This window comes from Physella acuta, unplaced genomic scaffold, assembly GCF_028476545.2.
Source record: "Physella acuta isolate Inbredline_101_S28 unplaced genomic scaffold, ASM2847654v3 ptg001338l, whole genome shotgun sequence".
Taxonomy (NCBI): domain Eukaryota; kingdom Metazoa; phylum Mollusca; class Gastropoda; family Physidae; genus Physella; species Physella acuta.
Window position 1 is genome coordinate 5,261 of NW_026732853.1, and position 144,179 is coordinate 149,439.

The window sequence follows — 144,179 nt, forward strand, 5'->3', positions numbered from 1 at the left end:
GCAGTTATAAAAGTCATACATCAGTCATACAGCAGTCATACAGCAGCCATACAACACAGCAGTCATACAAAAATTATACAGTCGTCATACTTAAGTTATAGTCATACAGCAGTCATATAGCAACCATACAGCAGATTTACAGTAGTTATACATCAGTCATACGCAATAATACAGCAGTCATACATCAGTAATGCATCAGTCATGCATCAGTCATACATGTTTTACAAATCATACACGAGTCTTACACCAGTCACACAACAGTCATACAACAATTATACAGCAGTCACATAGCAACCATAAAGCAGATTTACAGTAGTTATACATCAGTCATACGCAGTCACACAGCAGTCATACATCAGTCATGCATTAGTCATGCATCAGTCGTACATGTTATACAAATCAAACACAAGTCTTACACCAGTCCAGTGTTTCTTCCAGACTTTTTTCTCCGGGGGGGGGGGGGGGGGGGCGGTAGTCTTTATATATATATAAAGTATATATTTTCTATTTAAATTTCAGTTTGTTCGGGGACGGGCGGTAGACTTTTTTCGAGGAGATGCCTGGAAGAAACTCTGCACTAGTCATGCCGCAGTCAAACAAACCTAGCTTACTGCAGTCAGCAGTCAAATGACAGTCAACTGGCAGTCAAATGTCAGTCAACTGGCAGTCAAATGACAGTCAACTGGCAGTCAAATGACAGTCAACTGGCAGTCAAATGACATTCAACTGGCAGTCAAATGACAGTCAACTGGCTCTCTTTAAAACACAGAACAACAAAGTATCGGATTTGCAGGAAAGGTGAGTATCCTCTTTGTAGTGCTGTCTCCTCCATATAGGAACCTCCCCTCCCTATATAGTAAAGTCCATCCCTAAAGAGAAACGTCCCCTCCCTATAGAGTAGCGTCCCCTCAATAAAGAGTAACTTCCCTTCCATATAGAGTTGCGTCCCCTCCCTATAGAGTAGCGTCCCCTTTCTAAAGAGTAACTTCCCCTCCCTATAGTGTAGCGTCCCCTCAATAAAGAGTAACTTCCCCTCCCTATAGAGTAGCGTCCCCTCAATAAAGAGTAACTTCCCTTCCATATAGAGTTGCGTCCCCTCCCTATAGAGTAGCGTCCCCTTTCTAAAGAGTAACTTCCCCTCCCTATAGTGTAGCGTCCCCTCAATAAAGAGTAACTTCCCCTCCCTATAGAGTAGCGTCCCCTCAATAAAGAGTAACTTCCCCTCCCTATAGAGTAGCGTCCCCTCAATAAAGAGTAACTTCCCTTCCATATAGAGTTGCGTCCCCTCCCTATAGAGTAGCGTCCCCTCCCTATAGAGTAGCGTCCCCTCAATAAAGAGTAACTTCCCCTCAATAAATAGTAACTACCCCTCCCTATAGAGTAGCGTCCCCTCAATAAAGAGTAACTTCCCCTCCCTATAGAGTAGCGTCCCCTCAATAAAGAGTAACTTCCCCTCCCTATAGAGTAGCGTCCCCTCAATAAAGAGTAACTTCCCCTCCCTATAGAGTAGCGTCCCCTCAATAAAGAGTAACTTCCCCTCCTAACCCTAGAGGTCAGCCAATCAAGTAACGATCGACGTCAGTCAACGAGGGTGAGGGAGGGGTGAGGGAGGGGGTAAGGGAGGGGTGAGAGAGGGGGTGAGGGAGGGGTGAGGGAGGGGGTAAGGGAGGGGTGAGGGAGGGGGTGAGGGAGGGGGTGAGGGAGGGGGTGAGGGAGGGGTGAGGGAGGGGTGAGGGAGGGGTGAGGGAGGGGTGAGGGAGGGGTGAGGAAGGGGGTAAGGGAGGGGGTGAGGGAGGGGTGAGGGAGGGGTGAGGGAGGGGTGAGGGAGGGGTGAGGGAGGGGTGAGGGAGGGGTGAGGGAGGGGTGAGGGAGGGGTGAGGGAGGGGGTGAGGGAGGGGTGAGGGAGGGGTGAGGGAGGGGGTGAGGGAGGGGTGAGGGAGGGGGTGAGGGAGGGGGTGAGGGAGGGGTGAGGGAGGGGGTGAGGGAGGGGTGAGGGAGGGGTGAGGGAGGGGTGAGGGAGGGGGTGAGGGAGGGGTGAGGGAGGGGTGAGGGAGGGGGTGAGGGAGGGGTGAGGGAGGGGTGAGGGAGGGGGTGAGGGAGGGGTGAGGGAGGGGTGAGGGAGGGGTGAGGGAGGGGTGAGGGAGGGGTGAGGGAGGGGGTGATGACACTTGTTTCTGATCTGGCTCATTAGTGTTGATAAAATCAAAGATAAAACAGTTATGTGATGACATGTAAAATTAAAACAGTAATGTGATGACATATAAGATTAAAATAGTAATTAGATGACATAATATCATTGCATTGTAACTCAGCTAAGCGACCGTGAATAACACAGTGTAGCAGTGTGGTGGAGAGATAGCCATCTCGTGTCTGTAGCAGTGTGGTGGAGAGGTAGCACTCTCTTGTCTGTAGCAGTGTGGTAGAGAGGTAGCACTCTCGTATGTGTAGCAGTGTGGTAGAGAGGTAGCACTCTCTTGTCTCTAGCAGTGTGGTAGAGAGGTAGCACTCTCGTATGTGTAGCAGTGTGGTAGAGAGGTAGCACTCTCTTGTCTCTAGCAGTGTGGTGGAGAGGTAGCACTCTCTTGTCTCTAGCAGTGTGGTAGAGAGGTAGCACTCGTATGTGTAGCAGTGTGGTAGAGAGGTAGCACTCTCTTGCCTGTAGCAGTGTGGTAGAGAGGTAGCACTCTCTTGTCTCTAGCAGTGTGGTAGAGAGGTAGCACTCGTATGTGTAGCAGTGTGGTAGAGAGGTAGCACTCTCTTGTCTCTAGCAGTGTGGTAGAGAGGTAGCACTCTCTTGCCTGTAGCACTGCAAATAAAACATGAGCAGCCGGGCAGCCCAATGCTGTATCTGGCATTGTGGTCAGTTATATATGACCTATATCCGTTTATAATTAAAGGGGAGGGAGGGGGAAAAGGAAGGGAGAGGGAAGAAAAAGTGTGCTATTTAACCGGAGAGCATAGCAAAATAAAATAAAAATGCTCAAAACCATTTATCAACACACTCTATCAACACATTATATTAACCCTCCCCTCTTAAAATCGACTTCTCTAGTCAACGCCCGTTTTTTTTTAAAGGACGTCCCTGACATGTGACTTCTTACATAAATCATGTAATGTAATATCCATGTAAGGCTGTAAGACAAACACGGCCCTACTACTGGCAGTATGTCCGATGTGCTGTGTCATATCAGTGGCACAACTTTCATTCACTGCCTCGAGATAGCGGGCTCATTCAACACAATACAATGGGCTTCATTTCATTCATGAACTGATGACACGGCGAGCATGTCACGTGACGCTGTGACGTCATGAAATCACTCGGTGTATGGAGAAAAAAAAATCCCAGCTCTGCAAATTTTTATAAGCTCTGGTGTCGTAGATATACAGTCACAATTTGGTGTCAGGCGTGAGACTAATCTCTTCTAATCTTTTTAGTCCAAGCTATCGATTTTTTGATTGGCTTGCTTGATCAGAGGTGTTTTCTAAAGCGGTTGTTTGGTCTAAGTTGACGTCACACACTAAAGTGGTAGGGGAGGGGGTGTTAGGGGAGGGAGGGGGGGGGGGGAGGGTGAGTGACAATTAGCCAGAGGGGAGTGGGGGACCTTAGAAACGTGATGTCGTATTTATTATAAATAAAAAAAATTTAAGAAAAAAAAATGATGATGTAAAACTATTAGTTTTTCGAGAGAATAAGGTTTAATTAATGGGTATATGAAATTCTGTTGAGGAGAGGGGGGGGGGGGGGGGGGGTTGTAGCTCAATAAAGACGAAAATATGATCACATCAATAATTATAAATATGTGTGGTTTTTACGTATGGATGGTATCGTCTGTAGGATTAGCCTGTCCACTCAGCACTGATGGGTGCTTAACTCACGTTAGGGAAAGTAGTGGCGTCTGGGCATAGTGCTGACTTTCGTATACCTTTGTCAAGACAGATGAACTCTACTTCATCTGCCATATGGATCGACAGGTCCGAGAAGGCAACTTTTTGCTTTTTACATGGATTCTATTGGGCTCGAGGAAGATGAAGGTCAAGAACGTCCTGGAGGAGATACTTGAGAGAGATGTGCTGGAGCCACGTGACCAGGTGAAGACTTTAAAGACCAGCCAATGGAGACCACCGGAAGTGTATCGTCCTGGCAATGTTCCCGCCCTGTGGAACATTAAGAAAACAAAAGGCTATGGGTGAAGATTATTTAATGAATATAAAAACATAACATAATATAGATTTTTAATTTTGATTTTTATTTTAAACATTAAACCCAATAGCTGTACAGATTCTTCTATGATAACCCAATATCCTCCAGATTTAGTAATACATGATACACCTGCATACATGTAAAACCATCTTATAGTATTAATTTCGCCACCCTCACCCCCACTAGTCTACGCCAATGTAGAGCAGCCATTACAAATAAGCCAGGTAGATTCAGCAGACGACATGGAGCACATTGTTTGAGTTGGCACCGGAGTAGGTCAGATGTAGGTCTGGTAGCTAGTTGACATGTAGGTCTGTACAAGATCTGTATGTGAACTCCCACACAACTGAACCTCTACATGTCAGCATAGCAAGTGATATAATATTTGGTGTGTAGGTTTATATGTCAACATATCTGGTGTATAGGTCCATATGTCAACATATCTGGTGTGTAGGTTTATATGTTAACATATCTGGTGTATAGGTCCATATGTCAACATATCTGGTGTATAGGTCCATATGTCACCATATCTGGTGTATAGGTCCATATGTCAACATATCTGGTGTGTAGGTCCATATGTCAACATATCTGGTGTATAGGTCCATATGTCACCATATCTGGTGTATAGGTCCATATGTCACCATACCTGGTGTATAGATCCATATGTCAACATATCTGGTGTATAGGTCCTCATGTCAACATATCTGGTATATAGGTCCATATGTCAACATATCTGGTGTATAGGTCCATATGTCAACATATCTGGTGTATAGGTCCATATGTCAACATATCTGGTGTGTAGGTTTATATGTTAACATATCTGGTGCATAGGTCCATATGTCAACATATCTGGTGTATAGGTCCATATGTCACCATATCTGGTGTATAGGTCCATATGTCAACATATCTGGTGTGTAGGTCCATATGTCAACATATCTGGTATATAGGTCCATATGTCACCATATCTGGTGTATAGGTCCATATGTCACCATACCTGGTGTATAGGTCCATATGTCAACATATCTGGTGTATAGGTCCTCATGTCAACATATCTGGTGTATAGGTCCATATGTCAACATATCTGGTGTGTAGGTTTATATGTCAACATATCTGGTGTATAGGTCCATATGTCAACATATCTGGTGTATAGGTCCATATGTCAACATATTTGGTGTATAGGTCCATATGTCAACATATTTGGTGTATAGGTCCATATGTCAACATATCTGGTGTATAGGTCCATATGTCAACATATCTGGTGTATAGGTCCATATGTCAACATATTTGGTGTATAGGTCCATATGTCAACATATCTGGTGTATAGGTCCATATGTCAACATATCTGGTGTATAGGTTTATATGTCCACATATGTGGTGTATGGATCCTCATGTCAACATATGTGCTGTATAGGTCCATATGTCAACATATCTGGTGTGTGGGTTCTTATGTCAACATATCTGGTGTATAGGTCCTCATGTCAACATATCTGGTGTGTGGGTTCTTATGTCAACAAATCTGGTGTATAGGTCCATATATCAGGACATCTGGTCTGTAGGTCCATATGTCAGCACACCTAGTGTTTAGGTCCAAAATACCATATCTATTTATAGTAATGTATAATGATAGGTTATAGTAGAGCTTACAGAAGAGAAAACACACAATGCGCTTTTTCTCTAGTGGTTTAGGGCTAGGCGAATGTATAAACAAAAAGGGTGATGTTATGGCAAAAATGGTAAAACTACATGTATACAACACACGATTCTTAATCTTCGTTTTGATAACTTATCATAATTATATTTTTAGGCAAAATTAACACTAGCCAAATAAGCACTATCGTATATATTTCAGTATTTACATGAAAGTTTTTTCTCTCATTATTTTATAATTATAACAAAACTACTTTAGGAAATTTAAAAAAAATATATACTAAGGTAAATAACTCACTATAACTCAACAGAAAAATAAACAAAAATACAATTTTCGAGTTGCTTCCCTTACATTTCATGTCTTTTGTAGTTTGATTATTTAATGTAAGGGAAATAATCACGAAATTTACAACTTGAGTAATAGTTACACGAGTAGCGTACCTTTTAACATTGTTGAAACTAATTTTCAGAGCGAAGGTATACATCATGGATTTAAATGATTTACGGCACTATTATAATTTAAATACATGAAATAATAGGTTTGTTTTAATTATAATTAGTTTTTTTAACGTCCGTATGTCTGTGTGTGTGTATGTGTGTGTGTGTTTGTGTGTGTCTGTAAACACGATAACTTGAGTACCGTTAAAGCTAGGTTAATGAAATTTCATATAAAAGTATTATATAAAAATCGTAGATCAGTATCAACTTTAGAGCGATTTCCGATAACCGGAAGTGGTACTTTTTCTACTTTGAATTTTTCAAAAGCCTATAACTTGAGTACTATTTCAGATAGAAAAAGATCTAATTCTCTACTATGTACCAAATTTTGAGTAATTTCTGTAGACCGGAAGTAGTAATTTTCGATTTCTCAAAAAACTAATGTAAATTTATAAAGTACTAATAATATTGCGCACTATTATGCACATTTAATTTGGCGTTCACTTGTTGTGTAATTCTTTTTTCTAAGAGATTTTATTCTATTTTAAAAAGTTTAAGTATTTAAAATGGATTAAAAATCATGTCTGTATCCCGAGTTGCCATCCCCTGTTGTTTTATATAAGAATATTCGAGAAGGTTTAGGGGAGATCACTCCCGGTTTATTCATTTAGTAATTTAAAAAAAGAATGCTTTTAATTAAATTTATTTATTTGTATAATTATAACGCCAATATGATATGCTTTAGTGCGTGTTTAAAAAGATAGTAACATTGTTGCTAAGTTTTCATGTGATATTTTTTAAAGATGAGTGACAATCTGACATCAGCTTACATTACAGTATACCACATCAGCTTACATTACAGTGTACCACATCAGCTTACATTACAGTGTACCACATCAGCTTACATTACAGTATACCACATCAGCTTACATTACAGTGTACCACATCAGCTTAGTGTACCACATCAGCTTACATTACAGTATACCACATCAGCTTACATTACAGTGTACCTCATCAGCATACATTACAGTGTACAATATCAGCTTACATAACAGTGTACCACATCAGCTTACATTACAGTGTACCACATCAGCTTACATTACAGTGTACCACATCAGCTTACATTACAGTGTACCACATTACATTACAGTGTACCACATCAGCTTACATTACAGTGTACCACATTACATTACAGTGTACCACATCAGCATACATTACAGTGTACCACATTACATTACAGTGTACCACATCAGCATACATTACAGTGTACCACATCAGCTTACATTACAACACAGCACCAACAACTCTATGTTAACTTTACACAAGAACTCTGACACTAAAGGCTTAATCCTTACGCTACATGGGAGATAACTCCACCAAACCCTTTCAACACCTGTGAAACAAATTCTTGTGTTGAAGTGTGTCCAGATATTCTACCAGCTCAGATACCGTGTCAGAGTTCTGCCATTCATTCCATTTCTGAGTTGTTAGGATCAGGTGGCCGGGAGTTACACCGTGACGACACACAACACACCAAGAGCTGAACATTGATTAGAGCTGAGACGTCCATTCATCGAACTGTGTGTAGGATATGAATGGTATCTTTGTTGTGTACAAGTTTAGTGTATAGTCTCTTGGTTGTGGGAGGTGGGGTTGTTACTCCAAAATAAAACTTGACTGAAATATTATTTTAAAGACTAGTCGTATTGAGGTGGGATACATTCACTTGCAACTCCCTCATACTATACAGCTAGCGTCTCTCTCTCTTTCTACCCACGCTAGCCTCTCTCACTCTACCCACGCTAGCCTCTCTCACTGTACCCACGCTAGCCTCTCTCACTCTACCCAAGCTAGCCTCTCTCACTCTACCCACGCTAGCCTCTCTCACTCTACCCACGCTAGCCTCTCTCTTTCCACCCCTCTCTTATTTTCTCATTTTAGTGTCTCTCTCACTCACATTAGCGTTTAAAACTCTACCCTTATTAGTCACCCCACCCCGTCACCCCCCTCCCACTCCTTGCTCTTCACCTCCCCCACCCTACCAAGCTTACCTCTGAACCACCCCACACCTTGATCGACCCCCCCATCCGTTGCATCGCTACATCATGTTATGTGGTAGCACTACCTGTTTTTATTGAACCCAACCAGTTCGACTATTTGACACATCAGAGATCAATGACATGACACGTCAGAGATCAATGACATGACACGTCAGAGATCAATGACATGACATGTCAGAGATCAATGACATGACACGTCAGAGATCAATGACATGACATGACTTTGCTTTACATGTACATGAACTGCTTTCCTTAAGATATTTTGAACAATGCGAGTGTACACCCACTGTACAATTGTATTGTACACTTATATTACACAATTGAAGTTTACGTGTACAGTATATGATTATAACGAACAGAGCATACAGTTGTTACACCGTCGCGCCATGTCAGGTGAGCCACAGGTCTACGACGAACAGGTAAACATGACTAACAGGTAAAATAGAGCCCCAAGTATTTGTCCTATGCCACGTTTGTACCACAGGCAAAGTTGGAACAACACACGGTATGCTAGCAAAGTTCCATAACCGCCTTGAAGTCTCGTACACTTGTAAACAGAGGCGTTAGAGGCGGGTGTCCTGTTTATGTAGGTGATTATGACTTTGATCTGTGAAGTAATGTAGCATGTTGTGGTTTGTGACGACACTTATGTGAAGTGTGACGGAATATTTGTAGAGGTGTGACGTAATTTTTGTTTATTCTGATACGTAAGATAAATGAATTGTGTGCCGTCAAATGTTTCATATGTGACGTTAGACATATGACGTGCAAATGTTTATGTTTGACGTTGGATATATGACGTGCACGCTGAATTGACGTCAGAACATGCGACATAACAACAGGTGAGTCAGCTCAAACATTCATGGCTGTATGTTGTTTAGCTGTAGCTAGCATTTATGGCTGTACGCTGTTTAGCTGTAGCTAGCATTTATGGCTGTACGCTGTTCAGCTGTAGCTAGTATTTATGGCTGTATGCTGTTTAGCTGTTTTTAATGCCATGACTGTATGCTGTTCAGCTGCAGCTAGCATTTATGGCTGTATTCTGTTTAGCTGTAGCTAGCTTTTATGGCTGTAAACATTAATTAAGCTTACGAAATCAGTTAATGAAAACCCAGGCTGTACACACAGCAATTGAAGTCCAGAAAGTTTAGGCTCAAGCCCCACGGAGTTATTTATTACTGGTGACACAGTGAGCTTTTCGTGGTTAACATTTTCTTTTGCTATCTATCCATGCATCTGAATTATGACAGATGCTTAATTAGGAGTTAATTAGACACGATATTTAGTCTCCAGTGTATATTCCGTTGATCGTTTCCACGTCCTTTCTTGTTGCTGATAGTGAAGAGACTGGTCATATTGCTGACCAGTTATGATGTTAATTGCTATCTTAAACATCAGCAAGGCCTGGCTCCATTCAACCTCCCACCCAAGGTCCAACCGTCCAATCGTCAATCAGATTATGGAGCTATTTATTATTAAAGACGTTTATACTTGAAGATATTCTCAGTATGGCAGTCGCATTAGAAGTTTCGATGTATAATGTTAGCTTATACCTGACATTGTGATGTACAGTGTTAGCTATAATAATACTTGACATTTCGATGTATAATGTATAGTGGTAGTTTATACTTGACGTGATATTTAGTGTTAACTTATACTTGATATTTTAATGTATAAAGTCAAAAGTCTTCATTCAGACCTGATGATCCATATAGTATAAGGTGTCGTGATATATATTGGCATTATATAATTAAGTTATATGGGGCAGAGGTGTTAAAAATATCACATTCTGTGTTATGCTGTATGGGCACCGTTCGTAGTAATCCAATCAGACAGCAGAGTATCGAAATGAATTACCATAACGTTTGGGTCCCTAGCTGTTGCCCAGCCAGCCTACCCTTTGATCCGCCACTGGATCCTACACGTTTAGGCATCTCCCCGTCAGATGTAACACTGAGCAGTATACAATTCCCACCATCAAACGTGACGTCACAGATGGGCTGTCTGTCTCGACAACTGTGTTGTATTGGTGTAGTGATATAGCAAGTATTTAATTTTATTGGTGAGGTGATACAGCAAATATTTTAAATTGGTATAGTGATATAGCAAGTATTTTAAATTAAAGTGCGAAGTTACTTAAAGCCCCATTGAATAGCGTGCTTTGACCCAGTCATAATTGACTTAAGATCTCACATAAACAGCCACACCCGGCCCCTCCCTCTTCCGAGAGTTCCACCATTGAAGAAATATTTTGAAGCTAAATGGTTCACGTGTTGACTATCGCGTTTATTAACTAGTTCTCAGCGAAGCGTATCGTTACCATTGGACTGAGGCGTATCTTTTGTAGTGGTACTTTTTCAAGCACCCACGTGGAGCTTTATTATGTGAATATTTGCTGAAACACACAAAATAGGGACGAGTTTTTGTGTGTGGACCTGTGCAGTGAGGGGGGGGGGGGGAGAACAACTGCGAGTTGATAAACAACTGGTTTAAAAGATAGTATACCTAAGTATATTGAACGATATAGCGACAATGTATTTGTTTACTATTTGCACATTATTTAAACATTATACAAGGGAAAAAATGAACTTAAAACGCATTTGAAACGATGTGAAAAAAAGTCAATTTTTTTTTTACCTCAGTAGCTGACATTTTTGTGTGTCAACGAAGCCACAAGACGCCTGTGTAGAACAGTCTCTCCTAAAATTTTACATTCATTTTTGTTTTTATATTCGTTTTAAAACAATGAACATTTTTTAAAATTGGAAAAAACTTGTGAGGAATTTACTGTGTTTAACTGTGTTTGTAATGTCTTTGTTTTACTGTTTCGTTAATCCCCTTATTTAAACCTGTCGTTAATCCCTCTGTTTTAATGTGTCACTTTTCTCGTGTCGTTAATCTCTTTGTTTAACCATTTCGTTAATCCTTTTGTTTAACTGTGTCGTTAACCCCTTTATTTAACCTAGTCGTTAATCCATTTGTTTCGATGTGTCATTTTTCTCGTGTCGTTAATCCCTTTGTTTAACTGTGTCGTTAATCCCTTTGTTTTAATGTGTCACTTTTCTCGTGTCGTTAATCTCTTTTTTAAATTTTTTTACTTTTCTCGTGTCGTTAATCTCTTTATTTAACCGTGTCGTTAATCCCTTTGTTTTAATGTGTCACTTATTTCGTGTCGCTAATCCCTTTGTTAAACTGTGTCGTTAATCCCTTAGTTAAACTGTTTCGTTAATCCCTTTGTTTAACTTTGTTTAGCTGCAGACAAACGGTGGTGCTGGCTTTGGTGGTGGTGGTGTGTGTGGTCATCGTGTTGTCCTACCTGTCCGTCAGAGACCGGCCAGTCCTCGCACAACACGACATATCCAGTATATTTATCAGGTAGGTGGGTGGAGGGGCACGACATATCCAGTATATTTATCAGGTAGGTGGGTGGGGGGCGGGGGCGGGGCACGACATATCCAGTATATTTATCAGGTAGGTGGGTGGAGGGGCACGACATATCCAGTATATTTATCAGGTAGGTGGGTGGGGGGCACGACATATCCAGTATATTTATCAGGTAGGTGGGTGGAGGGGCACGACATATCCAGTATATTTATCAGGTAGGTGGGTGGGGGGCGGGGGCGGGGCACGACATATCCAGTATATTTATCAGGTAGGTGGGTGGAGGGGCACGACATATCCAGTATATTTATCAGGTAGGTGGGTGGGGGGCACGACATATCCAGTATATTTATCAGGTAGGTGGGTGGGGGGCACGACATATCCAGTATATTTATCAGGTAGGTGGGTGGGGGGGGGGCGGGGCACGACATATCCAGTATATTTATCAGGTAGGCGGGTGGAGGGGGCGGGGCACGACATATCCAGTATATTTATCAGGTAGGTGGGTGGAGGGGCACGACATATCCAGTATATTTATCAGGTAGGTGGGTGGAGGGGCACGATATATCCAGTATATTTATCAGGTAGGTGGGTGGGGGGGGGGCACGACATCTCCAGTATATTTATCAGGTAGGTGGGTGGAGGGGGCGGGGCACGACATATCCAGTATATTTATCAGGTAGGTAGGTGGAGGGGGCGGGGCACGACATATCCAGTATATTTATCAGGTAGGTAGGTGGAGGGGGGGGGGGGGCACGACATATCCAGTATATTTATCAGGTAGGTGGAGGGGGCGGGGCACGACATATCCAGTATATTTATCAGGTAGGTAGGTGGAGGGGGCGGGGCACGACATATCCAGTATATTTATCAGGTAGGTAGGTGGAGGGGGCGGGGCACGACATATCCAGTATATTTATCAGGTAGGTAGGTGGAGGGGGCGGGGCACGACATATCCAGTATATTTATCAGGTAGGTAGGTGGAGGGGGCGGGGCACGACATATCCAGTATATTTATCAGGTAGGTAGGTGGAGGGGGCGGGGCACGACATATCCAGTATATTTATCAGGTAGGTAGGTGGAGGGGGCGGGGCACGACATATCCAGTATATTTATCAGGTAGGTAGGTGGAGGGGGCGGGGCACGACATATCCAGTATATTTATCAGGTAGGTGGGTGGAGGGGGCGGGGCACGACATATCCAGTATATTTATCAGGTAGGTAGGTGGAGGGGGCAGGGCACGACATATCCAGTATATTTATCAGGTAGGTAGGTGGAGGGGGCGGGGCACGACATATCCAGTATATTTATCAGGTAGGTAGGTGGAGGGGGCGGGGCACGACATATCCAGTATATTTATCAGGTAGGTAGGTGGAGGGGGCGGGGCACGACATATCCAGTATATTTATCAGGTAGGTAGGTGGAGGGGGCGGGGCACGACATATCCAGTATATTTATCAGGTAGGTAGGTGGAGGGGGCGGGGCACGACATATCCAGTATATTTATCAGGTAGGTGGGTGGAGGGGGCGGGGCATGGCGCTGGTACCCTGGGGCATGAGGGTAAGGTTTCAAATTGTGTAACATATTGTTTTACATCTGCCTCGAGCGTCATGGTTTGTCGGCAACTTTTGTCAGTGACAGTGGTAATTCATGTTATGGGATGGTCTCATACATGACAGAAAGGGATACTGTTGCCACTTGTGAATTTTGTGACAACTAGAACTCGTCATTTTTAGATCAACTTTGTGTTTAAATCTAATGATGGGAACGATATACCATGGGACAAAAGAGTTTAAGTGAAATAGATGAAACCACATTTCAAGTAATTTTAGCTGTAGCCATAACATTTGAACCATACGCAACAAAAACAAATGGTTAAAAATAGAAACTAAAAAACAAGATTAAGAGAGCGATCTACGAGTTTAAAGAAACAAACCTTACATTTAAGTTTAAGTTGAACACTTCGAGCACTTCTTATTTTTAAAAATGTAAATAAGAAAATATTTTCTTTTGTAAATTGGATTCTTTTAGAAATTGACTACCGTTGTTATTGAATAAAAGAAAGTTTCATGAAAATAATATTTTTGTGAAACTAATCTGGCCGCAGTGTTTACATTTCTGACCAGCTAGCTGTACGATAGGCGAGGCGAGTTGGTCAGTGGGGAGTGCGGGATCGAATCCTGTCTGGCCGTAGACTGCTCTGTCTTTTCTGTGGCTATATAACGTACCTGTGTACTTTGGCATTGAAAATATAACGATATTTACATTGCTATTTCATTAACAATACCTACTTCCCACCCCCTTCATGTTTAGCCTATATTATGTAATCTAGAGGGGCCACTTCGTACATCGTATATATATGTCACTTCAGTTCTATTAATAGTCTATAGTTAAGTTTCATAGGTCAGTGTGTGTCCCTCGGGGTCAGAGGTCACGCATGCACACGCCTTCGTGTAGCAGCGATAAAAAAAGTGGTGGGTGAGAAACACGCCATTTTTGTAAAACTTAAGTCTAGTGCCAGTGTTTACACTTCGGCCTTTCGTTTCTACGACTTTAACACGTACCTCTGTCAACCTTTGGCATTGAGAATAATACTTGATGTTTACATGGCTATATGAACTCATTAAGTAAAATGGGTGTTAGGTTTAATATTTTGTGACTGACAGTCTTGAGGTGCTATTGGCATTAAACTGCAGGAGTAATGTGTAGTAGTCAGTGTTTCTTCCAGACTTTTTTCTCCGGGTGGGGGGGGGGGGCACTTGATATTTTATATTTTCGGGGGGGGGGGGGGCGGTCTACATTTTCCGGAGTGGCGGACACTAGTAAAAGTATATGTTTACTATATAAATTCAATCTCATTCGGGGGGGGGGGGGGGGCGGTAGACTTTCCCTCCGAAGAGATGCCAGGAAGAAACTCTGGTAGAAGTATTAAGCAATGGGCGCTTTATTTTACAACACTCAGCTTAGTGGTGTCCGATATTATTTTTAACGGTGTCATTTTTAAAAAAGGGTTTTTTGGGGGATTCATATTAACTTAAGAAAAAATAAATGGATCAAGGTTTGAGTGTGATAAATGTCGAGATTCCGGACTGTATGCGCGCCACAAAAATTTAATTTAACTTGACTACAACATCTCGTCAAATAGTCACATTCATCTAATAGTGAATGATTGAATGAAAACTACGACCAGACTCGCGGGTGGCAAGTCAAATCACCTTTCTAGTACTCTCTGCTCGAGTTTCGGTTCTAGTGAAGACGTCAGTTTAGGCAGGGAAAAAATTTGAGAAGGTTGAAGTAGAGTTCCTGGAGACTCGTGAATCAATGGGCTGACGTCATTGAGTGAGGCTGGGACTAGAGTACACTGGTGACGTCACACAACTACAAACTAAATTAGTGTCGTCAGAAATTCAGTTAACGTCAAACTAGACCTGATTCCGAGAATTCGGATTTAGATTTTTGTTGTTCCAACGAGCCTCACACGAATGTGTTCCGGCGAGACTCACATTAATTTGTTCCGGCGAGCCTGACCCGAGACCCGAGTGAAAACGACAGCTGACACGGAAATTTCCGGCTAGTTTTGATAAGAATCAAACATGAATAAAATCAATCCACTGAATCCAGGTCACGGGGACGGAGTGGTCTAGTTCGAATCCGGGCTCGTCAGTAGATCATCCCTTAGAAACAAGTGAACTCTACTTCACTTGCCCTATATACCGTCAGGTTTGAAAAGGGAACCTTACTTTATCCAGGTCTAAGAAGAAACGTAAAAATGTATCAGGTCTAGCTTTTAAAAATATTTTTGACTTTTATTTTGTAAGTCTCAACGGTTGACATTGTCTTGTACTTACCTATGGTTGACCTGATTAAAGCTATCCACCGATTGGTTGATATGACAGGAACATAAAAGAATATTCTTGTATTCATGTTGCTAAGTTATGGTGTGTTTTGTTTGTTACCGTGTCTTTAACCAACATGCTAGCACGTGCTTACTCAGTATTTTTTACAAACTTTGGTGGTCAGTATTTCTTACAAACTTTGGTGGTCAGTATTTCTTACAAACTTTGGTGGTCAGTATTTCCAAACTTTGGTGGTCAGTATTTCCAAACTTTGGTGGTCAGTATTTCCAAACTTTGGTGGTCAGTATTTCTTACAAACTTTGGTGGTCAGTATTTCTTACAAACTTTGGTGGTCAGTATTTCTTACAAACTTTGGTGGTCAGTATTTCCAAACTTTGGTGGTCAGTATTTCTTATAAACTTTGGTGGTCAGTATTTCTTACAAACTTTGGTGGTCAGTATTTCTTACAATTTTTGGTGGTCAGTATTTCCAAACTTTGGTGGTCAGTATTTCCAAACTTTGGTGGTCAGTATTTCCAAACTTTGTTGGTCAGTATTTCTTACAAACTTTGGTGGTCAGTATTTCTTACAAACTTTGGTGGTCAGTATTTCTTACAAACTTTGGTGGTCAGTGTTTCTTACAAACTTTTGGTGGTCAGTATTTCCAAACTTTGGTGGTCAGTATTTCTTACAAACTTTGGTGGTCAGTATTTCTTACAAACTTTGGTGGTCAGTATTTCTTACAAACTTTGGTGGTCAGTATTTCTTACAAACTTTGGTGGTCAGTATTTCCTTCAAACTTAGGTGGTCAGTATTTCTTACAAACTTTGGTGGTCAGTATTTCTTATAAACTTTGGTGGTCAGTATTTCTTACAAACTTTGGTGGTCAGTATTTCTTACAATTTTTGGTGGTCAGTATTTCTTACAATTTTTGGTGGTCAGTATTTCCAAACTTTGGTGGTCAGTATTTCCAAACTTTGGTGGTCAGTATTTCCAAACTTTGTTGGTCAGTATTTCTTACAAACTTTGGTGGTCAGTATTTCTTACAATTTTTGGTGGTCAGTATTTCCAAACTTAGGTGGTCAGTATTTCCAAACTTTGGTGGTCAGTATTTCCAAACTTTGTTGGTCAGTATTTCTTACAAACTTTGGTGGTCAGTATTTCTTACAAACTTTGGTGGTCAGTATTTCTTACAAACTTTGGTGGTCAGTGTTTCTTACAAACTTTTGGTGGTCAGTATTTCCAAACTTTGGTGGTCAGTATTTCTTACAAACTTTGGTGGTCAGTATTTCTTACAAACTTTGGTGGTCAGTATTTCTTACAAACTTTGGTGGTCAGTATTTCTTACAAACTTTGGTGGTCAGTATTTCCTTCAAACTTAGGTGGTCAGTATTTCTTACAAACTTTGGTGGTCAGTATTTCTTATAAACTTTGGTGGTCAGTATTTCTTACAAACTTTGGTGGTCAGTATTTCTTACAATTTTTGGTGGTCAGTATTTCCAAACTTTGGTGGTCAGTATTTCCAAACTTTGGTGCTCAGTATTTCTTACAAACTTTGGTGGTCAGTATTTCTTACAAACTTTGGTGGTCAGTATTTCTTACAAACTTTGGTGGTCAGTATTTCTTACAATTTTTGGTGGTCAGTATTTCCAAACTTTGGTGGTCAGTATTTCCAAACTTTGGTGGTCAGTATTTCTTACAAACTTTGGTGGTCAGTATTTCCAAACTTTGGTGGTCAGTATTTCTTACAAACTTTGGTGGTCAGTATTTCCAAACTTTGGTGGTCAGTATTTCCAAACTTTGGTGGTCAGTATTTCTTACAAACTTTGGTGGTCAGTATTTCTTACAAACTTTGGTGGTCAGTATTTCAGATCAGAGGCCACGTGATGTAGAGGCAAGGCGTCAACGAGACTACGCCCACGCGATGGCAGAAGACACCCGACTAGATCATGACTCCGCCCACCAGCCAACTGATGCCACACAGCCAGAACAAGACTCCGCCCACCAACCTGACACACGTCACTCAACACAAGAACACACCCCAAGAACCGAAACCAGCACCAATAAGATCAATCTGTCCGTGTCAACGACCTTGACCTCAGGATCAACGACCTTGACATCAGTAGCTACGACCTTCACCTCAGTTGCTTCTACATCCAGCCAAAACCAGAGCTCCACCCCTCCCAATTCCCCGCCCCCACCGGGCAAGAAATACCTGATCTACCTGTGCGACAAGAGTGAGTACTGCTACGGTCTCGGTGACCGCCAGCGGGGGGTGGTGGGGGTGTACGCTCTGGCAGAAGTCACCAACAGACAGTTCGGCATCAGTATGACGTCACCATGGCCGTTTCAGGATTTTTATGAGCCAAACGAAGTTGGTTGGCTCATTCCAGAGGAGGAGCTGAGAAACAAATCAACTACAACAATCAGAGTAAGCTACCCTTTGTTTCTATATTTATACCCATCAAAATAAAGTGCCCTTCACTCTTTGACCGCCTGAGTAATGTAACCTTTGTTTATTTAAATTTAGCAATGACAGTAGAGTACCCGTAGTGTAGGTCGGGTACCATCGGTCATTACACCAACCCCTAGTCTAGACCAGGTACCATCGGTCATTACACCAACCCCTAGTCTAGACCAGGTACCATCGGTCATTACACCAACCCCTAGTCTAGATCAGGTAACATCTGTCATTAGACCAACCCCCAGTCTAGACCAGGTACCATCGGTCATTAGACCAACCCCTAGTCTAGATCAGGTAACATCTGTCATTAGACCAACCCCCAGTCTAGACCAGGTACCATCGGTCATTAGACCAACCCCTAGTCTAGACCAGGTACCATCGGTCATTACACCAACCCCCAGTCTAGACCAGGTACCAACTGTCATTAGACCAATCCCCAGTCTAGACCAGGTACCAACTGTCATTAGACCAACCCCTAGTCTAGACCAGGTACCAACCAACGATACCACGTCTGTCCACAGTATACTAGATCAACCCCAAGCTTCGACCTACCAACCATTCAACCAACCCCCAAACTCGAACAATCTGACTAACCCCAAGCTTCGACCTACCAACCATTCAACCAACCCCCAAACTCGAACAATCTGACCAACCCCAAGCTTCGACCTACCAACCATTCAACCAACCCCCAAACTCGAACAATCTGACCAACCCCTAGCTTTGACCAACCAACGATTAGACCAACCAACCAACCCCACCCATCTCGCCCCAGTACTTCCAGAGCTCCACCAACCAACCATTAGGCCAACCTCTAAACCAACCATTAGGCCAACCTCTAAACCAACCATTAAACCAACCATTAACCAACCCCCCCCCCCACCCCAGTACTTCCAGAGCTCGGCCACTGAGCTGAAGGAGATCAACTTTAACGCCGTCTACCCCCAGGATGTCGTCTACATCAAGACCAACCACGAGCTATGGCGCCAGCTCAAGCTCAACCCCTACTACAAGCACCGCCTCCCGGGCTGGCTCAGCAGTAGGCGGTGCCACATCTTCTCTAAGGCGTGGCTTAAACTCACACAACCAACCCACGAGCTGCGTGCTAAATTAAACGAACTGCTGATCAATATATCCCAATCGATGATCGATGACCCTTTATTGAGTGGGAACAAATCCTGTGTGAACTGCAGTAATACAGACACCAAACCAGCGACAAACGGACCGCAGTTAAAGCTAGCCCCGTCTCTACGGCCTGGGATATCCAAGGATGGTATTGGTCAACTTAAGGGTTATGGTGTGGCCGACTTGAACTTGGTGTGTGCCCATATACGGATCGGTCACAGCTCGACCTTGCCTTTTGAAAAGGAGAGAAGGAACAGCCTCAACTCAGTCCAGGCGGTCTGGAACTTTCTCAGACCGTACCTGGAGTCTGGGCATCACGTGTACCTGGCTACTGACAGCGACGAGGTAGGTTGATTTGATATTTAGGATTAATTAAAGATATTTAGGATTTAACTCATCATCTTCAGCCGTTCGTGCACAAGACACATGGGGCAGACTAGGAAGAGTCCTCGACTTATAAAGGGATAGTTTGGTAAGCCAACCAGCCGCCTTTACTTTCCCTAACGTCAGTTAGGTACCCATCAGAGTTGGGTGGACTTAGGGAAGCTCTACAGACTTAAAAACGGATTCGAACTCGACTTTCGGGTTATCAGTCTAGCTCTCTACCTCTAGGTTATGCCGTCCAATAGGATTGAATTAGCAGGGTCAAATTAAAAGATGGTAAAAATTCGTTTGATGATCACTACAAGTCACTCTTCTGATAATTTTCCTCTACTCATCTCCTCAATAGCTTAAAAAACTTTTCTCTCTAAAACTGGTTTTCAATAACTTTCCAATTTTCACCCTAAAAACTGTAAAATTCAGCTTTTGAATTTTCGAAATGTAAACATCAATATTTGACTTTTTTGAACCCTAAAACCTCATCCAACTTTTCAACTTGTAGTGGTTGGATTATTTTCATCTTACAAAAGTCAAACACCGGTAATTGAAAAATTAAAAATTTTAATGAGAGAAATTTTTCACATTGGCAGGTACGGAAAGAGGCCAAAACTATGTTCGGGTCAAGGCTGCACAACCTGGACGCACCGTTGGTGCACATTGCACACGTGGTTCAAGGTCAGGACGAGAGGGAGGGGCTCAAGACGGCCCTGGTGGAGCAGCTGCTGTTGATGACGTCATGCAAGGTCCTGCTGGTCAGCAAAAGTGGATTCAGCATGTCAGCAGCTTATGTCAGGATGGCCCTGATTGGCTGGAGCAATAATTATATGTTTAAAGATGGCGGCGTGCATGAGTGGGGCCTGTGGTAGATAGAGGGTAAAGGTTCTTGTCATTTAGATGTCATGTTGGTATGTTGTCATTTAGATGTCATGGCTGCATTTTTGTCTATTAAATGACATGGCTGTATTTTTGTCATTTAGATGTCATGTTTGTATGTTGTCATTTAGATGTCATGTTTGTATGTTTGTCATTTAGATGTCATGGCTGCATTTTTTTTGTCTATTAAATGTCATGGCTGTATTTTTGTCATTTAGATGTCACGGATTTATTTTTTGTCATTTGTATTTCATGGTTTTATTTGTGTACATTTAGATGTCATATATGTATTATTATGATCTAAATGTAGAAGCATTTCTTGTCAATCAGATGTCATGGCGGCATTTGTCATTTAAATGTCATGACTGTATTTTTATTGTATTTATGTCATGGCTTTATTTTGTCATTTAGATGTTAGATGTCATTTCTGTATTATTATGGTTTAGATCTCATGGCCGTATTTCTTGATATTTAGATGCTGTGGTCTTTTCTTATATTAAGCTGTGATATGGCGGTGTAAAAAAAATGTGATTTTAAAATATTCCTTCGTGACCATATGGCTGTTCAGATAGCCTATACTAACCTTTGCTGCTATGTTAGCGCTGTAGGGCCGCTTGATTTAGGACTCGCTATGGGACATATAAACGACCCTTTAAGTCCCGGACTGGTAGTTAGGTCAAGTTGATCTGTTTCGTTGAACTCAGTATCTGAGTGATTTTATGCTCAGCACTAAGCTTGGTTGTCTTAACTTTCATCGACTAGGGCTAGGTACCCATTAGAGCTGAGTGAACTCATCTTTAATCTTCGTCCTGCCTTTAATCATGATGACATTATTCTTGAATCTAGTCCTTATAGAAAGACCCTAACCCTAACTCCAACCCTAACTCTAACCACAACCCTAACCCTAACCCTAACTCCAACCCTAACCCTAACCTAAACTCCAACCCTAACTCTAACCACAACTCTAACCATAACTCTTATCACAGCCCTGACCCTAGCTTGACTGAAGCACTAACGAGAGCCTATTACCCTAACCATAAATAAATAAACAGTAAGAAAATTTCCGACTTTAGTGCGAAAACCGATACATATTCAACGATCCTCCTGAAACCAAGTTACCATGGAAACACCCAACGAAACCAAGTTACCATGGAAACAGCCAACTAAACCAAGTTACCATGCAAAAACCCAACGAAACTCAGTTACCATGGAAACACCCAACTAAACCAAGTTACCATGGAAACACACAACAAAACCAAGTTACCATGGAAACACCCAACGAAACCAAGTAACCATGGAAACACCCAACAAAACCAAGTTACCATGGAAACACACAACAAAACCAAGTTACCATGGAAACACACAACAAAACCAAGGTACCATGGAAACACCCAACGAAACCAAGTTACCATGGAAACACCAAACTTAGACTCCTGTCCCACTCAGACGTTCCACATTAGCACTGCGCACTCAGTGCATCGGTGCACCTAGGAATGCACCTGTTGATCAAACGAGCCTACCTGTACAGCGTGCAGGATACACCTGGTTGTCTATCCTGGATTAGATAACACATAAATTCGACTCGGATTTTCAGCTAATAATTAATAAATTTATTTCAGTCTTCTTCATAAAAATAACGTTCAACATTGGAGGTACATAAATCACAAACTTACAAACAAAAATTTTCTTCTTAAGGCGGGTTGCTATCTTATGCTAGGTGTCGTGTGAATTCAAGAATGATAGGGAATGAATGATGTAATGTCACTTTAGTACTTGGTTTATGAGTGAGGTATTGTCACTTTAGTGGTGGGTTTATAAATGATATATTATAATCTGGATGGTAGGTATATGAATGATATATTATCAACTGAATGATAGCTTTATGAATGACATTATATCATCTGGATGGTAGGTTTATGAACGATATATTATCATCTGGATGGTAGGTTTATAAATGATATATTATCAACTGAATGATAGGTTTATGAATGATATATTATCATCTGGAAGGTAGGATTATGAATGATATTTTATCACATAAATTATGGCTAATGTACGGTAAATTGTCACTTTTATGAAAGGTCACAAATAAATATATTTTCAGTAAAATAATGGATTAATTATGAATTAAATGATATATATGATAGATTTATCTATGATGTATTAATGGCTCAATGATGGTTTATGTATTTTTACCTAAATTATTGGGCTGTATGTGATGTATTTTCTCCTAAATGACGAGTTATGTATTGAAAAGGACGTGAGTTAAAACATGTCTATACCATGTATCAACATACCCTGGACTATAAGACAGTGATTTATCAACTTAAAAGATAGTATATCAACAAACACGAAACTGTACTGTATCAACATACACGAAATTTTATAGACTATGATTTATCAACATACAAAATACAGGACCAACACACAATAAACTACATGATTTATCAACATATACAAAACTATATGGTGTATATTCATATACATGGTATGCGATAATGTATCAGCATACACAAAACTTAAATGGATCTGAAAAATTAGCAAAAATAAAAAACAAATACCCATTTCTCTATTCCCAACATTTATGCGGCTCATCGTAACAAATAAAATTTGTGTATCACAACAGTCCCTAAACAGATGAATGCAATGTTTACATAAAAACACGCCATAACAGCCATTTTACATTGAAACCACCATCAATACCAAGCCTAATCCATATGACTGAAATTTTCTATGCAACATAATTCTTCCAATTTATAGCCTTAAGAAAAAGTAAACTAAAATATAATACAATATCAGTGCTGTCAAAACAAAAAATAGCAGTTTAAAAAAATTCTGTAATTTCTTTCAAACAGGTCTTTTCACATAAACTAAAGCACACACAACAAACACGCACGTACACGAGAATACACACACGCGCGCGGGAACACACACACAATATATATATATATATATATATATATATATATATATATATATATATATATATATATATATATCTTTATATATATATGTATTTATATATTTATGTATAAAATAAACTTATACTTTTCGGTAAAATGAAAACATCAACAGCAAGTCTGAACACATAATGTCAGTAAAATAAAAATATTGAAATATACTTCAATAAAGTAACTTTATACATAGAAATGTTGAGATATACATTCACAAGGGAAAACCTTCATTTCTAGTGTCCAGTTTATCACAAAAATAAATATTCTAGGGTCAAGTCTATTTACATCAAATTTACACTCTCAGTTTATATATGAAGTCACAGCCAGATTGTTTTATATGTTGGGATTTTGTGTATATCATGGGTGGTGTCGAGGTGTGTGGTGTCGAGGTGTGGTGTCGAGGTGTGTGGTGTCGAGGTGTGTGGTGTCGGAGTGTGTGGTGTCGAGGTGTGGTGGCATGGTGTGTGGTGTCATGATGTGTGGTGTCGAGGTGTGTGGTGTCGAGGTGTGTGGTGTAGGGGTGTGTGGTGTAGGGGTGTGGTGGCATTGTGTGTGGTGTCGTGATGTGTGCTGTAGGGTTGTGTGGTGTCGGGGTGTGGTGGCATTATGTGTGGTGTCGGGGTGTGTGTTGTGTGTTTAGTGGTGTCAGGGTGTGTGGTGGCTTGATGTATGGTGTCGAGGTGTGTGCTGTTGGGGTGTGTGGTGTAGGGATATGTGGTGTCGGGGTATGTGTGAGCATGTGGCATAATCCACTGAGGCTGGTAGCATAATCCACTGAGATTGTGGCATAATCCACTGAGATTGTGGCATAATCCACTGCAACCTGTGACATCATCTAGTGAAGATTGTTTTAATCGATGTTAAAGGCAAAAATGTTCTACAACCTCTAGCAGCATACATGCTGTATTTGTTAAAGCTAGTAGCATAAATGCTGTCTTAGTTAAAGCTATGAGCATAAATGCTGTCTTAGCTAAAGATATTAGCATATAGGCCCTCACAGCTGGCATTATTCGAGCTGTCTTAGTTAAGCGAGCAGGATATTAATGACTGTCTTACAGCTAATAGCATACGAGCTGTGTTAGTTAAAGCTAACAGCATACTGCATGTATGAGTTAATACCTGCAGCAAAAAAGTTTTTTCAACTAAAGCTAGAAAGTGAGAAAGTCTTGGGCACGTGCAGACTTTATGCTGCCGATAAAAAAATCCAGGCCCAAGCATATTAAAATCATCGTCTGGAACGAATAAATCCCCATCTGATAGCTATAAATAGCTACTTCCGGTTAATGTCTAGACAAGTTAATTCCACTTAAATGAATTTTTACCGTATATCTTCCAATAAATGTTGTTATTGTAGAATTAATCACATTTTAAAAATGTCCTACCAGCATCGCATGCGTCTTATTTAAAATTAATGAATCATAATTCTAGTTAGCTTCTAGACGTATCAGATTCTAAACTCAATAAACAGAACGGCTTAAAATATTCATAAATAATTCAAACTATCAAATCAACTTTCGCGCATTTACAGAGATATATACATCTTGGAAAAACATGCATCATCCATTAAACTCGAAACATTAAGAAAAAAAAACATCGACTAAGTGGGTTTAAATTTTTAGACAAAAATGTACAGATCATGTTGAAAATCATAAAAAATCCTAGAAATCTGAATTTTGTTCTGCGATGTTCAACAAAGGAACACACATAGAACGTAGCAAGATAACAAGGACAAAATAAATCTAACACACATTCCGCTACAAACTGCCGCACATGAACACACTTCATACCAAGCCAGCAAGAAACGAATGTAAGACACGGTTCCCATGGTTTCCACTTCCGGCGTCTAGAACCAACACATCCGTACCCGTGGAGGTCAAAGGTTAAACTCATCACGTGACTCTATCTTGTTATTGTTATAGTCAAATATATTCTAATTAAAGCCGAATATGAGGCGAAATTCACGTGTGAATTATCATTAACTGGGTGAGTAATGTACAGCTGGTTAATTAAAAATAAATACAGGTATTTAGGGATTTTTAAAACAAATCAACAATGATTGATAGAATGTTGACTTGACCACTCCTTGACTTGACCGCTTTATGACTTGACCACTCTATAATATATGCCAATGAATGCGAGGAAGGTTCATTAAACGACTAAGTGTAGAATAACCAAGGGAACAGATAGAATAACCAGGTAGTTGACTTGAATGATCAAACAATTGACTTGAATGATCAAATAATTGACTTGAATGATCAAATAATTGACCTGAATGATCAAATAATTGACTTGAATGATCAAATAATTGACTTGAATGATCAAATAATTGACTTGAATGATCAAATAATTAACTTGAATGATCAAATAATTAACTTGAATGATCAAATAATTGACTTGAATGAATAAACCTGAGGGGTTGATAACTGGGTAAGTCTGCAGCCGTCTGCACACAATTTAAAATTTCTGCACAAGAATGCACACATCTTCACACATCTGTAAAAGTCTGTAATAGTCTGCACAAGATTGTACACGTCTGCACATGTCTGCACAACTCTGCACATGCCTGCACACGTTACACAACTACAGCGGTGGTGGGTCACGTGAACAGACGATGGACCAGCAGGATGACGAAAACGAAAGTAGAGTTGGATATGGCCAGCCGGACAGTGAGGACAGCCTTGGATTCCTGCAGGCTCGAGACGGACCCAGCTGAAAACATCAACATAAGTAGCTTAGGACGTTCATTCACTGCACCCCCCCCCACCCAGCTGAAAACATGAACATAAGTAACTTAGGACGTTCATTCACTCCCCCCCCCAGCTGAAAACATGAACATAAGTAATTAAGGACATTCATTTATTCCCCCCCCCCCACCCAGCTGAAAACATGAACATAAGTAATTTAGGACATTCATTCACTGCACCCCCCCCGCCCAGATGGAAACATGAACATAAGTAATTTAGGACATTCATTCACTGCACCCCCCCCCCCCCCCCCCCCGCCCAGATGGAAACATGAACATAAGTAATTTAGGACATTCATTCACTGCACCCCCCCCCCCACCCAGCTGAAAACATGAACATAAGTAACTTAGGACGTTCATTCACTCCCCCCCCCAGCTGAAAACATGAACATAAGTAATTTAGGACATTCATTTATTCCCCCCCCCCCCCCCACCTAGCTGAAAACATGAACATAAGTAATTTAGGACATTCATTCACTGCACCCCCCCCCCCCGCCCAGATGGAAACATGAACATAAGTAATTTAGGACATTCATTCACTGCACCCCCCCCACCCAGCTGAAAACATGAACATAAGTAACTTAGGACATTCATTCACTGCACCCCCCCCCCGCCCAGATGGAAACATGAACATAAGTAATTTAGGACATTCATTCACTGCACCCCCCCCCCCCCCACCCAGCTGAAAACATGAACATAAGTAACTTAGGACATTCATTCACTGCACCCCCCCGCCCAGATGGAAACATGAACATAAGTAATTTAGGACATTCATTCACTGCACCCCCCCCCCGCCCAGATGGAAACATGAACATAAGTAACTTAGGACATTCATTCACTGCACCCCCCCCCCGCCCAGATGGAAACATGAACATAAGTAACTTAGGACATTCATTCACTGCACCCCACACCCAGCTGAAAACATGAACATAAGTAGCTTAGGACGTACATTCACTGCACCCCCCCCCCCCCCCAACTGAAAGATGAAGTTAATTAAGGACGCTCATTCACTACCCCCCCCACCCAGCTGGAAGATGAACACAATTAACTAAGAACTTTTATTCACCCCTCCCCCCCCCCCACTACTTTCCCATCTGGTTTAAGTGTGTTGCAATTAATGTAATGCTACTAAGGGCTGTAACTCACCTCGCTTGACGTTATTTGAGCCCGAAACTTCTGAAACAGAACAGAAACATTGAGCAACCTTTATAGAGGTTAGTAGGTGCTATATTGTATCATATAGCCTCATATCTATTTAGAATACATTAAATTATATATATATATATATATATATATATATATATATATATATATATATATAATTATATATAATTAAATATATAAATGTATATATATATATAAATGTATATATATATATATATATATATATACATTTATATATATAATTATATATAATTATATATATATAATTTAATGTATTCTAAATAGATATGAGGCTATATGATAAAATATAGCACCTACTAATATATATATATATATATATATATATATATATATATATATATATATATATATATATATATATATATATATATATATATATATATATATATATATATATATATATATATATATATATATATGTAACGAGACTATTTGCCTGTAGTGCCAAATGTTAACGAGTTCTGCTCGACAACGCCAAATGTTACCGAGTCTAACCACTCATTCTACACAACATCGACCACAGTATAAATACTCGAAGATGCAGGTTCGCTATTGATCCTTTTATTACATGAATCAAAGAAATGCTTCACAATAATATAATGAATCAAAAGGAATGCTTCACAATAATAGTCTGAATCAACTGACCCCCAACAGTCCTCACTAGTCTTCACATAACTGAATGCACATGTCTATCGTCCTTCTTAACACAATACGGCTAACCCGTTCAATAACCAACTTGATACTGCCACACTGACTGACTGATCGAGAGAGAGAGAGAGAGAGCGAGCTCAGCCGTCGCCTTCCTATATATCCCCTTCGTATTCGTAATCGTATTCGGTTCTATCATAATCGTAATCGTAATCGATTCTAATCGTTGCATCAGAATGTTAATTACGCCGCTTCTGTCGTACAGTCCGATTTAATAAGCCATCTGCATCCTGTCACATCAAAGTTGACAGACCGTATTGCGTTCTTATCGTATCGCTTCCCAAGATACTACGCCTTGGCTTTCTGATCGTTATCAGCCAACACCTGCGTTATTGCATCAGTCGTGTCAAAGTTGACAGCGCTGTACTGCGTTCTTATGTCTCTGGTAACTTCCCCTAGTTACATCCACCCCTGCCTTTTTTTGTGTGTTATCAACCACAAACAACGCTTGGCAGGTGCAGTCCTTCAAAGTCAATCGCACCACCGTAAAAAAATTTATTGTTCCACTCACTGTCAATGTCGTCACATTCGTATAAGATTGACCGTTATCCCTATTTCACATATCAAATGTGTCTACATCATCTTCCTCAGACACAAAACAGTTCTAGAATTCACATCCACCTTTTTTCGTTTGGTGCCTTCACCAGTTCACTTGTATGACTTTTTGAACAGTCTGTTCTCATACCAGCGCGACCATGAAAGAATTGATGGTTGCTGACAAAAAAATTCGTATTCTTTCTGTTTCTCAAACTTCTCCGCGGACCACTTATCTGATGGTCTACTGTCTCTCTGCTTCTGGGAGGAACGGGATCCTCTTCGTTGCCGTTATCCTCCACTTGTGTATCGCTGTTGTTCTGTTGATGGTGACATGGTTCAGGGATGGGTATGTGAATTTCCGTTATAGTTTCCGGTTCCCTAATTGTCTTGGGTTTCCTTGTGTGTAACTGCTCTTCTTGACTATGACAATATTTCTTTAATTGAGCAATATTCGCCCACCGATCCGGTTTGGTGTGATCGATGGGTCTTATCTTAAAGGGGCCACCTGCTACTTTAGGCATCTCCACGACTTGCCATATCTCCTGTCCCCAGAGGTCGTGGATTTTGTTTCTGCCTAACGGGTGGCTACGCAGTAATACCCTGTCGTTCAGTTTGAGTGGCGGGTCCTTTGTCTGTACCGGCGGTTCCCTTCGCCGTGCTTCATGTTCTAGTCTTTCCTGTACTACCCTGTACATTTCTCTAATTCGTCTCATATGTTCATTCACATATTCCAGTGCAGTGTATGAGCCAGTCATACTCTCCTTTTTTCCTAGGAACAAGTCAAGAGGGAGTCGAGCCTCCCGTCCGAACAGCAACATGTGTGGCGAAAAGCCGGTTGTGGCATGGGGGGTGCAGTTGTATAGATATACCAACTCTGGGAGAAAATCAGGCCAACGTTTTTTCTGTTCAGGTTCTAGGGTACGCAGCAAATCATGCATGCTGCGTTTGAACCGCTCGCACTGTCCGTTTCCTTTCGGATTAAATGTGGTTGTTCTAGATTTGTTGATCCCGTAGTGGCTGCACAGTTGGTTAATTACTTCTGACTCAAAGGCCCTTCCTTGGTCAGAGTGTAATTGTCTTGGTATGCCATATTTGATGAACCAATGTTCTATTAAGACCTTTGCCACTGTTTTGGCAGTCTGATCTCGTGTGGGCACCGCCACAGTCCATTTGGTGAATACATCAGTCACTACCAACACATGTTCCGTCCCATCCGATGATTGCTCCAACGACGTAAAGTCCATAGCCACAATCTCTAGTGGTTTTGTCGCTAGTAGGTGTCCTGATGGCTGTCTCATTTTGACAACTGGCATTTTCGCATGCTGACACCTCACACAAGCCTCACAATGGCGTTTGACCTCCATTTCCATATTGGGCCAGTAACACCTCCGTCGTAATATTTTGTGCGTCCTGTCCTGACCTTGGTGTCCTGCCCTGTCATGTGCCAACCTTAGCACTTCTTCTCGTAATTGTCCAGGCACCACCACCTGGTGTATTGTCCCATCAATTTGGTCATGAATTCTCCGCATGAGAACACCATCCTTTTTACTGAGACGGTCCCACTGACTCAGTATTTTCTTTGTTTCTCGACCAAATTGTTCTCTTTCCCTTCTTCCTGGGAATTTTTGTTCCTGGACGTGTTTCAACAGCGGCTGTAAGCCACTATCCGTTCTCTGGGCATCTCTTATCTCTTTATTATTAAGGCAATTAAAATCACTAATGTCCATATGTCCGGGCTCTGTGGATATGTGCTCCACCCCGGTCTGTCCGTTTTGCATCACTTGCACCCCGTGAGGGATATCTGTTGACGCTCTGACCCCACAAATTCCTGTCAGCGTTTCTTCCTCATCGCCCGGTCTCTCGTACGGATTCCTTGATAAAGCGTCCGCATTGCCATTGGACCGCCCAGGGCGATATTTTATCTCCAGGTCAAAGAGTGCCAATTCTGCTGCCCATCGCTGTTCGATGGATCCCAACTTTGCTGTCTTTAGGTGACTCAAGGGGTTATTGTCAGTGTATACCACACATTTAGCACCTAATAGATAGTCCCTCAATTTTTCAGTCACAGCCCATTTTAATGTCAAAAGTTCTAGTTTCATGGCGCTGTAATTTGTCATGTTCTTCTCTGATTCCTTCAGAGCTCGACTGGCATACGCAATAACCCTGAAACCTTGCTTTTGTTGTTGTGATAGCACAGCTCCCAGACCTTTAGAGCTGGCGTCAATTTCTAACCGAAATGGTTTGTCAAAGTCCGCGTATCCTAATATCGGCGTCTCTGTCAAAGCCTTTTCAAGAGCTTAAACGAGTTCAGGCATTCATCAGTCCATAATTCACCTATCAGTTGTGTTTTGCCTTTCTTTTTCTCCTTACTGTGTTTCTTTGTCATTTTGTTTACCAAGTCATGCAACGGTGCGGCAATTTTTGCAAAACCAGGTACAAATTTTCTATAATAGGAAGCAAAGCCCAAGAATGATCTGACCTCTACCGTGGTTGTTGGCTGTTTCCATTCTTTAACAGCTGCAATTTTATCTGGGTCAGTGGCGATGCCATCCGACGAAATCACATAACCCAAAAAATGTACCGATTTCAGACCGAAGCCGCATTTGTCTGGGTTCAGCTTTACTCCTATCTCCCTAAGACGGAGAAACACTTGTTCTAATCTTTTTAGATGGTCCTCCCAAGTTTTTGAGTAAACTAGTATATCATCCAAGTACACCAACATTATTTGAAATAGAAAGTCACTCATAGCACTCTGCATTACTCGCTGGAATGTAGCAGGCGCATTAGTTAGACCAAACGGCATACGGGTCCACTCGTACAGTCCCAGTGGAGAAATAAATGCAGTCTTATGTTGATCGTTGGGGTGCATGGCCACTTGGTGGTAGCCGCTAGCCAAATCTAAGGTAGAAAAAAATCTTGCTCCCCCCAACGCATCAAGACATTCATCAATACGAGGCAATGGGAATGCATCCCTTCTTGTGATATTGTTCAATTTCCGGTAATCACAACACAGTCTTATCTCCCCTGACTTCTTTTTTACCACTACTATCGGTGCCGCATACGGGCTCGTGCTGGTTGTAATAATTCCCTTTTTTAGTAGATCGTTCAGGTGTGCTTTCACCGCCGAGTAGTGACTTGGTGGTAATCTTCGATAAGGTTGCGCCACAGGCCTGTCCTGTAGTAAGGGTATCTGGTGTTTTATTACTTCCGTGTAACCCAAATCACCCTCGTACGAGGCAAATATATCCCTGTACTTATTCAGCAATTCATTTAGTTTTGGGTCCTCAGTTTCCGGGAATGTATATGATCGGCCATCCTCTTTCTTCACCTCGGCCGTCACATTGACCGACCTAATTGTTACTTCATTACTGCTGGTATTGCTCAGTTCGATGCACTGTGCCGACCTTAGTACCTCGACGTTCTGTGGTACTCCTACCAGAGTATTAGGCGGTATAAAAATTTCCTCATCCAAAACATTTGCCACTAATCCTTGAACTAGTCCATTTTCCGCTGATGTGTATGTCCGCAGTAACACGACGCCTGCCCTCAGTGCGGCGCCACATGGTTCTATCATCACATCACCATTCACGCTTCTATCACCAATTTGTAATGTGATTGCCTTGACCGTGTTTGCCGGGACTGATATCCTTCCTCTGGTCTTGGCAAACCTGGCCAACTTGGATCCCCGACCTGGTGTGGTCGATCCGACAATATTTGTAAGAAATTCTGGCAACTGGCCAAGAATATTCATGCCCAACAGGCAAGGTATATTTGACACATTTGTCTCTAGGTTGTGTTTCGTAACGAACACCCCAACCTGCTTCAACCTATGTCCCGCCACCACGACATCCGCCAGAAAATAACCACAGTATGGAATGGTTAGTCCATTAGCTGCCGTCAGGCGCATGCATGTGTCAGACCTCAACCTATGGTCTTTTCCTTTCATCCATTTGGTGTAAAAATTTTCCGTAATTGTCGTCACCTGGGAGCCTGTATCCACAATTGCCTTCACCGCGATGTCCCCAATCGTAATCACCATTTCGGGACAGACTCCCATCATTTTGTTTCTTGGGCCATAACCTCGCCCCTCTGTAGCCTGGCCCTGCCTTACAGAGGACGACCGTTTCCCTGACAGTACCGTGCCATATGTCCGGGTTGTGAACAGGACAAGCAAATTGGTCGACCGTCAACCGTCCACCGGAGCGATGGACCGGCGGGTCGCGGCCGTCCAACCTGTCTCTGTTTTGTCCCGTTCTTTTCCTGATTCTCAGCTGTTGACCTGCTTTCTAACCTCTCCAATCGTTGGTCAACCTTATCCAGGTGGGCCAACAGTTGAGCCATCATGGTTTCCACCGTGCCGGTCCCTGTGGGTGGGGATTGTTTATGTTCCGGCACAGAGACTTTGTCCACCGAACAGTTCGATTGGTCCTCATCCTCGGACCTGCGGATCGCTGAGTTCCTGACCTGAAGGAAGGTCAACTGCGGGTCTTTGTGGACCTCCTCTTTCAACTCTCTCCTTAAGATCGGGGTTGCTAGCCCCTCGATGAAATGGTCCCTCAGTAGGCGTACATCAATGTCAGGTGTTTTGCCCTTTACCGAATCAAAGGCCCTGTTCATTCGGTGTGAATACTCCATCACACTCTCCGCCATTCTCTGCTTTAAGCCTACGAACCCCGATAGCAGTTGCGATCCCGACCGTCTCTCCCCAAAGGTCTCCATAATTAGATCCAGCACCTTATCTGGATCTGATTGGATGGTTTTATCGTGGCATTTGACCTCTGCCCTAACCGTCTCTCCTATACTGCCCATCAGCAGTCTTAATCTTTCCTCTGGTGACATGTGTCTCGAGGCCCAGGCCGCTTTGACCTCTTCACTGAACCTGTTGGTTAAAGCTGGATCACCGTCCCCGTAAAATTTGTTAATGTGGGACTCTCTGGGCAGGACCACAATATGGGTCTGCTTCTCGTCCAGAGTAGACATTTTATTCCTTGAGTAAAAAAAAAGAGTTCTTTCTTACCGTGTGTGTATGAAAAATTTTCCTCGTTCCTCAATTTTCACTGTTCCTGAATGTCCGAATTCACACACACACGAAACACAGTTATGAACAAGGTTGACTATGGGTGCCTCAAGCGGCAAGTCTCGTTGAATTCATCCTGTCCGCAGCGCCAAATGTAACGAGACTATTTGCCTGTAGTGCCAAATGTTAACGAGTTCTGCTCGACAACGCCAAATGTTACCGAGTCTAACCACTCATTCTACACAACATCGACCACAGTATAAATACTCGAAGATGCAGGTTCGCTATTGATCCTTTTATTACATGAATCAAAGAAATGCTTCACAATAATATAATGAATCAAAAGGAATGCTTCACAATAATAGTCTGAATCAACTGACCCCCAACAGTCCTCACTAGTCTTCAAATAACTGAATGCACATGTCTATCGTCCTTCTTAACACAATACGGCTAACCCGTTCAATAACCAACTTGATACTGCCACACTGACTGACTGATCGAGAGAGAGAGAGAGAGCGAGCTCAGCCGTCGCCTTCCTATATATCCCCTTCGTATTCGTAATCGTATTCGGTTCTATCATAATCGTAATCGTAATCGATTCTAATCGTTGCATCAGAATGTTAATTACGCCGCTTCTGTCGTACAGTCCGATTTAATAAGCCATCTGCATCCTGTCACATCAAAGTTGACAGACCGTATTGCGTTCTTATCGTATCGCTTCCCAAGATACTACGCCTTGGCTTTCTGATCGTTATCAGCCAACACCTGCGTTATTGCATCAGTCGTGTCAAAGTTGACAGCGCTGTACTGCGTTCTTATGTCTCTGGTAACTTCCCCTAGTTACATATACATATATACATATGTATATATATATATATATACATATACACAGTGCTTTCGACACCAGATTTTGCTTGACCTTCGTGTTTACGTGTTGAAAGTCTCAAGTTAATAAAATAAAGTAAAAACAAATTAATGTCTTATTAATTAACAATTTAATAGACTAATCTTGGCTAGCTTCATCAAAAACTTGATTCTGTTCAATCCCATTACAGAACATGCGTGTAATGGTTACATCATGATGTCTTGATGTACATGATGTACGTGAGGCGTGTAATCAGACGTGTACTCAACTTTCAACGTTTTAAATTTACCGTTTGCTTGACTGGCCACGTGCACGTCTCCCCCCCCCCCCCCCCCTTCGTTCAAATTCAGTACTCACGCTGAACTTTAAAGTCGTTTGCAGGTAAATTATGTTTTTTTTTTCTTTTTTTTTCAATTTGATTGCATTTTTTTTTTCTATATAAGTCACATCTACATGTGTTAGATTCAGCCGGATGCTGGAAGACAAATACTGGTAGATCAGGTAGACATGTAACGTTACGTCCCTCAAGTTATTGACGAGACCAAGATGTTTTCTACATCCCCGCCCCACCCACCTAGTAGGGGAGTCATAGACTTGACGACATGCATGACGATGAGAAGGGCTTCTTATTCAGGTTCACAATAATCGTCGTTGTCTACAGGATTTATTTCATGTGCTGTTTCGAGATTCGAACACAAGCCGATGTAGCTGATGGTTGATATGTTGGTCACGTGATGTGAGGTGCTAGCCTCAAACTGTAACATGAACCAAATCAGCCAGGGGTCAAAGTTCGGTTGGGAGAGGGCAGGGCGATATTGAGAGCGTAGAGCTCAGACAACACAGGCGAACTGTTCATTCACGTGGTCAGTATACGCGGACATTTGTAAACCCAGGCTAGCAACCACAGATCCAAAGAGTTTATATTTGATTTTATGGTCAATATTGTATGGTCTACATACCTTTCTCATAGGTCAACAATTGTGTGGTCAACATACCTCTCTTGTAGGTCAACAAATGTATGGTCAACATATCTCTTCATAGGTCAACAATTGTATGGTCAATATACCTCTCTCATAGATCAACAATTGTATTGACAACATATCTCTCTCATAGGTCAACAATTGTATGGTCAACATACCCCTTTCATACGTCAACAATTGTGTGGTCAACATACCTCTCTTGTAGGTCAACAAATTTATTGTCAACATACCTCTTTCATAGGTCAACAATTGTGTGGTCAACATACCTCGCTCAAAGGTCAACAACTTCATTACCTGTTGATACATGGACGTGCGCTGACGTCATGAGCAACTCGTCTGCTGACCTACATATGTAGAGTCCAGAGTCGTCTGCTCTGGCCCGTTCTATTCTCAGCTGACTGGCGAACTGTTCCCTGAAAGTAAAGTAGGTCAAATGTTCCCTGAGAGCAAAGTAGGGGAAATGTTCGCTGAAAGTAAAGTATGTCAAATGTTCCCTAAGAGAATAATAGGTGATTTGTTCCCTGAAAGTAAAGTAGGTTAAGTGGTCCCTGAAAGTAAAATATGTCAAATATTCCCTAAGAGAAAAGTAGGTTAAATGTTCCCTGACAGAAATGTAGATGAAAAGTAAAATGGGTCAAATGTGCTCTGAACGTAAAGTAGGTGAAATTAAGATATTCTAGGGAAATATAATGGGTAATTAATGAAATGTTCCCTGAGAAAATTGTCTTCTTGGGAAAACATATAAAACAGCAATTGTTTTTGTGCAATAAAATATGTAAACGGAAGTCCCTCTGGAATAGAATAAGTAGAAGGATTAAAACTTAAACACGTCTGTGTGAGTTGAGTCTGTCTAGCACAACTTCAACACGTCAGTGTGAGTTGAGTCTGTCTAACACAACTTTAAATACGTCTGTGTGAGTTGAGTCTGTCTAGCACAACTTTAAATACGTCTGTGTGAGTTGAGTCTGTCTAGCACAACTTAAATACGTCTGTGTGAGTTGAGTCTGTCTAGCACAACTTAAATACGTCTGTGTGAGTTGAGTCTGTCTAGCACAACTTAAATACGTCTGTGTGAGTTGAGTCTGTCTAGCACAACTTAAATACGTCTGTGTGAGTTGAGTCTGTCTAGCACAACTTAAATACGTCTGTGTGAGTTGAGTCTGTCTAGCACAACTTGACCACGTCTGTGTGAGTTGAGTCTGTCTAGCACAACTTGACCACGTCTGTGTGAGTTGAGTCTGTCTAGCACAACTTAAATACGTCTGTGTGAGTTGAGTCTGTCTAGCACAACTTAAATACGTCTGTGTGAGTTGAGTCTGTCTAGCACAACTTCAACACGTCTGTGTGAGTTGAGTCTGTTTAACACAACTTGAATTCTTGGATCTGTTTTAAGACTTGGGTCACGGCGACACTGGAATAATTCATGTAAGATAATCCTTTAAGTAGATTATCGTAGTCTACACCCGCTGAAAGCCCGTTTCTGGATCATACTGATCTCATTGCACAGGTTGTCGGCGTCATATTGTAGTTGGTGGGTGGCGTGGTGAGGGTTTGTGTGACCGGGTGGGGGTGGGGCCGGGGTGTGTCTGTGTGGGGCCGGGTTGTGTCTGTGTGGGGCCGGTGTGTGTCTGTGTGGGGCCGGGATGTGTCTGTGTGGGGCCGGTGTGTGTCTGTGTGGGACCGGGATGTGTCTGTGTGGGGCCGGGGTGTGTCTGTGTGGGGCCGGGATGTGTCTGTGTGGGGCCGGAATGTGTCTGTGTGGGGCCGGGGTGTGTCTGTGTGGGGCCGGGTTGTGTCTGTGTGGGGCCGGTGTGTGTCTGTGTGGGGCCGGGATGTGTCTGTGTGGGGCCGGTGTGTGTCTGTGTGGGACCGGGATGTGTCTGTGTGGGGCCGGGGTGTGTCTGTGTGGGGCCGGGATGTGTCTGTGTGGGGCCGGGATGTGTCTGTGTGGGGCCGGGATGTGTCTGTGTGGGGCCGGGGTGTGTCTGTGTGGGGCCGGGCTGTGTCTGTGTGGGGCCGGGATGTGTCTGTGTGGGGCCGGGATGTGTCTGTGTGGGGCCGGGATGTGTCTGTGTGGGGCCGGGATGTGTCTGTGTGGGGCCGGGTTGTGTCTGTGTGGGGCCGGGTTGTGTCTGTGTTTGGATGGGGGTCTTTAGTGATAGAGTGAGAGTGGTTGGAAAAGGGTTCTCCAGAGAAAAATGGGTTGTTTGAGGGTTGTGAGGTTGGCGAGGGCGTCAGCATGGTGTGCAGGGGTGTGGGGTCAGGACTGTGAATTTGTGTGAGGGTTGTGAGGTTGGCGAGGGGGGCAGCATTGTGTGCAGGGGTGTGGGGTCTGGACTGTGAATTTGTGTCTATTTTTAGCTTGTGCTGCGAGATCTCTACAAAACACCGACAGCACTCGCAGCATGCTTGTGTTCAATATCGGCGTCAACATCTAAATATCCCCCCCCCCACCAATAAAGTGCTTATTCTACAAATTCCGATTGGTAAGATGTAGTCGTATGACGTAACAATATACTTTCTCCGAAAACTGTGCATCGTAAAAAAAAATAAAATAAAAATCTACAATTTTAAAATTCTCAAGGTATTTTGTTCAAAGTTGTTAGCTGACCTATGCCTGGGGTTAAAGGTCGTGAGGGAGATCCTCTCCCCGTCGTCCTCGACCTCCTGCATGTCCTTGAACCAGACGAGGCTCCGCCCAGGGCTGGCGGCGGTGCTGGCGTTACAGAAGAGGTTGATGTCCTGGCCGTGGCTCACAAACTGGGTGCCGCTGATCAGGATGTCTGTGGGGGACAGATGACATGTGACATCACATGGTTTACATGGACAAATGACATGTCAACACGGAAAAATAACATGTGACATCTGACATCAGAATGTTGACATGGACAAATGACATGTGACATCAGGTGGTTTACATGGACAAGTAGCATGTGACATGTGACATCAGAATGTTGACATGGATAAATTATATGTCAAGACGGACAAATGACATGTGACATGAGAAGGTTGACATGGACAAGTAACATGTCAACACGGACAAATGACATGTGACATAATTTATACAAAGGAAAATGTAATGTGATATCAGGATGCATAAAAAGGACTATGACATGTGACATCAGAATATTTACGTGGACAAATGCCATGTGACATTAGGATGTATACAAGACAGATGGCATGTGACATCCGGGTGTAGAAAGGACAAATGATATGTGACATCAGAATCTTGACACGGACAAATGGCATGTGACATGCGACATCAGAAGGTTTACATGGGCAAGTAACATTTCAACACGGACAAATGACATGTGACATCAGAATGTTTACGTGGACAAATGACATGTCAACACGGATGTGACATCCGGGTGTAGAAAGGACAAATGGCATGTGACATCAGAATCTTGATACGGACAAATGACATGTGACATTCGACATCAGAAGGTTTACATGGACAAGTAACATTTCAACACGGACAAATGACATGTGACATCAGAATGTTTACGAGGACAAATGACATGTCAACACGGATAAATAAAATAGGGCATAAAGATGTATTTATCGAAACATGACATCTGTGTCATCATGATTTTTATATGGATACATAACATATAACATCACTGAGTGACATCAACATGTTTACAGGGATATATAACATACGACATCCGAATGTCCACATGGACAATGAGGTATGACATTGGGGTGTCTATAGGGATGATAACTCGTGACATCAAGATGTCACAATGACGATTATTTTTATTTGAGTAAACTCAGTCAACATTAGCCCATATGAATGATTTATGTGACTCCCAGCCGCCCCAACCAATGTTATCACGTGTAATCGTCACGATGCAACAAATCTCGTTTATACAGGAGTAATCGCGTTCAACTTTATAAAACATTCATAAATGTCACTTCATAGTACAACTCCATCATTAGCATGATGTCATTAATGCCATATGCCAAGTTAAATATGTCATTTACGGCGGGTACGTATCAACATATCTGATACACTTTATTATGGCATCATGTACCATTCTAAATATAGAAGAAACCAGTGCATATCTTATACTTTATACGAAAAAGCCACACAAATGGGATCTGCTTTGAAAGGGGGTACCAGCTTAGTAAAAATGTTTCAAAAAAGTAAAGTTCCATTTTCGAACCTGATAGCCCATGGGGGAAGTATAGCAGAATTCAACGGTTACATATTGTAAATTATTTAACTCGCTAATATTTAAAGTGACCAAAATCCCGTAAACCAAATCTATATATATAATTCTCTTCTTGGAGACAATAGAAAACACCAAGCTGTAAGCGCGCTCCCTACCACCCCCACCCCTACATGGTCTGGTGAGCTGTGGTTCACGCTAGATATTTACAATCGTAGAGCCGGGTTTAGTGACGGCTATTAGGGGCAGATAATTTAGTTAACGATTTTAAACTTAGGGGAGGTAACTAAGAGGAGTATACTTTCACGGTGGGGGGGGGGGGGAAAGGTAGGGGTTGGGGAAAGGAGGGAGGGTATTGTCCTTAACGAGCAACTTATAGTGTTTTAAAGCAAATATTTTCAGTGGCAGCGTTAGTACTGTCGAATTCACAAATTATGAATTACTGAAAAGAAGAAAATAAAACAACTAAATAGCGGCGTATGATACGCCGCGGGTCGGCTCGTCCTTATATAATCCTAATCCTAAATCTAAATAAAAGTGCACCTATGTCTGTAGCATGGGGAAGGGGTGGGGAGTGTAGCCACATCCTCCCAAAGCTGATAAAAATGGTGTAAAATATCGACCGTATCTAAAGTTTACATTTATTTAAACTTAGATCAGCGCGCGCAGGTGGAGGCTGGATCATGTGACTTCACGTGTCTCCGCCCCTGTATGCCGCACACAATGACGTATCCTAAATTGATCTGGCCAGTCCAGATTAGGATCAATGCACGTGCTTGTGAGTAGCTTGTTGAAACATGTCTTGTGTCACGTGACTAACGGTCCCACAATCCACTTGAAATGACACGCCCATTGAGTAAAGTGCACTTCCCGTGTAATGGACCCGTCCAGCTTAATGATGCGTGGGTCAGTCTAATTGTTCGCTTTATACGCCGCCGTCAATTCGTCTAATTCAGTGTTTTGTGGTTTGTATTGTAGAGAGAAGAGTAGTTTGTCTTGGCCCTACATTAAATCCCCGCTCACTTTCTTTTTTTACTTCACTTGACTTAATACTCCGCGCTCGCAACCCCTCCCCCACGCCCCATCCCACGTCTACTGCCCTTTTCACGCATCTTTTCTCCCCAATCAGTTTATCCCACCCACACCCACAACACACACATTCACACAAACACAGCTCAAATCCATCAGCTCTTGACCAACTCTCCCCCCCCCCATGTACTTTACCCCCCCCCCCCCATATCACGACAGATTCTTCCAGCAACCACTCAAGCGTAACGAACCAAACAACTGACCTGGATTGCGCTTCACCGTCCCGCTGTTTTCTGCAACAGAGAAACAACAAATGAACCGTGACGATCTATCAAGCTTTACACCACTTATGTTAATCATCTTAAATCTAATCGGGGATTAACAGGAGGTAATAATCCAGCTTAGTCTACTTAACGCCAGCTTAAATAAACACGCATAAAGTAAACAACTATATAGTACACGATTATATATGCACTATTAAAGCCACAAATTCCACACATTATTCTCACTTAACTTCCGTGTATCTTAAGCCAGCGCCATCTTCAAATTTGAACATTTTTAGAATGTATCTCTATACTGATCTCTAGTCGAACGTCGGATTCCCGTTGTTTTACAGCCGCTACAACATCTCCAATCCGTCGTTCATCGGCTTTAGAAGCTCTCAGCGGTGCAAAAATTAAGTTTTATTGCGGTTTAAATTAAGAAAAAATGTCCGGGTATTTTTTTACCCTTCTCACCGTATGCCTACAATGTCTAGCAAGAATATCTAAAAAAAAATGCTTTCTAGTAAAACATTTATTTCTATCACATTTTTTAAAACAACAAAAATGAAAACGAACGGTTTTTTGGCATTCGTTTTAATTTTTCAACGAACGTAAGAAATGTGTTATCAGCGATGTGTAATTCTGTTAACAAGTTTTGTCGCTGTTTAAAAAAAATGAATCTGATTTTCTTTACTCTGTGTGGCCTTTGCCATACTGATCTAACAGGATGATATATGTAATCATGTTTGGATTAGTCCCAGCTGTTTGTAGTTGTTTCTTGAAGTGGCTAGGTCTTTAGATGTTGACATCATTGACGGGTAAGGGGGGTGGGGGGTCATAGATATTGGTATTGTTGAAGGGGGGGGGGGGGGTGTGAGGGGTTATGACATAAGAGTTAATATATTTTGAGGAATGCCTTTGAACTCGACTTGTCAACATAGCCCAAGGAACTCATGAGAGTATAATCTTCATGAAGGTGAAGGTTGGAGTGATTTGAGTCGTTGTTATAAAATATTTTGTGTTAGACCTGATCAAGAGTTGAGAGATGCGGTAATGTCTACAGCACACAGTTCTAGTTAAAGTAATTATCTCACCTGTCAAGGTAATTCATCTGACAAGTCAGGTAATTGTCATTTCAAGTTGACTCATTGTCAGGTAGAATCACCTGTCACTGTCAGATAGACTCACCTGTCACTGTCTACTAGACTCACCTGTGACTGTCAGGTTAACCACCTGACGTAATTTCTTCCTGTTGACAGTGAACTGACACTCATACTCCCCGCTGTCGTCAGGTGTGACGTCACTAATGAGCAGGTCCCAGTTCTCCCCATACTCCTCGTGGTCCACCCGTATCCTCGGGTCGTCCACCCAGGTCTTGCTGGCGATGGTCAGGGGGTTTTTGTCCGTCGTTTTTCTCCAGCTCACCTGTATGGTGACACACCAGGTGGTGAGACATTAGGTGGTGACACACCAGGTGGTGACACACCAGGTGGTGACACACCAGGTGGTGAGACATTAGGTGGTGACACACCAGGTGGTGAGACATTAGGTGGTGACACACCAGGTGGTGGACATTATGTGGTGACACACCAGGTGGTGAGACATTAGGTGGTGACACACCAGGTGGTGGACATTAGTGGTGAAACACCAGGTGGTGAGACATTAGGTGGTGACACGCCAGGTGGTGAGACATTAGGTGGTGACACAACAGGTGGTAAGACATTAGGTGGTGACACACCAGGTGGTGGACATTAGTGGTGAAACACCAGGTGGTGAGACATTAGGTGGTGGCATACCAGGTGGTGAGACATTAGGTGGTGGCATACCAGGTGGTGAGACATTAGGGGCCAAAAAAAATTGGTAAAGATCCTTTGTCAAGGAAGCATAAGCAGTCGGAATGTTATGGGCCTAACTTGGAAGAATCGACCAAAACTGAGTACGTTAGAGGGTTGTGGCTTTGTCACTAAGCCCCATAAGAAGTACAGAAAAACGATGAAGATAATGATGACGATGATGGTGAACGCAAGTATTGCTGGGATTGATGCTTCTCCAGAACTAACGGTACTTTAAGATCACATAGTAGAATTAGTGATGCGTGATAATGATTTCATCAATATGTGTGGATGTATGGGGATGATAAGCTTTAGGTTAGTCCTGGGTTGTTGACGGGCTCGAGATTTCATTTTGTCCAAGACATGATGTCGACATTGTTTTATTTTGAAAAATAAATTAAAACTAATTAAAATATCTAGTCGTAACACAAGACTTTCTGAATGCGTGGGTAGTCGTCACATTGGTGGCAGGTGGCATCAAAGATGTAATTTTGATGGAATCTTATCTAAACCCCGCCCTTATAAAAACGAGTAAGTTGGTTTAGGTTTGGTGTAAAGATTCAGAGTGGGTTAATTGTACCGTGGGCTAACCCCAGTTGGTTCTAGAGCTTGACCAACCCCCACTTCTCCCCCCCCCCCCCCCCGGGTCAGAATCCCGTGGGTGCCAACACTTTCTGACCTATCTGCGAGTGTCCCGCGCTTTGTCTAGTTAGTTGGTATAATGGCAATGTTTTTTCTATGCACGGTTCTGTTCCAGTGTATCTTTCATGTATTTCTGTCCCTCCCTCCCTAGAAAAAAAATGTCTGAAATAAAACCTATCCTCTATGTATTTAGCGTGACGTAGTCAACGTGTCACACACCCTACTTGTATGACGTGTCGTAGGTGATACACACTAGTTCACAACACGTTCACACGACTGTGTGTATTCAATGATGACGTGAGTTTGGGTGAATACTATGACGTCAAACTAAACGTAAACATGGGCAACGTAAAAACACAACTTTGTATTCCCTCGTGACGTCACGGGATCTACACTACGACGACTTCGAAAAGATGGATTGGATACAATTGAATATCCAGCGGCACTGACGGATGGACTGGCACTGGTTGTTGATAAACCACGTGACGAGGTAACCACACCTCGGATGTCAATCCCGTGACCCGGGCAGGGTAAGTGAACCATGACTATACCAGTTGGAGAAAACATTACACCACTTTTGGTTGTTTGTTCAGCAACATTCTAGATCATTCCAGATGTTTGACTTTGAGACCAGGGACTCGGCTCCTGGTACCGAGATATCAACTGATGATAAGGAGAGATAGCTTAAGTAAATAACGCGAGTTCGAAGCATTCAGTTCTAAGACTTGAAGAGAGAGTATAGGCGCAGGGGGAGATAATTAAACAAAAACTAAAAGGTGATGACGTGGTAGAAAATAGAGGCAAGTACACATCTCAGGTAAGGGGAAGAAACTTTAAAAAAATGTTGCAATGTGATACTATAAGTAGTACAAATTTTACTTACGATTCTCTCCCCTAGATGTTTGATGGAGCAGAGTAGTCTCGCTTGCTCCCCCCTCTTATACGTGTAGGCCGTCTGAACGGGCCGGAACTCCGGTTCTTGTACGCGTATGGCGGGAGTGGTGAGACAAACTAGAGAGATGATTGGTTAAAAACATGGATTAGATAAATGGTGAGACAAACTAGAGAGATGATTGGTTAAAAACATGGATTAGATAAATGGTGAGATAAACTAGAGAGATGATTGGTTAAAAACATGGATTAGATAAATTGTGAGACAAACTAGAGATATGATTGGATAAAAACGGATTAGATAAATGGTGAGACAAACTAGAGAGATGATTGGTTAAAAACATGGATTAGATAAATTGTGAGACAAACTAGAGAGATGATTGGTTAAAAACATGGATTAGATAAATGGTGAGACAAACTAGAGAGATGATTGGTTAAAAACATGGATTTAATTAATAGTGAGACAAACAATAGAAGAAATCATTTGTTCAAAACATGGATCAAATAAATAGTGAAACAACTTAGAGAAGATAAGATTGGTAAAAAACTTGGATTATAAAAATTGTAAAACAAACTAAAGAAGAAAAGACTGATTGAAACATGAGTTAAAGAAATTGTAAAACTAATTAAAGAAAAAAAATGATTCATTCAAACTTCGGTTAATATAGACATAAATCCACCTGACGACATAATCGGTTCCTATTTAACCAGAGGTCAAAGACGAGTCAATAATGGACATCACATAATGGACATTTTATAATGGACATTACATAATGGACATTTTATAATGGACATTACATAATGGACATTGAGAACCCGCGGTGTAGTTTGTTTAGAGGCTGAGAGTCCACGGTGTAGTTTATTTAGAAGCTGAGTTCTGCCCAATCGTTTGTTTGATTCTCTTCGGTAACAATCATGACACCATAACAAAATCAGCATGACCGATCTTACTGGGTTGAATGATTTTGGGAAATTTTGATAAAGTCTAAATGTTTTAGTAGATATAGTAATACATTTCTTTCAAAAGGGAGACTTTTTCGTTGTGGAAAATATGATGTCTTCTGCAATAGAAATTATTTTGTCTAAAGATGAAACACAAGTAACCGGAAGTCGTGTATAAAAACGAATGCAACAAACGTAAAAAATTGAATGATATTTTTATCATAGAAAAAATCCCATCATTAAAATCAAATGGTTGTCGTATGGAGCTAAAGCGGCAAGGGTTGTTAACTTGTGGGTTGTCGTATGGTTGCTCTAAGCTTTGGTGGAGTTTTAAGCAAGTTTTTTTTTTGTTTAATACAGAGGCAAGGTGAAGTACAATGAGCAGGTTGTTTTAAATACAGGATTTAGTATGTAGGTCAAGGACGCTAACTTCGTTACACATATCACGGGTTTGGTAAAGTAGGCCAATGACGCTAACCCAGGCGGATTAAACCCAACTTTGTGATAGTAGAGCACTAACCGGGTAGGGTTAAACACACGTTTGAGTAAATAGGTCAAGCACGCTCACGGCTTTGTATTAAACCCAACTTTGACAGAGTAGGTCAGTGACGTCTAGTGCGTTGACTGACAGGCGTTCTCCGCGGGGAGTTGATGAATGAGCTGATGGAGACGAAGTGCCGGAACACTACTTGATAATGTCGATTTAAAGATGAACAAGGGCAGAGAACCCTGCATTAACCTTTCCCAACGCAGCGCAGAGTTGTCGCTGCCTGATCTGTTGAGAGATACCCGGAAGGATATCATTACAAGCAAATCTGTCAGGAAGTCTGATATAGAATCGAAATGTCAGAGCAGACATTTTTTTTTCAACATTTGTCTCACTCTAGTGCACTGACTGGGGGGGGGGGAGTTTGACTGATAGGCGGGGTCGTATCCACATGTGGGTTTAGTGAGAGGAAGGGTCATATCCACATGTGGGTTTACGGAGAGGAAGGGTCATATCCACATGTGGATTTACGGAGAGGAAGGGTCATATCCACATGTGGATTTATTGAGAGGAAGGGTCATATCCACATGTGGGTTTACTGAGGGGGGTCATATCCACATGTGGGTTTACTGAGGGGGGGTCATATCCACATGTGGGTTCACTGAGAGGGTCATATCCACATGTGGATTTACGGAGAGGAAGGGTCATATCCACATGTGGATTTACGGAGAGGAAGGGTCATATCCACATGTGGGTTTACTGAGGGGAAGGGTAATATCCAGGTGTAGCTAGGTGATGTCAGGTGATGTCACCGTACATAAATTTGTAACGTAAATCAATTGTGTTGTGAGTGGGACCACAGCTTACATTTAACATAAGCAAATAGGTTACATAATGAAACCATACATCATCTATTAGCAAACGTAAGACTCATATGACATACACCTCCCATCTTATAAATATGGACGTTCAAGTGTATCTTGTAAAGAATAACGTACACATGTGTCTTATAAAGATGGACGCACACCTCCCGTCCTATAAAGATAGACGTTCATATGTAACTTGTAAACAACGTACACATGTGTCTTATAAAGTCGGACGTACACCTGACACCTTGTAAGACTAGCCGTACACAGGATGCCATCAAACAAGATTAGCTCGACGAGTCTAATTACATCAGGGAAATAAAAACCAGAAAAATCTGGTTGATTTATAACCCCAGCGGGCATTAAAACCTACTTCAGCCACTCAAACTAATTAATAACAAACACAGTTCGTGCTGTAAAAAAATTAAATTCGATATGGGAGATAAGATTTGTTTGGGTCGAGATGACCTAAACACGCCCGCCAAAATGTATCGTCTGCATTGAACTGATTATAAATGAACCGTTACTCCTTTCCTTAAAAAATCGTGGAGGTCATAAATATAAAATCGTTCGTGTAAGAAATGGAAAAAAAATTGATACAAGAATTTCAAATTTTAAATTGAAAGCAGAGTGCGGATTTGGGTAATTGGGATTTTAACCTTTTACTTTCGTTGGATAAATCCATGATATTATAGCCTTCATATATATATATATATATATATATATATATATATATATATATATATATATATATATATATATATATATATATATATATATATATATATATATATATATATATATATATATATATATATATATATATATATATATATATATAAAACTTACAACATTATTCCTTTATAGAAGATTGGCTGTTTGCCACGAAAAGATGAAACGGGTTACGTCCCTTGAAATATTTGTTTTCTTAGATCCGTAAGATTTCATCCGCACTGCCGCGAACAACTCTATAACTAATAAGGCTAATTAGTTTTAACTGATAACCTGATTGTCACTAATGACCGGCATACCACGAGATGAAAGGAGAAACACCTATTGCTTTCATGTGTAACACGGGAATCACGTGGATAGCGGAGTAGGGGGGCGGTATTTCTTGGGAAGAAAATTGTGAAAGAACACCTAAAGTGTAGATCAGTGTGGGTTATCAATAGTGTCATCGTGGTGTGTTGTATGTCAGAGTGTATTATGGTGGTGTGTTGTGGGACAGTGTGTGTCATTGTGGTGTGCTGTTGCTCTTTGCTTTAGTGTGGTGTGTTGTGGGTTAGTGTGGTGTATAGTGAGATGGAGTCTACCAGTGTGAACAACGAAGTGATACTCAAACCGGAAGTGTATTCTAAACGTGAGTAGCCTACAACCAAATGTCATTACAAGATGTGGTTCGTCCGAAGGTAATTTTACGCTTGATTTATTTCATCATTACATTAGGATGAAGACTTTGTCTCGCTTTGTGAAATAGAAAATTCGTAATACGTTAGTTGTGGAGCTTTAGGATGGTTTTAAAATGGTGGCGACCTTATTAGCTACATCTAGAATTTATATCTATAGTTACTGGTATTTATCCGTGGCAAAAACACTAGCTAAATAGTTGTAAATTACTCACTTCGTGAAATACATGAGACAGGCAGTCAGCCTTTTATACTAACTTAACCTAGACAGCCGTTTGCTGCAAATAATAAAGGCTGCTTAGGTCATGCTTACCTAGTAACAATACCTTAACTCAACTACTAACCCAGTTAAGTAAACAAAACGTTAACTCAATTACTAATCCCGTTAACTAAACAACACCTTATCTCAATTACTAACCTAGTTAACTAAACAATACCCTAACTCAACTACTAATCCAGTTAAACAAACAATACCAACTCAATTACTAACCCAGTTAACTAAACAATACCAACTCAATTAACGACGAGATAATCAGAATCTGATCTGTTATTTTAGAGCGCGTAAACCAGTGACGTACACAGCAGGGGGGTGACTTTATTAACACCATAAGACGTCGAGTAACCTTAATGTATAAATTTTTATGCCGGTAGATTTCAATCGACGAGGTCAAAAAAAAATTGAACTTACATTTTTTAATGCACCGGGTATAAAAAGAGAAAGCAACGAATTAATTTTTCCCCCAACTTGCCGCCAAATGGTATGTACATTACTTGATTCAGTTTCCAGGTGTAGAAAAATAAATCGTTTGTGTTCATTTAAAACTGCAAGACGACGCTAAGGAATTTCATAACTTAAGAAACATATAAAAATAAATTTTCAAAAAACGTTGTATACGGTAAACCATATAAACCTTCTGTCAGTAAACTGACATGTCAATATACTGACATGTCAGTACACTGACTCCACGTGTTTATTAGTTGTGAATATCAGTCTGCCATATTGTGAACGGTGGAAGGGGAGGTGGGCTTATGAGGTTTAGGGTTCAAATCCAGATTAGAGCACATATTTGTTGACCATGGCGTAATCTCTGACATTACTCTAGGGATGCTAAAGTCAACTCTACTTCATCTGCTCTTAAATAGGACATGAAATATATAGATCGACTCTACTGCACCTGAAAAATACGGTTATATTGGACGCTGTTTTCTGTGTTGAACGGGAATCAGATTTTTCATAATTCTTGATCCATCATCTTCAGATTTCTAAGGGGGTTTTACCATCAGTCCCTTGAGTTAGGATTAAGTTTAGGATCAGGCTAATGTTTAACCGTATGATTAATATAATTTTTTTGTTTTGTAGCGTTAATGGTATGGATAAGGTTTATGATTAACCGTATGATTAAAGTAATGTAATTATTGGTTTGTAGCCATAATGGTATAGGGGTAGTGACAGGAACGGTTTTGCTATTCTATGATTTATGGGGCAATGCTCACAGTGTTTCTTCTAGACTTTTTTCTCCGGGGGAAGGGGGGGGGCACTAGAAATTTTCGGGGGGGGGGCGGACATTGTTAAAAGTATTGTCTCCCCCCGAAGAGATGCATTGAAGAAACTCTGAATGCTCAGGTTTATAGTTATGTTAGAAGTATCTTTACTTAAAGTTCTTGAATATGTGACAATTAAATTATGTGGGCGTTAGTGAGAGACAAGTTTTTAAATTATTTAAATATGGACGTACAGATAATAACAAAAATCCCTTTCGTAATATTCAGCTCGGGTAAAAAAAAATTAGAAAAAAAATTATATTGACAACAGGAATGATGTAAAATTTCTATTAATATTTTTACAGATATTTTATTTAGCTCAAGCCCAAAATATACGATGTATTGTTTTTGTTGTGTGGGATGAATCTGTTACAAGACGGGTCTTATCTTAAATATTAAATCTAATTCCTCTTTCCTTCCGTCTACATTAACAAAAAACCATCTCATTTCCTTACAAGTGTGGTTTAAAGCAAGTGACCATTTGGAATTATTCTCAGGCGATATTCATTCCCTTCATCAAACATTTACAACTGCAGATTCGGAAATTCCCAGTAGGATGCTCCGCTCATTCCAAGAATCGGCGCGCAGCTAAGAAGATTTTTTTTTAACCTCCAATCCTAGCTTTACATTATGGAGAATTTATTTTTTTAAAGATACAGCCTAAAAATAAATATTGTGTCAGATTTTTGGAAAATAATTCATAAGGTTAAAATATTTAGGTGAGTGAAATGTGTATAAAAAGTTAAGTTGTAAACACGCCTACCCTCCGGCTAAGGTATTAATTACAGGTCTATTGATGGGATATGGGGGAACAAAAACACCGACATATTTGAATGACGTCATGTGTCTATGGTCTTGATATATGTCTTTAACTTTAGTACAAAAAGGTCATGACGTATCAATACGTGTCTATAGACTGTGTACACTGTGTCCATAGGTAGTGGTAGTTAGGATGGGTTAGGCCCCCCCCCCCAACCTATGGAACCCCAACATTTCTTTCTCACGTTAAGTTTTAGCTTTGTAATCGGTGAGTTCGAGTCACATTTGACGCTTATCATTTCAAAATTTTGGTTGCACACAAGTTGTTGTACACACAGATATATAGGCGGGGAATCTTTCCTACCCTAACGGACAAGTCCACAAAGGCCATACGAGCCAGAAATAAACTGTGATTGCCGCGGTCCTACAGGTCACAGAGCATAAAAAAACTTCCTGCCGGACATACAATAGATCTGAACTGGCCGATACACGTGCTTTTGTCAAGGTGAAGGCCTCTTCTGTCTCACAATGTCCACGTCATCAATCACGTGCCCACACCCTACACTGCGCATGCTCAGCACCAGTGGCATAAATTCAGCAAAGGGGACAGCACTCTTTAGTTCTCCAGCAATTAAGCGTGGGTGTCATAGAATTTCTTCCCACTTATATTAGGAGGGTGTGTGTGTGTGGGGTGGGGGGGGGGGGGGGAGATACGGAATGAATGGCGGCTGTAGCAATGTTGTAGGACGCGGGTGTAATCTAACGTGACCTAATCTTTAAACTCCCACCCTGTCCCGCTGAGGCAATCATCAAATTATCCTTGTAAAGATACGCCATCATTATATCAAATGGAATCGATCGGTGGATTATCGGATGGAAATATAGAAACGGTGCAACAATTTCTACATCATCACAATGTGTAAAGCAAGTATCTGATGTAATAGTGTAAAAATTTCAACATCATCACATTGGTTATGTAAAAATAACAGCCCGTTGTATTAATCGGAATGTCGATGCAAGCCAATCAGATAAAATGGAACATAAAGCTAGAACATTATCAGGTAGATGGATCACAAAGCTAAAACAATACTTGGCCGAGATTCAACTACATTCTTCTGGTATTTTGCGTGCTATGCCTAACTCATAACTAGCGGCTAACAAATTGCACAATAATTGTAAAACAACACTTATAAAATTAAATGGTTTTGTGCTATTGGATTCCACGTTTAAATTTCAAATGCAACCAATTTAAGAAATAAAATGCCTCAATTAATATAAGATCTTGAATGTAGCTTTAAAACTAGCAGTGCCATTATAGGAGATGTTTTTTAAAAATAATGACCACGGCCCACTTCTAGCTAGGATAATGACCACGGCCCACTTCTAGCTAGGATAATGACCACGGCCTACTTCTAGCTAGGATAATGACCACAACCTACGACACAATTTTAGCTGGGATAACGATCCGCGTCCCACATCTAACTAGGATAATGACCCGCACCGCCATGTTTGATGTCATTACTCCCTGATGGCCTCTTAATTTGACCTGTTCTAAACCTGTATGACTATGGCCTCTTGACCTGTCTAAACCTGTATAACAATGGCCTCTTGACCTGGCCTTATACTGTTGGTTTAAAGCTTGATATTTGATGTTGATGAGTGAAGACAGCCCGAATGTCTGTCGGTCTGAAATGATAAGACAAAACTCCCCAGATCTAACGAGGATGTTAATTTTATGACTAGACTCTCATTCACACTTTCGTACAACTATTTCTACATCACACATTGACAACTGCAAATTCGGAAATTCCCTGTGGGTTGCTCCGTTCATTCAAAAAATCACCAAATTCTCACTCGGTCTAATAATATCACATCATCGGATTTTTCCTTTTATACTGAAGTCTAAACATTTTACGTCCTCGAATTCTCCCTTAAATTCTAACCATTTTTCCTCCTCCGAAATCTTCCTCTTACAGAAATAAAACGACATTGTTTCAACTGAAGATCTAGCTTGAAAACTGAACCCACACATTTTCCCTACAGATATTTACATGATTGAACAATAAAATGTGTAGAACAAAGAACATTTAAAATGCACAGCAAAAATATTGTTAATTAAAATGTCGAGTAAAAAAATAATTCGAATTTTTAATATTCCGCTAGGGAATCTTTAAAAAACTATCTCATCAATCTTTCAATTAAAGAAACGGCTCAAGGTTTTTGTTAACATTATTTTCCAGAATTGTGATCTGTCAACAAAAGTATATGGGATCTCATTGAGGGTGTGGGAGGGGATAAATGTTAGGTCTGCTGATGTGGAATGGAAAGAATGGAGGAGCTTAGTGTTGTGAATGAGAGGAATTAATTCTTTGAAATATGCTCAACGAAATAAATAATCGCAATCTCGCATGCATAATTTGAATCAATCTTTGATAATAATCACTCAAATTTAATCCTTGCCACTCTTGTATAATCTTAATCACTCCTATATAGTCTCAATCATTCATATATTCTTCTATTCTTGCGTGTAAGGGCCAACAATGTATATGAGAACCAACAATGTGTATGAAGGGCCGACAAGGTGTAAGAAAACCTCTCATATTAACTCGTCCCCAAACTGTGATGAACCAAGAATTCGGATTTTCAGATCAACATTCGCAGACAGGATACGATATGCCAGCAACTGCCGACTGGATGCAATACATCGGCAACTGCCGACTGGATGCAATACATCGGCAACTGCCGACTGGATGCAATACATCGGCAACTGCCGACTGGATGCAATACATCGGCAACTGCCGACTGGATGCAATACATCGGCAAATGCCGACTGGATGCAATACATCGGCAACATCCACATCTCATACTTTACATTATATTCACACCAGTAATTTAGCAACACTTCTTGTTACATTTCATGTCTAGTTCACATTTCTGTACCAGAATTCTGTTGTTGAGTTTCTAATACTGTCGAAGATTTACCATGTTGCCACTGTAGAGACCATCAAAATACCTCGTCTATTTACAACTACCATAGCTTGGCTTGGGTGGTCCTAATGATGCGATTGTAAAATCGTGTTCCTCTGATTTGATTCCCCAACCCCAGCAGATTATGTGTTTGGTGTTTCCAGACTACATGTCCCCCATCCCCCCAGCTTGTCTGTCTCATCCATCATCTCCACCCACCCGTCCCGTCTCCCAAGCCTCATCTACTTCATTATCTGTCTCGTCGTCTGCCTTGTCATCTGCCAGGTTATTTAACCCAGGCCTCGTCTGATTTTTTTTACTTAACCATTATGTCTTACGTATCCCACCCCCAACTCTCTTCATAATGTTGCTCCCAAATCTTACAATGTACTCAATTGTTGCGATACTAATGTAGCTATACATATCTTTAAGGTAGTAATACATTTTTAAAGAAGCTTATATATCTATACATCTGATTAAGATACTATATATATATATATATATATATATATATATATATATATATATATATATATATATATATATAGCCTTTCTGCCCTTTCACTCATCTGAAGTGTGATATACATTGGGCCACTTATCGTGGTTCTCTTCCATGTAAAGTGTGCATGTATGTGCTTGATTAGGGGTGGTCCAACTAGTTCCATTTGTTATAGAGATATCTACTATCTTGTGCTACTATCATATAGCCTGACATAGGGACTGTATGTTGTTGATGCGATGTTTGATTTAAGGACTCGCTGACTGCTGTGGCATAATAATGTCAATTTCAATGCCGTTGCAAAACAAATCTTAAACTGGCTGGAAGGTAAGTTTTGGTTTTTGACAAAAGGTGTTTTTAAAAAAAATGGTTTGAATTTATTTTTTTAAGCAGAAAGGTAAATTGTTGATTTTTTTCTATTGCTTTATGCTGGATCTTTAAGTTTTGTTTAGAGTTGAGAAATAGCGTTTGTTTTCTTACGTTTGTCACAGATTGCGGGAGATTTGTGTAGTTATTGTCTCCCCTGTCTGAGCTTATCGTGTGGGCAGGGAGGTAACTGCTCAAAAATCGTTTTTAAAATACGCCGTTACGCCTGACAGCAAAAGTACAGTTGAAAGCATGACAGTATACGCTATCTACTTGAGCTGCTTCCAAAAAGTGTGATTTATACCTGTTCACATTTTCAAAACACATTTTAGGCGTTAGCTTGTCATTGTCAAGGTCGCCGAGTCCACATAGCAGACGTGGTTTCTAAACCATCCCGGCATGCCCTGCGTCAACTTTTTTCTAAACCATCCCGGCATGCCTTGCGTCAACTTGCAGTGGAAGTGGCAACGTTTGCTTGCGTGGTTAGTACCGTCAGCTGATAGTAGCAGTGAACCCTGTATCGTCTGCTAGTGGTACATAGTGTAGCAGTACTATCTCGTCTGCTGATAGTAGCAGTAAACCCTGTATCGTCTGCTTGTGGTACTTGGTGGTAGCAGTAAAACTTTATCTCGTCTGCTGATAGTAGAGACACTATGCTAATAGCATGCTGTAATTAATTATGCCAAGTATTAAAATAAAGTTTTTCAACATTTTCCTAAGGTATCAAACACATAAAACATTGCTGTGTGTCAGTCACTATCGATGCATAACGACATTCACAATAGCTAGGGCCAAGTTTCATTCTAGGACTGATAATATCGCAGTTTAACGAAAAGTTAAGCTAAAATAAGCCGCCGTATACACAGTTCTCCACACTTTATTTTACTTGTTTTTTATAGGTTTGATAAAACCACCCATTTTTACGAGAGAAAAAAATCAACACCAACATAATAAAGTTAGAACGACGTAAATAAACAATTATTTGTTAACTTTATGAAGCCAATGATCCGTCAAGTCTGGCCGCACTCCGAAAATACCAGCAGACGATTCACATTCTGCATCTTGCCAGTGCAGTTCTGGTGCAGTATCCCAGTTGACTTTATTTCTAGAAAGCAGCCTGCTGATTTCTTTGCCAGAAGACAAAAGACAAAAACATTAAACTGTAAATAGGAGACGGTATCTAAAAAAAACTCAGTTGTTTTTCCTTCAAAATAAAGTAATTTTATCTGCAGAATTTCTGATTCTTTCGGTCATTATTCTTTTCTTTACACAGCACATATACGCTACAAAAACAGACGATCTGTTTATAATCTACGCCAAAAACTAAGGAGATTCGCCGTCTGCGCTTTATTCTTTTGTAATTCCCGATAATCTTTGTAGCCGAGAGTGGCAGTCAAAAAGCGGAAGTCGGGATATTTTCGTACGCCAATCACAATGCGACAAAAAAAAAATGGCGTTATTTCAATTCCCGAATCTGAGATAACTGGGCCATAAAGACGCAATGATATTTCGATAGAATTGGGAGTTTCGTGTACTATGCTTGCTCGTAAAGATAACCGTTATGACTCGCTGGGTCGGTCTAGGCTGTAGTACATGTTTGTAAGGGAAGCTCTTCTATTAAAGTACACGTTTCAATTTGGTCTACGAATTACGACATTGAACTTTTGAAAAATTCTCAGTCTAAAAATTTGCGAGTTTGAAAATTATTTTCTATTAAAGAGTATCGCAGAGATAAGACTCTCAAACCTCGTGAAAACCCCATAAATATAAATGGGATCTTCAGAAACGAACCTAAGAAACCATATGTGTATTTATATGTATGTTTATAGATATGCTTATGTCTATGTGGAGAAGATTAGCTCGATACATTTGTTTAAAACAGAACTGGTGATGGCGAGTAAAAAACAATTTAGACCGCTTGGTAAATAAAAAAAAATTAAAAACATATTTTAACACCAGCACCAACACAACATCAGTATTTCACATAGAGATTTCTTTTTTTACATTGCCAAAATGTAAATGTTGGCTACAGGTGGTTTAAAATTCACTGAAACTTTTAAGAAAGTGAGATTTTTTTTTTACCGTAAGTAAAATGAATTAGCCTAGTAAGTTAAATAAATCAATGAGCGGTTGTTCGTGAATTGGAGATGAGAAGTTGTGACATTTGGAACATGGTAGTGGAGATGCATGGCCAATAGATTCATGGCCAATTAATTCATGACCAATAAATTCATAGGTTGAATAGGTTCATGGCCAATAGATTCCTAGCCAGTAGATTCCTGGCCAATGGATTAGATGTTTGTTTTGTGCCTGAGGCGGTATGCACTTAAAACCCTATGAAATGTAAACACTGAGCCGTCTAACTTTATTGAAGCCAAACACGTATCAATAATAAATCTATTGAAAAGATCATCAGCAATCAACAGGAGAATTAAAACTTGACTCGGGCAGAAGTGATCGTTGTTTAAAGCAAGTCTACAAAGTAGAGACTAAGTGAGGCTGAGAATTGGATTTAGCTGAGTCTAGAACATCATACTCGTGCGTCTGAGATTTGACTTCTGCTTCATCTTCCCACGTAAATCTTCCCACCATCCACATCCCATCCCTACCCCACCGTCCCACCCCTATCCCCTAAAGCCCACCCTACACCATAATCTCCCAGAAAACCCACAAACGATTTATTTTCCTACTAAATCACACTTAAATCACGCCAACTGCCTCAGAGAAACGTGATCTAATTGGTGTGATTTATAAATCCGGCTAATCAATATTTTCCCCCCACGTCATCTTTGAAGTGTTTGTGTATACATCTTTCTGCGTGTAATGGGATATTTCCAGCTCAGAAAACCAACAGTAGTGTTGATTTAGTCTCATGTATCGCTGATTTGACTTATTATCTCCCTTATACATCGTAGGAAGAGTACAGCAAGTGCTATCCAGGTCCTCATTAGACCAGTTTTTTTTTAGATCAATGCCAAGTCTGTCAATAAACGGCCATCTTGGTCAACAGATTATTAGCGAAAAAAATCTGGTCACGTACGTTTCTTATTTTTTTTTTTGCCAGATAGGATCGATTTTTTTTCTAACAAATTATGTGATTATGTTACTCGCAACAGAATATTTGCGGCCGATTTGCGTGGGCGAACAAGGGACTACTGGAGTGGTTTGACGACTGCTAGAGGTGATATGTTATTTGTGTTGCTGTCTGTTACTAGAGAACTGAAGACTACTGGAGTGGTTTGACGACTGCTAGAGGTGCTATGTTATTTGTGTTGCTGTCTGTTACTAGAGAACTGAAGACTACTGGAGTGGTTTGACGACTGCTAGAGGTGCTATGTTATTTGTGTTGCTGTCTGTTACTAGAGAACTGAAGACTGGAGTGGTTTGACGACTGCTAGAGGTGATATGTTATTTGTGTGGCTGTCTGTTACTAGAGAACTGAAGACTGGAGTGGTTTGACGACTGCTAGAGGTGATATGTTATTTGTGTGGCTGTCTGTTACTAGAGAACTGAAGACATGTGTGGACTACTGGAGTGGTTTGACGACTGCTAGAGGTGATATGTTATTTGTGTTGCTGTCTGTTACTAGAGAACTGAAGACATGTGTGGACTACTGGAGTGGTTTGACGACTGCTAGAGGTGATATGTTATTTGTGTTGCTGTCTGTTACTAGAGAACTGAAGACATGTGTGGACTACTGGAGTGGTTTGACGACGGCTAGAGGTGATATGTTATTTGTGTTGCCGTCCGTTACTAGAGAACTGAAGACTACTGGAGTGGTTTGACGACGGCTAGAATGTATCAAAGGTCTACTTGAAACCTCAGGTCCAATATTATTTTGTGTAGCTCTGTTACTGGGGGACTGAAGACATTTCATGACTACTGGGGTGTATCAAAGGTCTATCTGAAACCTCACCTACAATGTTATTTGTGTTGGTGGTGCTACTGTGGAGGGGAGCTGAGGACATCTGCTGTAGACTACTGAAATAGCATTATAATTGTACACTGTGATGTAAATAATTCAGTTACAAGTTTGCTGTAATGCTATTGTTATAAACTTTTATTTAGTTCGCAAACTATCTGTCCTTCAGTCTGTCCTTCTGTCTGTCTATCTCTGTCGCAAATCTTGTAACTAAGTTTCGACCCATTTCGAATAAAGTAAAACATTTCCTGATACATTCGTCAGGAATTGACATTGCAAAAGTATCTAATTGATAATTTAATTAGCTATTACATCTGTCATTACAGTTACATTTAAAGATGACTTAAGTTTAAAAAAGGGAGATAACAAGATCGAGAAGTAGCAATAGTATGATCAAGGGGTGGCAACTCTTGTGAACTATTGACCTGCTTGAGAGTCTACGACAGACTTTAAGAAGGGGCGTTAACTGTCTTTAGATATTGCAAGTTCATGATCGAGTTTTAAAGCAAATATCTTTAGTCGTATTTAATGTCGACATAATTAAAACGAACGGAATGCAAATAAATACATTAATTAAATAGTGTTTTAAAATAAATTATTTTAGTTATTGAGAATACTAATTGCTAAGGGCTAGAAAATAAAACAAAAATTAAAAATGCCTTTATAATAATACGCTTTTAAATGCTATTATAATATAAAAATATCTTACACATTTTAGTTACTAATGTGTTAACAAAAGCAACTTTGTTTAATTTTTGTTATTTTTATTTTTCTAATAAAAATTTCCTTTTTAAAAAAAATTGAGATTATTGTTGAACTGCCAGTTTGATTGAAGTATCGTTTTGTCGAAATCAATACTATCAAAATATCATTTCTTCCATTGTCCAAATTGAATGACAGCAATAAATTTTTATTTCACTAGATGTGAAACCGATTGTAACTCCCCCACCCCACCCCACCTCCTAAGGCTCCTGTCAACATAGAAGATAAGGCATCTCGTCCTCTGGTTTCATGCCACCAACATTTGTTTTCAGTTTCCTGGGTAACAAGAATTTGTTAACAGCCCATTCGGCCTACATATCATCATTGGATTATACAGAGATATTATACTTAATTATGTCAATTGTAAGACATTATCACACGTGCTAATGATAATAGAAGAAGAGCATTCATTGTTTATATGTTGAAATAAAACCTGAACGGGAGGTGAATGTTAGGTCGTTCAGCGTGATAGCAAGAAATAAAGCTCATGTTACCTCACCAAATCATAATGTTCAAGTGTTTAGATTAGAAAACATTCAACTGTAAAATATATCTTATGCTTATCATTCCACTTTATTACAAAGCAGGCTATACACAAAGAAATTGCAGAACAGAAATAACTAGCCAGCCGCTTTGAGTTTAAGTCATACGCAATGATTCATTCATTCTTACAATATAAGATTTTCATGCTTATATTCCTCCTTTGCGGTTCATGCATTTAAATGGTAACAGCTTCTTTATTACAAGCTACTTAGGCACAATCTTATTAAAGACAATTCATTAATATCCAACGTACACGTACACACATGAGAATTCTAGCAGATATCTGGTCAAATGTGTGCCACATAACACGAAAGTAACCAGTCTGTCGAGTGTCTCTCGTCATTTAGTAGTAGAGAAGGTAACCGAAAAGCTGACCACACACAATCTACACGTGCGGAAGTACTAGAAAGCCCTTTATTACACTTCTTTGTTATTTGAAATTAAAATAAACCGGTAGTGATCTCCCCTAAACTTTCTCGAATATTCTTATATAAAACAACAGGGGATGGTAACTGGGGATATAGTTATGATTTTTAATCCATTTTAAATACTTAAACTTTTAAAAATAGAATAGAATCTCATAAAAAAAAACATTGCGCACCAAGCAAACGCCGAATAAAAACGCGTATAATAGTGCGCAATATTATTAGTACTTTAAAAATTTACATTAGTTTTTTGAGAAATCGGAAGTAGCGTAAATTACTACTTCCAGTCAACGGAAATTACTCAAAATTTAACAGAAGGTAGAGAATTAGATCTTTTACTTACATGTGAAATTTCATTTATCTATCTGAAATAGTACTCAAGTTATAGGCTTTTGAAAAGAAAAATTCAAAGTAGGAAAAGTACCACTTCCGGTTATCGGAAATCGCTCAAAAGTTGATACGGATCTACGATTTTGATAAAATACTTATATATGAAATTTCATCAACCTAGCTGTAACGGTACTCAAGTTATCGTGTTTACACACGGACAGACACACAGACACACACACACACAGACATACGGACAAGATTGCAAAATTATGTTTTTCCGTATCAGTGAGGTGTAAAACGTCGAGATTTGTAAAAATCTCGATTTTTTTTTTTGCACGATTACAATACTTTCTCTATACTACGTATATACGAGAAAGTAAAAAAGACATTACTGTTAGTTAGGAAGCAATGATTTTAATTTCGTTTTGAAACTTTTAAACACTGCCGTGAAGGTATCTACATTGTTTGTAAAAGGCAAACTGGGGACCTTTGAAACTCGGGGGCCCCGGGCTGTTGCCCTGCCAGCCCCATTTAATCGACCACCACCCCTATCTTTTGCCCCTTCCCCAAACAACTGTAGTAGTGCTGACTTGCCATATTTGTAACCTATCTGCACGTTCTGTTATCTCTCACAGCCTTAACCCGCATTCGTCCCAGCTTTGTTTATCACAATAATTAGACTAATTAGATCACGCCTAATTAGAGATGAGACGATCTTATAACCCGGTACCCCGATGTGTTCCCAGACTGAAGACTTGTTTACCCAGACCAACTCAATGAAGGGCCGATTCCACTGAGCTTAGCGCGAGGGATGAAGCGTGGATTCAGACACTCCGAGAGCCGAGCCACAAATCTCGCACAAGCTGAGGAGAGTAAACGTTGTTTGTAGACAGGCGTTACACTGAGTCCAGGATTTGATGTGGATTTGGCCAATCAGAAGAAAATTGTTCTGGCATTGTTCAAACACCCCACGTCGGCTACTGGTGTAAGACGTACTGTAAAAATTTAGAAACCAGACTAAGCTGGTGAAAAATCAACACAAATGTGCTGAGAATTCAACTCAGAATAAGTTATTATATACAGATAAAATATAATTTAAAATGTTAATTCCTTGTTAATTAAGACTCTGAAGTTAAAAAAAAAAAGTTTAGCAATAACGTATTTTGTCTTCCTGTTATTTGGGATAATTTTAATTAGGATAACTCTAGTTTTAGCTGTGTGGGCTAGACGCAAAAAATAAAAACATAAAAAAATATATAAACAAAAAAACAAACGTTAGATGTTACGTCAATTGCTATGTCTGTATAGGTTATTTCCCTTGCAATGATTTCCCTGAAGCCCTAAATGAAATTCTTGCACCAGTTAATAGCTAATAGATTTTCCGTTAGGTCAATAGAGCTACCTGCCACGCTTTGATCAGTCGCCTGTGTAGCGTCTAATGCACTACCCACAAGTCCTTGCGCCGCTGGAGGTGGGATGTGGGTGGGTGCGGGGGGGGGGGATGCTGAATAAATACGCGGCTAAAAGCATCAATTACACTGCCAGCCAGTGCCAAGTTACGCAACCAATCACAGCATCTGACAGCAGAGGGCAGGCACTTGCTGATTCCTTCTGCACCGGTTTGTCGATTCATTTCCGGTACACTTTTCTAAATTTAGCTTTCCTAGACGATGGTATTGTTAATTACATTTTTTTTTTAAAATCATGTTATCTGGAAATGTGAGAACTTCTCTTTGCTTTTTGCAAAAATTAGAGTTGTTGTTCCTGATTTCTTTCAAAAAATCAGAGTTGTTGTTCCTTATTTCTTGAAAATAATAAAGTTGCTGTTCATAATTTCTAGAAAGTTAAGAGAGTTGTTGTTCCTGATTTCTTTCAAATAAAAGAGTTATTGTTCCTGATTTCTTGCTAATATATAAGAAAGTTGTTTATGATTTCTTGCAAGTTAAGAGAGTTGTTGTTCCTGAATTCTTGCAAATAAAAGAGTTGTTGTTCCTGATTTCTTGCAAATAAGAAAGATGTTGTTCGTGATTCTTGCAAGTTAAGAGAGTTGTTGTTCCTGATTTCTTGCAGAAATTGGCGTTGTTGTTCATTACGTGTGATAAGACTAATTGGAGACAACACATAAAACAAAAAACAAAATTAATCTCCAGCTAAAGAAAAATAAACGTGTATACTTTTTAGGTGAAACACCTAAAGCAATTTATTATTTCAACAATAAATTGAATTGAAACCCTCGCACAAAAGATGAGTGGTATAGATAATACAAACGCTTGATTCATTCAAGTAAAGCCTTGATTATGAGGGCCAATCAATATGATCCCACCAGCCTACAGTAAGAAGTTGTCAATTAGGAATAAGTCTCAGATTTGTTTGATTGCACTACCTAAAGAACTTGATAAATGAGGCCAAAACTTGCTAGATCAATTTACCCCATGTATTATTTGATGAAATAAATTATATTGTGGCAGTTCAATAAAGGGAGTGTGTTGGGGTAGGGGTGGGGGGGGGGGGAGGAGGATGAGGGGGGAGATGGGGTGCGGCCTAAATTGGGTGACTCTACCACACTGTTAAAATATTAGCGAAGCCACTGCTGTATCGATGTAGAGTCTGCAGGGGGGGGGGGGGTGAGTGGGCAGAATAAAATGACTGTAAGCAGCAAATATTTGAAAAAAGCTCAGAACAAGATGATAGGAAAGGATTAGGTAACTGAACACGATGACCGGCTTAACCGACATCAAACGCCACGTCGTTAGAACAACAAGATTCTTCGTGTCATATACCTTTATATTTGTAGCATACATGTGTAGCATATGTTTGTAGCATACATGTGTAGCATATGTTTGTAGCATACATCTTTAGCATATTTTGTAGCATACATCTGTAGCATGTATATATCACATATCTATCATATCTCTGTAGCATATATATGTAGCATATATCTTTATCATTTATCTGTATCATATACCTGCAGCATATATCTGTAGCTAAAGCTTCACGTAAATAATGTAACTTTTGTCATGCATTATTGAAAAATAAGATGTTAAGAATTATATTCTGTATCTACACGCATGTAGATAAATTTACAGCGTTATGTAGCCAAGTGTACTGCATCATAAGTTCAACTCTTTTGCAATAACGAAACAAATCTACATCAAGACAAATAACGTGATGGCTGTCAGCATAAACAGCTATGTTGCGTTAGTTTCAGTTTCATAGGAAACAGCGATCGAATCTTCAAGCATTTTCCTGCATACAGCTGTTGTCCCTTGACTACACAATATGTCATATACATAGCAAGAGATCGAAAGATTTAAAAAATATCTTGCTTCACACATTGAAAGATCTTGTTAAACTGGAAACATCATGTTTGGCATGGGAATATTGTGATAAGGTAGTTCAAAGATCTAAATCCTTGAAGACAAAAATCTTGATATAGTATAGGAAAGATTATAATCTAATCCTGAAACTCAAATAATATTTGAAAAGCCAAACACCTTGATAGGATCATTCTTGACTTATCCATGAGCAATCAACCAATAAGGTGACCGTATGTTTCCTCATGTAAAACATTTCAACACATCACAGGTTCATCAAACTACGGGAAGAAACACATTTCTGTCCACTAAATCTAAACATATTTAAAACACATGTTCTGCTTTTGATAAAATTTCGGCTCGAATTTGAGTCAGAAACTATTAAATCATGCACGCTGCTCAGGTTACATACATTTGTTAAACAAAACTAGACTGCGTGATGGACTGGCAGGGAAGGGGAGAGAAGGCCGGGCATGTTCACAAGGGGAGAGAAGGCCGGGTATGTTGGGTTCACAAGGGGAGAGAAGGCCGGGTATGTTGGGTTCACAAGGGGAGAGAAGGCCAGACATGTTGGGTTCACAAGGGGAGAGAAGGCCGGGTATGTTGGGTTCACAAGGGGAGAGAAGGCCAGACATGTTGGGTTCACAAGGGGAGAGAAGGCCGGGTATGTTGGGTTCACAAGGGGAGAGAAGGCCAGACATGTTGGGTTCACAAGGGGAGAGAAGGCCGGGCATGTTGGGTTCACAAGGGGAGAGAAGGCCGGGTATGTTGGGTTCACAAGGGGAGAGAAGGCCAGACATGTTGGGGTCATAAGGGGAGAGAAGGCCGGGCATGTTGGGGTCATAAGGGGAGAGAAGGCCAGACATGTTGGGGTCATAAGGGGAGAGAAGGCCAGACATGTTGGGGTCATAAGGGGAGAGAAGGCCGGGCATGTTGGGGTCATAAGGGGAGAGAAGGCCAGACATGTTGGGGTCATAAGGGGAGAGAAGGCCGGGCATGTTGGGTCCACAAGGGGAGAGAAGGCCGGGCATGTTGGGTCCATAAGGGGAGAGAAGGCCGGGCATGTTGGGTCCATAAGGGGAGAGAAGGCCAGGCATGTTCACAAGGGGAGAGAAGGCCGGGCAAGTTGGGTTCATAAGGGGAGAGAAGGCCAGTCATGTTGGGTTCACAAGGGGAGAGAAGGCCGGGCATGTTGGGTCCATAAGGGGAGAGAAGGCCAGGCATGTTCACAAGGGGAGAGAAGGCCGGGCATGTTGGGTTCATAAGGGGAGAGAAGGCCGGGCATGTTGGGTCCATAAGGGGAGAGAAGGCCAGGCAGGTTGGGTTCACAAGGGGAGAGAAGGCCAGTCATGTTGGGTTCACAAGGGGAGAGAAGGCCAGTCATGTTCACAAGGGGAGAGAAGGCCGGGCATGTTAACAAGGGGAGAGAAGGCCGGGCATGTTCACAAGGGGAGAGAAGGCCAGGCATGTTGGGTTCACAAGGGGAGAGAAGGCCGGGCATGTTGGGTCCACAAGGGGAGAGAAGGCCGGGCATGTTCACAAGGGGAGAGAAGGCCGGGCATGTTCACAAGGGGAGAGAAGTCCGGGCATGTTGGGTTCACAAGGGGAGAGAAGGCCAGTCATGTTCACAAGGGGAGAGAAGGCCAGGCATGTTCACAAGGGGAGAGAAGGCCAGGCATGTTGGGTCCACAAGGGGAGAGAAGGCCAGTCATGTTCACAAGGGGAGAGAAGGCCAGGCATGTTCACAAGGGGAGAGAAGTCCGGGCATGTTGGGTTCACAAGGGGAGAGAAGGCCAGTCATGTTGGGTTCATAAGGGGAGAGAAGGCCAGTCATGTTGGGTTCATAAGGGGAGAGAAGGCCGGGCGTGTTGGGTTCACAAGGAGAGAGAAGGCCAGGCATGTTGGGTCCACAAGGGGAGAGAAGGCCGGGCATGTTGGGTCCATAAGGGGAGAGAAGGCCAGGCATGTTCACAAGGGGAGAGAAGGCCGGGCATGTTCACAAGGGGAGAGAAGGCCGGGCATGTTCACAAGGGGAGAGAAGGCCAGGCATGTTGGGTTCACAAGGGGAGAGAAGGCCGGGCATGTTGGGTTCACAAGGAGAGAGAAGGCCAGGCATGTTGGGTCCACAAGGGGAGAGAAGGCCGGGCATGTTGGGTCCATAAGGGGAGAGAAGGCCGGGCATGTTCACAAGGGGAGAGAAGGCCGGGCATGTTGGGTTCATAAGGGGAGAGAAGGCCGGGCATGTTGGGTCCATAAGGGGAGAGAAGGCCAGGCATGTTCACAAGGGGAGAGAAGGCCGGGCATGTTCACAAGGGGAGAGAAGGCCAGGCATGTTCACAAGGGGAGAGAAGGCCAGGCATGTTTGGTTCACAAGGGGAGAGAAGGCCGGGCATGTTGGGTCCATAAGGGGAGAGAAGGCCAGGCATGTTCACAAGGGGAGAGAAGGCCGGGCATGTTCACAAGGGGAGAGAAGGCCGGGCATGTTGGGTCCATAAGGGGAGAGAAGGCCAGTCATGTTGGGTTCATAAGGGGAGAGAAGGCCAGTCATGTTGGGTTCATAAGGGGAGAGAAGGCCAGTCATGTTGGGTTCACAAGGGGAGAGAAGGCCAGGCATGTTGGGGTCATAAGGGGAGAGAAGGCCAGGCATGTTCACAAGGGGAGAGAAGGCCAGGCATGTTCACAAGGGGAGAGAAGGCCAGGCATGTTGGGTTCATAAGGGGAGAGAAGGCTAGGCATGTTGGGGTCATAAGGGGAGAGAAGGCCAGGCATGTTCACAAGGGGAGAGAAGGCCAGGCATGTTGGGTTCATAAGGGGAGAGAAGGCCGGGCATGTTGGGTCCACAAGGGGAGAGAAGGCCAGGCAGGTTGGGGTCATAAGGGGAGAGAAGGCCAGGCATGTTCACAAGGGGAGAGAAGGCCGGGCATGTTGGGTTCATAAGGGGAGAGAAGGCCAGGCATGTTGGGTTCACAAGGGGAGAGAAGGCCAGGCAGGTTGGGGTCATAAGGGGAGAGAAGGCCGGGCATGTTGGGTTCACAAGGGGAGAGAAGGCCAGGCATGTTGGGTCCACAAGGGGAGAAGGCCAGGCAGGTTGGGGTCATAAGGGGAGAGAAGGCCAGGCATGTTCACAAGGGGAGAGAAGGCCGGGCATGTTGGGTTCATAAGGGGAGAGAAGGCCAGGCAGGTTGGGGTCATAAGGGGAGAGAAGGCCAGGCATGTTCACAAGGGGAGAGAAGGCCATGCAGGTTGGGGTCACAAGGGGAGAGAAGGCCGGGCATGTTCACAAGGGGAGAGAAGGCCAGGCATGTTTGGTTCACAAGGGGAGAGAAGGCCGGGCATGTTGGGTTCATAAGGGGAGAGAAGGCCGGGCATGTTCACAAGGGGAGAGAAGGCCAGGCATGTTTGGTTCACAAGGGGAGAGAAGGCCGGGCATGTTGGGTTCACAAGGGGAGAGAAGGCCAGGCATGTTCACAAGGGGAGAGAAGGCCGGGCATGTTTACAAGGGGAGAGAAGGCCAGGCATGTTGGGTCCATAAGGGGAGAGAAGGCCAGGCATGTTCATAAGGGGAGAGAAGGCCGGGCATGTTCACAAGGGGAGAGAAAGCTGGGCATGTTCACAAGGGGAGAGAAGGCCGGGCATGTTCACAAGGGGAGAGAAGGCCAGGCATGTTGGGTTCATAAGGGGAGAGAAGGCCGGGCATGTTCACAAGGGGAGAGAAAGCTGGGCATGTTCACAAGGGGAGAGAAGGCCAGGCATGTTCACAAGGGGAGAGAAGGCCGGGCATGTTCACAAGGGGAGAGAAGGCCGGGCATGTTCACAAGGGGAGAGAAGTCCGGGCATGTTGGGTTCATAAGGGGAGAGAAGGCCGGGCATGTTGGGTTCATAAGGGGAGAGAAGGCCAGTCATGTTGGGTTCATAAGGGGAGAGAAGTCCGGGCATGTTGGGTTCACAAGTGGAGAGAAGGCCAGTCATGTTGGGTTCATAAGGGGAGAGAAGGCCAGGCATGTTCACAAGGGGAGAGAAGGCCAGGCATGTTGGGTTCATAAGGGGAGAGAAGGCCGGGCATGTTGGGTTCATAAGGGGAGAGAAGGCCGGGCATGTTTACAAGGGGAGAGAAGGCCAGGCATGTTGGGTTCACAAGGAGAGAGAAGGCCGGGCATGTTTACAAGGGGAGAGAAGGCCAGGCAGGTTGGGGTCATAAGGGGAGAGAAGGCCGGGCATGTTGTTGACGAAAAGCGCCCTGGCCCTGAGCCCTTCCATGCGCCACCTGATCCTGGGAAATCCAACACGCTCCATCTTTTCATTAAAAAATATTGGAAGAGTGAATAAAATAAAATAAATGAAACGAAACAAAATAAATAGCCAACGAATTAATGTTTTTTTTCCTGATAATATTGAATAATTTTTTTCTGCGACAATCGTAAGTTATGACTATTTTTTGCTAAGAGAAAATTAAAGTTGGATAGTTTCCGTTAATGTGTGATTGTGTTTATTATTATTTAAACAAAGTAAAATAAAGTGAAGATCTGAGATATCCAAACCCTGTTGAATGTTGGTTGATAGATAAACTATCACTTGGTGACTTGGTATATATCTCAATTGATAGAATTTAGCAGTGTCAACTACACAAATCTAAGAGAATGCTGGAAAGAAAGCAGAACCGAAACGGGCAGATTTTACAAAAAAAAAAAAAAAAAAAAAAAAAAAAAAAAAAAAAAAAACAACAGGAAAGAGGAAACTGAAGATACCAGGAAGAAAGAAGTTTCATGACAGAAAGCAGGAAAACTTTTAGCAACAGAATTTAAGAGAAATGATAAAATAGGTAAGAAAAATATTGTGCACAGAAAATAGATTTTTCATACATAAAGGAGGATTTTTAGGAACAGGAAGATTTGTGTATGTATGTTAATAGTCTGTCGCTAATTGGAACTCTTCAGCTCTTGAAGTCCTGGAATGGAAAAACAGAAGAGATTGAAAGGTAGGAGTGACGTCATAGCTAGTGGCAGTAAGTGCAAAGGGGATACCATCTAGATTACTTCCCTGAGTTAAGGCAAGCGTAAGTAAGGGTGAAGTCCCCTGCATGTCATGCATTTGTCAAAGCAAAACCAACACGAGGTAACCGATATCCTGGGTTATTTCCCCTGTCAGAGGAGAGCTGTTTGCCTCCCCTTGACTGGCGTCACGTTGTTACATACAGCCTGTTGCTATGGGCAACCAGCAGACATTTTATGAAACAAATTCCAGAAATTCACGTACCTTATAATCTCGCTCGTGTAATCAACCTATTTTTGTTTCTCTGATGAAGAAATCTTGGCTTAACAAATGTTTTTGTATTTGGCCTATTTGTGTGGTGGTTGTACATTGATTTATAAGATGGGATATGGGCTGTTACACATGGCTTTATACGATGGGATATGGGCTGTTATACATTATACATTGTTTTATAAGATAGAATATGGTCTATTATACATTGTTTTATAAAATGGGATATGGGCTGTTATGCATTGATTTATAACATGGGATATGGGCTGTTATACATTGGTTTAAAAGATGGGCTAAGAGAGAATTGTGGTGTTGACTGACTGCACTTTTAGGTGGAATGGATGGAGGAAAGATGCGGGATAAGAAGGAGTGGGTGGATAATTAGATGGGTAATTAGATGGGTAATTAGATGGGTAATTAGACATAATGTTGTTGTCATGGCAACTCACACTGAATCCAGCGAGTTGTGGGAGCGATTCACATCTGAATTTTTTTTCTTAAAGTATAGCCTAGCTGTTGAGCATAAAATACTACATGATTCTCATTAATGTTTTCAAAAAGCAAGAATGTCAGATTGTATATTAGAGAAAACATTGGTCTATCGGCCGGTCTATTCATTATATATATATATATATATATATATATATATATATATATATATATATATATATATATATATATATATATATATATTATATATATATATATATATATATATATATATATATATATATATATATATATATATATATAGTTAATACGTAGCAATTTAATATATGATTAGAAGTAACTATAGGTAGTCCAATAGCTTGTGGGATGGGGTAATTGGGTGAGTCTAACCAACGTGATGTCTACATTATTAGCCTGAAACTATTTTAGGAATGCAAGTTCATTTTACATATTGGATTCTGCCAATGAGAGCTGTATCGTTATAATCCTTATTTATTTCGAAATATTTAATTACTGTAATAACCTTTAAAGCAATCCTTGAACTTTTTTTTATATTAATTTGTAAAAAATATCAGTTTTGCTCGTGCTTTTAAAAACACATATAGAAGTCTGTTGCATACTTTTATATGGTTTTATTAGTGACTTGACAAGTAAAGCAAAAAAGAAGTTATTACTGTTGTTACATAGAAACAGACGGTTAATAGGTCAGATGAAGTAGCAGCGATGTAATGTGTAAGCTCAGTGAGTCGTTACCAGCAGCGATGTAATGTGTAAGCTGAGCGAATCGTTACCAGCAACGAAGTAATGTGTAAGCTGAGGCGTTACCAGCAGTGATGTAATGTGTAAGCTCAGTGAGTCGTTACCAGCAGCGATGTAATGTGTAAGCTGAGCGAATCGTTACCAGCAACGAAGTAATGTGTAAGCTGAGGCGTTACCAGCAGTGATGTAATGTGTAAGCTGAGTCGCTTCCAGCAGCGATGTAATGTGTAAGCTCAGTGAGTCGTTACCAGCAGCAATGTAATGTGTAAGCTGAGTCGTTACCAGCAGCGATGTAATGTGTAAGCTCAGTGAGTCGTTACCAGCAGCAATGTAATGTGTAAGCTGAGCGAATCGTTACCAGCAACGAAGTAATGTGTAAGCTGAGGCGTTACCAGCAGTGATGTAATGTGTAAGCTCAGTGAGTCTTTACCAGCAGCGATGTAATGTGTAAGCTGAGTCGCTTCCAGCAGCGATGTAATGTGTAAGCTCAGTGAGTCGTTACCAGAAACGAAGTAATGTGTAAGCTGAGGCGTTACCAGCAGTGATGTAATGTGTAAGCTGAGGCGTTACCAGCAGTGATGTAATGTGTAAGCTCAGTGAGTCGTTACCAGCAGTGATGTAATGTGTAAGCTGAGTCGTTACCAGCAGCGATGTAATGTGTAAGCTCAGTGAGTCGTTACCAACAGCGATGTAATGTGTGAGTTTATTCTGACCACCAGCTGGGATGTGGGGGTGAGATAATTACACGGAGCGGCTGTAGGTTAATTAATGTCATCATAACCCAGGCCTAACGTCTGCTGATTCAAGACTACAATGTTTACACCGGGCAGGATGGAAGAAATGTTGCCTGAAAGTTTACATACCACATTCGGCGAACACTGGGTGCCAGTTTACCCTGTTTCCATGACCTCGGGGTATGAAGAGATATTTTGGTCCGTTCTATGATCAGCCGCTTTTACTTTCCAACTTAAGTCAGGTACCCATCAGAGCTGGGTGGACTCAGGGATTTTCTACGAATTCGAGCCCATAATCCGTAATCTAGACTCCCGAGTTTCTAATCAACTGCTCTACCATTCGACCACTTCGTTCCACAATTATAATAAACCGGTAGTGATCTCCCCTAAACTTTCTCGAATATTCTTATATAAAACAACAGGGGATGGTAACTGGGGATATAGTTATGATTTTTAATCCATTGTAAATACTTAAACTTTTAAAAATAGAATAGAATCTCATAAAAAAAACATTGCGCACCAAGCAAACGCCGAATAAAAACGCGTATAATAGTGCGCAATATTATTAGTACTTTAAAAATTTACATTAGTTTTTTGAGAAATCGGAAGTAGCGTAAATTACTACTTCCAGTCAACGGAAATTACTCAAAATTTAACAGAAGGTAGAGAATTAGATCTTTTACTTACATGTGAAATTTCATTTATCTATCTGAAATAGTACTCAAGTTATAGGCTTTTGAAAAATTCAAAGTAGGAAAAGTACCACTTCCGGTTATCGGAAATCGCTCAAAAGTTGATACGGATCTACGATTTTGATAAAATACTTATATATGAAATTTCATCAACCTAGCTGTAACGGTACTCAAGTTATCGTGTTTACACACAGACACACACACGGACAGACACACACACACACAGACATACGGACAAGATTGCAAAATTATGTTTTTCCGTATCAGTGAGGTGTAAAACGTCGAGATTTGTAAAAATCTCGATTTTTTTTTTTTGCACGATTACAATACTTTCTCTATACTACGTATATACGAGAAAGTAAAAATAAATCAGAACAACAGATACATTCTACCATTGATTGCTTTAACAGCAATTTGTAAGATAAAATATGTGGGCTGGACTTAAATGTCAAGTCTAGTTTAACAGAGGATCGCAAGACAAAAACAACAATAATTACAACGAGATGTCGAAGAAAGAAAGCCTGCATTTCTAACTCTAAGGGGAGACAAAACATTCTTTGAGTAGTTTCCCTTTGCTCGCTCTTCTCTGGGCATGTTTACACCGTACCACTAAATGGGAATTTCCGTTTTTTTTTCCTTTCGTTTTAAACTGAGCATTTGGAAAGAGTAAATGGGTTTTGCTGTGTAAACAATCAAATCTCAATTTTCGGCATGGAGTTGAATAGCCACCCATAGGTTAAGGTTTCTGTGGTTAAAAAAAAAAAAAAAAAAAAAAAAAAAAAAAAAAAAAAAAAAAAAAACTTAGGAAGGGTTTTAGAAGTGGGGGTTCGTCTGTTCGTCTGGTCAAAGTCACGTGGTACTTCGCTTGCTGTCATGTGATGGGGGAATATATTCTCATAATTACCCGGGTGGAAGGTCTCTAGGGGGACGAAAGTAGGCTTAGATGCGTTACATGAGTTTCCTTACATTAGTGGTAAGGTTTAAACTAGGATTAGTGACAAGTGTTTTATAGGAATATTTTGGTGTCGGTCAAGGCTGGTCACTTTTGGCTTAAGTCTTCCTTTATGTTTTACATACGTTTGATTTAGATATATGCGTTTTATATATGTAGATATATGTTTTTAAAAATAAAAGTATTTGCTGTGTTTTCGTGTGTAAGTTGTGCGTTATGTTGTGTTCCCCTGTTGTAATGTATCGCCTGTTTGAGTGTACACGAATATGTAGATGTGTACATTATTTGCAGCTGTATGCACTATATGTAGCTGTGTACAGTATATGTAGCTGTGTACACTATATGTAGCTGTGTACACTATATGTAGCTGTGTACACTATATGTAGCTGTGTACACTATATGTAGCTGTGTACACTATATGTAGCTGTGTACACTATATGTAGCTGTGTACACTATATGTAGCTGTGTACACTATTTGCATCTGTGTACACTATGTAGCTGTGTACTAGAGTAACGTGAGTATGGAGCTGTGTACACAAACACATAGTCCTGTATCATAACCAGCAATGTGTTACTGTGTACTTGAGTAACGTCCTGTACCCAACAATGTGTTGCATCAAGCTACTGGCACGCACCAACCTGACACACATTCGACACATAAATCTAGGCGGCGCTTTCTTCAACTTTTTTACAGACATTTATAGTTATTGCCCTTGTTACAAAGGGAGATAAAACACTGATGAATGTATCTTATCATTATCTCTCTTGTGCACTGAAGAGAAAATTTTCTATAGGAATCTTTAATCACTCTTGATTATTACTTCGTCGCTGGCCTATTTGTTTGTGAATAAAATCTTCGGAAGAATAATTTCCAAGCGTTCAGATTCTAAATTTTGTATAGTGGTCTTTGCGCGTGAGCAGTTATTTAAAGACATCACACGCTCACCACCCAGCGGCGTGGATGTTATTATGGTGTGGGTGGGACATAGTGAGACTAGACAAAATATGTAGTTACAGCCAGAGTGAGACTAAAGCAACTAAACACGTAAAATATGGATTAATACTTCTTATACTTCTCTGTAGGTCGATGCTACTTTGACTTACATATCTCTTCTACAAACATCAGGCTTTGATTTACAACCAGCGGTATCTTTTCAACACATTTTCTTTACCGTAAGTTTAACGATTAAAATACAAAAAAATATGTTAAGTGTGATTTAACACCAACACCGCCTTAATCCACAGATGTATCGCTTGAACCAGTAGTCTCACTGTAGCTAGTACATAAACCGTCTATGTTTAGTCAATGTCGCTCATAAACCGTCTGTTTGGTCGATGTCGCTCATAAACCGTCTTTGATTGACTACCTGCTGACACGTACATATGTTTTATATCAGCGGTCCTCACGTCTGGGCCTAGAACAATTTATCTGGCTAATTCTGCTACATTTCTAAACAGCTAAGGTTCCGTCTCAATAGATATTCTAATATGGTACTTTATTGTACCAGCAGTAAGTATCCTAGAGGATGATTGGGCTAATATCACTCACCTGAACCTGACGCTTACTGAAATCGTACCCAATCACCTCCGATACCTGCCCTGAATAAAACTTAATGCCTTATCTTATCCTGGTCAAAGTGAGGGGTGGGGTAAGACGTGGTGGGGGTGTGGAGAGCACTGGGTGACCTTACCCGAGTGTGAAGCTGGGGTGAAGCACCAAAGCAGAAATATGCTGATTCTGCTGGGAATATTTAGACTAGATATCTACCTTCTAAAGTCAATTACAGATTTGATTAAACCTATCGACGTTCGTAAGAGCAGAGTGACACCATTAGGGTATGTCGGCCGAAATATATATATATATATATATATATATATATATATATATATATATATATATATATATATATATATATATATATATATATATATATATATATATATATAGTTAATACGTAGCAATTTAATGTAGCAGTTTATATATAGCAATGTATGATTAGAAGTTAATATGAAGTGTTTCTTCCAGCCATTTTTCTCCGGTTGGAGGGGGGGGGGGTGAAATTTTCGGTGGTTGGGGGGGGGGGGGGCATACACTGTTAAAATTAGATATTTTCTATATAAAATCCATTTCCTTCGAGGGGGGGGAGGAGCTGGAAGAAACTCTGTTAATATGTAGCAGTGTACTGTAGCAGTGATAGTCATTAACCCTTTGTACTGTACGAGCAGAGCTACAGAGAACGCTCAGCTAGGGATTCAGTGTTTGTCTGACGTCATATCATTAGAACCCTAGAACCCTTGTTTGTCTGACAAGGTTTGGTGCCAGACGTGACATCGTGAGAAGCCTTGTTTGTCTGACAAGGTGTGGTGCCAGACGTCACATCGTGAGAACCCTTGTTTGTCAGATGTTGTGTAGCACCGCTCCGATGCCATGTTTTCGGTTGTGGGAGGTTGCGAAAACAGTTTTTATGGAACCCATTGAGAAAGGGAGAAAGCAGGACTGGAAATACAAACAGCAGTCATAAAGTGAGACATGTGGGAAAGTCATCGAGACTTTTTTAACCGTGGTGGGTAGGGCGGGGAGGGGAGGCTAAAAATATGTGAGTAAATAAATCACGTGACAGAGGTGTCAGGACAAATCAAAATAGAATGTAGGTCAGTTGGTCAACGTATTTCCGGTAGTTTTTTTTATACCTATATAGGTAGTCACGTTGTGTTATAAATAGATTGTTGAACCTTCAGTTGTGTTAGGTAGACGGTGAGCACAGTTCAATAGAAGTGATACAAGTATTTGGACATGACGTCACGGAGGTCAGTAACTGGATACTCTTGACACTGGTCAGGAAGTGGACGACACACGTGACAGGCCGGCGAGAGATGACCCGACGATAGAGCAGACAAGTGGACAAGTAGAGACAAGTAGAGACAAGTAGACAGAAGCCTTGATACAGACTGGACAGCTAGGAGTAGATCGATAACTGGTCGATACTTGCCATCGGTGATTGGTGGAAATATTGAACGGAGTCAATATTCGGCTAAAACGGATATTGGAATATTAGTCTATGGTCAATATATGATCTTAAACTGATATTGGAATTAAGTTGACATCTTATAAAAATAGGTATTGAACTAACTAAAAACTAGTTCTTATAAAAACATCTCGGGCAGTTCAATATCTGATCAAGGTTGGTTCTTGTTTATTGCGGTCTATCTGTTCCATCGTGGCTACAGCTATAAATAGAATCGGGATTAGCGTTACATTAAGAACACAGATTAGAGTTAGGAAAAGACTTTCGGTAATTCAGCTACAAACATCGTACTCCCTTATCAAGTGGTAAGTTAGGTTTAATCAAAACAGTTACCAATTTCCATAAGCGAGTGAATCACATCTACAGCACACATCAGCATAATGAAAGATCGACTTCAAACACCATTTCAGTAATTTAGTTAACGAAGCGCCATTTGATGAAATCAGCTGTTCACCTAATTAACTCCTATCAACGTGTACTTAACGATCCTTGATTTTGTGATCATAGGGCAGATGTAGGTCGCACATCAGACCCTCGGGTTTTATGGTTCTTTCATTGAAGAAAATTTTACAAATTCTGCGTAAGATGTTGGGAAAAATTGGCGCTGTTATTTATACCCGTCACTTTTTCTAGAATTTGCCAGGATTTTTTTTTCTGGCCAGGTATCACGTTGATGATATTTAGCTGGGTACAGTTAGACAAACAGTAGGGAGAGGGAGAAATTAGGTTTGTTTGGGTAAAGTTAGACAAACAGTAGGGAGAGGGAGAAATTAGGTTTGTTTTGGGTAAAGTTAGACAAACAGTAGGGAGAGGGAGAAATTAGGTTTGTTTGGGTGAAGTTAGACAAACAGTAGGGAGAGGGAGAAATTAGGTTTGTTTTGGGTAAAGTTAGACAAACAGTAGGGAGAGGGAGAAATTAGGTTTGTTTGGGTAAAGTTAGACAAACAGTAGGGAGAGGGAGAAATTAGGTTTGTTTGGGTAAAGTTAGACAAACAGTAGGGAGAGGGAGAAATTAGGTTTGTTTTGGGTAAAGTTAGACAAACAGTAGGGAGAGGGAGAAATTAGGTTTGTTTTGGGTAAAGTTAGACAAACAGTAGGGAGAGGGAGAAATTAGGTTTGTTTGGGTAAAGTTAGACAAACAGTAGGGAGAGGGAGAAATTAGGTTTGTTTTGGGTAAAGTTAGACAAACAGTAGAGAGAGGGAGAAATTAGGTTTGTTTGGGTAAAGTTAGACAAACAGTAGGGAGAGGGAGAAATTAGTTTTGTTTGGGTAAAGTTAGACAAACAGTAGGGAGAGGGAGAAATTAGGTTTGTTTTGGGTAAAGTTAGACAAACAGTAGGGAGAGGGAGAAATTAGGTTTGTTTGGGTAAAGTTAGACAAACAGTAGGGAGAGGGAGAAATTAGGTTTGTTTTGGGTAAAGTTAGACAAACAGTAGAGAGAGGGAGAAATTAGGTTTGTTTGGGTAAAGTTAGACAAACAGTAGGGAGAGGGAGAAATGAGGTTTGTTTGGGTAAAGTTAGACAAACAGTAGGGAGAGGGAGAAATTAGGTTTGTTTGGGTAAAGTTAGACAAACAGTAGAGAGAGGGAGAAATTAGGTTTGTTTGGGTAAAGTTAGACAAACAGTAGGGAGAGGGAGAAATTAGGTTTGTTTGGGTAAAGTTAGACAAACAGTAGGGAGAGGGAGAAATTAGGTTTGTTTGGGTAAAGTTAGACAAACAGTAGGGAGAGGGAGAAATTAGGTTTGTTTTGGGTAAAGTTAGACAAACAGTAGAGAGAGGGAGAAATTAGGTTTGTTTGGGTAAAGTTAGACAAACAGTAGGGAGAGGGAGAAATTAGGTTTGTTTGGGTAAAGTTAGACGAACAGTAGGGAGAGGGAGAAATTAGGTTTGTTTGGGTAAAGTTAGACAAACAGTAGGGAGAGGGAGAAATTAGGTTTGTTTGGGTAAAGTTAGACAAACAGTAGGGAGAGGGAGAAATTAGGTTTGTTTGGGGTCTTCATGATCTGTAACACGTGACCGATGATCTTAAGATCTTAGTTTCTTAAGGAACACCGGGGAACTGAAGATCTTTGTTTAAAGTGGTAACCGGTGATCAAAAGGTCTTAGCTGAGAAATGAATCGTGTGATTTAAAGATCTTTGTTTCTTAAGATACATGTGATTTAAAGATCTTTGTTTCTTAAGATACGTGTGATTTAAAGATCTTTGTCTCTTAAGATAGTGTGATTTAAAGATCTTTGTTTCTTAAGATACGTGTGGTTTAAAGATCTTTGTTTCTTAAGATACGTGTTGACCAATATGGCAGACTGGGCTGATAGCAGTGAAGGACGGTGTGTAATGGCTAGTGGTGGACGAAAGTTGGTGGACGGCAGTTTTTTGACACAAGTTGGTGGACGGCGGTCGACTATGGACGGCTGTTGGTGGTTGATGGTGGACGGCAGATATTGAACGGCTATTTGTGGACGCGATGAAATGCCATGCACAGTGAAGGCTTCATTGTCACAGTCTCACTAGGAAGCCATGTTTGTCTTTCCACGCTATTTCTAGCTGCCATCTTACCGTCATTTAACCCGATAACTGTCTACATCTTTAGTCTAATGACGTCATTAACGGAGTGGACAGGTGGGGGTGGGAAGGTGAGGTGGGGGAATGGACATAGCATTGAACTATTAATGACAGAAGTTCACTTTCCGTTAGAAAACTAATGTTTCTTTTGACCATTAATGTCAAGATAAGTTTCCATAAAACCGATAAACAAAGAGAAGAAAATGGAAGTTAACAATCATAAGGAGATAGTGTTTGAAAAAATATCAGCCATTAATCTTGTTTGTTGGTCGTGTGTAACATACACATTACGTGGTCAAAAACATGAATCTTTACATTAGTTGAGGCAAATAAAAACATGAATCTTTACATTAGTTGAGGCAAACAAAAACATGAATCTTTACATTAGGTGAAACAACCAAAAACATGAATCTTTACATAGATGAAACAAACAAAAACATGAGTCTAAAGATAAAGCGAAACAAACCAAAACAAACCACGAGCAGTTATTAAGGACGTGAGCACACGAGAATTTATAACATAATGTATTTCTCCTATAAAACCACGCAATGGGTGTACCTCTTAAGCACCAAGTTAAGAAGCTAGACGGTCTAATTATACTAACGTGAAGGCTGTGTGAGATGGTTGGTAGTTGACTTAGCGGCTGTGTAGCCCCATGTGATGTATCGATGTAGACCCAGAGACTAGACACAAATGTATAAGATTGGGCTCTAGCCTTCTCTTTGTTTGTTTGTTTGTTTATGGATGGTGAGGCAAGTATCCTGCCCGAAACAGATAAATAACAAAATAGTTGTAGGGGTCGTCTGTGAATAATGACGTCACTACCCCATGAATGAGGAAGGGGAAGGGGGGTCTGACTTTAGAAACAAAGTGCTACGAGGGGTGTATGTGTAGGTAGGGGGGGTGGGGGTGGGGTTATTTAATGTAGTTTATATTTGGGCGTTGGAAGGCAGAGATATGGGTGACTAAATTATTGGGACGTAATTAATAATGAACGCTTTAAAAAAATAAATGACCGATTCACTTTCTTAAGATGACCTTTAGTGGATAGTGGAGTACTAGGGGGTCGCGTGACGACTAGCACACACACACACACACACACATATATATATATATATATATATATATATATATATATATATATATATATATATATATATATATATATATATATATATATATATATATATATATATATATATATATATATATATATATATATATATATATATGTATGTATATATATATATATATGTATATATATATATATATATATATGTATATATATATATATATATATGTGTGTGTGTGTGTGTGTGTGTGTGTGCTATATATATATATATATATATATATATATATATATATATATATATATATATATATATATATATATATAGCAGCGATGTAATGTGTAAGCTCAGTGAGTCGTTACCAACAGCGATGTAATGTGTGAGTTTATTCTGACCACCAGCTGGGATGTGGGGGTGAGATAATTACACAGAGCGGCTGTAGGTTAATTAATGTCGTCATAACCCTGGCCTAACGTCTGCTGACTCAAGACTACAATGTTTACACCGGGCAGGATGAAAGAAATGTTGCCTGAAAGTTTACATACCACACTCGGCGATCACTGGGTGCCATTTTCTCTCTGTACGTCATTCTGAGTGGCGTCATTCGGTTTATTTAAGTATCGACTTATTGTATACAAGTATCGTCTTGGTGGAATTAAGTATCGTGTCGTTGGAACTTAGTATCGTATTATTTGATCTAAGTATCGTCCTAAGTATTGTCATACTGTTACTAATTAGAATAAAGTAATTTGAATACAGCTAGGAAACAACGTGTTGCAACCAGTATGTCAGGAGCCCATTTGTCGGGAGCCTAAATGTCGGGAGCCTGTATGTCGGGAGACCATTGGAAGGGAGCCTAAGTGTCGGTCCTTTTGACGGGGTTATTTTGACTGCGTCGCTTTGTCGGGGGGCCGATTGGTCGGGCCCGTTTTATTAGCGGACGTTTTGACGGTGCATCTTAATATGTTAATTTGTGAAGCTTTCTCTTTCCACACTAGTGACTTAAAAACTTGTTTTAGGCCAACATTTTGCACGGAACTTGTTCATTGTATACATCTTTTTATTACAAGCAGAACTTGTTCTGTATGTGTTTCGTGTTTACTTGATCTACAGAAATAAGTTCTATAAACATGTTCTGCAACACGGAAATGTTCCGTAATATTTTCAACATAAACTGTTTCATGTATACAAATTCCAGTTATATATCTTGGTTACTTTCCTTGTTATATTCTACATGTAAGATTTCAAAATCCAATATCTTTAAAATAAAAATCTAGTGAGAAGCCAACACCTAGCTAACGTCAACAACAGACTTAGTAATTTGAGAATTGATTAAATAAGTGAATGTGATGTTCACAATACAAAATATCAGTAGAGTTTAATGACCACCAATTATTTAAATGTAATTAGCTGATTAGTTAATCATCGAACTCCCCAGTGTGATCATTTTTGCGGTCCATTAACCACTGAAGATTTCGTTAGGAAAAAATCGAGCGTGTAAAAAGATTGATTATTTTTTGCTGAAGATTTTGTCTAGGTTTTGTCTACCTACCTAAAACCTATTTCTTCACAATAGCTGGCGGAGTTGATAGAAATAAATCAAGAAACTCTGGAATAAAGTTCACTTCTGCTAGTGACCAGACGAGCTTTTCAATAACAGACCCCATCAACTGTCCACCTATCACCCCTCCCCTGCTTATAACCACCCCTGAGTAACAGCTTATAACCACCCCTCCCCCCTTATAACCACCCCTAAGTAACAGCTTATAACCACCCCTCCCCCTAAACCTAGCCCCCCCCCCCCCACCAACGCGATTGATCCGTTTGTCCCCGAGACTTATCTTGTATTTCCCCTCACGTCCACTGAGCTGAGCAATCCAATTCTACAATTGTCATGAGCGCTTGCCCGTCCCATGTTTACACCAGCTCCTGGGGCGATCATTGCCCGGACGTAAGAGAGGACAACTTTAACTTTACACCAAAAAAATGGCAACTTTTGCAACGGATTGGACACACCGGATTGGACACACCGGATTGGACAGAATTTGTGGCACACATCTGATTGGACGGTTCTTATTGTGGACACTTACTACTGCAGAGAGATAGTGTACTGTTTATGGTTTGTCTTAGATCTGTGTTATCTATCTTCACTATATACTGTTGTTTTAGTGTTCTCATCATGAGACAGTTCTTTCTTCTTCTTCTTCTTCTTCGTTCTTAATTATTAGTGTCGAAGGGGATCGAGTATTATCTGCCAGTGCGTTTGAACTCGAGACTTTGTTCAAATTTATCAACCATGAGCTTTTTGCCGACTCGACCACGCCTCCAACACAATTAAGCGTTACGTGTCAACTGGTTATGCGCCATTGAGGCCATTGACTCCGATTTCAGCCTGCTTTTCTTTTTGGATTTGCTTCCATAGCCTTTGTCCAACCAAGAACAATCTACAAGGCAGCAGTTGTTTAATTTTGGAGTTGTCTCTCCTAGAAAAGTGGCTGTCCCCAGCTAACGAGCCCCATCTGCCTGAGGGTTCGAACTCGAGACTTTTCGGTTTAGCAACCATGAGCTATACCGACTCGACCACACCGACAGTTGACAAGGCACAACACAGACATAATTAATTTCTCGACGATTTTTAGAGTGGCGCGAATTACACTAGACCACCAAGACTTTATCTTAATGAGTCAACGTAATTGGTCAAGCAAATTACTTTCACATTTCAAACACGTATGCCATCTTATTGATGCCCATGCGAAACGTTGCTCAGAAATTTTAATTATAAATAATAACTCGACATACAAGATACATAAATAATCCGAGAGTTGGGAAAGTTTGAAACATAACGGCCTTGTGCGACATGATCAGAATACAAAGTGTTTTCTGGCTATGTTATGTGATTGGCAATGTGGTTTTTATGTGTAGGTATGTATGAAGTGAGGATGTTGGGACTGTGTGTATGTGTGTGTGCTTTGGGTGTGTGTGTTAATATACAATACAGTAAATAATTATGAACATTGTATTGATTGATCAGGAAAGTCTGGCCCTAGATAATTAACAGGAAAGAACATAACGATCTGCTGAAATTCTTCAAAGGAGAAGTTCACGAAATAACCAATAACCTTTCAATAGTAGGCCAATGAAAAAGCAACAAGTACATACAATTATTAAGTAACCTACTAGAGCTGTATAACATGTCTGCAGTAACCTAATACGCCGGAGAAAAGGATCACTACTTCAATTCCATCTCTGGCTTCTGTGTTCGACATACGAGGTTATTGCTTAATTGCCCACAGCCATACTTGACTGCACACAGCCACACTTGACTGCACATCGCCACATTTGACTGTACACAGCCATACTTGACTGCACACAGCCATACTTGACTGCAAATAGCCACACTATTGTTTGGCTACCTTCAGCCATACTATTGCTGGAGTGCACACAGCCACATTTGACTGCACACAGCCACATTCCACTGCACACAGCCACACTTGACTGCATATCGCCACATTTGACTGCACACAGCCACACTTGACTGCATATCGCCACATTTGACTGCACACAGCCACACTTGATTGCACACAGCCACACAGCCACACTGACTACACACAGCCACACTATTGTTTGGCTGACTTCAGCCATACTATTGCTTGACTGCACATCGCCACATTTGACTGCACACAGCCATATTGACTGCAGACAACCACACTATTGTTTGGCTGACTTCAGCCATAATATTTCTTTATTGCACAAAGCATCGTTAAAATAATTTTTAACTTGGACATTAAACTGTGATAACATGATACAGTAATGAGTGCTTAATTATAATGTTTTAATTAGAGAGGATATAATTACCCTCATCTTTGTTAATTGTTTTCAGTACGTGCGCGATAATTGTTGAAATATAATTGTTTGCCGGTAACGAGATAGTTATGTTTATGTTGTATGACTAACACTGCCAATATTGGGGGAGGGGTGGGGGTGTTGGTAAGGGGTAGGAGGCGGGGAGGGGTGTTGGTGAAGGGTAGGAGGCGGGGAGGGGTGTTTGGGAGAAACTGATGAGGGTTCTCGACCTTCTATTCCTGCAGCGACTTGGGTTATAATTTATTAGAGACTGTCTTTTTTTTCCCCACTAGACTGATGGTTGTATTATTTATTTATTATTTGTCTGTTTTGTTAGCTTTTTTTACAAAATATATTTGTAATTTTAAAAAACAAAACAATTTCCACTGCCTGCTACGTGTAATGTTTTCGAATTCCTATCAGTCCGAAGTTACAGTCTTTTTACCAAATTTATTTTTCTGAGGGATTTATTAAAAAGAAAATTCCTATTTTAGTATCTACTTTCTGTTTTAAAGTATTTCAGTATCAACTATTTGTTCAAAGTATTTTAGTATCAACTTTTGCTTTAAGTAGTTTAAGTATTTTATTTCTTTCTGGATCAGTTTCTTTTTTATTTATTTTAATTTTAAAGAGATTTTCCTACATTTTCTTTTTTTTCAGAAAATAATTTATTAATTTTTTTCTTAAGGGATTTCTTATCAACTTTTTTTAAAAAAAAAGGAAATGTCCTTTCAACTTTTTACTTTCTCGTATATACGTAGTATAGAGAAAGTATTGTAATCGTGCAAAAAAAAAATAATCGAGATTTTTACAAATCTCGACGTTTTACACCTCACTGATACGGAAAAACATAATTTTGCAATCTTGTCCGTATGTCTGTGTGTGTGTGTGTCTGTCTGTCTGTCTGTCTGTCCGTGTGTAAACACGATAACTTGAGTACCGTTACAGCTAGGTTGATGAAATTTCATATATAAGTATTTTATCAAAATCGTAGATCCGTATCAACTTTTGAGCGATTTCCGATAACCGGAAGTGGTACTTTTCCTACTTTGAATTTTTTAAAAGCCTATAACTTGAGTACTATTTCAGATAGATAAATGAAATTTCACATGTAAGTAAAAGATCTAATTCTCTACCGTCTGTTAAATTTTGAGTAATTTCCGTTGACTGGAAGTAGTAATTTACGCTACTTCCGATTTCTCAAAAAACTAATGTAAATTTTAAAAGTACTAATAATATTGCGCACTATTATGCGCTTTTTTTATTTGCGTTCACTTGGTGTGCAATTAATTTGTCTACGAGATTTTATTCTATTTTTAAAACTTTAAGTATTTAAAATGGATTAAAAATCATGTCTATAGCCCGAGTTTCCATCCCCTGTTATTTTATATAAGAATATTCGAGAAAGTTTAGGGGAGATCACTCCCGGTTTATTTTCTTATAATAATAAAATTCCATCTAAACGTTTTTTTTTTCTCTAAGAAGCTTCCTATTGAACAACACTTCAAAATTTTCCCGGCAAAATTGCAACATGTCTGCAGGTTGGCGGCAGCTAGTGGGTGACTTGTTTTAAAAAATTCCGAGAGATTTATTTATTAAAAAATGCAACACTTGATGTACGACACTTCTCTGGACCTCACAGTTGTATTGATTTTACATTAGCGCTAAGTATTCTGTGGTTCGTGGTCTGTAATAGGATAGAGAAATTCCATGCCGACTTTTCCTTGGCTCTAATAGTATTCCTTATGTTGCTGTGTCTCTATTCCTTATGTTGCCGTCTCTCTATTCCTTATGTTGCCGTGTCTCTATTCCGTATGTTGCCGTCTCTCTATTCCTTATGTTGCTGTGTCTCTATTCCTTATGTTGCCGTGTCTCTATTCCTTATGTTGCCGTGTCTCTATTCCTTATGTTGCCGTGTCTCTATTCCTTATGTTGCCGTGTCTCTATTCCTTATGTTGCCGTGTCTCTATTCCTTATGCTGCCGTGTCTCTATTCCTTATCTTGCCGTGTCTCTATTCTTTATGTTGCCGTGTCTCTAATAGTATTCCTTATGTTGCCGTGTCTCTATTCCTTATGTTGCCGTGTCTCTATTCCTTATGTTGCCGTGTCTCTATTCCTTATGTTGCCGTGTCACTATTCCTTATGTTGCCGTCTCTCTATTCCTTATGTTGCCGTGTCTCTATTCCTTATGTTGCCGTGTCTCTATTCCTTATGTTGCCGTGTCACTATTCCTTATGTTGCCGTGCCCCTATTCCTTATGTTGCCGTGTCTCTACTGGTATTCCTTACGTTGCCGAATCCCGATTGGATACATTGATAAGCGGCCCAACGCTCGTGCAGGACTGACGGGGGAATTGGCGAGTACTGGTTCCATTAATTACCCCAGTCCCGGGGCTGGGGGGTGGGGCGGTACACACATTATGAGGGTTATTTATTGTCATATTTTGGTGTTTCTTGAATTAAATTATCGTGGTCAGCGGCTTAGCGTACTGGTGGGTATTGGGGTAGGGAAGGGGTAGGGGTTGACCGTTTGTGTAAGTGTAGGGTATGGGAAGGTGAGTTGGGGGGAGGAGGTGTAGTGGGAGTCTAAATGAGCCAAGGAGAGAAGTCAATTTGTAGTTTGTGTGTGTGGGGGGGGGTGAGCTGTGGTCAATTAACTAGGCGGTTGATTTACTATAAGGAGACTAGAAGAAAAAAAAACACAACACTGTTTAAATTTGATAAAATACTTGGATGATTTTTATTTAGTAAAGCCTTTGTAATACATTCCTATTATATCGAATATCAGTATGTCAACAGCAATATAAACTGACTTTTTATGACAACTTGTCCTATTGTAGAATTTTTACTACTTAAAACTAGGCATCTTGTATAAACTTGACATCGTATAATTTGACATCTTGTAGGAAATTGACATTCGTATTACACCGGCAATATGACAGAAACTATAATTTAAACCGCGGAACTTACGCGCATAAAAAAAAAACCTCAACTTTCCCTTATAATTTTCTTGGCTGTCATTAAAAGAATCGATAACCATCGTTAGAGTTGATGGAATAAATTAAATTTTTTCTAAAAAAACCATCCTTGTCTTTCACTGCCCACCTAGTAATGATAACTTTAACGTTAACCTGTAACATCATCTTTGAATAGAATACCTTGTAATATCATCGGGAAAAATTATTTGGTAATTCAAGACTACATTTTTATCTATCCATCCAAAGGGCTAGAACAGCCTACACCGGTTTCAGTTGAGCCGTTTAAAAATTCATGGAAGAAGAAAATCATTTGAGTCTAGCAACATGTGTTAAGATGTAGCATAATTCTGGTTGAAACTGTTTTGTAATATTTTCTAAAGGCAAGCTAGTGTGGATGGTCGCTTGGCTAGATTTTATTTACACATATAGTACATATTCATGTTTATATACTGCACATAAACTAACATACAACATACGTTTAATATAGTGTAAAGGTTAACCTAACTAACTAAACCAATAAACTAGTTAGTGATGGTAGCATGAACAATATGAATAGCTATATGTAGTTTATTTTAAAAAAAGACTACTTATTGTAAATATTAACCCTAATGGCTATGTTGATCATGGTAGATAAGTATTTCACAAGTACACGATTGGTATGTACATGACAGGTAGGTGCAGGACAGGTAGGTACAGGACATGTAGGTACAGGACAGGTAGGTACAGGACATGTAGGTACAGGACATGTAGGTACAGGACATGTAGGTACAGGACAGGTAGGTACAGGACATGTAGGTACAGGACATGTAGGTACAGGACAGGTAGGTACAGGACAGGTAGGTACAGGACATGTAGGTACAGGACAGGTAGGTACAGGACAGGTAGGTACAGGACAGGTAGGTACAGGACAGGTAGGTACAGGACATGTAGGTACAGGACAGGTAGGTACAGGACAGGTAGGTACAGGACATGTAGGTACAGGACAGGTAGGTACAGGACAGGTAGGTACAGGACATGTAGGTACAGGACATGTAGGTACAGGACAGGTAGGTACAGGACAGGTAGGTACAGGACATGTAGGTACAGGACAGGTAGGTACAGGACAGGTAGGTACAGGACAGGTAGGTACAGGACAGGTAGGTACAGGACATGTAGGTACAGGACAGGTAGGTACAGGACATGTAGGTACAGGACAGGTAGGTACAGGACAGGTAGGTACTGGACAGGTAGGTACAGCACAGGTAGGTACTGGACAGGTAGGTACAGGACAGGTAGGTACAGGACAGGTAGGTACAGTACAGGTAGGATGAATAGAATAAAACACCGCAGCGTAATATAACAAGACTTTCTCTATACTTTGTATATATGAGAAAGTAAAAAAGCCGCCCCACTTGTAACCATGGAAACGAAACTGTATTTCTAGCTGTCAGCTATAGGCAATCACACATCGCTAGCTTAGCTTAGACAAATGATAGTGTGAGGCCCAAACACGCACCAATAGACTAATATAAACAAATGATTGTAGACTGAGGCATAAATCAAATGATTGTGTAAGAAACAATCACACTTCACAACAGATGAAACCTGTGATTGTGCAGACAAGATGTACAGAATATTAGAGTTATCTCCCCGTCTTGTCTTACCGTGTCTGTCGTCTGCTCGTCGCCCCGGCCAAATTGTTGGGCTGGCTCGCTACTGCGCATGTCAACACATGGTTGGGGAGCGCCAGACTACGTGATATGTCGTCTGAGACAGATGCTCTTGATTATGGCTGGCACTTTGATTCTACGTCTTTGTCTAGTGATGCCCTGGCATTTGATTCTATGTCTTTGTCTAGTGATGCCCCGGCATTTGATTCTACGTCTTTGTCTAGTGATGCCCTGGCATTTGATTCTATTTGTTTGTCTAGTGATGCCCTGACATTTGATTCTACATCTTTGTCTAGTGATGCCCTGGCATTTGATTCTACATCTTTGTCTAGTGATGCCCTGGCATTTGATTCTACATCTTTGTCTAGTGGTGCCCTGGCATTTGATTCTACGTCTTTGTCTAGTGATGCCATGGCATTTGATTCTACGTCTCTGTCTAGTGGTGCCCTGGCATTTGATTCTACGTCTTTGTCTAGTGATGCCCTGGCATTTGATTATACGTGTCTGTCTAGCAGAGGCGTAGCGACCCTTCCCGGCGCCCGGGGACAAACTTTCGATTTGCACCACCCCTTGAACTTTTCATTTGCACCCCCCCCCTCAAACTTTCGATTTGCACCCCCCCTCGAACTTTTCATTTGCACCCCCCTCAAACTTTCAATTTGGCGCCCCCCCCTAAGGTCGGCGCCCGGGGACATATGTCCCCCCGCCCCCCCCCCCCCTCGCTACGCCTCTGTTGTCTAGTGATGCCCTGGCATTTGATTCTACATCTTTATGTAATGATGCCCTAGCATTTGATTTTACATCTACCAGCTACACTACCTGCTACACTACCTGCTACACTACCTGCTACACTACCTGCTACACTACCTGCTACACTACGTGCAACACTAGCACCAGTCTAATTGTGTCACCCATTGTATCCACAAGTTTTAAATAAAACCTCTCTAAGCTATAGACAGTCGTGTGGTCCTTTAATTAGCATCGATCGTTCGGTTATTGCCTCGTTTTTCTACTTGTTAATCTGTCCACAATCAATGTCACACAACCCTCCCCCTCCCTCCTTTCCTCACACCCCCCCTCCCCCAGCACTCTTATTTACCTGTCGCACCTGGACCTATGGACCTGCCCTATGAAGACATTCGTTACCTCATTTCACATCGACAGACCAGAAAATGAAAACCAAACTTCCGCTACGAAATTGCATGTTTGTAAAAGGAGAAAGGAAAAAAAAGGCACGTGATTTGTAAGATATTAATAGCAACAAGTTCACAGGGTGTTCCCACTAAGAGATAAAAATCAAGATGGCCGATAGGCGTCGTAAAAGACAGACGAGTCCATTATGTGGAGTGGGGGGTGCCGGCATAAAGAGTAAACAGCTTGATAGATAATAGCGTATCTTTCATCCAAAGGCAATAACGGCATTTGTGGGCTATTTATTCCTGCTTATCTTGTTGTACAGCTAATTAATGGTCATTTACACTTCCTCACTCAAACTCTGCGCCCCTGCGTGTGATATGTATCGCATTTCGGCATGATTTAATTATTTTAATATCTTATGGGGGCCGTTTTCTCTGATAAATAGCGCAATAAACGAAGCTGCCTAAGATGGTTGGAGCTTTGAAATAAAGGTAGATTAAAAAATGCACGTGTTTTTTAAACACAACCTACGACATGAAGACACACAGGAAGTGTTTTTTAAACACAACCTGCGACATAAAGACACAGGAAATCTTGGATCACACAATTTTTGACGGCAGATTAGATGAAATTAATTTTTACTGCTTCTTGATTACATAGAGAAATACCAACGTGTGCGTGGTGGGGGGATGGTGTTAGTGTGGATGGTGGGGTGGTGATGGTGGTGAAGTAGATGCTTAGGTTGGGGGAATTATTGGCAAACAAAAGGAGAACTTAGATAGCACCCAATTCCAGCCATGTTGTTGGCTGGTCTGGTACTAGAGCCAAGTTGTCAGACCTGATAGGTTTGGGTCGGTCTCAGGTATTACGACATACCTTGTTACATGTAAGGTCATAAGACATAACTTGTTATATATAAGGTAACACAACATACCTTTGTTACATATACGTCTTCCTATTTATTTCCATTTCACTATGGCGGATATTTATTAAGTGTCCTTGACCCAGATCTATGTGAAAATAGAAACCCGAACCCTGGCTAGTGAACCCGACTAGGGGTGTTGGGGTTTACGCCTAGCAGCTAGAAGTTGTGGTATTCTAAAGGGATTCAAAAGAAATACATCAAGTAACATTTATGCATGTTGAAATATAAACCATCAAATCTGAAATACTGTTGACAAATAAAATAATTTCTCACTAGCCGCAGTTTTTAATTTTTTAAAAGCTATTTTCACATCTGCAACATGTTGTGGTTGAACTAACTGACCAGAATTAAACAATGTTGGTTGAACCACAATCTACTTTCTTAAGCTACCTTCACACCTGCAACAGGTTGTGGTTGAACTAACTGACCAGAATTGCGCGATGGTACCAAAACCACAAGCTACTTTCTTAAGCTACCTTCACATCAGCAACAGCTGTGTCGCTCATAAGCCTCAAGAGACTTCGGCCGTGTAACATGTTTTACCCCCCCCCCCCCACCCCTCTTTCCCGCCCATAAATCATCAGCAGACAATTTGATGCATGAAAGGCTAATTGCCACCAAGGACAGACTGGCGTAGTGGCCAGGTACTCGTGTCTGCTGCACGCTGCCAGGCTGCCAGGATGGATGCTAACCGCCGATGACGTAGCAGGCATGAAACTGTCACGGATCACCATTCGAGCCAGACTCGAGGAATGTTTTATAGACGTGGCAGATTCCGTTGGCTGGAACCACTTTATGGGAACTAGGGAACCACTTTATGGGAACTAGGGAACCACTTTATGGGAACTAGGGAACCACTTTATGGGAACTAGGGAACCACTTTATGGGAACCATTTCATATGATCTAGGGAACCACTTTATGGGAACCATTTCATATGATCTAGGGAACCACTTTATGGGAACCATTTCATACGATCTAGGGAACCAGTTAATGGGAACCATTTCATATGAACTAGGGAACCACTTAACTGGAATTATGAAATCACTTAATTGTAACTAAAGCCAATTATTTAGAACTATTGAGTACTCATTTAATTGGAACTATGTTCCACCTAATTAGAACTAGGGAACCACTTAATAGAACAAGGGGACCACTTAATTATATCGTCGGGTCCACTTAATTAGAACAAGAGAAGGAGTTAATTTGATTTAGACTCACTGTACTAGACCAGGGTACTCAGAGATTATTGCCTGTGAGGTTATTTTCTGTGAGATAGATTATTTTCTGTGAGATTATTTTCTGTAAGGTTATTTTCTGTGATATAGATTATTTTCTGTGAGATTATTTTCTGTAAGGTTATTTTTTGTTAAACTTTTTCTGTGAGGTTATTTTCTGTGAGATAGATTATTTTCTGTGAGATTATTTTCTGTAAGGTTATTTTTTGTTAAACTTTTTCTGTGAGGTTATTTTCTGTAAGGTTATTTTCTGTGATATAGATTATTTTCTGTGAGATTATTTTCTGTAAGGTTATTTTTTGTTAAACTTTTTCTGTGAGGTTATTTTCTGTGAGATAGATTATTTTCTGTGAGATTATTTTCTGTAAGGTTATTTTTTGTTAAACTTTTTCTGTGAGGTTATTTTCTGTAAGGTTATTTTCTGTGAGATAGATTATTTTCTGTAAGGTTATTTTCTGTTCAACTTTTTTCTGTGAGGTTATTTTCTGTAAGGTTATTTTCTGTGAGGTTATTTTCTGTGAGATTATTTTCTGTGAGATTATTTTCGGTTAGGTTATTTTTGTGAGGTTATTTTTGTAAGGTTATTTTTGTGAGGTTATGAAGTTATTTTCTGTGAAGTTATTTTCTGTGAGGTTATGAGGTTATTTTCTCTGGGGTTACTTTTTGTGAGGTTATTTCCTGTAAGGTTATTTCCTTTAAGGTTATGTTCGAACTAGTCGCAGTGCAAAAAGGAACAGAAACGTTGAACAGCTTTAGCACTGAGTTATTGATTGGGCGGGTTTCGGGCATAGGGGCCAATAGAAAGTTAACAAGAAATTGCCGAATGATTGTCTGCGGTAGATTGTCGGGTAGAATGATTGTCTGTATTAGAATGTGGGGTGGGGATGATTGTCTGCGGTATTTTGTAGGGGAGAGTGATTGACTGTATTAGACTGTATGGGAGAAGGATTGTGAAGAGAATGATTTACGTGGTGACCGGTCATACCCCCCCCCACGCTTCATAGCCCCCTGGAGAAAACCTACCTTCACACCCCCCCTCCCCGCCGGTAAGGGTGTATATCAGGAAATACTTGCAATAACTATAACTAAAAGTCAGGGGAGAATGATTGTCTGCTATATATTGTGATGAGAATGATTGTCTGCGTTATATTGTGATGAGAATGATTGTCTGCGTTATATATTGTGATGAGAATGATTGTCTGCGTTAGATTGTGATGAGAATGATTGTCTGCGTTATATTGTGATGAGAATGATTGTCTGCGTTATATTGTGATGAGAATGATTGTCTGCGTTAAATTGTGATGAGAATGATTGTCTGCGTTAAATTGTGATGAGAATGATTGTCTGCGTTATACTGTGATGAGAATGATTGTCTGCGTTATATTGTGATGAGAATGATTGTCTGCGTTATATTGTGATGAGAATGATTGTCTGCGTTCAATTGTGATGAGAATGATTGTCTGCGTTCAATTGTGATGAGAATGATTGTCTGCGTTAGATTGTGATGAGAATAATTGCATGCTCTAGCATGTGACAGACGGGGTGGGGAAGGGCGTGTATTGTTTGTTGTGTATTTAACCGTGTTCTGTTCTTGTCTTCAATAAAAAAAATGCTAGGTGAATGATATCACTTGATATAGTCGTCTCTTTAATAGCCGTGTGCCAGGAATAAAAAAAAAGAAAATTCTGTTTTTATTAGTGACTGGAGCGATCTGCGAATGTTAGTGTTTAGGGGTTATCTTGACCTTTTGACTTCAATAGTATTTATTTCGTTGACTTATGACCTTGTACTCCTCAGATATCATTGACCTTTGACTTGTTCAGCATCGATTCCATCGACCTTTGACCTCGTATACCTCTAGTACTATTGACCTTTGACATAGTAACCTGATGCAACTGACCTTTGACCCCTTGCACCTTTGGTACCGTTGACCTTTGACCTAGTAACCTGATACCATTAAACTTTGGCCTTGCACACTTCTGATAAAACTGACCTTTCACCTCACACACTTCTGATACCCTTGACCTTTGACCTCACACATCTGATACCCTTGACCTTTGATCCCACACACTTCTGATACCATTAATCTTTGACCTCATACATTGAACGCTGTGTGGTCGCAACAATGTGTTGTGTTAATTAACTCGCCATTGATTGCACTTACGATAGTTAATTATTTTTTATTACTACACAAAATGTAAACTCTGGGTTATGAGGTCTGTCTACACAAAATGTAAAGTCTGGGTTATGAGGTCTGTCTACACAAAATGTAAAGTCTGGGTTACAAATCCCGACAAGGGTGGAAGGGGGTGCAAATCGAAAGTTTGTCCCGGGCGCCGGGAAGGGTCGCTACGCCTCCGGGGGGGGGGGGGGTGACACCATTAAGTGCCGCACCGGGTAACACCCGACCTCGCTACGCCACTGGCTGTTAACTAATAAATAAGTTTGATTTAAAAAATCAATTGATAAAACCTTATAAAAACAAGCTTCTAATTTCAGTAAAAAACAAAAATCGCATAATTTGCTTTCTTCAGTTATAATAGTAAAATGGTTGGTCGTTCATTAAAATCTGGATACCGCAGTCAGCAGAGATACATTTACTTACAATTTTTGAAAGGCATCGCTCATTTAGAAATAGATCAGGATTGAGTTACAAGATTTGACAGACCGACGGACAGACAGACAGACAAAATGACAGACCGACAGACTGACAGACTGACAGACCGACAGACTGACAGACCGAAACACTGACAAAATGACAGACCGACAGACTGACAGACTGACACACTGACAGACTTACAGATCGACACACTGACATAATAGAACGACACTGACCTGAGAAAAATCTAGAATAAAATGTGTCAGTTGTCTGGTTCAAGGTTACCGAAGTAATTTTGACTGAACTTTAAGTCCTTTTTGTTTCCTATGGGTACATCTACATTTTCCGCATTTAAAAAACGGACAAAATAGACAGACATATATGTCTGTAAATATGTCGCAATATGACCTTCAGCTGTCCTGCATATTAAATCACCCAACGACGTATATGTGACCTTGCTCTACCCGCATCTACGCTAATAAAAACCTTTAAATCCAATTTGTGGTCAATGCTAACAGGATGGGACCAGAGCTATTGTGGATTAGAGGTGGGACCACAGCTATTGTGAATTAGAGATGGGACCACAGCTATTGTGAATTAGAGATGGGACCACAGCTATTGTGAATTAGAGATGGGACCACAGCTATTGTATTGTGGATTAGAGGTGGGACCACAGCTATTGTGAATTAGAGATGAGACCACAGCTATTGTGAATTAGAGATGAGACCACAGCTATTGTATTGTGGATTAGAGGTGGGACCTATTCCAACCCAGCATCAAACTGTTACACTTCCAATTATCTATCTTTAATGGAAATATTTTATACACTGCTAGACTGGTGAACTTTATAAACTTGTGTTAGATGACGTAACGCTTGGTCAGTGCAAGCTATTATATTAGCCTCATTGGATTCACTAGTCTCACTTATTGGTGATTCTCTGATCAGTTCACTATTCTCACATGTAAGCGATTCTCTGATCAGTTCACTATTCTCACATATAAGCGATTCTCTGATCAGTTCACTATTCTCACATGTAAGCGATTCTCTGATGAGTTCACTATTCTCACATGTAAGCGATTCTCTGATGGATTAACCAACGCAAGGGTTTATGTACACGCCTGCACATTGCGTCATCATTAATACAACTTGTTGCCACGTGTAAATAATATACTCACTAGGTAACTACTCAACCCTCCTGAGAAGGCCAAACGTCAACCCTCCCATTGAGTGGGGTTGGCTACTCAACCCTCCAATTGACTGGGGTTGGCTACTCAACCCTCCTATTGAGTGAGGTTGGCTACTCATCCTCCCTGAGAAGGCCAAACGTCAACCCTCCCATTGATTTTAGTTTCTTCTCCTCATCGCCCAGTTCTTGTTTCGTTTCATCACCAGCTCACGTGGTAACTCTAGGCTCGTGGGGGGGGGGGGGGGAGCGACTCGGGAGGGGGGTAGATGAGGGAGTGGGTGCCCCGACCGAATCAGCAAGCCAGATTAGGGCGGATCTGTGCGGCAGAAAAATCTACGATATAAGCCGAATCTAAATCAATAGAATAGTTAGGACGAATGTGATTTCCTTCACAATGCTGTGGGACCGCTGCATGTGCCTAGTGCGGCACTATCAGCTGAAGGAATACATTCGGTGACATGTCAAGTATATCTGCTTACATTCACTCTGACATGTAGCATATTTAAACAATATGACCTGAACAATGGACAGTTTACATCGATCTGTTGAAATAAGCTAACTATGAAATGTAATGGGACTGTGTGGTCGTGTAGTAGAGCGTTTATCTACGAGCTGTATTATATATGCTGAGTTCAAGAACCGTATGGACTTCTGAATCTCCTATATGGATAGGCGGGTTTGACAGGGTGATTTTACTAAGGTGTATGTAGATTTACTAAACAATAGGGGTCGTCCATAAATGACGTCACACTTATTGGGAGAAAGGGGGTCCGTAATTTAGTGACGGTGTGTGATGAAGGGGAGGGGGGGTTCAGATGGTGTGTGTGGCTGAGGTGTGACGTCATTTTAGGAGGGGGGGGGGGCTAACTTTTTGTGACGATGTGTGACAGAGGGGAGTGGGGAGGTAAAAATCGTCAAAAAAAGCATGACGTCATTTACGGATGACCCCCCATACGCGCTAACTAGGGAATATAATTTTCATGAAAGTAAATCACTTAGAAGAAAGTTTGCCTTAACCAGAACCGGATTAGATGCAAGAAGCCATGGTTTCTGGGATACATGACGTCATATTGAGTGGGTGTGTCAATGCCGGGGTTATTTTTCATCCCCCCCCCCTCTCCATGTTGTCTTTTCACCGCGTGTATCACGTGACACGACGGGTAGAGGTGAAGATGGGTGGGGGTGGGGGGAGCTACCACGTGATGGATTGCTTTTTGATTGAATGTCATGGGGCGGCATGGGATATGAGAGAATGTCGTTAGGTGTAGGATTGAGATAACCAACTACTAGAGATGGAGATTTGGTGGGGGGGGGGGGGGCGGGGGAGGAGATAAGCTGTTTTAAAGACACGAACGTTCATTCACTTTGATCAATATTGTTTCTAGAGTTGAGAATTTTTTTACAATTAATATATTTTTGGTATTTGGAGCTGTTGTTGCTTTTTCACTAGGTACACACGTATTTTCTCCAGGTATGTTTGCCTGTTAGAATACAATAAATACAATTTCCCAGCTAGAATTAAGTATTGTGTTCTCTTTATCAAAAGATAACATACAGTATTTTTTCCAGACTTTTTTCTCCTTTAGGGGGGGGGGGGGGCGGCATTTGAATTTTTCGGGGGGGGGGGGGTAGACTTTCTTCGGGGAGGGGGGGGGGGGGCGGACACTGTTAAAAGTATATATTTTCTATATAAATTATATAAATTTCATTTCGTTCGGGGGGGGGGGGGGTAGAATTTTTTCGCCCCCCCCCCCCCCCCCGAAGAGATGCCTGGAAGAAACTCTGATAACATACTCTACTGTAAGACGGGCATCTCCTCATAACACACCATATTCCCTAGCCATACAGGACACGTCACATAACACACGCCACACACCACACACCACACCATACACCACACGCCACACGCCACACAAAACTCCCCAGCTGTGCTGTAAACTCTGGGCCAGACGTCACGTCCTGTTTGGAACTGTGACGTCACACAAACGTGACCTATCTCAGTGACTGAAACTTTAATATAAGCTCGGACGCTGGCACAAACCTGAACTAAGTATTGATTCACCGTTGTCCAAATGGAAATTAAAGTTTGGGGGCTAGGTGGGGGGGGGGGGGGGACGGGGGGTTAGGAGTGTCTTGGACTATACATAAGGCCACAGGTACAATAGACATGAAGAATATATTATCTCACACACGCTATCAAACGCTCAATTTTATATGTGTGTGGGAGAATATGTGAGGGAGAATGTGAGTTAGGGGGTGGGGTTTTCTTAAATATTATTTTTTTACTCGTGTGAGTTGGTTATGAGTCGGTAAGTTCAAACATATGTTTTTGTTAATGTGAGATTCTACAAATGTCTGTGCATATGTATGTTTGTTTTTAGTTGTGTGTTTTTCAACTTGTGCGTGCATAAGCTATTATTTTCTCTATACAATTGCGTGTTTGCCTTTATTGATGAGTGAGTGTGTTTATTCGTATGAGTATGTGTGTGTATGAATGTGTGCGTGTTTGCCTACATGTATGCGTGAGTGTGTGTATCCGTTTATCTCTGTCTGTGTGTGTGTGCGTGTGTATTTGTGTAACAACGAAAATCGCACTAACACAATTAGCAATTCTAGAAAAATGAAACACTGTATTTCGTTACAATAGCTAAAACGCCCTATACTTTAGATTACTTTAGAACATTAAAAACTGATTTAGTTACTTGAGAACGTCCATCCTTGACACCCTATACTTTAGATCACCTACACGTTGATAAATTACAGCAAAAGTCTAAAGCACTATATGGAAAAGCCCAGGACACTGTGTAATAAATGACCCAAGGGGCGGCAACTAAAGCAGGGGAGGTAATGAAAAGTTTCTTACCTCCGACAAGTAAAAATCCAATTTGGGAGCTGGTGAGTAACCTTTTCATGTACGCCGAGATATCCATGTGTAATCATAGTCCCACGCGCGCCAGACAGATGTAGACCACTGGTGGACCAGTGCGATGGACCACGATGTAGACCACTGGTGAACCAGTGCGATGGACCACGATGTAGACCACTGGTGGACCAGTGCGATGGACCACGATGTAGACCACTGGGGATGGACCACGATGTAGACCACTGGTGGACCAGTGCGATGGACCACAATGTAGACCACTGGTGATGGACCACGATGTAGACCACTAGTGGACCAGTGCGATGGACCACGATGTAGACCACTAGTGGACCAGTGCGATGGACTACGGCGATTGTCCGTTGATGATGATTTGACTACCCTGGTCTGATAATTGATTTCCTTTATTGTCTCCCGGCCTGGTGAATACACTAGTATTTTATATCCGAAAAAATCAATACACCACTATATCCGGTCACGTGGTCAAGACAAGACCCCCCGTCGGTCACAGAAACTTCTAGACGGTGAGCAGTTTCTGTAGCAACCCACTGACGTGAGTACAGAAAGACTTCAACAGTATGCACGTGCATCCGCCTCGAACTGAAGCTCAGGTCAACATCTGCTGGCGTCAACATCAAGTCAACATCGCGATGTCAACATCGGCGCCACAGGTGTAAGGTCTATTATTTTATTTAAACGGCTAAGCCTTTGATTAATTGATCACCAAGTTAAATTCAATCGATTTTCATACCGGTTATAAATATTTCCATTCAGCTGCTCGTATCAGCTGCTGACTTCAATAACGTCCTTAGTTCCCTTCTTGATGCCATAGAGAGAAAATTTAAAAACACTCATTGAATGGCGGATTAATTTCTCCAATACTTTCAGCACACGTGCGCGAAATGCCACCTTGAAATGAGCAGACGTCACCCAGGCCATAAATTACCATTCATCTCGGTAAAATTTGCATGTGGGGGTGAGGGGGTGGGTGGGGGGAACACTTCAATCGACGTTTCGTCACGCTTCACTGCACTAACACAACAGATGAAAGAAACACGTTTCAACTTTTTTGAAACATCCGCCGGTTGTTGAAATAAAAAACAAGGATATTTTCGTCACGTTTAAGTGCCTACACTAACACATCACGTTTTGTTAATTGAACCGTCGCACGAGTTAACCACTTAATTAATTTGTTTTATTATGGTCGGTTAAGATTAATAAATCTCCGAAGTTTACAAATCCATGCCGTTAAAATCGATGAAATCAGTTGACGTCACAGTTAATCAAAACACAGATCTGTTTGTTGACGAAAAAAAAATACAACAAATTTGTAGTTTGTTGTTGTACATGTCCCCCACGTGGCACGTGACGATCCCTCGTCTGCTGCAATAAACGGGTTAAGCATTAACTCACCTGCACGGCGCGTGATACGGCATCGCGCGCGCAGCAGTTAAGGGGAGGTAAGTGTAGAATAAACGGCGCCACTCGCTAGCTGGGAGATTGTCATTTACTGGGGGAACTTTCACGACGTTCAGCGGTGGCGGAGTATTCTGGCTAGACACATACACATAGCAGTTGAGTTAGTGCAGTCACATACACATAGCAGTAGAGTTAGTGCAACTAGACACATACACATAGCAGTAGAGTTAGTGCAGTCACATACACATAGCAGTAGAGTTAGTGCAGTCACATAATACACATAGCAGTAGAGTTAGTGCAGTCACATACACATAGCAGTAGAGTTAGTGCAGTCACATACACATAGCAGTAGAGTTAGTGCAGTCACATACACATAGCAGTAGAGTTAGTGCAGTCACATACACATAGCAGTTGAATTGGTGCAGTCACATACACATAGCAGTTGAGTTGGTGCAGTCACATACACATAGCAGTTGAGTTGGTGCAGTCACATAATACACATAGCAGTTGAATTGGTGCAGTCACATACACATAGCAGTTGAGTTGGTGCAGTCACATACACATAGCAGTTGAGTTGGTGCAACTAGACACATACACATAGCAGTAGAGTTAGTGCAGTCACATACACATAGCAGTAGAGTTAGTGCAGTCACATAATACACATAGCAGTAGAGTTAGTGCAGTCACATACACATAGCAGTTGAGTTGGTGCAACTAGACACATACACATAGCAGTAGAGTTAGTGCAGTCACATACACATAGCAGTAGAGTTAGTGCAGTCACATAATACACATAGCAGTAGAGTTAGTGCAGTCACATACACATAGCAGTTGAGTTAGTGCAACTAGACACATACACATAGCAGTAGAGTTAGTGCAGTCACATACACATAGCAGTAGAGTTAGTGCAGTCACATACACATAGCAGTAGAGTTAGTGCAGTCACATACACATAGCAGTAGAGTTAGTGCAGTCACATACACATAGCAGTAGAGTTAGTGCAGTCACATACACATAGCAGTTGAATTGGTGCAGTCACATACACATAGCAGTTGAGTTGGTGCAGTCACATACACATAGCAGTTGAGTTGGTGCAGTCACATAATACACATAGCAGTTGAATTGGTGCAGTCACATACACATAGCAGTTGAGTTGGTGCAGTCACATACACATAGCAGTTGAGTTGGTGCAGTCACATAATACACATAGCAGTAGAGTTGGTGCAGTCACATACACATAGCAGTAGAGTTGGTGCAGTCACATACACATAGCAGTAGAGTTAGTGCAGTCACATACACATAGCAGTAGAGTTAGTGCAACTAGACACATACACATAGCAGTAGAGTTAGTGCAGTCACATACACATAGCAGTAGAGTTGGTGCAGTCACATACACATAGCAGTAGAGTTAGTGCAGTCACATACACATAGCAGTAGAGTTAGTGCAACTAGACACATACACATAGCAGTAGAGTTAGTGCAGTCACATACACATAGCAGTAGAGTTAGTGCAGTCACATACACATAGCAGTAGAGTTGGTGCAGTCACATACACATAGCAGTAGAGTTAGTGCAGTCACATACACATAGCAGTAGAGTTAGTGCAACTAGACACATACACATAGCAGTAGAGTTAGTGCAGTCACATACACATAGCAGTAGAGTTAGTGCAGTCACATACACATAGCAGTAGAGTTAGTGCAGTCACATACACATAGCAGTAGAGTTAGTGCAGTCACATACACATAGCAGTTGAGTTGGTGCAGTCACTTACACATAGCAGTAGAGTTAGTGCAGTCACATACACATAGCAGTAGAGTTAGTGCAGTCACATACACATAGCAGTTGAATTGGTGCAGTCACATACACATAGCAGTTGAATTGGTGCAGTCACATACACATAGCAGTTGAATTGGTGCAGTCACATACACATAGCAGTTGAATTGGTGCAATTAGTCTGTGATGTCATGCATGTCCCTGGTATTTTGGAAACATTTATGTCCTTCATACAAATACATGTCCTTCGTGGTGTTCTGCCAAACATATGTTACAGACGTAATAATAACTTCTGACACATTTAATGTGCAGTTTTCATTTTTTCCTAAAGCCAGTCACCTGGTGAATACATTTGGGCCAAAGTCACTAATGAGCTCCCACCTGTAGCACCTCATTAATTATGCATATTGTACAAAAATCAATCAAGCCCAAGGTGGCGTAACGCTAGTCATTCAGAACACAAACCCCATCCACAAACCCCATCCACAACCCCATCCACAAACCCATCCACAACCCCATCCACAAACCCCATCCACAACCCCATCCACAAACCCCGTCCACAACCCCATCCAGAAACCCCATCCAGAAACCCCATCCACAAACCCCATCCACAAACCCCATCCACAAACCCCATCCACAAACCCCATACACAAACCCCATACACAAACCCTATCCACAACCCCATACACAAACCCTATCCACAACCCCATCCACAAACCCCATTCACCATCCACCTTTCTGCACCTTCTTCTAGACCACGTTGACACCCAGCAGGAGTTTATTAATTAAGTATTTATCCCCCCAGTCAATCATGCGTTACTGGCACCCTCAGTCAATCAAGCGTTACTGGCACAATACTCAGCTGTCTTAAGCAAATACAGACGACGTTCCAGACAATCAGATACAAAATTCATCATCCCTGTTAACCTTCACCCCATTCCAGTTTATTATCCGCCCTCCCCCCCCCCTAGCCATCCCCACTCGCAGTGTACTGTCTAATTTGCCCATTCCCACTCGCAGTATACCGTCTAAATTCCCCATTCCCTCTCTACACGTTCTGGTTGTAGTACCATGTCTCAGTTAAAATCCCTAATCTCCAAGTCTTCCATTCCCTTTCTGAACTCCGCATTTCTCACTCCCCACTCTCCATTACCCATTCCCCACTCACCATTCCCCATTCACCATTCCCAACTCACCATTCCCCATTCCCCATTCCACACCCACCATTCCCCATTCCCAACTCACCATTCCCCATTCCCAATTCCAAACTCACCATTCCCCATTCAACATTCCCAACTCACCATTCCCCATTCCCCATTCCCAACTCACCATTCCCCATTCCCCGCTCACCATTCCCCATTCCCAACTCACCATTCCCCATTCCCCATTCCCAACTCACCATTCCCCATTCCCCATTCCACACCCACCATTCCCCATTCCCAACTCACCATTCCCCATTCCCAATTCCCAACTCACCATTCCCATTCCCCATTCCCAACTCACCATTCCCCATTCCCCACTCACCATTATCCATTTCCACTCACCATTCTCTATTCCCCATTCGAGTTTAGCATCTCTACGCCCAATCGGTCCTCACACAAAATTGCTTTTTAAATTTTTTTATTATCCACCCCACACTTTCTATTCCCCACCCACCCCCAACAACCCACCACCTACCACCCACATCCTACCACCCATTCATCATCTCCACACAACTACTTACCCCACTCCCCACACCGCACTGAGTACAACTCATCCAAATTGTTTGTTCTACCTCAGTGATTGCACATTTTTTCTCTGAAATCTACGCCTGCACTCTCTGAGACCTGAACGAGGAAATAGGACATGCCACTGTGGTTGTTGACGTGGTGTCTATCTAGGCCGGTGTCAGGGTTTCTGTCAGGCGGGGGTAGGGGACAACTCCCTCCCCGTGGAGAACGAACCCCTCCCCCAAAACACAAACACACCACATCGGACGAAATAGAAAACAAAAATAATTAAAATAAAAAGCTTGAAAAAATTGACTGACCAGTATCTGCTCCTCCTTACTCCACCACCATATTAAGAGACTATATATTATGCGGGTGTCATGCAGAGTTTCTTCCAGACTTTTTTCTCCGTGGGTGGACTAAATTCCCCCCCCCCTCCCGAAAAGATGTCTGGAAGAAACACTGGTGTCACGACTTAAAGAGACTATGATTATGTTGGTGTCTAGAATTTAAGAGACTATGATTGTGTGGTTATCATGACTTCAGAGATTATGATTGTGTGGGTATCATGACTTCAGAGACTATGATTGTGTGGGTATCATGACTTCAGAGACTATGATTGTGTGGGTATCATGACTTCAGAGACTATGATTGTGTGGGTATTATGACTTCATAGACTTTGATTGTGTGGGTATCATGACTTCAGAGACTATGATTGTGTGGGTATCATGACTTCAGAGACTATGATTGTGTGGGTATCATGACTTCAGAGATTATGATTGTGTGGGTATCATGACTTCAGAGATTATGATTGTGTGGGTATTATGACTTCAGAGATTAAGATTGTGTGGTTATCATGACTTCAGAGATTATGATTGTGTGGTTATCATGACTTCAGAGATTATGATTGTGTGGTTATCATGACTTCAGAGATTATGATTGTGTGGTTATCATGACTTCAGAGACTATGATTGTGTGGGTATCATGACTTCAGAGATTATGATTGTGTGGGTATCATGACTTCAGAGACTATGATTGTGTGGGTATCATGACTTCAGAGATTATGATTGTGTGGGTATCATGACTTCAGAGACTATGATTGTGTGGTTATCATGACTTCAGAGATTATGATTGTGTGGTTATCATGACTTCAGAGATTATGATTGTGTGGTTATCATGACTTCAGAGACTATGATTGTGTGGGTATCATGACTTCAGAGATTATGATTGTGTGGGTATCATGACTTCAGAGACTATGATTGTGTGGGTATCATGACTTCAGAGATTATGATTGTGTGGGTATCATCACTTCAGAGACTATGATTGTGTGGGTATCATGACTTCAGAGATTATGATTGTGTGGGTATCATGACTTCAGAGACTATGATTGTGTGGGTATCATGACTTCAGAGATTATGATTGTGTGGGTATCATGACTTCAGAGATTATGATTGTGTGGGTATCATGACTTCAGAGACTATGATTGTGTGGGTATCATGACTTCAGAGATTATGATTGTGTGGGTATCATGACTTCAGAGATTATGATTGTGTGGGTATCATGACTTCAGAGACTATGATTGTGTGGGTATCATGACTTCAGAGACTATGATTGTGTGGGTATCATGACTTCAGAGATTATGATTGTGTGGGTATCATGACTTCAGAGATTATGATTGTGTGGGTATTATGACTTCAGAGATTAAGATTGTGTGGTTATCATGACTTCAGAGATTATGATTGTGTGGTTATCATGACTTCAGAGATTATGATTGTGTGGTTATCATGACTTCAGAGATTATGATTGTGTGGTTATCATGACTTCAGAGATTATGATTGTGTGGTTATCATGACTTCAGAGATTATGATTGTGTGGTTATCATGACTTCAGAGACTATGATTGTGTGGGTATCATGACTTCAGAGATTATGATTGTGTGGGTATCATGACTTCAGAGACTATGATTGTGTGGGTATCATGACTTCAGAGATTATGATTGTGTGGGTATCATCACTTCAGAGACTATGATTGTGTGGGTATCATGACTTCAGAGATTATGATTGTGTGGGTATCATGACTTCAGAGACTATGATTGTGTGGGTATCATGACTTCAGAGATTATGATTGTGTGGGTATCATGACTTCAGAGATTATGATTGTGTGGGTATCATGACTTCAGAGATTATGATTGTGTGGGTATCATGACTTCAGAGATTATGATTGTGTGGGTATCATGACTTCAGAGATTATGATTGTGTGGGTATTATTTCTTGGAGACTAATTATGTGTGTGAGTGTCTCGACGTTACAAGACCATAATTGTGTGAGTACCTCACCTAACCGGCTCCCTCACATGTGTGAGCAGACAGCAGTATCAGGTTGACCTGCCTGATTCCATCAGTCCAGGCCCACGCGCCACACCAAATTTCCCCGGGTTTTGAAATGTACACACGGTCGTCTCAGATCTCGTGAGATCTCGTCAGATCTCGGGACCCCGCGATACCCCCGCTAGTCGCGAGGTGTTAAATATTTAGTAAGTAACGAGTAATTGTATTAGCTGTCATGTTCGCTCTGTGATAAGACGATCCAAGACCCGGCATACTTCCAGCAGATAGTGCTGATATCCTGACTATTCCCTACCCCCTCCCTCCGGATATAGACCCCCCCCCCAACTTTTCTCAGATGCAGCACCACTTCAGATCTGGAAGAACCTGACGTAAGACGGCTAATGGAAGACAAAAAACAAGGGTTACCAGGGTAAACCTGCTTCAGCCACCCAACAACATTCCCCCCCCCCCCCCCCCCCACCGACTCCACATCAAGTCACGTCATCGTTTCGAGCACTCAAACAATTTGCTCAGTCCATGTCGTATATAGTACAGTCGGATGTAATAGTCGTTGGCAGTGTTTCTTCTCGTGGGGAGGGGGGGGGGGGGAGGGGAAACACTGGTAAAAGTATATATTTTCTATATAATTACTATTCCGTTTGGGGGGTGGGGGGTGGAGCAGTAGACGTTTTTTTCGAAGAGATGCCTGGAAGAATCTCTGGTCTTTGGTAGTAGGGTCGGCTATAATTGTCGTAGATAGTGATGTCAATGTTGCCTGTAAATTTGGTAGGTAAAAGGGTTAGATGTAAATGTCGTAGGTAGTGATGTCAATGTCGCCTGTAAATTTGGTAGGTAAAAGGGTTAGATGTAAATGTCGTAGATAGTGATGTCAATGTCGCCTGTAAGTTTGGTTGGTAAAAAGGTTAGATGTAAATGTCGTAGGTAGTGATGTCAATGTTGCCTGTAAATGTGGTAGGTAAAAGGGTTAGATGTAAATGTTGTAGGTAGTGATGTCAATGTCGCCTGTAAATTTGGTTGGTAAAAGGGTTAGATGTAAATGTCGTAGGTAGTGATGTCAATGTCGCCTGTAAATTTGGTAGGTAAAAGGGTTAGATGTAAATGTCGTAGATAGTGCGGTCGCCTGCTCCTTATGATTCAGAAAAGCACAGGTCAGCTTTTTATTTTATTTCGGGTCAATTAAATAAAAACTAAAACTGGTTAATTAAGTAAAAACTAAACTAAACCTTACCTCCGGAAACCAAACGAATGAACCCTTCACTTCATGGTGTTGTACATTTGCTAGAAAATGATGTCGCTGATTTTTACAACTCTTAGTGCTCGTTAGAAGACCTTATCTAACTTAATACATTTTGCTCCTAAACAAAGCTATGTAATTACTAGTCGATTACTAATAATAATATCTTAATTAGATCTATATGCTTTCATTTTATTTCTAATTATATCTGTTTAATATGTTAAAAATGAAAGTTTTTGTTTTTAATTCTCTGTGTACTGCCTGTTACACCAACTTCTAACTTGCTTGTTGGACACGTTGACTGAATTCATTAGACGACACACACGTCATTAAAAGTTTTCGAATTTCCAAACAACAAATTACGCCCACCAATCAGCTCAATTAAAATATTTTCCAACCGATAAGAATGTGTACCCATGCAACTAACTGCTGTGTAAAAAACGGGAATTAGCTGGTTAAAGTTTCCCTAAGTCCCAGCCTTAAGCAGAAAGTCCTGACTACAACATGGATTAAACCTCGACATATCTTTAAGCTGTTGTGTCTACAGTTAACCCACCACTGGCTGACATCTAATTAGCCATTTCACTAATTACACAGATCACGTGTTGCTAGATAAGAGATACATGACGTAAATGACAGCATACCCAAGATGCCCACTAAGTATGAAAGTTATGCCGCCATTTTTTCTTGTCTGATTTCTTCATTCCTGCACCGGCAGTGACGTCACGGACATGACGTAAATCACAAAATGGCATGCGCGCAAAAAAATGAATCTTTGTGTTCTATGGTTTCGATTCCTGGAGATCAATACCGACATTTTTGCACCCGCCTTGATTAATGACATCCTGCAGTTGTGTAGCTTCCATGTTCGCAACATTGGAACCATTTTAATTTGAATCAGTGATGACGTTTTTTAATGACCCGCCCCATTTCTCCACGTGGACAAGTTAAACACGGCTTAGATTTACTGCCAGCCGAACCTTCCAGACTTTACAGTTCTACTTTAGCCTTTTCTTTTGATCCGCCGCGTCCCACCACCCATCCCAACCACCCATCCCCACCCCTTTTATAGACTGATCCCATGACCCGACCCCCTTCACTCTATCCTCAGACGTACATAGCCACAAATTTAAATAAAAAGAGTTCGCTTCTTTGAACATGGGATGTTGTGTTACGTTGTGATGCTGCATTGCTATGCACTGATGTTGCTTGTATGTTACGTTATAATGTTTATGTAAAGTTGTATGGTATGTTCTGATGTTGTATGTTACAATTCTGATTTTGCATTTTACGTCACGATGTTAATGTAACGTTGTGAAGTTGTGTGCTATATTATATTGTATGTTACATTGCGATATTGTATGTTATGTTGTTATGTCATGTAAACTAGTGACAGTGAATTGGACACACACATAAACCACTTACCTCAGTACTAGTCTTCAGAAAACGTGTGTAGTCTAATGACAACAATTTAGACCCATTAAGGTTTTGTTATAAATGCATATTAAGTTTAATTGTAGAGATTTAGATACAGTCTAATAGTTAATGTGTATTTAAACAAGGTAGCGACACCATAAGCGGATTTTTTAAGCAATAGCAAAGGGAATTAACCAAACACCGCGAGTAACGTCCCTTGATACCCACTTTAATGTGAGGTCTAAGGATGACAGAGTTCACAAGCTGCTGTTGAGTACTCGGTTAATCCCGTCTCTTGCAGCCTGCACATGCTCGAGCCGTAAGTGGCTAGCTCCGGCTTGGTCCTGACCCAAGACACAGGTCTAAGACAGTAGCAGGATCACTGCCTGTCTAAGACAGTAGCAGGATCACTGCCTGTCTAAGACAGTAGCAGGATCACTGCCTGTCTAAGACAGCAGCAGGATCACTGCCTGTCTAAGACAGTAGCAGGATCACTGCCTGTCTAAGACAGTAGCAGGATCACTGCTACTGGCGACTTCTCTCTGTCTGGGATTTGAACACGTGCCATGGAATGGTTTTGGAATAGTTGGCAAATATCTGTCTTGTGTGGGGTTCGTAATGTGATACACTTTCATATGCAATGATATCCATTTCATGTTGTTTTTTTTACCATGTACTATAAGGGTACCACGCTATTTCACAAACATCATGCAATGATATCCGTTTCATGTTTTTTACCATGTACTGTAAGGGTACCACGCTATTTCATAAACATCCATGCCATGCTGTTTCATACTTTCTAAATGTATACCATGTTGTTTCAATCTTTCAACATCCGAAACATGTTGTTTCATACTTTTAACATCAATGCTATGTTTTTTCATACTTTCCTAATCTATACCATGTTGTGTCATACATTCAACATTAATCTCAAGCTGTTACCCTTGACTTATACGGCATACACCATACAGCATTTTCTACTTGACGTTACACAGCTCTGTCATGTTGCACTTGGCCACCCAACTCTGTCATGTTACACTTGGCCACCCAGCTCTGTCATGTTGCACTAGGCCACCCAGCTCTGTCATGTTGCACTTGGCCACCCAGCTCTGTCGTGTTGCACTTGGCCACCCAGCTTTGTCGTGTTGCACTTGGCCACCCAGCTCTGTCATGTTGCACTTGGCCACCAAGCTCTGTCGTGTTGCACTTGGCCACCCAGCTCATGTTGCATTTGGCCACCAGGCTAGGGTTTTTACTGTAAGAAATCTGATTCAGCTTGTTAAATCTTTGAGCAGGAACTGTAGCCAGGGTATCAGGCTAAGACGGGCGGATACGAGGGGGGTGGGGTACCGGGCTGAGATGGGGGTACCAGGCTAAGAGGTGGGGGTAGTAGGTAAAGACGGGCGAATGGGGGAGGGGTGTAGCAGGCTAAGAGAGTGGAGTGGGGATACCAGGCCAAGTTATGGGGGTACCAGGTTAAGAGACAACAGACCACATAACAGACCACATAAACCAGACAACAGATCAGACAAACTAAACAACATACGTCCGATCAAGTGTTCAATATTGTAGAACTTTAAACTCCAGGCAATTTAAAAAACCTCTCCCAGAGACAATGTAAAAGTCCCCTCCCTGAAACAATGTAAAAGTCCCCTCCCTGAGACAATGTAAAAGTCCCCTCCCCGGGATGTTTCAGTCCAAACAAACAAGGTTTGTCTTACTGCCGGACTCTCTGGCCCCACCCCGTCACTTCTCTGGCCCCCACCCCGTCACTTCTCTGGCCCCACCCCGTCACTTCTCTGGCCCCACCCCGTCACTTCTCTGGCCCCACCCCGTCACTTCTCTGGCCCCACCCCGTCACTTCTCTGGCCCCACCCCGTCACTTCTCTGGCCCCACCCCGTCACTTCTCTGGCCCCCACCCCGTCACTTCTCTGGCCCCACCCCGTCACTTCTCTGGCCCCACCCCGTCACTTCTCTGGCCCCACCCCGTCACTTCTCTGGCCCCACCCCGTCACTTCTCTGGCCCCACCCCGTCACTTAACCAGACCGGACTTCCGTTTGTTTAGGAAATAAAAAAACCGGACTAATCTTCCATTGTTGGACCTCACTCTGGGGTCAAAGGCCAGACACTCGTGATCCCATTCAGCCAATGGGAGTCGAGGAAATGCATGACCTTGACCTTTAGTTTGGGGAACCGTGGCGGCGGCGAAAGAGTGCTGCTCTCAGCTTTCATTAGCTCTGATTAGTTTAGACGGCCGAGGTGAGTACCGGCCTCGACTTACATTAGCTTCAGACTTGCTTACCGTGAGCCGGAGAATGCCGGCAACGAATGGTGGTGGCAAACATGGCGGATATAATTTAATGCATATTTGTTTTTATTTTATACATATGCACACATTTTTACCCCGCTAGTTAAGTGTGTTTTTTTTGGTAATGTTTGGATTGCTGGGGTAACGCGTCACGTAGGTAGGGTTGTGTTTAGGGTTAGGTTAGGGTTCGGTTAGGCTTTATAGTTAGTGTTAGCACCTACATATCCGCCTATATTATTATTCAATAACTATGCCAAAGAAAATTATTTTCTTAAGTAAATTTTTACCAGCAGGAATGTAGATTTTAGAGTGCCAAATACTCATAACATTTTTTAAAGACGTTAATTCCAATTGAATAAACTGAAGTATCATGTTATTATTGCGGTGATTAATTGTGAGTTAATTACTGTAGACAGTGCCTATAGTGTTTCCTTTCTCCATAGAAAAACTGCAATATTATATATATATATATATATATATATATATATATATATACATATATATATACATATATATATATATATATATATATATATATATATATATATATATATATATATATATATATATATATATATATACATATATATGTGTGTGTGTGTGTGTGTGTACGAAGGGTTTTCGTGAAGTGTTACAGGAATGTTACCTGTAATTACGTAACAATGTAACAGCAGCACCACCTGAATTAACGAATACACAGAAACCTGGGCAAGTAAATAAGACGTAGCTGTGTTAATGCATTAATAGTGGCGCATTAACAGAAACATTTGCACTCTCGGTGGGGGGGGGGGGGGCTGTCAGTTTCATTAATGGGTGGTAGCCACAATCACGTGGTGGTAGCCACTGATACCATAAGACTACAACAACATCCACATAATGGTACCCACTTACACCCAAATAATGGTAACCACTGACACCATAAGACTACAACAACACCCACAAGATGGTAAATACACGAACACAATGGTAGCAGATGACACACAAAAGATAATAGCCAATTACCTTACAGATGGTAGCCAATTAAACCTATAAGATGGCAGCTAATTACACCCATCTGATGGTAGCCAATTACACCCATCTGATGGTAGCCAATTACACCCATCTGATGGTAGCCAATTACACACAAAAGACGGTGGCCCCTTACACCTTAGACCTTCAAACTATGTTACGAGACCACAAACGACTTATAGTCTAATGAAAACTGCTTGAATTAATAACGACATCCATATCCAAAAGTGAAATTTTAAAATTTCTTCTGCCATTAGTTACTTTCATTCAAGTAAAAAAAAAAAAACTTCCACATCTAGATCTATATAGTTTGACGTCTGCCTTGCTTCAAGTCCTTAGTGTGTTATAATCTAATGCTGTATAAGTTACCAGACACTTGTGAGTTCTCTAGGAAGACAACGATAAAACCGGAAGTTGCTTTTTACATCATGCAATTCGATTCAATGGCTGACCATCGAAGTAGTAGTGGAGTTTTTCCTCCTCGGTCTGTGAGTTTATTGGATGTCTGTAAATACCGAGGAATGCTTGGATCTCGGGGAGTCTGGCTTTGAAATGGCACTTCAGGATATTCTGATGGAGTCTTCTAATAATAAGGGGTGTTAGGTTGCTAGTAGACACTTATTAACTAATATTACTTGCTACTGTTAACACTAACCTTATATCTGAAACTAAAATAAGCTTTGTTCCTAAAATTACTATTAGCCTTACCCTATCCCTTCCACCTTAGATTGATATTGTATAAGTTCGAAACCTAACACCCCTAATTTTGTTTTGGAACAATCCATTGTAAGACTAGTGGGGGAAAGTATCGTGTGTGATCAGTCGCGCCACATGTACCACATGAGAGAAGTAATCTCGGGGACGAGATACCGCGAGAGCTGACCACTCATTTGACCGGCAGATTTGCCAGTCCGGCCAGATATCAAACAACACCACGTTACCGACGCTTGATTGAGTTTCCCATCCAGCGAAACCTTGTCTGGCGTCCAGCAAAAACTTGTATGACGTCTGAGTCAGCAGACGCGTAGAGTGACCATTGGTCATTGAGCCACTTCACTCTCGTCTGCTCCCATTATTCGTTTATGACGTCACGAACTGCGCGTAATTCTCTCCCTTGATTCCCGCTAAATTGACTTTCACCGAGTTTTTTTTATACGGCTGGTAGAAAATATTTAAAATAACATTTCTAAGATGACAGCAAAGACATTTCATGACGATATTAATTACCTTTGTATAAATAATTGCACGCGGGCCGCCAAGTCTACACTCAAGTAGAGACTGCTTGTAATAGTTAAGAATAGTTCACCGTGAAACAGATATATAAACAGACAGAAAGACAGACAGACATGTAGACTGACAGTAGACTTCTTACTACTGGTGTGGGATGAAAGAACACATTCGCTTGAGGGGAAATGTATCGGCTTATAAATGTGGGGAGGGGAAGAGGAAGGGAGGGGGGGCACGTGACGTAATAGGCGTTTTGTTACCGTAAATCAGAAGATTTGATGTATGTGTAAATGTAAGGAACTTTGCTCTAATTTTCATTACATAAAAATATAACTGAAAAAACTTTAAAATTGTATCAACTTAGTTGAAGTTTGACTTTGCTTAAATACTGTACTGGCTAGTTTAGACGGGTGACTAACACAAACGGATATAAGATAATTTAGTACTGTCTGAAGACACACACACATTTTCGCTAGATCAAGAAAAAAACAATCTCAAAACCAGCTGAATTCCCCGGTAACATCACCAATAAACCACCGTTAGACCACCAAAATACTACCGTAAAAACCACAAAAAAAAAAACACTGTTTAAGCACACGGCCGAGTCCTCAATGTTTGGCCTACATGTCTCTGAGAAATGACACGTTTTTCTTTTGTTTGAACCTGAGTTATAACACATTTTTTTGTTTGCTTGTGTATTGCTACACATCTCTGCAACTTTGCAATTTTTCCTGGGGTGGACGCCCCCCTCCACACAATAGCTACGCCACCGAGTTTATCTTTCCACAAAATCAGCAACATTCCACACACAAACTCCTGCATTTGATCAATACCAGTTTTAATCACTGCATTTCTTACACCACACTAAGCGATATTTTCACTACACTATTAAATAAAGAAATATTTTCCCTACAAACCCTTCTTCTCTACGCCAAACATTACTTCGTCATAAAAATATGAAGTGGGGAAAAAGTTTCGCATTTTTCTGATTTCTATCGTAAAAACATATTTGGCATATTTTCTCTAATTATCACTTTTACGGCGCAAAAACTCCCCGCCTGTAAGGTTGGGCGTGTAATGTTTCTATAATGTCATAAAGCTTTAAATTACGACCTTCATTACACACAAGTGGGGGAGGGTGTGGGAGAGGTAGTTGAGTGGGAGGATGAGTACTTGAGGCAGCACACAGGAGGGTGAGGTCTTGAAAAAAACTCATTAGCATTGAGAGTTAATTATTGACGCTTGTTTGATGCAGAATTGGGGACATTTTTGGTGGACAAACTTCATTATTAATAATGGTTTAATTTAGTTATACACATTTCATGATGGCTTCACTATAGTGTACAAACCCGACAATGCAACATTCTACAGTACATTCAATGTAGGCTTTAGGATCCACCTGCTTCAATGATGCAATACAGTGTCTTGCCGTAATTAAACATGTAAAATAGAACGCCCGCCATTTTGGTCATGTATAATCCCTTGTTCAAAGGATGTAGCCTTATATCATCACGTGCTTAGTTGAACTCGTCACTTCACATTTTCTTTTAAGACACAAGTTATAGTTACATGCAAGAGGCTTTATTTAAAGTTACTTTAACTCACCAACGTAAATCTCTAGCCCTAACTCACCTGACAGAAGCATTTTACTGCCATATAACCTTAACACCTGACCTTGACTGCCATATAACCTTAACTCACATGACCTTGACTGCCATATAACCTTAACACCTGACCTTGACTGACATATAACCTTAACTTATCTGACCTTGACTGCCATATAACCTTAACTCACCTCAAGGAAGACTCTAACCTTAACCCACCCACCCATTCCCCCCCCCCCCTTCCACGGAAGCGTCTCTGACATTCTACCGCCCCCCCCCCCCCTTCTAGCGATACCAGACTTCCTTTTGATGTCCTTTTTTTCCTGACGTGTTACGTAACGCATGATGGCGTCCTTTGATGGCGCCACGTGCAGGAAGGGGGAGAACTCTTTTATTTGTGTGTTTGTATGTTTGTGTTTACACAACGTGTAAAGTGGTTAGATAATCTATTTCCATCTCGACCCATATAGACAGTGGTGTTATGTTGGTGCCACCCCCCCCCCCATATAGACAGTGAAGTTATGTTGCTGCCACCCCCCACCAGAGGCGTATCCAGGTTTTCGTTGTAGGGGGAGCGAAAAGAACAAAAAAAAGGCGCCGAATTTTTAACACGTTCTATATACGTGTATTATATATATATATATATATATATAAATACTAGCTGTATGTCATTACTTCACTATGATGTAAAATAAATTGAAAGTAGCACTCTGAAGAAATAAGAAAAAACACAATGTAGGCGACAAAACAAAAATTGTATCAATCTAAACAAAACAAAAAAAAATATACACACACTACAACCAAAAACAATGAACGTAACACAATCTGTTTTGTAATTCTTGTAAAAAAATTTCTTACATAATAATTCCTGGGAATGTATTTAAGACAAGTGAAATAGGGGAAATAATCACTCTCTTTATATAAATATGTATATATCTACACGTTTAATTATAAATGTCAAAACAAATAAATAATTACTTTAGAATATAATGAATTTTTTTAACACTATTTGTGTTGAAAAATGTTTTTGTCTATAATCAGAATTAAATATATCGTCATCATAAATGCTAAAGTATTACAGCATAATGAAAGCTTTTGTAATCAGAGTTGGTATAAAACCACGCTTTTCGATATAATAGAAAAACATTCGGAATAACAGCCTACATATATCGAAATATTGGTCTTTTAGTTCAGATCATACATTTTTTAATTAACTACTGCTTCTTTGTGTTCCTTAAAGATCATTTTTTAACATAGTGATAGGTATGGGTTAGATCACTGTATTGCTCACACACCTTTTTACTGTCCGGTCACTTTAGGTCAATTATCCAACCCAGATTATACCTAGGTGTGACATTAATGTCTGTTCTAAACATACATATATATTACACATGTATACTGATTCAGAAATAGATTTAAGTAAGTAGCAGTGGTATTATGATAATATTTTTTTTACAGAGGGGTCCATGGGGGAGGGGGTTGTACTTGTAACTGTTTCATATAATTTTTAATCGTATCATTATCGCCCAAACTGTAAGAATACTACTACTTCATCGTGATGACGTTGTTGACCGTGTCAAAATTTCCTCACCGCTACGCAGCTTGTCTATAAGTAAATTTAAATAGAGGTGCCACATCAGTTGTATTTGTTTCTGTATTGTAATTTTCAAAAAATTAATCACACGATTCAAACTTTATATATAAAGTAATTATGTGTGAAGTTTTATGTATAACATTTTCTAATGCAATTATTCGTAAGCAAATACATTATACAGTTGCCTTAAACTTAACACCCCTCTTGCCAAGTGGTACTACCGGTAGAGGATTTTTAAAAATTCCAATGCATCGAAATAGTTATTTTTAGAATGGCAAACTGATGCAGCTGTTAATACGCGTTGTAAACGTAGACACTACTAGACTAGTACAATAATGCTTAATTGCTGCATGAAAAGAAATCTTGTGATTTACATAGATGTGCCGACCAAAAATATTTTTTAACAAATATCATTGTTTAAAACTTTGAGTTTAAAAAGTTTCCAAAAAGGCGCCACTTTGCTGAAAATGGCCAGAGGGGGAGCGGCCGCTCCCCCTGCTCCCCCCCTGCGTACGCTACTGCCCCCCACATATAGACAGTGGTGTTATGTTAGTGTGTTGATGCCACCATCCCATTTAGACAGTGGTGTTATGTTGGTGTGTTGGTGTCCCCCCATATAGACAGTGGTGTTATGTTGGTGCCCCCCTATATAGACAGTGGTGTTATGTTGGTGCCCCCCTATATAGACAGTGGTGTTATGTTGGTGTGTTGGTGTCCCCCCCCATATAGACAATGGTGTTCTGTTGGTGCCCCCTCCCCCCCCCCCCCCCCCCCCATAGACCTAGTAGAGGTCTGTACTTCGTCTTGTAGTTCCAGCTTAGTGCTGATAATGAACTATAATTATTAGGAAAGTAATTTTTTTTATTCCACTGTTTATTACTTGAAAAAACGTGCTGATGGTATTTTCATTAGCGACAGCTTTTATCTTCGATAATAAGAAGATCATAAATGTGTTTGGTGTGTAGTTATTGGTGAGTTATTGAACGTTAAAACGTCAAAATAATTACATAGACGATGAAGCTATTTTTAGCCTGAAAAATTAATTAGTTTAGGAATTTACATGCTTCTTCTCCGATATTAATTTGTTTTTCTGGATCCCGCCTTCTGACGAATGTGGTACTTGTGTGAAGTAACAGACGTATGTAACGGAAAGTGACAAGCGACACGTATGTGACGAGTTTTTGCGTGACAAAAGTTACATACGTGTGACGAAAATTACGTAGTTTGACTTTCCTTTTGACTTGATCAACGTGATTAATTACTCGTCCAAATTTTAACGCTAACCTTTATTTTGCTTCAAACCTGCAATTTTTAGCCTCAATCTGCCTTGCCTACTCGTTCGCTTTAGATCAAAATTAGTTATACTTTCTGATCTTATTCTATTCAATAAAACGGTGTTTTTAAATATATAACTCCAAGCGTCTAATTTAAAATTATAATATCTGTAAATTTAAAAACACCTTTAATTAGTAATTCGATGTTCTATGGAGAGTTGGCGGTGAAGATTAAAGTAGGTTACTCTTTTTTTTGCCCTTTTTTTAAGCCTCAGACATGTAATTTACAGCGTCAGTTTACCTTGCCATGTTCGAGCTAGTGTTACAGTTTACATCATCGGCTTGTGAGGACTGATACAGATTTACGATAGTAATCTTCTTTCTTACATGTACTTTCATTTATTAAAGATGTTTTACTTGTACGCAATATAAAACTTCTAATTACAATTTTACATCTGAAAATACAAATGTGTAATTAAATGGTGGAGTTGAAATATATTTAGGATTAAAGAAAAATAATATAAATAGTAGGGGCTTATAACTAGGATTGAAATAAATTTGGGAGTAAAGAAAAAACAATTTATAACTATTATAAGCAGCCTGGAAGATTATGTAGAGTACATTGAGACAAATCAAATAAAACATTCTTCTATCTCTAACAGCTTTATCAATATAAGTCCTCCCACGTTGTTTTTTTTTTGTTTGATACATTTATTTTAAGCATTAATAGTAATAATTTTATTGTTAATAAAATTTCAAAGAAATGATCATAAATTAAATGCATAATGATTCTAATTTCTAGAGAATCCAGATAAACAATTTCTTTTTTACAATTACATGTTTGTGAATGTCTTAGTCTGTATAAACAATCAGGAATTTTACAGCAACAAAATTTACATATTACTGATAAGGTAATATTTATTTGCATAATGGCAAATACGTGATGGAGCTAAGTTTGATATGTGCAGATATCAAAGGGGAACAATTATAAGGGGTTAAATTAAAATAAGTGAACGGTAGTGAAGACCCGTGGAATCCGACCAAAAGTAGTTGTTATGGAGACAATCAATGTGCTGTGATGTATGAGATATATAAAAAGGTGAACATGAGCTAGTTGTTCATAAATAAATTTTAACTAGGAGAGGTCTGTTGTATTTCAACAATCAGCGCTTATTTTAAATATAGCTCCTTAAAAAACAATTTTTTTCTTTTTCTTTAAAACTATTTTTTTAAAAATACGTTTATTTTCAAATATAAATAATTACATCAGCATATACAAATAGTTCAAACATTTACAAAAAATTATCATTACATGAATAAAATGGTGAACATTACTAAAAAGGATTTGTCGATCAACAATTCAAATGAAGATTATTAGAAATAAAGAAATTAAAAAAAAGGTATTTTTACCATGATAGGCTTATATGTTTTTACAGTTTTGTTGAGAATGTTTTTACTTTCTCGTATATACGAAGTATAGAGAAAGTCTTGTAATCGTGCAAAAAAAAAAATCGAGATTTTTGCAAATCTCGACGTTTTGCATCTCACTGATACGGAAAAACATAATTTTGCAATCTTGTCCGTATGTCTGTGTGTCTGTGTGTGTGTGTGTGTGTGTGTGTGTCCGTGTGTAAACACGATAACTTGAGTACCGTTACAGCTAGATTGATGAAATTTCATATATAAGTATTTTATCAAAATCGTAGATCCGTATCAACTTTTGAGCGATTTCCGATAACCGGAAGTGGTACTTTTCCTACTTTGAATTTTACAAAAGCCTATAACTTGAGTACTATTTCAGATAGATAAATGAAATTTCATACGTAAGTAAAAGATCTAATTCTCTACCTTCTATTAAATTTTGAGTCATTTCCGTTGACCGGAAGTAGTAATTTACGCTACTTCCGATTTCTCAAAAAACAAATGTAAATTTTTAAAGTACTAATAATATTGCGCACTATTATGCACTTTTTTTTATTAGGCGTTCACTTGGTGTGCAATTTTTTTGTCTACGAGATTTTATTCTATTTTTAAAACTTTAAGTATTTAAAATGGATTAAAAATCATGTCTATAGCCCGAGTTCCCATCCCCTGTTATTTTATATAAGAATATTCGAGAAAGTTTAGGGGAGATCACTCCCGGTTTATTTTACAATGTTTACTTTCTCGTATATACGAAGTATAGAGAAAGTCTTGTAATCGTGCAAAAAAAAATTCAAGATTTTTACAAATCTCGACGTTTTACACCTCACTTATACGGAAAAACATAATTTTGCAATCTTGTCCGTATGTCTGTGTGTCTGTCTGTCTGTCTGTCCGTGTGTAAACACGATAACTTGAGTACCGTTACAGCTAGGTTGATGAAATTTCATATATAAGTATTTTATCAAAATCGTAGATCCGTATCAACTTTTGAGCGATTTCCGATAACCGGAAGTGGTACTTTTCCTACTTTGAATGTTTTAAAAGTCTATAACTTGAGTACTATTTCAGATAGATAAATTACATTTTGAGTCATTTCCGTTGACCGGAAGTAGTAATTTACGCTACTTCCGATTTCTCAAAAAACAAATGTAAATTTTTAAAGTACTAATAATATTGCGCACTATTATGCACTTTTTTTTATTAGGCGTTCACTTGGTGTGCAATTTTTTTGTCTACGAGATTTTATTCTATTTTTAAAAATGTAAGTATTTAAAATGGATTAAAAATCATAGTTCCCATCCCCTGTTGTTTTATATAGGAATATTCGAGAAAGTTTAGGGAAGATCACTCCCGGTTTATTAAAAATATTATTAAAGTTACCAAAACAATTGTAAGTATTAATTTACAGAAATAAAATGAATACATATAAAGGGAGGAGGGGTCGTTGGGGTCATTTTGTACGTTGTGGACCAAAGTACAATACATATAAGATAATAGTAAAATAGTGTCAAATAATGTTTGTAGGCTTTGTAAATAAAACAATACACAAATAAGCAACTTTAGGAACCTTAATGACAAATAATAAATGATGCGAAACGAGTTGGGGACATGGGTGTTGTGGGGGTAGGAGTCAAATTTATGTTGTTAGATATGTATTTTAATAATACAACATCCTCAGTATTTAACATAGTATTTTAACACAGGGATGTGCTCATGGGGACGAGGGGAATGCAGTTGGGGGGGGGGGGGCAATATGACATGGGGATCCTTAGGCTTAGGGGCGGGGAGGATGATTTGGTTGGGGCTGTAGAATGTAAAACAACACTTCAGGGCGCATACTCACTACAAAATGTCATTCAATTTCATTTTATGTAAATCAAAAGAATGTAATCTACTTTGTTGGATTATGTATTTTCTAAATATGAAAAATGTTTAAAAATAAATAAAACATATCTTCATTCATGCCTCTAATTTAATTTTATTATCTTGAACGTTTAAGTAAATGTTTTATGCACACAATAAAAAAGTGTATTTTGTCTGCTTCATAAAAGTCTAGACTACCAAATTTACCATTCAAACGAGTTGTAAATTACGCCCCTTGCAAAAGTATCAATAGTATCGTGTCCCCTTTCTTAAAGTTACTGTACACATTAACTGGATACATGCACCTGTTTACTCCCACCTTTTCCTCACACATCTACCCTCACCATTCTCTCTCACACACACATATCCCCACCATTCTCTCTCTCACACACATACCCTCACCATTCTCACACACACACATACCCTCACCATTCTCTCTCACACACACATACCCTCACCATTCTCACACACTCATTCCCATGACCATTCTCTCTCACACACACATATGCTCACCATTCTCTCTCACACACACATACCCTCACCATTCCCTCTCACACACATACCCTCACCATTCTCTCTCACACACACATACCCTCACCATTCTCTCACACACACACAAAGTCTCACCATTCTCTCACACACATACCCTCACCATTCTCTCACACACACACAGTCTCACCATTCTCTCACACACATACCCTCACCATTCTCACACACACACCTACCCCACCATTCTCTATCACACACACCTACCTCACCATTCTTTCACACAGACATACCCTCACCATTCTTTAACACATACCCCCCCCTCATTTACACACCATCCTCATTTGCCACACCATCCTCTGTACTTCCCCCACCCCACCCTCCCCCCACCCCCGCCTTTTCACACACCTAAATCACAACAACATCTTTCGCCTGGCTTAGAAAAGCATTAATAATTACAACAATTATGACAGACCTCGTTAACCTGGCTCCTTTAGCCGTCATCCCAGACAACAGCTTTAATTGCCTTGATTTGAATGATTGCCACGTACTCTGAGAAAATTAATTATTTCAATAGATTACTAAACTAAAAAACGTAAAGATTGAGTACGAAGCTTAATGTAACTAAAGCATTTCATTTTTTAAATAATAGAAATTGTGTAAACAACTATAAAAATAAAACAGTACAATACAACATATAAAAATTAACAACTATAAAATTTTAAAAATAAAAAAAGATTTAAAAAATAACAAATTATATGAACTGCTGTCCAATGGCGGTACGTAGCTTTAAGAGGGCGCTGTTCAATATCGCGAAAAGCAATGTCCTCCTAATAATGCCACTGTCACCCCCTCTCCCACAATCAGTCTGCCACTGTCACCCACTCCCCCTACGTCAGTCTACCCCTGCCCCCCCCCCTTTAGTCAGGTTTCACAATGATCCCTTCAAACACCAATCGCCTTGTTTCAAAGCTACATGTTCAATTGTTCAATTTACACTGTTGGCTGTCCTGAAATTGTGTTTTTAACTAGAGCACCATTCCTATTATTGAAATTACTATTTTATTCTAATTTTTGAAGAACTGCCAACTTTGTTTTTTCATGAAGACAACGGCAGATAACTGTGTCTGGAGTTTAAACTACGATTTGTTACTTAACTTATATGACACGCACTGTTGGCGCCATCGCAGAACTTTCTTCCCTGCTCATCAGAGGCGCATTAGCGTCTGCTTCTATGTGACTCTCTTAACGCAGACATGCACCTACTCAACCCGGCCACACTGGATACCCACCCAACACCTCCCCACCCTATTTCCCCAGCATCCACCCCTTCATCAGACGCTGCCCCAGTCCCCAACATTATCCCCCCCCCACGCTATTGCACTGCCTACATACCACACTGCTAAATACCCCAGTCCCTAACCTACCCCCACCACCACGCTACCATACTGTCTACTTAACTCACTGCTTACATACCCCATTCTCTACCCAAGTCCCTACCCTAACCCACACCCTACGTCACTGCCTACATACCTAAGCCCCCATCCTACCCCGCCCTCCATCCCACCAGCAGACCCTACACCAGCAACTACCCTACCCCCACCCCAATGCTACCTCACTGCCTACTTACCTCACTGCTTTCATACCCGTCTCTACCTACCCTACCCCCCACCTTTCGTCTACATACCTCCTAAGCCCCCATCCCACCCACCCTTTTCCCCAGCATACATCCTAGCAGTAGACCCTACCCTAGCTACTACTACTGCTATAGTCGCTATTCTACCCCCAACATACACTCTACCTCACTGGCTACTTATCTCACTGCTTACGTACCCTAGTCCCTACCCTACCCCACTGCCTACACACCCCAGCCTCCATCCTACCCCATCCCCGCCCTACCCCTGCCCACCAATTTCTTCCCCCACCCCTCCCCAAGACCAAGTACGTGATGACGTCAACTTGATCAGTCAGCCGCCCACAGATCCTGTTGTACTAGCGTCTCGTTACAGCGACTCATCCCGTTACAGCGACTCATTAAGCGTGGATCGCTAGTGCAGGATCAACACTTCAGCTACCACATAACTCAATCAGAGGGGAGCTCGATATTTTTATACACACTGTTTGGTGGCGATGTTGTGATATTGGTGGCGTGGATGGTGTAGGAAAAGTCACATGTTTATGTCGGTCTGCATTTGAAGTTATACATTTGTTTTATCACGTGTGAAGGGTAAAATAAAAAGTGTGCAATAAAAGAGTGAAAAAAATAGTTAAAAAGTGTGAAATAGGGTATAGGGTTTCTTTAACTGTCACTATCTTTCTTGTGCTAGTTTCTCCAACTGTCCCCAGTGGTAACCCATCTTTCTTGTGCTAGTTTCTCTTCTGTCCCCAGTGGTAACCCATCTTTCTTGTGCTAGTTTCTCCAACTGTCCCTAGTGGTAACCCATCTTTCTAGTGCTAGTTTCTCCAACTGTCCCCAGTGGTAACCCATCTTTCTTGTGCTAGTTTCTCCAACTGTCCCCAGTGGTAACCCATCTTTCTTGTGCTAGTTTCTCCAACTGTCCCCAGTGGTAACCCATCTTTCTTGTGTAGTTTCTCCAGCTGTCCCCAGTGGTAACCCATCTTTCTTGTGCACGTTTCTCCAGCTGTCCCCAGTGGTAACCCATCTTTCTTGTGCTAGTTTCTCCAACTGTCCCTTGTGGTAACCCATCTTTCTTGTGCTAGTTTCTCCAACTGTCCCTAGTGGTAACCCATCTTTCTTGTGCACGTTTCTCCAGCTGTCCCCAGTGGTAACCCATCTTTCTTGTGCTAGTTTCTCCTTCTGTCCCCAGTGGTAACCCATCTTTCTTGTGCTAGTTTCTCCAACTGTCCATAGTGGTAACCCATCTTTCTAGTGCTAGTTTCTCCAACTGTCCCCAGTGGTAACCCATCTTTCTTGTGCTAGTTTCTCCAACTGTCCCCAGTGGTAACCCATCTTTCTTGTGCTAGTTTCTCCAACTGTCCCCAGTGGTAACCCATCTTTCTTGTGCTAGTTTCTCCAGCTGTCCCCAGTGGTAACCCATCTTTCTTGTGCACGTTTCTCCAGCTGTCCCCAGTGGTAACCCATCTTTCTTGTGCTAGTTTCTCCAACTGTCCCTTGTGGTAACCCATCTTTCTTGTGCTAGTTTCTCCAACTGTCCCTAGTGGTAACCCATCTTTCTTGTGCACGTTTCTCCAGCTGTCCCCAGTGGTAACCCATCTTTCTTGTGCTAGTTTCTCCAACTGTCCCCAGTGGTAACCCATCTTTCTTGTGCTAGTTTCTCCAACTGTCCCTAGTGGTAACCCATCTTTCTTGCGCTAGTTTCTCCAATGTCCCCAGTGGTAACCCATCTTTCTTGTGCTAGTTTCTCCAATGTCCCCAGTGGTAACCCATCTTTCTTGTGCTAGTTTCTCCAACTGTCCCCAGTGGTAACCCATCTTTCTTGTGCTAGTTTCTCTAACCCATTTTTCTTGTGCTAGTTTCTCCAACCGTAGTCAAGTGGTTACCCATCTTTCTTGTGCTAGTTTCTCCAACTGTCCCCAGTGGTAACCCATCTTTCTTGTGCTAGTTTCTCCAGCTGTCCCCAGTGGTAACCCATCTTTCTTGTGCTAGTTTCTCCAACTGTCCCTAGTGGTAACCCATCTTTCTTGCGCTAGTTTCTCCAATGTCCCCAGTTGTAACCCATCTTTCTTGTGCTAGTTTCTCCAACTGTCCCCAGTGGTAACCCATCTTTCTTGCGCTAGTTTCTCCAATGTCCCCAGTGGTAACCCATCTTTCTTGTGCTAGTTTCTCCAATGTCCCCAGTGGTAACCCATCTTTCTTGTGCTAGTTTCTCCAATGTCCCCAGTGGTAACCCATCTTTCTTGCGCTAGTTTCTCCAATGTCCCCAGTGGTAACCCATCTTTCTTGTGCTAGTTTCTCCAACTGTCCCTAGTGGTAACCCATCTTTCTTGTGCTAGTTTCTCCAACTGTCCCTAGTGGTAACACATCTTTCTTGTGCTAGTTTCTCCAACTGTCCCCAGTGGTAACCCATCTTTCTTGTGCTAGTTTCTCCAACTGTCCCCAGTGGTAACCCATCTTTCTTGTGCTTGTTTCTCCAACTGTCCCCTGTGGTAACCCATCCTTCTTGTGCTAGTTTCTCCAACTGTCCCCAGTGGTAACCCATCTTTCTTGTGCTAGTTTCTCTAACTGTCCCCAATAGTAACCCATCTTTCTTGTGCTAGTTTCTCCAACTGTCTCTAGTGGTAACCCATCCTTCTTGTGCTTGTTTCTCCAACTGTCTCTAGTGGTAACCCATCTTTCTTGTGCTAGTTTCTCTAACTGTCCCCAATAGTAACCCATCTTTCTTGTGCTAGTTTCTCCAACTGTCTCTTGTGGTAACCCATCTTTCTTGTGCTAGTTTCTCCAACTGTCCCCTGTGGTAACCCATCCTTCTTGTGCTAGTTTCTCCAACTGTCTCTAGTGGTAACCCATCTTTCTTGTGCTAGTTTCTCCAACTGTCCCCAGTGGTAACCCATCTTTCTTGTGCTAGTTTCTCCAACTGTCCCCAGTGGTAACCCATCTTTCTTGTGCTAGTTTCTCCAACTGTCCCCAGTGGTAACCCATCTTTCTTGTGCTAGTTTCTCCAACTGTCCCTAGTGGTAACCCATCTTTCTTGTGCTAGTTTCTCCAACTGTCCCCAGTGGTAACCCATCTTTCTTGTGCTAGTTTCTCTAACTGTCCCCAATAGTAACCCATCTTTCTTGTGCTAGTTTCTCCAACTGTCTCTAGTGGTAACCCATCCTTCTTGTGCTTGTTTCTCCAACTGTCTCTAGTGGTAACCCATCTTTCTTGTGCTAGTTTCTCCAACTGTCTCTAGTGGTAACCCATCTTTCTTGTGCTAGTTTCTCCAACTGTCCCCTGTGGTAACCCATCTTTCTTGTGCTAGTTTCTCCAACTGTCTCTAGTGGTAACCCATCTTTCTTGTGCTAGTTTCTCCAACTGTCCCCTGTGGTAACCCATCCTTCTTGTGCTAGTTTCTCCAACTGTCTCTAGTGGTAACCCATCTTTCTTGTGCTAGTTTCTCCAACTGTCCCCAGTGGTAACCCATCTTTCTTGTGCTAGTTTCTCCAACTGTCCCCAGTGGTAACCCATCTTTCTTGTGCTAGTTTCTCCAACTGTCTCTAGTGGTAACCCATCTTTCTTGTGCTAGTTTCTCCAACTGTCCCCAGTGGTAACCCATCTTTCTTGTGCTAGTTTCTCCAACTGTCTCCAGTAGTAACCCATCTATCTTGTGCTAGTTTCTCCAAATGTCCCCAGTGGTAACCCATCTTTCTTGTGCTAGTTTCTCCAACTGTCTCCAGTAGTAACCCATCTTTCTTGTGCTAGTTTCTCCAACTGTCCCCAGTGGTAACCCATCTTTCTTGTGCTAGTTTCTCCAACTGTCCCTAGTGGTAACCCATCTTTCTTGTGCTAGTTTCTCCAACTGTCTCCAGTAGTAACCCATCTTTCTTGCGTCATCCTCTAGGTAATGCCTTCAGAATTTTCTTGACCATCCTGCTAGTGCTTTGCCCTGGAGATTTCAGGTATCTTGCTGGTTTGGTCATCTGCTATTGAAATGCGTGGCCTTTCTATCGACATTATCTATGTAGGATTAAGTTTTCTGCAAGTAAAAAAAAAGTGTTAAACACAAAGGTTTAAATAAAAAGTATGAAGCACATTGTGAAAATAAAAGTATGAAATAAAAAGTGTGAAACAAAATGTGAAACTAAATAAAGTCTAAAATAAAAGTGTGAAGTTCATTGTGTAAAATAAAGGTATGAAACAAAAGTTTGAGACAAAAATGTGAAACTAAAGGCAAAAAGTGTAAAATAAAAGTATGGAACAAAAGTGTGCAATAAAAATGAGAAACTTAAGTGTGAAATAAAAAAGAAATAAAAATCGAATAGGAAAACATGAAAAAAAAACCCCTCACCTGCAATGAAAACTGCCAATTTAAAAAAGTGAAATAAATATGCAATATAGAACAAAGAACCGAACATCACGGCCTAATGAGACATCTGTACTAGCCATCTACTGGTTCTGCACCTAGGAAATTGTACACTTTTATAACACAAAAATGTGCAATATATATCACAAGCGTTGTGCACATTTTAAACCCATAGCACTATTTCTAGAAAGACAGGGCTCTTAAGATTCTATTTATGTTTAGACTTTTTAAGAAATTGATACAATTCTTCGACTACTCACGCGTCAATAGTTCCATTGCACATGAGCATTGTATTGTGTAGTCATTAATTAGTCTCATCAACATATACGTCAACATCTACATACCTTCAAAGACAAACATTTGAAAGCTTCCTAAATAGTTCCATGACAAAATATCAAATTCTATTAAAGCAGCAGAAATGTGATTGACACATCCAGTCCAGGTTTTTAACATCACTGTTCTATCACGTGATTTGCATGCACCGGCTGACATCACTAAAAAAAACTAATCCAATCCAACAAAAAAAAAAACGTTTTTCCGCTCTGAGCTGGCTGGCCACCGCTAAAATATCCCCTGTCAAATAGACTATTTTTAGACACGAGTTTCGGACACCAACTTCTCTCATTTAATTCCGTGCTGTTTTTTTTTTTGTTCTGTGATTTTACCTCGCACTTTTTCCAGTAACAAATTTGACGTCTGCGTCTCATAATTATGATTTAACGTGTATTTTTATGATCTAGCCAGGATTGTGCAGGTTGTGTCTCTCGTATCATTAGCTTTGTGCCTGCCGACCTGTAGGTACGGTGGCTAATTGAGGGAGCTTGGCGCACCGCTTGTAATTAGCAGAGAACGTTTTTCTCGCATGGGTTTAAAAATAACGAGAATTGACGAGATTTCCACACGCCATTTCCACGCATGGCACGGTTGCCGGTTTTTTACGGCAAAAATCAAAACGAAAAGATTTCCGGGTTTGTTTTTTTTTTCAAATTTTTCTTTTTAATAAATTGATTGTAAAATACGTGCTTTTAAATGTCATCGTGTGAAGATGGCAACTGTTAATGTCCCATGTAGATTTTAACAATTAGCCTGTTAATGTAACCATGTCGTGAGGTTAATTAGCCAGATGGCAGTTCACAAATCTTATCAACATTTTTACTGGTTCGATATTGACACATTTTGGCTTCTTTAAATCTTTACTTGCATAAGGCAAAGTTGCATAGCTAGAGTTTTAGTGATGTTAAAATAGCGGCCTAAGTGAGGTAATGTTAAAATAGTGGCCTAATTGAGGTAATGTTAAAATAGTCTGGTGTAATGTTAATATTTCCGTGACGATGATAATGTTAACAGCGGCTTAAGTGGTTTAGGCATTGTTAATATTTGTTTGAGTGAGATAATGTTAACAGTTGCTAAACTAACACCATTTGAACGCTAAGATTTTACTCTTTTTTCGTTCAAAACAAAATAATTCTTTAGAAACTAAATCATTTGTTTAATTTTTTTCTTTTATTTTCATAGTTTCTTTTCACACTTTCTCAATGTAGGTGGCGAAGAATTTTTTCCACAAGAACGGCTTTAGCTTTTGTATTCTCATACAATCACACATAATCATACACATACTTTCTACAAACCAAATCCAACATGAGGTGGACAAATACCTTTTGACAAGACGTCAGCTTAAAAAGTTCCGCATATTTCCGTCTTTAAATCCAATGGAGAGATGTACCTTGACATATAGCAGGATACAAAATACTACAATACTTCAAAAATAAAACGGTGAGTTAATTCTAAGTAGCTTTCAGAATGTGCGGTGTGTCTTCAGCATTCCAGTTTTTTAATATAGAAAACTTGCTAAATTAGCTGGCGTGGGTTTCGTTTTTCCCCGTAAAGCCTCTAGTTAATCGCCATTTAGAGTACAAATATTTAAGTCGGCTTATATATCGATGCAGGATATTTGAAAGTGGTAAAAGTAGCTATATTTTATTCAATATTTAATTTAGCGTTTCGGAATTTTCTGATTAGGCATAAAAAAAACATCAAACAGTTGTTTTTCTTTTCTCTTATAGCTACACTTCAAACACGTTCCTGACTTTTTGAAGGATTTTTTTCTGCTTCTTTTGTACTTCATACATAATGTTAATTTACATCATATATTGAATGTAAATTACATCAGTTATGGAGTGTAAATTACATAAGATATCTAATGTAAATTACATCAGAAATTGAATTAAGTTGCATCAGCTATTGAGTGTAATGTACATCAGATATTGAGTGTAAATTAATCAGATATTGAATGTAAATTACATCCGGGGTTGAATGTAAATGAACATTAGATTTTAAACGTAAATATGTGCATCTAATATGGAAAATTCATGCACGTTTTAATTGCAGAACTCAATGTAGCAGCAGTCAACTGACTAACGGCTAGCTGTAGCAATACTCACCTAACACAGCTAGCTGTAACAATACTCAGCTGACTTACGACTAGCTGTAGCTGTCTCTGTAGTCGATAAACTCACTTCTGGCTGTAGCAATACTCGAGTCGCCCAAGACTGGCTGTAGCAATAATCACTTGACATCAGACAAGATTTGACTATATTTGACTGACCCAACATGAAGAATCAACTGAATAACTTGGCCAGGTCTCTGTCAATATTTGACCACCCTAAGATGACCTAAAGTTGTCTGTTTTAGTCCACGTATGACCTCATATTTTCTGCCCCAGACCCCCCGTGTGCCCCCCCTCTCCCCCACCCCACCCCCACCACCCCCGCCTCAGTACGCTTGGTTTAGTTTTGTTGACACAAATTTGATTGGAGAAAGTGCTAGGGGCACAGAGGGGAATAACTCTAGTACTAATTTAAACGTTGACTCCAAGGGCAGACAAATCAATCACGTCTTTTCGCTTTGATTCAATAGTTTTAACCGTGTTTCATGATTCTAAGTCATCAGCGACAGCGGGCCGTGCTTCTGAAAGCAAAGTTTTGGTAATCAAAGACTTAAAATAAAATGTTTATTATTTGTTATCTAGTGGGTAAACTCATATCCTAGCAAGAGTTATTATAGTGTCCATTAAAGTTCACCAAAACGTTTGATATAATCGGTCTCTAGTAACGCATCAACTGGTTCACATAATATCTGTATTGTAGAGTTTCAAAACGTTAAAGTAATATAAAATCAGCCAGTCAATATGTCCGTAATTCCAGGGGTCGTTGGGGTACCACTGTTGACTTTTTCATAATTCTATGCCATATTTCTCAGTCATCTTCTGCTTTCATGGGGGGGGGGGGGGGGGGGGGGGAAGGATAGTACACTGTGAAAAGGGTAAAAAAATAAAAATATTTTATAGGCACTATAAAAAATGGGCAAGACTAAACTTATGAAGTCAATTAATATGTATCAATGTTTAAATAAGATTGTCTGTTATTTTAAACTATCTACTGGTAATAATTTTTTTAAAAAATCGACGTTAAATCATAGGTATTTAAAAAATGTGTCAATGATATGTTTTATCTTTAAGAAAGGTAAAAAAATTCAATTTAATTTATGCAATCAAAATCTGAGATTGCTACATCCCCACTCACCCCACACACTCATAACCCTATATGCCCATCGCCCACATACTCCAAGATACTTTTCAATCACACTCATCCCCCCACTCACATACACACACCCATCACACATCTCCACACAACCATATATCTTCCACGCATAAACACCGCCCCCACACCCATCAACCCTACTCCCACCACACGCACCCTCACACACCCACACACGTTCACACCATGAGTACCTGTGTTTATTACCAATCTTCCCCACATTGTCAACTGATGCCTTAATCAACAGCTGAAGGTGTAAACTACGTCAGTGCTGCCACCTAGCTGAGTAACGACAGGAACGATAACCCAACATCCTCCATCTGGATGAGTGGAGCTCTCCACGCTTCATCTCACCGTTACCCTGGCTACACGATCCCCCCCCCCCCCCCCACACACACACACCGGCGCCTGTTGAGCTGGCGTTACAAGAACTCTAGCAGTAGGTGCACCTGTCTGTCAGCCTGGAGATGGGCCCTGACGGAGTGTCTCACCTCATAAACAATGACACTGTTTCTTCTCTCCGCGGGTCGCCCCCTCCCCCCCCCCCCCCAGACAGCCTGTTATAATTAGTTTGGTTACCCACCATATGATTTTATGAGTCCTGACTAACCGTATTGTAGTACTGATTGTTGTCTCTATCCCCTACCTCCCACAGACGCCCCCCCCCTCCCCCTACATATTCTTCCGGACGAACCGTATACCAATATGTTTGTTGTCTCGAAGAATTAACTTTACCCCCTCCCCCGGTGCGTCTACCACCCCCTCCCTCGAACGAAATAGAGTTTATATAGAAAATATATACTTTTACAGTGCCCGCCTCCCCTGGAGAAAAGAGTCTGAAAGAAACACTGCCCCTACCTTCCATCCATAAACCTTATCCCATGTATTTCTGTCCCCTCGATATTATTGCTCTAACAACCCCCCCCCCCCCAACCCCCCCCCCCCTCCAGCCATATAATCAGCAGGTGGTTAAGCTTGCTTCCATAAAAAAAAAATTCTAAATGTTCTTTGACTAATGTAAATCGAATCTACAAGCAAATCAGTTTTTTTTTTAAATGTGTTTTTAAAGTGTTAAAAACAAAGTAATATACGCGAAACAAATGTATTTGAGATAGCAAAAAGTGCAACTATATCTCAGGTGTTTTTATTGCTCTACACCGGTGCTTATCTGCTGGTGCCTGTGGAGATGCTGGGATGTCTAGAACACTTAATTAAAGGGTAACAGGCTGGACTTACAATCCTGGGGTAGATCTACGTCAGTAACATGCTGGCAAGTAGATCTACGTCAGTAACATGCTGGCCTGACAAGTAGATCTACGTCAGTAACATGCTGGCCCGACAAGTAGATCTACGTCAGTAACATGCTGGCCTGACAAGTAGATCTACGTCAGTAACATGCTGGCCTGACAAGTAGATCTACGTCAGTAACATGCTGGCCTGACAAGTAGATCTACGTCAGTAACATGCTGGCCTGACAAGTAGATCTACGTCAGTAACATGCTAGCCTGACAAGTAGATCTACGTCAGTAACATGCTGGCCTGACAAGTAGATCTTCGTCAGTAACATGCTGGCCTGACAAGTAGATCTACCTCAGCTATTGGCGGGCCTGACATTTGTAAGGTAGATCTACGTCAGTAACTGAAAGGCATGACTAGATCTACGTCAGATCAAGCAACCTATTTCAGCTGATCTAACCTTACATAACATACAGTTTCTATAGGTGTACCCAATCTTTAAAGTGGATTAAAACCTCGGCGTGATGTATTCGATTTCAGTTTTCTTTTGGTATCGCTACACCAACCCTGACCTCAGTCGTGGTCCATAACCCAAACCATTGCCATTATCCTAATCCATGGAACTGTCAACGTTTGGATAAAAACGAAATACCTTTTTAAGTTCTCAATAAACGTGTCTATTTCCAGAAGGCCATACAATGACATTTGTAAAACTTGTCTATTTCATGAAGGTGAAACCACAAACTAACGTCATTTCTGAAACTTGGCTATTTTCTGATGGCCATACCACCAACGAATAATTTGTCTATTTCATGTGGGCTAAACCCTCACAAACCCTCACAAACCAATCACACACATCTAAAAACTTTTTCTATTTCCTGAAGGTCAAACCTTCACAAACCAATCACACACGTCTAAAAACTTTTTCTATTTCCTGAAGGTCAAACCTTCACAAACCAATCACACACGTCTAAAAACTTTTTCTATTTCCTGAAGGCTAAACCCTCACAAACCAATCACACGTTTAAAAACTTTATCCAAACTTTCCACTTCTTGCTTTTAACATTTTCAGATAAATAAATTAAATGACAATCTTTAAAAAAAAATTCAATTGCGGGAATCTGGCGCGTATTTTTCTTCACACAGGGGAGGACAACTCGGAATTTCCTTTTAGATCTTGATGCGTTTCCCAGAATGCCCTGAAGTCCGTGCAGGTCCCAGACCTATTTACGCAGAGGTCATCGGTGCAAGCGTCTTCAAGACATCTTCCTCTAGTTTTTATTTACATTTTCTCACATGTTTAAAAAAAATAAACTCACGTGTTGGTTAATTTATTTTATTTTTTTAAACATCTCCGGTAAAATTTTCACCGTAACATGTGCAGAGGTACCCGAAGTGGGGACTGAAACATCGGGATGTTCAGGTGCGTTTCGATCATCATTACTGCAGGAAACGGATGGTTGGCTGCGATTTTTACCCTCGCTTAAAGCCGGGGAATTTCTCAAATAAATATCTCCTATTGTGTAGTGGTATGAGTAAACAGAGTGGGAAGATGATGTGAAATACAAGAGAAACGTGAGCGAAAAGTTGCCAAGTTCAACGCTTGCATGATGATTGGAGAAATAAGAAACATTAAAGTGCACATCCCTTTAGTTTTCTGATTACACAAACAGACATAGAGCGTGTAATAAATGATAATTGGGAGCTAAGATTAGAAATATGACAAACAATGGGAAATAAGTGAAATGTAGTATAAAAAGTTGTATCAATGTGTTGAATAATATGTGTTTTTTGTAGCATTGAATTGTTTTGAACGTGTCATTTTAAAGATAGTTTATCATAGTTATTGCATAAAATGTATTAGTAAACATATTTTTAATTTATTGTTGAAATAGAATGTTGAATAAATGTAAATATTATGCGCAGTAAACCTTCAGTAAATATATTGAAGTATTTATTAACATAGTTTAAGCTGGTGTAGTGTAAAATGTAGCAGTTTAAAAGTACCCTTGTAAGGATATAATGGCTTTAGTTTGTTGACACCGACAGCTAATTGGGTCAGGTTTACTTAGCTGAAACATTCTAATTTAAGTAAATTAGTTATGTAATCAGATCAGAAATGCTACATAGCGCCCGCAGATGACCAGTATAAATTTGTACCAAAAACATCGGCAATACATATGGGAACAGGTTGTTCTAGTGCACTAGCTAAAGCTGCACCAGAAACTTCTAGAACAGTTACATAACCATTTCTCGTTATCGGACATCCAACCCTTGGGAGAGTTCACCCAACACCCGTCTTCAGCTACCCCAGCCCCCCAACTTCACCCCCAACCCCCAAGTTTACCCCACCCCACCCCCAACTTCAGCCCCCCCCCCCCTTATGCACAGATTCTTATCTGGCCGCTTCCAGTTTTTTTTTTTTTTTTTTTTGTCACATCACTTTCTGATCTCTGTCCTTATTTTGGAGTTTTAACGTTCTTTTTTCTATAGAATTTAACAGTTGCGAATTATTATTTCTGCGGATTTTAGCCGATAGAGGTATCTGCGGAACTTTATAATTGCTTAGTTTATCTGCAAAGCTATAATTTTAGTTCTTTACATGTTAGCGATATTTCGAATTTACTTTTATTTTTTATTATTTTTAATTTTCCAAATACTCCACACCAAAATATGCAAGGCAAGTTTGATTTTAAACGACATCTGTCAATGCTATAAACCATCTGTTTTCCAAACTTACCCAAATAAATGTTTAACATTTCACTGAGCATGCATTACACCTCTCTGTACTCGCATACACAACTCACGTTTGAAGTACTCATCTGCAGCCACAGCCAATTTACCTGAATCCATCTCACCACGTCGACATCATTTCTAGAAAGTTCGAACATGGCTACAGTTCGATAGAGAAACATGCATGTAGAGGAGATTTAAAAACATTTTAAACTCAGATGGAGAGAAGCGCGGGAAACGTAATGGAGGCGAAGCTCTGTGGAATTATTCCAGGAATATGGCGCCGTTTTCGTTTCAGGCAGATTTCAAATAAATTGCCAATTTGAATGGCATAAAAATCCGCAGCCACTCAGGGGAGGCGATCGTTGCAACACAGCCCTGAAATAACATTACAAACAAGGGGAAGTAATCGAGGAGTTGATCAAAGACACGGCTAAATATCCGTGGTATCAATTATCAATATTCGACTCTGTGATTATTGAGGTATTAATTTTGCTGACTGTGAACCCATGTGGTTTAAAACTTGAAACCTATTTTTACAATCTTCAAACAACAAAAAAATACCAGAATCTACACATGATATTGATAAACGCACATGTGTCGCACATCAAAAAAACAGAATCCTTGGGCTTGAAATAGTGTGGAAAGCTAAAATTTTATTTTGTAAATATTGAACAGTTGGCGCTGTTTAGTCCGACCTCAAATACTTTTTTTCAAATGCAAATTGTTTGTATCTAAACTATTGAAGTTTGAAATTAAAACTTAAAAGTGCCGATAGCCCACTAGTGATCCAGGAATTAAGACTTTAAAGTACAGATAGCCCACTAGTGATCCAGGAATTAAGACTTTAAAGTACAGATAGCCCACTAGAGATCAAGGTAAGAAAACGTAAAATTGCCTATAGCCCACTAGAGAACAAAAAAAAAGTGCAGGCAGTTAATTGCGTGCTCATTTGGAAGGTGAATTTGATGAATGTAGTTTTTTGCTGCATTAGGTTGGGTTTCAACAGATTTTATATTTCCAGTTTAGCTAATTAAGTGTTTCGACGTATAATTAGCTAACCGTTGCAATTAAACAACGATTTTGTGAAATGCGAAATTCTTTAAAATATTTTTCTATCGTACAACTCTTACCCCAGTCAAGTTCGATCTATTTCTACCTTGTAAATCTTACCACAGTCAAGTTCGATTTCAACCTTGTAAATCTTACCCCAGTCAAGTTCGATCTATTTCTACCTTGTAAATCTTACCCCAGTCAAGTTAGATCTATTTCTACCTTGTAAATCTTACCCCAGTCAAGTTCGATCTATTTCTACCTTGTAAATCTTACCCCAGTCAAGTTCGATCTATTTCTACCTTGTAAATCTTACCCCAGTCAAGTTCGATCTATTTCTACCTTGTAAATCTTACCCCAGTCAAGTTCGATCTATTTCTACCTTGTAAATCTTACCCCAGTCAAGTTCGATCTATTTCTACCTTGTAAATCTTACCCCAGTCAAGTTCGATCTATTTCTACCTTGTAAATCTTACCCCAGTCAAGTTCGATCTATTTATACCTTGTAAATCTTACCCCAGTCAAGTTCGATCTATTTCTACCTTGTAAATCTTACCCCAGTCAAGTTCGATCTATTTCTACCTTGTAAATCTTACCCCAGTCAAGTTCGATCTATTTCTACCTTGTAAATCTTACCCCAGTCAAGTTCAATCTATTTCTACCTTGTAAATCTTACCCCAGTCTCCAACTTTGACGCAGAGAGAGAGGGCTGTAGAGGAAATATAATGTGAACTGTAAACAGAAAAGCCGGCTAATTTTTAACCGGTTGTTTTGACGTCAGTAATTACTGGCACCAATTATACAAGATAACCAAATCACCCGTCACAAGCCTGGTGGGGGGGGGGGGAGGAAAGTAGAGACGGGGGAGGGGGGTGGGGGTGGGTGAGGGGACTTTGAGCGTGGCCAGTTTTAAAAGTTATGTTTGAGTTTCACATTTGAGAAAAAGGCGTCGACATTTTGACGCACATTTCACCATCAATCAGGGATTTGACTGAGTGTAAAACATTTGTTTCATTCTACGGCTTACACCCCCCCCCCCCCCCCGTTCTTAACTCACCATAGTCAAAACACACCATCCCGGTCATAACACATCCTCATGGAATTTTCAAATCATTCCGGTATTTCTCGCAGGAAATAAAGTCATTGGAAATAAAGTCACAGGAAATAAAGTCACAGGAAATAAAGTCATAGGAAATAAAGTCATAGGAAATAAAGTCATAGGAAATAAAGTCACATGAAATAAAGTCACTTGAAAAAAATAACCGTTTTGGTTTGTATGGAATTTGCTAATGCATTTGTTAATTATTGTGTATTTAAACCGTATAATATAAGAGACAAATGCATATACCATTCAATAAGTAACATAGATCAAATTATTTTCATAGTTTATTTGGTAACGCACAAAAATGTTAACAAATACAACTATGGTCAAAATATAAATCAAAATATAATGAATTTACAAGATTGCTAACATTTTAAATATTTGTAAGTAAATATAGTATGTGTATGATGACTTTTGTTTTACGATTTATATATACCTTTTTTGTAATAAAAAAGTTGTAACAAATTACGAGGTTACTAAGTAGCATTTTCTTATTTCATTTTTACTTCTTGAGTAAAATCTTGCGTTAAAATCTAACGCCTTTAAAGTTTCTAAATATTATTTTTACAAAAATTACAACCCAAATTTACTGGCGCGCCAGATATTGCAAGGAAATCGATACGGTGACATTACCTGTGACTTTTTTCCTGACTTTTAATTTCCGGTTACACCCTCCACGTCCCCACCTCTCCCACAAACCATCACCTACCAGGTATAATCTGACCTTGACATCCGGCCACACTGTGACCCCTGACCTCCTAGGACGAAAGCAGACCTCATACAGTGTAAGCTGTGCGAACCTCCACGACGACTAACTCACAGACGACGATTCCACCTGGATTCCTGGAATATTTGGACTCACCTCACGTGAGTTTTAGTCTGAATTTCTAAGCCTATTCTGATTTGAGAGGTAAAAGTCTGGTGTAACAGTCGGAGTTGCAGTCTTATCTAAATGATCTACCTGTAGGTTAACGCAACAGTCATTTACAGGTAGGGGAGTCAGATTCAAAGAAAATCTATCCCATAAAGCTACACTCGAAGTTGTTGGTTAAATTGTCTAAATCACAGACAAATCTAACACACATGGACTAAATTAATGGGAGATTTTCCTCGATCCGATACAAGCTCAAAAGCATCTGACAAAAGTAGCAAGACAAAACCAGGCCAATGGAAGTGATGTTTTTACTTACGATAAGAGGTTTTTGGTGTTGTTTTTTAACCCCCCCACCCAGCGAGAAGGTCGAAGGTCAAGCTGTGAGTAACTAGCCTCGTTAAATCACAAACTCACGCAAGCAGAAACGAACGTGTCAGTGACGTAAGCAATCGTTTCATGCCGTAGCAGAAGTGTCAAATTTATCATCAGTACTCGCGTGAGCACCGCACTGCTCACCATGTGTGCTCCGGCACTTAGCTTTGTTTATACAAGGTCTGAGGGAGATGTGCAAATCTATGGGCGCGCTGGGGTTCGTTCGTAGCATCGGATGGTGGGGTAGCAACAGGCGTTGTCCTCAATATTTGGTGGTGGGATAGAAACAGGCGATGTCCTCAACATTGGGTGATGGGATAAAAACAGGCAATGTCAACATCACTGAAAATCATTTATTACAGCACGCGAACTGAACATCAGGCAGACTGGCCTCTAGAAAGATTGGCCAATAAAACTTATTGGCCAATAAATAGACTGGCCAACGGACAGACTGGCCAATGGACAGACTGGCCAATGGACAGACTGGCCAATGTACAAACTGGCCAATGGACAGACTGGCCAATGGACAGACTGGCCAATGTACAAACTGGCCAATGGACAGACTGGCCAATGGATAGACTGGCCAATGGACAGACTGGCCAATGGACAGACTGGCCAATGGACAGACTGGCCAATGGACAGACTGGCCAATGGACAAACTGGCCAATGGACAGACTGGCCAATGTACAAACTGGCCAATGGACAGACTGGCCAAATGGACAGACTGGCCAATGGACAGACTGGCCAATGTATCGACTGTACTCAACGGGTTTCAAGAAAACACTTTGAAACTTTTGTTGTAATAGGCAAATATAATTTATTACATGAAAGTCAATAGCTATTTTTAACTGCCGATATAAACTACCGCATCCGCTGTAATATCCGCGCCGCAACTGTTGCATTGTAAAAATAAACAGGGACGACTATTTCGGTTTTATTTGTGTTGACTTGTGTCAATAGAAAACAATTTTCTTTTTGTGCGCCTGTGCTTTATTTTCTTGACCTACAAACTGCAACAAGTCGAATAAAACGTGGCAGAAAGGCAGAGGACCAGTGTATCAGCCTCTAGCACGTCCGTGCCGTCTGCGATGTGTTTTGTGGTACTGCTAAAAGGCAAGCATCAGAGGGCGGGAGATAGGCTTGGAGTTAGACAAATAGTCTTTGGTAGAGGTGTTTATTTCATGCGATCCTGGCACGGAATCAGGTCACTGTTGACAGAAAGATGAGACGGGAGTTTGATGTCTTCTTGATGTCAGTGGATCGGGTGGATATGGTGGATCTGGTGGATCATGTGGATGTAAGGTTGGATTTGGTGGATATGTTGTTGGGTATAAAGGTGGATCTGTTGAATCAGTTGATGGATGCAAGGTGCATGTAATGGATCAGTTGATGGATGCAAGGTGGATGTAGTGGATCAGTTGATGGATGCAAGGTGGATGTAATGGATCAGTTGATGGATGCAAGGTGGATGTAGTGGATCAGTTGATGGATGCAAGGTGGATGTAGTGGATCAGTTGATGGATGCAAGGCGAATGTAATGGATCAGTTGATGGGTGTAAGGGTTGAAGCTATGGTGGACTAGATATTGAATCTAAACGTGGATCTGATGGTGACTAGGTGTAAATGTAAAGGTGGATGTAATAATGGATGTAATGGTAGATGTAATGGTGGATGTTAAGGGGAGTGTAAGGGTGAGTGTTAGGGTAGATGAAAGAATGGATGTAATGGTGGATATAATGGTGATGTTAGGGTGCATGTAATGGTGGATGTAATGGTGGATGTTATGGTTACGTTAAGGTGTGTGTAAGGGTGGGTGTAAGGAGGGATGTGGTGGTGGATCTGGTTAGATATGCCTAACAATAGCAGAGTATCGTGTGAATGCTATAGTTTCTGGGTACAATCGTAAACAATAAATAAAATATCTATCATAATTGTTTATTTATGTTTCTCGTGTCATAATATCGTTAGGAATTAAGCTTTCTAACTGCCGTTTTTGTTTACACCTTTAGTTGGGTAATATTTGGACTTTGCTAATGTATTATTGTAGCAATAGATCAATTAGTCTGCCACCTACATGGTACCATAAAACGGAATTGTCCCGACACTTTTATGAAACAAATAACTTTAATACCAGAACAACATATCTTTTGTACATGTAATTTATCAATGTCGACATTTTTATTCTAAAACCATGTCTGACTTGCCTGCAAACGATTAAGTTAAATATGTTAATTAGTCACGTGTGAGGCATAAAAACAAATGTGTTGATGAAGTTTGAATCAACACGAATAAGAGAGTCTCCGCAGCTCTGTCAGTATTATTAGAGCTGCCCCCCACAAGAGGGTGCTCCCACTAGCACATAGGTAAATAAACATACGGATCACGTGATGCGGTGGATGGATAGCAGCAGGGGTCACGTGGAAAATATGCGCTGGGCTAACAGTGACGGGTGTTGGGTAAACGTGAGTGGGGCGTGGGGCGCTGGATACACAAGGGTGGGCGATATAAATGGGGCGCTGGATACATAAGGGTGGGCGATATAAGTGGGGCGTGGGGCGCTGGATACACAAGGGTGGGCGATATAAATGGGGCGCTGGATACATAAGGGTGGGCGGTATAAGTGGGGCGTAGGGCGCTGGATACACAAGGGTGGGGGCCACATGATTGGGGTGTGGGACGCTGGACACACAACGGTGGGCGAAATAAGTGGGGCGTGGGGTGCTGTATACACATGGTGGGGGCAACATGAGTTTGGGCGTAGGGCGACATAAGTTGTGATATTAATAAAAGATAGATACATGGAGTTGTGGGCAAACATAAATAGGTAGATTTATTTGAACGAGACAAGCATTTGTGTAGCTAGTCTAGACTTCATGAGATCTGTGTAGCCACCAGATCATGTGACTTAACCACATGACAGACAACCGCCATTTTTGTGTGACGTAAACGCCTGTAATTGGATGAGCTACGTCTGAGAAGGCGGAGCCTGTTAACCTCATTCATTAGGCGAACTAAGTTATCCTGATGACGCAATTATCATAAACCAACATTGGGCTACCGGGCCTTTGAAGTGAAGCAGCCCTTGAAGCAACAATGGAAAGGCTGAGGACAGAATATTCAAAACACAGAACCGTTTGTTTCCACTGTGCACATCTTAAAAGCCGGGATCAAACCCGCCCCTCTGGCGCGCCTGTATTTTACAGAGGAACAACGTAAGGAAAACAAACGTTAAGAACCGCGGTTGTTTATCTTAGCCAGGAGCACGCAGGCAAAGTGACACAATCTACGGAGTGGAGTGGGACAATTAGAAACAAAGTTAGTTCCAATAAGATCATTTGACTGGAATAGATCTACCGGTGCAGGTGAATGAAAAACAGGTAGATGGAATAAAAGATCCTGCCAGTTCCATTGTACCTGGTGTACTGACGTCATCAGGCTTGTGATAAATAAAGAGGAGAGGTTGTAAGTTGATAGACGGTTTGAGGGCACGTGAAGCAATCATAGGAATTGTTGATGTTGCTGGCGGGGTGGACGAATTCTAGAAATTGTTGATGTTGTTGGTGGGGTGGACGAATTCTAGAAATTGTTGATGTTGGTGGGGTGGACGAATTCTAGAAATTGTTGATGTTGTTGGTGGGGTGGACGAATTCTAGAAATTGTTAATGTTGTTGGTGGGATGGACGAATTCTAGAAATTGTTAATGTTGTTGGTGGGGTGGACGAATTCTAGAAATTGTTGATGTTGTTGGTGGGGTGGACGAATTCTAGAAATTGTTGATGTTGTTGGTGGGGTGGACGAATTCTAGAAATTGTTAATGTTGTTGGTGGAGTGGACGAATTCTAGAAATTGTTGATGTTGTTGGTGGGGTGGACGAATTCTAGAATATGTTGATGTTTGGGGTGGGATGAACTAATTTTAGGAATTGTTGATTTTTTGTAAACCAATCCAAATAATGTGTTGACATTTTCCGAGCGGGAAGACCCAGTTTAAAACGACACATTTTATTATTTGTTTCGTTTCTCTTTACCCATCCGTGAAGAACTTTAAGTTTCTCAAAATAAAATGTTTGGCTACATTTACAGCTGGCGGTAAATGCTTATTGCCCCCCCCCTCCCCCTCACTACTCCCTCGGTAGTGTCTGAAAATAAAAGGAGACGCGTTACAATTTATAAATTGAAAGAAGAGCAAAGCCAGGATTTTTGTTTTAAAGAGAGTTAAATTGGGAAATAGATTGAACACAAATAAAATAAAAGTTGAGGATCCTTATAAGAGTATTGGCATTTTGAATAAAACATGAATATTTGGATTATTAGATCATTCAAGGTGTAGGCTACGTTCTAAACTCAGAACAAAATAAAGAAATAAGGAAATGAACGAACTGGTATCTTCATGGGTAAAATCCTTTCAACTACAATTATGAATGATTACAACATAAGGCGATTTTATATATAACTAACTATATATATATATATATATATATATATATATATATATATATATATATATATATTATAAATTTATATATAACATTTATATATATATATATATATAAATGTGTGTGTGTTTGTGTGTGCGATCAACTTGATCGAAATTAACTTGGCAATTTTAAACAAAATTGCCCTAGTACAGCACCGGTGGGCCAGTCCACACCTTTATGTATTTGTATTGAATATGGCATTATTTTAAACAAATTGGATGAAATTATGCATGAACTGAGTAAATAATGTGGATTAAATAATTTAATTTAAATTATATTTAATGCCGACAAGTTAACTGTTTCTAACTGTATCGTGTTACAAATTGACAACTGACATCTAATTTAACAGCTGTATAGACAGTTGACTCACACTGAGTATCTTTTAACTCACCTCTAAGTTTGCAGACAATAAAACCTATAACATCTCTCCTAACACGTAGCTAATTAATTATGTAATCCGTTTTGTCCGGGAAACAAAGAGTTATCCCTCTTTCAATGTCAGGTTAATTAGCCTTTATGTCTTTATTCAGGCTGCTAGTTATGAAAATGTTAATTTATCTTAAGATCTAATTGTATCAATAATTATACAGTTGGCCAACTGTTCCACACCCACTTTGTGTACACGATAATGTAGTAGAAAGGTTGGTACAGAACTACACATACATAGGATACAACTAGGCATTATTCAGGATCGCCAGGATCATTTAGTTCAAGTAAACAAGAACAAACGATATATATATATATATATATATATATATATATATATATATATATATATATATATATATATATCTTACACGGGATAAAACAATGTGAAAACAAATGCTGGAGACATTGCCTCTAGATAACACTCAATGGTAGAGTACATGACAGCTCTCTCTCTCTCTCTCACACACACACACACACACACAACTACACCTACATCACACACATCACACCTCACACAAATGCCACACTCCCCACCACTTTACACATATACACAATCTCACTATGACTATAATTTAATAATTATAATTTTAAAAATAATTAAAAATAATTATTTTGTTAATATAATCAACACGTAACTCAATCTTTAATGTCTCCTATATACATCGGCGTACGTATGTGCTGTTTATTGAAGTATGCTTCAATATGCTGCAAGAAGCAAAGATTTGCCGAGTGTAAAATATGCTGCATCAAGCTTAAATACGCTGCATGGAAAATGCAAAATAGAAAGCCAAAACTTGCTACATGGAGCTATAATAAAATGAAGGTAAAATATGTAGAACGCCACAATATGTTACAGAAAGTTAAAATATACTGACTGAAGTTAGAATAGAATGAAGATAAAATAAAGCTGCGATATACTACAGGAAACAAAAATTTGCCAACAGTCAGTATAGAAATATTTTGCTCGTGAAAGGTTACGTGTAACAATACCAACTATCACACAAATGTAACAAAAGGTCAGCAAACACTCTCTCTCTCTCACTCACACACACACACACACACAAACACTGGACAAACTGACTCATTTTTTACCGCAAGACACATCAGTAAAACAGATGAGCTCTGTTTAATGCATGATACATCAGTTGAACACATACATTTCAATGTTTACTTTCAATATTTTATTTGTCATTAACAGCTCACATGTAACCTTTGAGTGGTATGACGTCACCAGATGTTATTCTACAGATCTTTATATCATTTTCATGCCGTTCATGTTAGTTTAGCAGACGTTATGAGTTTTTTTATTGGCAGACGATGTACAACTGGGAAAGGTTTGAGATCAAGGCCAGAATATCACGTGATGTTTCTGATGTTTCTGGACCTGGAGCGTTTTTTTATGGTTGCTGGTGTTTACATTGGGGGGGGGGGGGCGATATGGGGCACACCAGTCATTGGGTCATAGATATGAGGGTCGTAGACATGAGGGTCCTATACATGGATGTTATAGACATGGGGGTCATACATACCGGTGTTATATACCCAGGGGTCAGAGATACAGGGGTCATAGACACGGATCATGAGGATCTTCGACATGGGGTCTTAGACATGGGGGTCATAGGCATGGGGGGTCGTAGATATGGGGGTCCTAGACATGGAGGTCGTAGACATGGGGGTCGTAGACATGGGGGTCGTAGACATAGGGGTCGAGACATGGGGGTCCTAGACATGGAGGTCGTAGACATGGGGGTCGTAGACATGGGGGTCGTAGACATAGGGGTCGAGACATGGGGGTCGTAGACATGGGGCTCATAGGCATGGGGGTCGTAGACATGGGGTCGTAGACATAGGGATCGAGACATGAGGGTCGTAGATATGGGGGTCCTAGACATGGAGGTCGTAGACATGGGGGGTCGTAGACATGGGGGTCGTAGACATAGGGGTCGAGACATGGGGGTCGTAGACATGGGGGCCGTAGACATGGGGTCGTAGACATGGGGGTCATAGGCATGGGGGTCGTAGACATGGGGGTCATAGGAATGGGGGTCGTAGACACGTGGGCCGTAGACATGGGGTCGTAGATATGGGGGTTATAGGCATGGGGGTCGTAGACATGGGGCTCATAGGCATGGGGGTCGTAGACATGGGGGTCATAGGAATGGGGGTCGTAGACATGGGGGCCGTAGACATGGGGTCGTAGACATGTGGGTCATAGGCATGGGGGTCGTAGACATAGGGGTCGTAGATATGGGGCGTCGTAGGCATGGGGGTTGTAGTCATGGATTTTTATTGACATGGAGGTCATAGACACGGGATCATAGACACAAGGTCATAAACATAGAT

General features: G+C 40.7%; 2 protein-coding genes across 2 annotated transcripts; one reads left to right on the plus strand and one right to left on the minus strand.

The window, feature by feature from the left end:
- The first annotated feature begins 9,097 nt into the window (after nt 1-9,097).
- On the plus strand, nt 9,098-20,437 carry LOC131958580 (uncharacterized). Its single transcript, XM_059323680.1, has 5 exons — nt 9,098-9,188; nt 11,599-11,721; nt 17,428-17,995; nt 18,914-19,495; nt 20,122-20,437. The coding sequence occupies exons 1-5, from the start codon at nt 9,172-9,174 to the stop codon at nt 20,395-20,397; spliced, it is 1,566 nt and encodes a 521-aa protein (XP_059179663.1). The 5' UTR covers nt 9,098-9,171; the 3' UTR covers nt 20,398-20,437.
- A 4,722-nt stretch (nt 20,438-25,159) lies between these two features.
- On the minus strand, nt 25,160-97,449 carry LOC131958586 (hemicentin-2). The gene is made up of 8 exons (XM_059323688.1): nt 97,275-97,449; nt 44,215-44,342; nt 42,069-42,282; nt 40,858-40,887; nt 38,005-38,176; nt 35,688-35,806; nt 27,248-27,277; nt 25,160-26,067 (listed from the first exon to the last, which is right to left on the minus strand). The coding sequence occupies exons 1-8, from the start codon at nt 97,339-97,341 to the stop codon at nt 25,955-25,957; spliced, it is 873 nt and encodes a 290-aa protein (XP_059179671.1). The 5' UTR covers nt 97,342-97,449; the 3' UTR covers nt 25,160-25,954.
- Nucleotides 97,450-144,179: the final 46,730 nt, after the last annotated feature.

Coding starts and splice junctions, on each gene's coding strand:
- LOC131958580 (XM_059323680.1), top strand. Junction 11,722..17,427: donor ATATCCAGTATATTTATCAG/GTAGGTGGGTGG, acceptor TTTGGTGGTCAG/TATTTCAGATCAGAGGCCAC. Junction 17,996..18,913: donor AATCAACTACAACAATCAGA/GTAAGCTACCCT, acceptor CCCCCACCCCAG/TACTTCCAGAGCTCGGCCAC.
- LOC131958586 (XM_059323688.1), bottom strand. CDS start 97,341: ATGGATATCTCGGCGTACATGAAAAGGTTACTCACCAGCTCCCAAATT. Junction 44,343..97,274: donor TGGATTTTTACTTGTCGGAG/GTAAGAAACTTT, acceptor TCATCTCTCTAG/TTTGTCTCACCACTCCCGCC. Junction 35,807..38,004: donor ACCTTTAACCCCAGGCATAG/GTCAGCTAACAA, acceptor CTTTACTTTCAG/GGAACAGTTCGCCAGTCAGC.